Raw genomic sequence first — 103,800 nt, forward strand, 5'->3', positions numbered from 1 at the left:
TACGTTTAATAAACACAATTTTAAGACGTTTTAAACATTCAACATTCCGACGTTGATTCAACACGGAATCAACGTCGGAAAACTATTCGTCACGGGCTAGCCGGGTCACGCACTCAAGGATTTTCGCCACGCACATACAAAACAACATGCTGTTTTTGTTTTGTATGTGCGTGGCGAATATCCTTGCGCGCGTGACCCGGCGAGCCCGTGCTATTAATCGTATAGCAGTATAAATCAAATTTGACCAAACCTTTAGAAAAGTCGTTGACAAAATTATTTTGCCGATGGTGGTAATAACAACGCTTATGAATTACGAAAAGATGAGGTTTACCTCTATGGCTTTGGATAAAGTGATTTTCTAAAGCGATAACAACCGTTTCGGTAGCCGTTGGGCAAAAAAACAGTTCGAATTAACAGTGTTGAGTTCGAGTTATCTATAGCAATTTATCATTACGTGGGAACGGACCAAAGAAACTGTTCGAATTAACCATGTTTTCGAGCTATCCGTGGCCGAGTTATCCATGTTTGACTGTACTTGTAAATTTGTATGCGCTGTCAGCACAGAATGCGCTAAAAAAGCGACCAAGAATTGCAGATTAACATACATATTAACATATTAACGGATTACATAACTGCAATGGGATAAGCTTGATCAACTGTAAAAAGTTGAAAGACAATAGAAGTCGTTACAAATTTTGTCTTGTCTCTCCATTTATTGTGAGTAGTACCTTTACGATGTCCTGTAACATGTCTCTGTATGTTTTTGCTTTAGTTTATGGTTATATACACCCTTTTATAACCTTTCAGCAAGTAATTTACTTCAAGAGAGAGCACTGTCTGGTGGCTGAACATTACAGTCGGTATGACAGCTATCTCTAGCGTGAGCAGCTCTGAACCTTTTACAATTAGTGGCTTCAATTGTCTGCTAAGTGCTGCCGGAGTCCCACTGAACACCAAATAGAAGAGCGAGTCAAGGAATTAACATAACCAGATATGCACAATAATATCTACTGCGGTCAGCATCACAGTAGGGTGATCATCAAATACTTCGGATTGGAATCTGCATTACCTGCCAGGAAGGAAGCCATAATGGCTAAAATGCAAATCTAAGTTGAAGATTTGCATCGAACGCAAGCCTTTGTTAGCCAACCTATAGCTAACAATTTCTACTAATACTGGTATGTGGTTTGAGAGGAATCAGGTATTTATGTTAGGCAATAATCTCTCTTCAGAGAGTCCAGTGACCTGCTGAGTCACTGGATCATAAATGCATTCTATTCTTAAAAGCCTTGTAATAAAGAAAACACTGACGTTGCTGACCCTCGTTTCTTGTAATGTTTTGCAAACGGCATCCAGTTAATTGCCTTAACAAACTCCGCAGAGCTTACAAAGTGCTCAAAAGGAAATTAAATAAAAGATAATATTTACTTCACAACAAATAATTGATCAAATATTTACTATAATAAGAGCCATGTCTGTCTGTCTGTCCGAAGCAACGTTATAAGCGTTAGGAAAAAAGATTACACTGCAAAGGGGTTGAACCCGGACACTCACATTTCTAGCTAAGTATACTACTGCCTGCACAGTTCAACTACCTAACCCTATTGCGGACTAATTGTAGACATACTTATTACATTTACTTCTTACACATGACGATCTCTCATGGCGCATGATACTGCTGCTGTACTAGTTTATATATAAAGAAAGACGAGGTTTTAGTGAACAAAAAAGCAGTTGGTTTTACTGAGATAACAGAGAAATTTTGCCTCAATTGCGAAATGATAAGCAGAAGAGTCGAATTAGAATTTTTATATTTGTTCCATTATATCATCAAGCTTTGCTATTGGAAAGTTATCAGCCTACAGACTTAACAGAATAAACAAGCAAAAACCTCATTTGGAATCTACCTCAGGTGCGCCAAACATTATGTAAAACATTAACATTGCATAAGAAACAAACGGGCGGCATGTGCTCAGCTGCATGGCATAGTTTATTGCTATGCTGAAAATTACACAACCACGAAGACATTTTAATACGGCGGTCGATGAAAAACAGGAATGCTAAATATAAACAGCATTCTTGGCAGATCGTTGTGCATAAACAGAACATCGATGCAAACAACAAAATGATCAACAATTTCGCGAACACTTTAGTGTCTTGAAACCAGAATTACAAATATGGTAGGCCTAATTACAAAAAAGCAAAGTAAAAATACATAGTAGGAATTGTCTCCTTGTCTACCCAAAGGTGTGTTGAAGGAAGGAGAGAGGGTTTGTTATAATGAGTAATATTGGATATCCCTAGAGTATCATAAGATAGACACCAAGCAACTATCACCAACTTATGTAAGCTCTTCAAACAGAACCCGGAGTCACATTTCATATACCAGTTAAATTCCCGTAGGAAACACTGCGTAGCGATTGCATTTATGACAGAGGAGTCGATGATGTGCATCCCAACGGGAAGCATTGCGACTGCCTATGAACATATATATGTGTATATAAGCAAACTCTATTCCTTCATGAGCTCTGTACCTACGACGTTTGATTTTGATTTTTATAGACAGCTAGAACAGCAATTTGATAACCTGAGATTCCGATGCCCAGAAGCTTCCTTACAAACTCAATGAGTATCTGAATGTGAAGGAGTCTGAGCTTTTAAGGTTAACATTAACAACGTGAATAGTTATAACGCATGGCCTAACACAATAATAGCCAGACAACCTGTAAATTGCAGCAGGAGAAACTAGTTGGATCAATGTTGGGCAAACTATTTCCTAAACTAAGCACATTTTAATATCTCTAAACATTACACAGATTGTATGTATATATTTACATTTCTTTACTCTTCAATACAGCTCTATAGACTTTTATACAACCGTACACACCTCTGCATACCTCTCTACAGCTCTTTATATCTCTATACAGCCCTTTACAACTCTATACAGCTTCTATATACCTCTGTATACCTCTATACACCTCTCTACAGCTCCATACATCTCCATACAATTCTATACAGCTTTCGATAGCCCACATCCCTTAAACCTCTATACAGTTGTATACGCCTATACACACCTCCACATACTTTTCTACAGCACTTTATACTTTTATACAGCCCTGTAAAACTCTACAGCTTCTATGCACCTTTGTACACCTCTGTAGACCTCTCTACAGTTCCATTCATCCACATACAACTCTATACAGCTTTAAATAGTCCCTCATAAACCTTTATACAGTTGTATACACCTGTATACAACTGTATACATCAGTTGTATACACCTGTATACAACTGTATACATCAGTTGTATACACCTGTATACAACTGTATACATCAGTTGTATACACCTGTATACATCTCTATACAATTCTATACACTTTAACACACTCTGAAACACTGCTGTACAGTATTATATGTTTCTATACACAACTTACACAGTTCCATACTACGTACAAACCGAGATGTTAATCAATGGATGATATAGACTAATCTAAATAATATTTATATATTAAATAAATAATAAGTTATATGACACCTGCCTATGTTAGTCATGCTGTAACAATACCTATTAGTAGTACTGTACATACATATTATTATAATATACTTAAAATATCTCCTGATGCTGACAACATGTTCTATGTGTCAGCACTGAAAAGGGCAGCAGATGTCATGGAGGTTCATAAGCGAGTCTCAAGTGTTGATAGAGTCTGACACGGCTCTCACGCGTCTCTTGAGGCAGAATATACAGCTAGGCACGTAAATGGATCATTATAAGATAAATTAAAATGAATTATTACTTTGTTTAAGTAAGGCGAATGTTATCACAGCTCTCTAGAATGTAGTTAAAAGCTTACATTGATTGATACAAGCCAATTATAAGATCAACTTGTAGGAAGGAAAGAGCTGATGCCTACTGACTTCTATGGTAAAATTTTGTCTGAATGCTGACATTGAAGGGTTCAAAGACTGCTTTTACTTGTTGTTTGGAATAGAAAAGTAAAGGAATAGGCATGAGAATTCTTTCTTATTTTGAAGGTTGTTTAGCACAAGTTTTGGATAAAGCTAGCGCCGAGAGCAATGAATTTAGTAGCTGTTGAGCATTTCAGAAATCACGACTTACAACTACTGCATTAACTGTGTTTTGTAGCCACTTCTAAAGGTTATAGTTTTGTGTGTTCACTACCTGCTTATGCTCTACATTGGGCTATCTGAGTATGTTTAATAACTTTGAGAGTGCATTATATAGGACCCCGAATGAGAGGGTGGGGAACTCATTCAACAAGGAGTTGATCAAATATTAGTAATACTTAGACTCGACAGCGCTGCCTTTAGACTCCTAAGTGCTCAGTTAAAACTCAAGTATTGACTGGTCAATTAGCAACTTCACAATTGCATTGTCAACAAGAGACTTCATGAAATCTCACACTTGTCTGGACATTGATTCTTTAGAAAAAATATTCAAATCACGTGATGGAAGCATGAAAAGAAACAGCAGAAGTCATGCTATGTGATGCAGATGATCGATTTTCGATATTGAATAGCAAGCAATTTTATCTCACAGCGTATTTAATTGGTTTAAATAACAACCAAGTGACACAAAAACATAGTTGAAGTGCTTCAAGCATATCGATAAGAGATATTTCATGAAATAGCTCAGATATTAAATATTCCCAGATATGGTTATAAGTAACTATTAAATTTCAACTTGTCTTATTTTGAGAAGAGAATAAAAGGAATACACTAAACACATAAAACATTACTTAGAAAGAGAAGACAACACGTTGTTGCTTCTCATGACACATCTCTCAAGCCACTATAACCATAATTTTATAATGAAATATTAACCTCAAAGAGATTGAGTGAAATAAAGGCTAGACAGACTCGAAAAGAGAAGGCAACTACCTATTTAACAGTCACACATAAAAAGCTAAGAATTGAAAAACTTGCTAAAATAAACCTCCAGCTGACTGACACCTCTCACACAGCTTTTCTACTAGTTCAAAGCCTGGAAGCGTTAAACGGATTACCTGATAGGCTCAACCATTGTTGGGTAAACAACTTCAAAAGACCTTATATGTTTCTATATGTATGTAATACTGCTTCAAAATGAACAACATCGTGTGATGCAATTTTTTGTTAAGCATATGAGAGAAAACTATGGGACACGAGCTAGAATTGTCAACAATGTGCCGATAGTTATGCACTTTGCATGGTATGTCTGCCACTTGCTCTGCTAGTACCTGTTAATTAAAGTGCACACTATCTACTTCTATACTAAAAAAGTGTTTCTGGTATAGAAGTAGATCAGACAGTGGTGGCAAATTGATTGGTCTAAAAAACTGAGCAGTACGATTCCGTAGCTTGGTATGAACTGACAATAAAGTTATCATATGTACTCAATTAAGGAGTTGTCCCACTTCTTTCAAACGGTACAAAGTTGGCCATCATTCCAACTCCAAGTTCATCCCGTGTGTCATATATGAACAACTATAATTTTGGCTTACGATAAATGCCATATATGCATATAGTTTAATTGCAGTGACAACAAGTACTTGTACACTAAAAAAGTATATACTCATAATTTATAGGCTTTCCATTTACTGAAATACGCTTTCAATTCTGTAAAGCTAATGCAGAATATCATGATAAGTTCAAGTACTCCATATCCATTGTAAGCTGCAGCAGTAAAAACTGAAGGTATTCTATATCCTAAACATCAGCGTTGATAAAAACCCTCAAAAGCATCTTATGCAACTTTTTCCTGCACAAAGTTACCCACCAGTTTTTGTTGATACTCGACAGCTTGTAGGCTCCAGCTCTGAACTCTAGCGATAAACTGCTGGCAGAGGAGGCCAACTATCAAACTCACAATTCGTTCACCTTTGAGTGATTTATTGAAATGAATTGTTGATAGTAGAGCCGAACAGAAGATACCAACAAAAGAATCAGAAAGATCTGCCAACATTTGAGACAATAGAAAATACTATTGTAAACAAATGTGACAGAGTGAGTTTATACGCCTCGTCAATAAAATGCTACCGCATCAATAATCATTATTATACGGCCTTATAATGATAATAACAATATTAAAAGGCGTACAACAATAATTCGGACGATGTACCAATCCTGCATTGTTAAATGACAGCCTCTGCTAGAAAGATAATCACTCATATGTCAATATGTCAGCACTGATGTGGAGCATTCTAACCCTTTCACCCATCTTCACAACAGATCTTACTACCCCTGATGGTTATGCTATTGTATAAAAGACCAGCTAGCCTTAGCTCCAAAGGCACGCAAGCAACTCAAAAAACTACACCATCATTTACATAAATGGAATCAGATATTGGTTTTATCTCTTGATATCATAAATATCATCGAAGTTGACTGGGAAGATTGTGCCTGGCTTCTGGTACCTGTAAATGCACCTGCAGGGTATACGACTGAAGGTGATGCCTTACAATCTGCACATGATGTTAATTCTATCTTCATTTTTATCAAACCTTTAAAAATCTGGTATATCCCTGAAAATGTTCTTACAAATTGAGTATGAGTTAGCAGAGCAGGTAAAGGGCAATAGCAACTAGCAGATTTAATCTTTTGTATTGACTATACAACTTGGTGCAGATCAGAAGAAGTAATGACAGGTTCAACTACGGTATGTGGTTATGTTTAACAAAGCTAAACATCTCCATTTATGCCTTTTATACCAGAGGTTCTAGTAGCTTTATGTCAGCTGATGAAATTGGAATTTCCCGAACGGAGATATAACTACTACATTAATACTTTTTTGAATAATCGCAGAACACGCGCTTCAAGCTTTTTTAGGTCTTGAATATTAATGAGAATTTTGATAATTTTTAAGAAGGGTTTATCTTCGAGTAAATCTATAGCTGATCTATATTTTGTAGGTAAAAGAGCGTTCTTAAGACCACACATGGAGAAGCCTTTTGATAGGCTACTCAAGGAGACACAACATGCCGTGAATAGACTGACTAAAACAAATTTCATGATAGAAAGTGTAGAGCAGTTGCTGTAGATACGTAGTGAGTAGTCATATGAATTCCAAAGATATTGTTGGCCATATATGCTAATGAAGTTATATGATTCATGTATGAATCATATAACTTGGGTGATTATATATAGGTAATTACTTGTTCTAATAGATACAGTTCACTTAATATAATTCTTGTTACGGCCACAAGCGCTATTTGGAGTCTTTTTTAAAACCCTGAAACTGAGAAATGGGTGTAAGGCGAGTTTTTTGATCAGCCAAACTTACAGACTAAAAAAAACTGACAGGAGCCAATCAAATTTCACCCATTCTTGTATATGTAGACCAGTCAATACATATGACTGCAATTTGCCAGCAGATGCAGAAATTGATACACAATCGCCAAATCGATTTCTCAAAGAAGCTAAAGATAGTGGAGAATAAACAGTTAGATTTTTAAAGAGACAGTAGACCCTAAGCTATCGATAGATTGCCATCCAAGATCTAGAGGCAATATGTCTGTAAAACATCCACATTAGCATGAGACAATGAGTACTTCAGCGAGAAGACAACTGCTAAGCAACGAGATTGAACTGTACTTATTTATTAAACAACTCATATCTACTCAAGTCAACTACGCCACTTTCACTATTATGATTTAGACTCAAAAGCAAGAGATTGAGAAAGTCAGCTTATCACTGAGCAACTTATTCTTTCTACTATATGTTCTACATAAGAACTACGGATTAAATATGGAATCATTTATGCATCACTAAGCTTCGCTAGAGGTCATTGTTTTGACCTATTGCTTCGTTAGAGGTCCTTGTTTTGACCTATTGCTTCGCTAGAGTTCCTTGTTTTGATCTGTTGCTTCACTAGAGGTCCTTGTTTTGACCTATTGCTTTGCTAGAGGTCCTTCTTTATTTCTTACTTTTCTTTTTTAAAAGAATGTGTCGAATGAACAAAGCTAAAAGCAATCCTAAGCCTTCACGATACCATCTCTTGACAACCGTCAGTTTGTACATTCAAACACATTTAACACCTATTCAGTTGAAGCTCATATCCCTATAAAACTGCACCATAACTTATCCATTTCACTTCACAAACCAAAACCTTATGCTAACTCCTTACTAAATACTGCAAGTAGCCACATGCCTGAGAATGTGGGTGCTATATAACTATAACTATTTTATAACTATATAAAACTAGATAAGTTAAGCAAAAAAAACTAAACAAAGAAATAATAAAAAGATATTAGTAAAGTTGTTTACCCTGAAGAGCATAAGAACAGAAGTGTAGGCTTGGCGATGAGTAGGTTCAGAAAGTGGTGATGGAGCTATGTGGTGTAACCTAGACTGGCATAGACCAGGTGATGTTTCAATGACCTTGAGTTACCCACATTTTATTATTTTTATATTTTGTAAGTTTCCTTCTTCAGTCTCACGAGTTTCTTTATTTTGACTTGAGAAACGTAAAAAATGTTGAACATAGCCTATTGTAAGTTACTTTGGGTGGGGAGCCACACATTTGCTCAGGTGTTGTGTAGATTGTTGGAAAACTTCTATGTTAAGACAACCAAAAATAATGGTTTGACTAGACTGCCTGTAAAGGAAGACAAAAGTAAAAGCGGCAATGCGAGGTTTTTCTGCTATGAAATATGTATTGAATCAAATCATTAAACTGCCAATCATTGAACTTTATTAATATTAATGCTATAATATAATATGAAGATGATAATAATAATCATGTTCTTTGTATGACAAACCGATAGTAAAGACACTATTTTTAATTGATGCATTATAATATGAATCGCAGCATTGACAAGCAATTTTAGTTCATTTTTGACAGTAATGAAAATTGCTCGAGTGCATAGACGAGAGGAATAAACTATAATAAAAACTAAAACAGCTCATAAAAATGGCGCAGTTACAGATACCATCACAGTGTCTTTATTCTAACAATTTACTTTTTGAGTCTCCTGGTTGCTTTCTTTGTAACGCGAGCTGTAGATCCAATAGAAAAGCTAGAAGTAGAATCATTTGTGGAAACATCTTTACTTACTGCGATACTATCACTTGGAACAGCTGAAAAAGAGCTGCTAGTATTTTTTTGAGAGAATAGCGATGACTGTCCAGATCCAACAACTGAATTCCCAAACTTACTAGCTGTGTTACTAACTACGGATGTCGAGGCCCCAAACATACTTCCTGAATTCCCAAACTTACTAGCTGTGTTACCAACTGCAGATGTCGAGGCCCCAAACATGCTTCCTGAATGGCCAAATACACTGGCTGACGTCTCAGGAGCACTGACCAAAGTTCCAGACACGCTGGTTGCAGTACCGAATGCACTTCCTGAAGTACCAAACATACTGGCTGAAGTAACTGATGCATTACTGAATGGAGAGTTACTCGCAGCCAAATTAGCAGAGCTGCTTGAAGTTTTATTAGATCTTCCAAATGTAAAAATAGATTTTTCATCGGAAATATCAGCTGGTTGTTGTGCAGTAGTAGCAATTCCTAGTGAACTGCGAGGCTTCACCGAACCACTGTTTGATGAGGAGACAACCCCAAGCTGAAGCGCTAGTGCTTGCTTGGTTGAATCAGTGGTCGTACTCACTGCTGGGCGACTAGAAAGTGGCCCAAAGTTAAAGAGAAGAGGAGTCTCTTTCTCAGACGATGGCTGTGCCGAGGTTGCCTGATTAGTTGATCCAAATTTAAACGAAGAAGTTGCAGAAGATTTCCCAAAGCTAAATAAAGAACTTCCTCCAGATGGAACACTCGAAATGGAAGAAACACTTTGTTCTGTGGATGGTGAAGAAAGAGTAGCTAGCTTGGTTTCAGAGACAGAAGAGTCTGTGGGGGCTTTGCTGAAGGAAGTGAAAAAGCCCCCTACAGAGTGTCCGCTAGCCTGACTGACATCGGACAGAGATGATTTGGGAACACCACCTGCTGTGGCAAAATTTGCTTCCTGAGATACATCAGCAGTTGGCAGTTTAAATGAAAACTGTGTAAAAGCAGGAGCTGATGATTTGTCGACAGCTGGAAAGGAGCTGGTTGTAACTGCGGAAGATACAGACTTTGTCGGGCTGTTACCCTTGATCGGGAACACAGAAGAGAGAGAAAAGCCCTTACTAAGTGGTGGTAATTCTTTCGCAGATGAAACTAAGCCCGCCTTCTCTGGTGCAACACTGCCAGGTTTGCTTGTCTCACAACAAACACACTTGATGGCAGTGTCAACATTTGAAACCAGACAAGTCTCACATGCCCAGCCAGCTGGAGACTTGTTCCAGCCTGCTGTCTCTGTCCCTGAAATATAACAAAATGTTGCAGTGACCCATTCTGCCCTATAGGCCTTGTTATAGTTTCGAACAGTATATAGCTAACAGAATATCTCGTGTACGACGGAGTAAATGCCCAACATAGGCGGTAGAAGAGATTTGCTGGGAGAGTCTACACCTCATATTTAGAAAAGATTGCTATAACAAAGAAGTCTACATTTTTCAACGAGATATGTTCGAAGAATACCAAATTTTAATGTAGGATTCAAAAGCCCGCTTAAGAAGCACTTCATTCAACCATATTGTTGCATGATAACCAAACATCGAGCTAAAATGCACTCCCAAGACACATATAGAAGTTGAAAGATTTTCACAGTTAACTAGAAAAAAATTAAAAGAATCTTTTCAATTGAGTCAACATTTTATAACACGGACTTGACAACAGGTTAGCTCTAGAGCATAATCTTGTGAAGCGACAAAAATGTGTTTAAAATGTTCACTAGATGAGGAGAGCATAACTTCAAAGTTACCAGTAAGGTCGTTAGCCTGTGGAATAGCAGTTGGGGCAGCAGAAGTTGGGGCAGCAGCACCGCAAGCCACACAGGATGAGGAATGACCAGAATTAGACAGCAGACACGTCATACAATTCCATTGACCTGTCAAGCATCAATCCAGCATAATAAGCAATTAAATTCTATGATTTCATTATAGAACTAGGCCAATTGGGACACGCAACCTAATGTCGAAACATTTGATTTAGCTTGACAACATTTTTTCAAAGCCATCTTTCCAAACAAAAGATTTTAACAGCTGAGTCGAATTAAGTTCATGAAAAATTACCAAGCTACCCACAGGATATAGATGTGAAATGCTAAGATAATCCGAACAGATAATAACCGGCTCGTTCCCACCCACAACTTACCTTTCTGTTTCTCTATCAATGATCCCCAGCCGCTAACTGTGTTTACCTGCTTGGCAGGTTCCTCTTTGGCAGGTGTCTGACAGGCGGCGCAAACAGCCTGTGCCATGTCATTAGGAGAAGTGCACACAGAGCAGTTCCAACGCTTATCTGCGTTCTGAAAGAGAGAATTCCAATTTCCTGTAATCGATGGCGGCTTAGTAGGCAACTCTTTCGATTCAACAACTGTTTCTTGCTTAATAGATGGATTCAGAGAGCCACAGGCTGCGCATGATTTTATGTCCATGTCATTTTGTACCAAACAGGAAGTACAGCTCCACTTTTCTGTCGACTGTTGAAACATATTGCCCCAACCACCAGAGGCTGCTGGAAGGTTTGATGCAGGTTTGAACGGCTTTGAAGAGCCACAGGCTACACATTTGTCCACTTTTGCCTCATTTTGGACCAAGCAAGTGCTACAGCTCCATTTATCACCAGACTTGATAAGATTGCCCCACCCAGAAGAGATGGGGTTGGCAGCGGTAGACGACTTTTGAGTGGGATTGGGAGTTGTACAAGCGACGCATTTGTCTGAAGAAGCATCATTTTGGACGAGGCAACTACTGCATGACCATTTGTCAGTTGAGCCCTTCATTAGATCTCCCCAGCCACTAGACGTATTGGCAGATGAGACCTTAAAGTTATCTCCTCCTGTAACTGGCTTTGAAGAATTGCATGCAACACAGTTGGTGACTCCGTCATCATTCTGTATAAGGCATGTGGCACAGCTCCATTTTGAAACAGAACCCTTTAGCAAATTTCCCCAGCCACTTGTAGGTGCCACGGGTTTCTTTGCTTCACCACTAACCTTCGAAGCGCCACAAGCCACGCACTTTTCAACTAAATGGCTGTTCTGAAGGAGACACACTGAACAGTTCCACATGTCACTTACGCCTGCTATCAATTTACCCCAACCATTATGTTCAGGATTAGCAGAGGAGCTAGTAGCAGCAGATGACTGGCCAGTGTTAGAGGCCTGACAGGCCACACAATTATCTCCCCTTTCTACATTTTTATGTAAACAGGAACTGCATTTTTGCCCCTGCTCTTCTTTATCTGCGTCTACCGAGTCGAAAATAGAAATTTTAATAGCCTGTTCATCTTTAGCGGTAACCTTTGAAGTCAAATCCGCTTTAGCTGGTGAAGTGAATACAAATGACCCATCAGGGGAATTAGGAGAGGGAAAAGTAGCTGTCATGAAAGTAACAGGCTGAGGAGAACAAAAGGTAAATTGCTCAGATGAAGTAAAAGAAGGACTATGACTGAGATGTGAGGTAATAATAGGCTGTTGTGAATGCAATGCAGACATCGATGCTACGCTGCCAGCATATTCCTGTGATGACTTCTTGGCACTGTAATGCAGGCGCTCTTTTCGCATTTTCCCACCACCAGCTTGTGTGGTAGACGAGGTACTATTACTTACTTGGGTATCGCTGATACCCATTCGTGATGACCACTTACCAGAGACAGTGGAGGCTGGCTGTCGAGCATTCTGTTTTTCTAAGTTAGACCTATTGAAAGCATCGTTTCCTGCTGATATACTGGAAGAACGGCTAACAGATGCATTCTTCTTGCGTAGGTAGACAGCAGGACTAAACAGTTTCTCGCTTTTACCACCTTCCTGCATAGTCTTCCTCCGCTCCAAACCTGTTTCATGGAGAGCTTTTAGAATTAGTTTTGCAGCTGAACTATTTCCTGTGAAGGACTTTGTAACTTCTTCAGTTTCCTTCTTGACCTTTTTAGCCCGTTTATAGGGAGTAGCACGTGAGAAGTTATATCCCCTTTGTCCAGATGCTCCTCCAAAGACAGTTTTTCCAGGATAAAAAGATGAGTTTCCAAGAGAGCTAGAGTCCAGCATAGAACAGTCCATGGTCTCACTAAAAGACTTGGCAAATATGCTCACGTTAAATGATTTTCGCTTGCTTGTGGAACCAAGGATAGTGCCGCAAGCGTCTGAGTAAGGCTGATATGAGCTTTGTTGCTCCTCATGGTGCCTCTCGGTTAGTACTGGCTTGTTGTGACCTGCCAATAACATTGCTAAACTGGTAATATATGCGAGCTGTGTAACAAAGTTGAAGAAAAAGAAAATTTTGCATGTAAACTTTGGACAGTTCAAAATATGCTTTGCATGTTAAAAATACTAGCCTAGTGTTTCGGTTGAGCATTTTTACTCTACCAACCACCAGACTCTCAATTTTTCTTTGATTTTTATAAAAAAAAGTGCATGTGAAAAACAGAAGAGTGGTCTTAAGTTCAACATTACATGGCACTTCATTCAACTGATAGTTCCATTTTAAACCAATTGACTATGCAGTTGCTGTAGTCAATATTCTCCTTGTCTAGTAATTTTCTTTAAAACCATACAAATCACATTACAATGAAAATATAAGTAAACTTATATTTGCTTCAAAAACCTGTCGGGAACTAAAAGTTAGTTTTCAACGTATGTTTCCTATTTGCAATCTATGAAAGTGACCTACTTTTTATAAGACAAAATGTTGTAGGCAAGGTTTTGCATGCGTAACACAGCAACATTAAATTTGGTAAAGCGCTACATCGCCACACCAGAACTACGTTAGCTCATGATCGGCTATCAAGCGCAACAAGTTTAAGCAAAGATGAAGAGCCTCAAACAGCTGCAGTGATTCCAGGATGCTGATCGTGTTCGTGCAAAGGCGACTATTCAACGGTATGTAATTTTAGCTGCACTTGAAGTGAAAGGTAGCTAAAATATTTTGATATTCAAGATAAGGCAACGGAAGAAATCTTTCCATTTAATAACTGTATAAAGGCTTGTTACTTTTACTCAAAACTTGCATATTTTAAAATATGAACATGTAAACGGCCATTTTTAGCAAAATGCAATCAAGGATCAGAGAGCTGCGTAAATAATCAACGCTATTATTAGGTCGGTACAGCCAGTTGTTGCCAATACGCTTCATACCTCGACCAACTGCAAATATACTTAACTTATGCACAACTGAGCACAGGCATCCATAGGTGGATCATGGCAAAAATTTAAATATAAAATAGTGAACAAGTCCAGCGAGGGTGAGCGGAGTCTTGTCTTATAACTTACTAAACTGTCTAGTGAAGGAGCTGTTTGCAGCGGTTACACCAGGCAGGTCATACGGACTGTCCTGTCCTGTTAGGCTAGTCTGTCCACCCAGGCTAGATTGTCCACCCAGGCCAGACTGTCCAGCAAAGCCTAATAATGAAGTGGACTGGTGTTGTTCAGATGAGCTGGACCTACGCGAGTAAGATGGATGATCTGAAAATGCTCTTTGCTGGACTCCAGAAACTGTAGAGCCCCCAACTGCTGCCTGAGACAATTCTGGAGTGTGTACATTTGAATGTTTCTGGATATATGCTGACCGGCTGTCATACGCTTGATCTTGTAAATCTACAATAAATCAATTCATTACTCTCTGTATGCTCTGGTTTAAACAGCAAGAATGCATGTAGTATGCAGACTGCATCTATAAACTCCATTTTGAACGATTAATATAGCCAGTGATAAGACGGTAAGCCTTGGACTTATAGAAGAACTAGCTGAATGCCCAGCGCTGCATGTGTAATACAAAAAGGTTTTGCATAGAAATTTTATTCTTAATCAACATACAACATTTCCCATTCTAACTTTTAAATGAAGGTAGTTTTTTATTTCTGTATATGTCTGGCCAAAGCATAATTCAAATATGTACAGTACACCCCCAGGATACGATTACCCTAATATACAATTTTTTCACCTTAGAAAGTAGAACATGACTTTTTCACCTCACCATACCAATCTTTTTTAACCATACGAATGCAACAAAATTTTTCACCGAGTTCAAATTCGGCAGCGCGTGTGCTTATAATGTACATGTATGTCAAAATTACAAAAACGCTGAAACTCTGTTTGCCGAAAATATTTCACATTTTTTGCTTAAAAGAGACGCAATGACTGACTTATTTTTGTTCAGGAATTCTTGAATGTAAAATGGTAATATTTTGCCTGTAAAACCAGTAGCAAAATTGGAGTTGTGATCTTTTTAAACAGAAGGCGAGTGGTCAGACAACTTCTTTTAAAGTGCTAACGAAAATCCACTTCATTACGAAAACAGCATGGTTAGGGCTTTCTTGCCGAATCGGGCTGAAAAAAGTTTTATAAACAGGATCGCTAAGAGTTATAGTTAAAGCAAAAACAGAAATTGATAAAATTTTAGTGATAAAAAGTTGAAATTCAGTAAAATAGTTAAAAATACGTACTAAAGCTTAGCTTTAAAGGTTGACTTGCAACAAAATTCACATTACAGTTATTTGGTATCAAGAGATTCACCATGTCTTACTCTGTTGTGTTGTAGGTGCCACATATGTGGAAATGTGATTAAAAGCTCTTAAAACCTAAAAATCGAAAAGCCGCCGTAAATTGGAATCCGTTTATTTCTCTGACGTAGTCATGAAATTTGGTTATTGTCTTGTCACGTGATGTTCTCAGGTAAATTGAAAGTCCAATAAAAAGCTCAATATAAAACTTATCGTAGCACTAGTTTATGACAAACACTTCGGGTTTTACCAGAGACCCTGTATCAAATATAGATGCTCGCTACTTTACAGTTTTGTTTCGGTTTGGTCTAATCGGCAAGTTGTAATCTGATCATGTGACCTAATACTTCGCAAATAATTTCTGCAGCACTTTTCGATTATCACAGGTGACCAACAGGCTCGTCATGATTATCAGACAATGATATGTACTCCTTCAAGCTAAGGTTAAAAAATTAAATGAACTTTTTACGGTAAGTTATAAAAGATATCACTGCTAAAAGTGACAGCATTACAATGACGATAAAACAGACGCGTAAGAACAATAGCCATGGTTTTATTGAACGCGTGAAGTATATTTGAGAAAATATTTTGACGAATAAGGCTGCATGAAAGTGTAAACAGAAACCATCTACCACAGCTACGTCACATTTGAGCCGTTTTGGAAAGAGAATCCAAACTACGACGGTCTCGTGTGACTGCGATTAACTGTTCGTTTTTTAGCTTTTAAGAGCTTGTAATCACATTTCCACATATTTTGCACCTACAACACAACAGATTAAGACATGGTGAATCTTTTCATATTAAATAACTGTAATGTGAATTTTGTTGCAAGTCAACCTATAAGTGAGTGTGTTTAGTAAGCTAAACTTATTTGAGGTAAATTCAAAGTTGATGTTACACGTATGCCTGTATTGAAGGTAAGAACTCCCTATCGATACATTATAATGTTACATTTTATTACAGATCATAACCACTAAGTACACTAAAGTTACTGTAGGTAACTATAGTTACTAATGTTAACATACAATTTTGTTACTAATTTTTAATATGTACGATACTTACATAAAATTTTGACGATTGTTACCGGGGTATGTTTGCATTATATAATTACTATGGTTTTTATACCCCTACATACAATGTTTTCACCATACGACGCCACACCTGGAATGAATCAAAATCATATCCTGAGGGTGCACTGTATTCAAAAGCTCAAGGCATAGCTAAAACAGATTGTTGAAAAACATTTCTTACTTCTTATGCTAAACATTCGCTCAAGATTTATAACAGTTTATAAACAGTGGCAGGTAATGTAGTTGCCAGCGGTTAAGCTTTTTACCCACTGAATTGGAGTAACTTAAGCTCGTAACTTGAGCTAGTCTAAATCTTTACTATTATAAAAGCCGTGATCGTTCGTTTGGAGCCTGTGTTAGAAAAAAAGGTTGCACCCCACAGGTATTGAACCCATACATTCGGATAAACAGATGTGAAGCCTAACGCACTGCCACTAAGCCACGCGACTACCTAGCCACATTTCAGATTAATCATGCAGATAACCACTATTCATCATGGTCCCTCACAGCGCATGGAACTGGAAGCATGCATATTTTAACCAATCGCTATTAACTGAACATACGCACACGACGACAAACACTTATACATAGTTGCACAGGTAATAGAATAATTACCTAATGAATTTGAGAAACTTAACTAGAAAACTAGATCTTTACTAAAACGATACCCACGTGTTGTATTATTTACTGAATCTGTATTTCTTAAAAATGAGAATAAATTTACCATGATGAGATAGAACAACTCGAGAGTACTTTAAAAATTTTAAAGGTACATTCAGTTCTAACAGACTGAACCAATGAGATACAAATGATGAATAAGCATTTTCAAATAAATACTTAAGTGCCCACCCATAGATGCTCCTTAACATTTTCTTCAATTCAATCAGAGTAAGACTTTATGATAAACTATTCAGCGAAATTTTAATTTATAACAATTAAACTTCGACTATTACTATGCTAGAACCGGCGAGTTTGTTTCTTCAGCTGAGCCAAGTAAACAGCACGTTTAGAGATGACAAACGTGAGCATAAAAATATTGGCAAGTCAAAAAGGGAAGGCTGCAGTAGGACAAACAGACTGCTCCGCTTGGCATCACATCTAGGGTTAGAGTTCCAGAGGTACAATAACATTCTAGATGTTAACTAAACATGCTCGTCTGATAATGTCTTTAAGGTATTAACAGATGTTTGTTAAAGCGACCATTTCAATTAAGGTAAATAAACAAGGTTTATCTTCATCTATGGGCCTACTAGGTACTAAGAGCATGTTCGATTAATAGAATGTTATAAACTAATTTTTTGAACATACCAGAATTTACAGTTTGCTGAGGCACTGGCTGCTGAGCATGTTCATCAGAATGGCCAGATGCGTTGATGAAGGAGCTAAGCCATGACGGAGTTAAGAAGTCTTTCATGGACTTAGTGACCTATCAAATGAAGCTTCTACATGTACATAATAATAGGAGATTCCTCAAGTGAGAATGATTGCAGCTAAAACTATAGACGAGTAAAAAGTAGCAGCAGGAGGTCAAGTAAACCTTTTTTAAACTCTTGCGTCATTCTATTTTTCGCGATCTTGTATTCAACTAGTACATGCGACAACTAATACGAAGTGAAGTGTGTTGTGTCTTGAACCCATTTCAAGTATTTTTTGTAACATCTGAGATGATTTGAAGCCGACATAAAGTAGGAAGCAGTCAATAAAACATCACACTTAATAATATACTACATGTAGGTCTATATGTGAATACACATTTACTCATTTTTTGGAGAATACATAAACATTACCATTAAACACTAACAAGAAAAATGCAATTAATTAAAGATTAAAAATGGAATTATTAAAGATTTTATGTACATATATATGGTCCCTGTGCAGCAGCCAACAACTAAAATTATCAGTACATTAGTGAGATGATGGGGTCAAAACTAATCATTTGAGTGATTAGAACAGCAAGGGTGTTTGTCCAAGTCTGCTAAAACAATTTACAAAACTTTCGGCCGTCGTTATTATTTTAGATGGTTTAAACTCAATATGCAATCAAATTATGAGAAGCAAGGTTAAAGGATACTCGCCTTGTTTAAAAACGAGCTCTCAGGCTCGAGATTATATTCAGTGTGGTCACGTCTGATTTTTTTGCGCACTGGACCATTATCCATTGCTAACAAAAAAGTAAAACAATCACAGTAATCCTACAACTGAACAACAACACCAACCTAGTCAAAAATCATATACATGCACACTATTTACAAATAACGATGCACTACCAAAATATAACATTCAGCGCCAATACTAAGCAATGTACGCATATATCGCTCAAACTGTAGGTTTTATGGCGCTGTTTTTGATTGGTGGGAAAATATACTAGCAAATTCAGGTAACAACAGCAGCAACAATATACACGATACAACAGCTAACAACTTTGCATAACTCACGCTGCAAATTATTAATGCCCACGTTGCTTTTAAACTGTGTTGCATATACAATCTTTGAAGTAGTTTTGAAACATAAATTACAAAAGTATCAGCTTAATATGATAATCGCGTATACCGGATAATAAAAAAATCAATTGATAATAAATAAACATTTTTTATGTTTTTAAAAATACAAATAAAAATTATATGATGTTTAATAAATGTAAATCTACAATAAAAAAAACTTACAACGTAAATAAATTAGTAGTTCTTATCTAAGCCAATCAGATACTACTGCAGAAAGGCTTTTTATAGACACAACTTTTCGTCAAACTATTGCCGTTTTAAAGGCTCGCACACAATAATTGACGCAGCATAGTCATCGACGTTTAATTGAAAATTCAGTTGGTTGATTTATTTACGCAACACTTCAAACAGTGAAATTAGCAAATCTTCAATTCTTGTCTAAGCTTATATGTATAACCTTGTTTCTGATTTTCATTGTTATACACCGGGTAATACAAAATCCTTTCGTATAATTTTAAACCTGCGATACAGTGCTTAATTTCAAGCAATCGGCGAAGCCGTGGCATCGCTTTGCGCAAACCATTGCAATCATTCGCAACATAGTCATCAAGTAATATTTCAACAGCAATGGCAGGCATATGGAGAAGAATTACAGGAAGCTTCGTAGTCAATCGTAGTCTTTCGTATCGATTTACTCTTCGTGCAAATTATAGTTCAGGAAATTTACTGATAAACAAACCAAAGTATGCCTTCTTGAAAGAACTTGGATTATCAGAAACAAACTCTGGCGCTTATGATGGTCAATGGTTTGGGTCTGGAACGGTGAGCCATAATTATGCAGATGTATTAAAAGCAATATCAAAATAATATTCTCGATTATGTGTAGAATTGTAGCAGGAATTATACCAGGTCAGGCGTTTTGAGTTTTGACGGTAAGCACTTGAAAATAAACAAAGTGCAAGTGGGTGCGGCTGTTTTAGCATTTTTAAAGACTTGTCGCGTAATACGAATTTTTTTTCAATTTCAAGCTTGAAAAACGAATACTTCAGTGTGAGCGCCTATGTTAATTTAGAGAAGTTTTATCAGAAGACCTATACGTAGACCTACCTCCTATTAGACTGTTCAAGCAAGTTGACTTGCCCAATTCTGAGAAGTCACTAGCTGCAATTCACAAACGGGTAACGGAGTGTATAGGCATTGGAGGTACCATAGACAACGTTTGGAACATTTTTAAACTTGGCTTACATAATGCAATAAATGATCATGTTCCTACCAGACAAAGACAGCCTAAAAGGCCAAACGAACCACTCTGGTTCAATAAATCTGCAAAGCGTGCATGCAACAAGCAACGTAAGTTATACTCCTTGTATAAGAAAAAAGGAGACAGTGAATTACTTAATAAATACAAACAACTACGTCGAAGTAACAAAAAGTTATTTAAAAACCTCAAAAAAGACTACATGACCAATAGACTATACAATCCACTGGTAGAGGGTGACACCAAACCCTTCTATAGATATATAAAAGAATTAAAAGGAAATGCAAACAAAATTGTGTCGATGGAACAAGACAGTGGAGTATTGACTGAAAATGATTATGAAACTGCTAATATACTAAATTCTTTTTTTCAGAGCGTCTTCTCGAAACCTTCCCCTCTACCTACACTGCCATTTATTGCCGATCCCCAAAATATTTCGATCTCAACCAACGGAGTATTAAAATTAATAGATAACCTGAAAACTGGTAAGGCCGCAGGCCCAGACAAGATTGGAAAAAATCAACTCACTTTAGACCCCGAAGGAACAGCCGCTATTTTGACGAGCATATTTAACTATTCACTTCAAACAGGTACCTTGCCCGAAGAATGGAAAATTGCCCACGTGACTCCTATTTATAAACAAGGTAGTCGAACTTCACCATCCAATTATCGCCCCATTTCTCTAACTTGTATATGCTGTAAATTATTGGAACATATAATCGTTCACCAGCTAAATGCGCAGCTTACAAACAAAATTTCCTCAAACCAGCACGGCTTCAGAAAAAAGTCTCTCGTGTTGTACCCAACTGATAACAGTAAACCATGACATACTCAAATTTAATGACTCCGGATCCATTGTACACGCGGCCGTTTTAGATTTCTCTAAAGCGTTCGATGTAGTAAATCATAGCAAACTCCTAACTAAGCTTATAGGCTTCGGTATAAATCCCATACTTATACGTTGGATAGCATCCTTCCTCCAAGGTAGGTCTCAGCGAGTTCTGGTAGGAGGTAGGATGTCGGATCCAGTACAGGTCACATCAGGAGTCCCGCAGGGGAGCGTACTAGGCCCTACTCTGTTCATCTTGTTTATAAATGATATAGTTGACTGTGTTACCAATAGTTCTATACGCCTCTTTGCCGATGATACTCCAGTATATCACCCTATTACAAACTCAAACGACATGACACTATTACAAACTGACCTCGATAACCTATTTCAATGGGGACAGTCCAATGGTATGTTATTTAACGCCAAAAAGAGCACTATTGTTTCATTCGGGAAAACCTCTCTTACAGACAAATACCCCATAAATTACCATCTCGGGAACACCCCTTTAATCACATGTGACACTGTAAAATACCTTGGTGTGTACCTTTCAAAAGACAACAAGTGGAATACACATATTGAATATATTTGTATGAAAGCATCACGCATCCTTGGATTGTTAAAAAATACTATTAGTGATGCCCCAGTCGCAGTGAAATTGATTGCTTATAAGCAGCTGTGTCGACCTGTTCTTGAATACGCAGCCGAGGTCTGGGACCCTCATACAGCCATGCATTCCGACATGCTGGAACGCATACAAAATAAAGCTGTGAGGTTCATTAAAAATATTAAAGGCAGAGAGGTGTCCGTCTCAGAAGAAAAATTCATGTGTGGCTTAAAGTCTTTAAAACACAGAAGACAGCAACAGAGATTGTCTTTGTACATTAATATCGTATCAAACAAAGATACGTTTCCATCCATCCATGACACACTGACCGAAATGAATGCATCTACTCCCTACATGACCACACGTTCTAACAATCTAAACGCCCTCTCCTGTGACTCTGGTCAGTTTTTGCAGGGATTCATCCTCAGGACATCTCGGGAGATCCGCACTGGGGAGATTGTAGCGGACTAACAAAAAAAGACCTAGCGATCGGAGGATCCCTCTCTTGCTTCTCATGAGGCTCTAGGGACTAAACATCATCCAGATCCAGACGCTGCACCAGGCCTCCTAAACTTCATTTGGTCTTGGACATCCATCATGTCGGAATATCAGTACTGAATCTTAGTAGCATTCTGTTAGCAAACCTCGTTTGCTTCTTCAATCATTACTTGTCAGCATTATACAAGTGCCCACAGCTGATTACGAGCTGCGTGCTGAGAATTTCCATGTTTTCATCAAATCTTAGCCTAACGCGATTTATACATATAGAGATAACTGTCAATACATCAGTATGTTTTTCAACTGAGTACCTTTAACCCATTCAAGATGTTTTGTGTTTACACAGGCCAATTTAAGAATATGACTATTGTAGTATAGTCAGGTGAACTTATTACCTACTGCAAAAATTGAACGTGACACTTATTTACCTAAATAAATGTAGGCTACTCTGACTGATTAGGCTTTTTCCTTAAGCCGGGGTTGGGGGGTAAGTCAATCTTATGCTGATTCATACTGGAGGCTGGATCATCCTCTGGCCAAGTCACCTATCTGAGCCGGCCCAGCCATAATATGGCCCTGCCATGAGCTGGCTGTCTTCCACCACAAAAGCTCATGAGATGATGAGAGAAGATAACTCATTGATGATGGCACACCTTTGCAAACATTCACTAGTTTGCAGGATTTTCAACAAATTGGAAGCCAGGTTCCCTGTAAGAGGAGGGAAGTTAAAATTGTTTTAGTAGTCAAATGAATTCAAAATTAATCTGGAAAGTTTTTAGCTGCCTCACAGGTCAATCTCCTTATAGAAATGTCATAATAACAAGAACAAACAAATTTTGTTAAATGTACACTAAAGTCTTACTCACAGAGTTACTCACAGATACACGACTTTCAGGCGTATGAATAGGGATATGAAGTACCAACTGACATTACTTCTCTGGATTTAGATGAAGAGCTCAAGACTTAAATACAGCCAGAAAGATTAGTTGTAGGCTTACTTACAAAAACCATCAGAGAATATCAACCTAGGTAATGTATCTACAAGGTAACCAAAAATAAATTTTATATCCAATTCTTTTGCCATAATGATCCCTTACAAAGTTTTGTTGCCTAATTGTTTTGAGAGAAAAAAGTCTTGAACTTTTATACTCCTCGGCCCCATTTGTCCTTCTATAACCATGGAGGCTATTATCAGTCTGTTTTAAATTTCTCGACATTTGCAGTGCTTAAATGAGACTTTTGTTTACAATGTTGTATCGATAAAATACAGTTGCAGAATCACAACAATAGCACTACCTAAGCGTGAACGCTTCACATTAATTGTTAGGTATTTGGGGCATAGAAATTCTGACTTGTTCAAAACAATCCTTCAAGGAAACAGCTAGGATGCCTTTGTTGTAAAGTTCTCTAGAGCATCAGAAACTTCCTCTAGTTTTCCTTAAGAACCGTTCCCAGAAAATACTTCTGCACTTTTTCTCATGTAATTATGAAAAAACGGAACTTGCTAGTAAAACATCTCGCAGAAATACATGGATGGCCAAATTATAAAAAGATGGATAAATCAAATTGACCAGGGATGGTTAATCTTGAGTTATTAACATCAGATCAAGTCAAATCTGCTAAGATAGAAGTAACTAGTGGCTGGTGCTGCTAGTGCTTGGAAACCATGAACTCATATAAAATTGGAGTTGATGGAATAGCTGTGTTGTATGACGAAGTAAGCTAACCATGAAGCTGAAGATATACAAGCTATCATAAGATCAGCAGACCTCACAAAATTGCCAATGATGAACATCAATTGAAATATTGCTCTTATTTCTGTGAATGATTATTTTCTCATACTTTTTTGTATATATCTGTTTTTGTTTGTCAGTTATATTGTTGAGTCTTTCTTTTTGTTTTGTTACAGGTATATTTCATTCAATGATCATAATTAGAAAAGGCTGTTGGATAAATATGCAAAATATATTCGTTTGTTACCTGAAGTGTCAGGTTTTGAGTTTGCAAGTTGCAGTTTGCTAGCATTATGTATTCTATAATATAAAATCTGTCAACCTTTAATTAAGTTTCTGTAGTCAGGCAGGGTGACTTGTTGGTTGGGATAGATTGAGGTTAGGCTGATGTCACGGGAAGTGTGGTAGGATTAATTGGACATAGGATTATTTTCAAGGAAATGGCTGCATCATCGTTGGCTGAAAACTTTCTTAGTTGATTGGCAGCAGAAGTTGTGAGAAAACTTCTTTTTACTGCCTTAGCCTACCCTTATACATCAACGCCAGATATGAATGGTGCTATCGCTTTCGTGTCTTCTTATTTTTGGATAATAATGTTTTTATTGCAAACTATTGTCTAGTTTTAGTCTGTTTAATAATAACAGCTCTATATGTTCATGTTAAATTTTGGATATCAACCCTAATTTTTTGATCAAATGGATTCAAGGCACAATAAGGCATTAATTAGTATTTGCCAAAAATTTTTTTGTCTCTAGTTACTAAACCACAAAATAAAACAGACTGTTCAGAATATACTCTTAATTCATCTTCAATAAGTTGTTATAAAATAATCTGGTGTCTTTGAAACATAAGAATTGTTTTTTATCTTTTCCTGGCTTTATTTTTCTGGTGAAACAGAAAGGATTTTTACTTATCTAACTTCACTGCTTTGGTAAATCTCCAAATATACAACACCATGATATTGGGCAAAATATTTGTTGAGGCCAAAGAGTACAGATGCTTTGTTTTAATGTACACAGCCCACTGGTTGTTTATTAGAACTTGATTGCACTCTTAACATAGAGACCAATAAGTATTCCTGGAAATATTTTTTTGTATAGGTACCTATGAGCTGGTTTAGAGAGTGTGTAAGAAGCATATTGGGTTTACTGGTCTGGGATTAATGATTCTTTGCTTTGCCAATACCTTGTGGGGCGGTTTAGTTGCCGCACACAATTGTCTCCTTGACTATAATGTTGCAAGATAACCTAAAGTACAGAATCAGCAATTTCAAGTATTAAGCAATTTTCTTTTTGCGATATTCACATTTGGTTTAAGAAAACTGGAATTGAGTATTAACAGACTTCTTTTTTTAAATAGCAATAGCAATAAAACATTGCTTGTCATGATGAACAGCACCGGAAAGTAGACTTTAAGGGTTTAGCATATTGTACCCCAACAACATTAAGTTTACTAACAAACCACCCACAGTTTTATCAGTCATTGAAGTTGCGTTTTTCATTCAATATTAAGTTATCTACAAAATGAAAAAAGGTGATATAATATATCCCTAATCATGTACAACGTTTCTGCTAGGCAAGTTAGCAGACTGCATGATAACGTGGATAATAATTGATGTGTGAACATAAACCCTCGCATCAAATGGGTGGCTCTAAAAATTGAATGCACTGGAAGCGCATCATCAAGGACCAATCATCAGGCCAGGATGAGTTAGCCAATCAGAACAGCAGATTCTAACCATCCCAGAATAATGGAATTACATAATCTAACATAGCAATATTACACAACTTACCCAAATTAGTATTACGCAGCTCACATGGTCCTAGGATATTTGGTCATTTAGTTGCCAGATTATTTTTGATCTGTGAAGTAAAGCCTGGTTTCCATATAACAGCGCAATGATCGCGCGTGGCCCAGTGATCGTGCGCAATGCATTTCTTAGGCTGCGATGCAGTGTTTCCATATCGCGCGTAGGCGCCATGCTTGCTTTGGACAGGGTGGATAATTTCCTTACTTTTTCGTAGGAGAGACAGATTTTTTCGGAAAAACAGCCTTCCGTTGCGAAATTGCACTGTCATATGAAAACCAGGTTTACTCTTTCGTACGGGAGACCGATTTCTTTGGAAAACAGCCCTCCGTTTGAATTGTGGGATAGGTTCAAAAGGTCTAGCGGTGTATTGTTGGATACATCATCGCGCGCACCCATCGCAAGGATCCATTCTGTTGGATCCTTGCGATCAGCGTACGCGCGATCGTCGTGCGTTGACGTTTCCGTCTCACAGCTGGTCTACGCACGACGTCGTGCACCTTGTTGCGTGCCTTGCGCTGTCATATGGAAACCAGGCTTTAGTCTTAACAATGGGTGAACATGTCTTCGATTCACCGGAGAGGAATATTGAAAGACATCCACTGGACTTCATTAACAACCACTGCAGCTTTGCCATTGTTATTTAAATTGATGTTGTATCAAGGATGTTTACTTGTGCTTAAGATACTTTTTTATATGCTCTCAATGGTATCGATGCAGAAAAATTAATGGAGCAAATGCAACCACCAAAATCCCAGTCTTCTTTCCTTGCAAATCTGGCCGTAGAATTTTTTACGCTCATGCCAAATTTATTTGAAACTATTCTACAAGGAGATTAAACTAGAGCTTTTTTTTACTTCTTCATTTTTTTGCGAAATGTGAAAACTTGGCGGTTGTTGTATGTACCCTTTCAATAGGTATGTGGTAGATCATCAGTTCAGAATCATTTGCATAAATATGTATCACCAGTATAAGAATTTTAAAAACTCATGGTGCTATTAGCTAACAAAACCTTGTCACACACACCTCACGCACGCACAGCCTGTAGCCACTGTCAGTCATCAAGGGCCTGAAGGTTTTTAGACACCATGCATTAGGATTATAGCAAAAATGCAAAATTTGTTAGCATGTTATTTAAAACCAGCTTTTGCTGGTTACAAGTTCTCTGAAGGAGTTTCATGCGGAGCTGTTATACACTGCGTCTTTTTTTGAGAAACATTTCTGTATTAGTATCATCCATCCCAAAAACAAATTTATGAAATGCAATCATTGACCTATTCTTTGGTTTACAACAGACAGTGACATCATACAGTCCGACTACGAATGAGCCGATAGCACATGTGACTCAGGCGAGCCCTCAAGATTATGACAGAGTCATCCAAGCTGCCCGTAATGCGTATGACAGCTGGTGTGAGGTATGGTAAAAGTTCATCTTATTGGAACGAATCACAGTAGCTAATTCTAGAATATGCGTTAAGTGTTAGGTACAATTTCTGCTCGTTGATATTATAAATGATAGATGGAAAGAGCATGCTGAATGGAACATCTCCGTGACAATTGAAAACAAGCCCTAGTGTTTTAACACGGCTTCATTCGTAACCTTTAGAACAGTTAATTAGAACAAAAGCATTGAGGTAAGAATTGCAAATATATATATGGAGAGCTAAGTATGCGCTCCGTTTTGGTCGGATATGCGTATTAGATGTGTTTACGGTATTCTTGAAAAATTATTTAGGAAGAATGTCTATAATCTTGTAACAAGTGATAGGTGTGTAATGCACCAAATATTTGTGATACACCAAATAGACAACTCCCTTTTTTTGGCTGCGCTTGTTTATCGTTCATCATTCAACCTTAGGTCAAGTGATTCTAGCCGAATGTCTTCAACACGCGCTGTGACTTCCTCTGGCGCATTTAGCCGTGTCCCCTTCTCTTGTGCAAAGTTTTATCTTGGTTTACATTCGACTCTCCATCTATCTTGATGAAGTCTGCAACTTCCTAAACTGGTTGATGCTGATGGTTTCTATACAGGAATGACGGTGCCTTACTCACAAACAGCTGTCTTTTTCATAGAAGTCAAGAGTGTTTCTGATAATTTTGTTATCGGTGTGGATATGCCATATAATACGGTTCTGGTCGGCCTGTGACACTAATGAGCTATGCTAAAACGCTGTTATGAGTTAAATGGTGTTCCTGCGTTTTGTTAGTCTTGTTTTAATAAATATATTATTATTAAGGATTTGTATGTTTAGCTACCTGCCCCGCAGAGAGGTGAAATTGTCAGACAAGTGGGGGATGCCTTAAGAGAGAAAATAACTCTATTAGGAATGCTGGTTAGTAGAAGTATTGTTTCATATCTACTTGCGGAACTTTAGCGTTGCTGTCTTGGAGATAGCAATAGCTGTCTCTAATCTGGGTGTTGCTACTTTTGTTGTGCACATGACAGGGTTTGGTAACTATCTAGGGGTGATTAATATACTATCAGCAGCCTCAGGTGTACATGTATCGTCTATCGAGGCTCTCCAGGTGTTCAAACTAAATGCACCCAATCAAGGTAGACACACATGTAGAAGATGCTGCTCGGGCAGATTACCGCTGGTTTTACTTGAATACTTTGGAACTTGTAAGCTTTTTTAGTTACCCGTTGAGTGAATTTAGCAATTCATTTTTGGTTAATGAATCATCTCTGTAACTGCTCCATTTTTCAATTTTCCCTAATACATTCGCTATAATTATCTGTACACGGTTTGCTATATGTTACCCTAGGAGTCTCTGGAAGTGGGAAAGATTCTTCCGGAAGGTGTTGGAGAGGTGCAGGAGTATGTTGATATCTGTGACTATGCGGTGGGACTCAGTAGAATGTTTGGAGGAAAGATATTCCCTTCAGAAAGTAAGAATACTTCACAAGGCTTTAAATCTTAATCTAATTTCCTCACTTCCACACATTTTTTCTTCCGGCAGCATTTCCTGTCTGATACGAACTTTACATAACCTTTATCATTGCAGAGCATATATCTTTATCAGAGCATTATAGGAGCATTATAAGAGTATTATAAGGATTTTACATTATACGAAGCGTGAACTACATCTACATATTAAAAGCTTAATCCATTCCCAGATCATCCCAAACTCATTCCTTTGGCTCTTAAAAAACTAGACTTGACTTAATTTAACGACCACAACGGTCGTATTATTGGTTGGTATTGAAAACTGTTCTCTTTTTCTTACCACTTACACTTAGTTTAAGGTCCATGATTACGTTAATTTTACGTTAAGGGGAGCGTGCTTTCAATGTTAATTTAAATCAATGTTTGTCGTTTCGTTTCTCCACAGCAAGGTCTATGTTGCAAAGCAAAAAAGAACAAGGTATTGTCTATGCCTTAAAAAAGAAAAAAATATATAATAGATACATACCCCTATGCATCGTTTTTTCTCCACATGTGGCAAGATAGAAAATTTTTTTAAGGCCAATTAGAAGAGTCTTGTTTTGCAAATTGACTTTAACAACTTGCATTGACTTGCCACTTTATGTAATATGGATTTTCTTATGCAATGTGGAACTTCTTATGTAATATGGAACTTCTTATGTAATACGAAGCAAACACTTTACATAAATTCTTTGCGTTCAGTGGAGTTTACACAAAAGGTGGTTTAAAGTGTAGAGACGCTACTGTAATCGTCGCTTAGAATAGTTTCAGGTGATTAACAACAGTTTTTATAGTTGATTTGTTGACAAGCTCTCCTACTGATGGTCTCAGCATTCTTATAATGAGTAGTTGTTTGGTTACCAAATCATATACTTCTTATTCTTAGTTTGATCTCAAGTCAAAGTCATCAACAATCTAGCGTAGTGTCAACCTTTTTATCTTTTGCTGAGTGTCAGGAATATCTCCCACTTATCTGTTTGTTGCAGGACCAGGCCATGTTCTCATGGAGAACTGGAACCCACTCGGTGTAGTTGGAATAATAAGCGCCTTTAACTTTCCTGTCGCTGTGGCTGGTTGGAATGCAGCGATAGCCTTAGTTTGTGGTAACACATGTCTTTGGAAGGGAGCTCCCACTACCCCTCTTGTTACAGTTGCAGTCTCTAAGTATGTTGTACCCACAGCTAGCTCCTGTTATTCTTCCCTCCTGCTGGTTTTTGTACAGGCTAGTTTGACACAAGGAGGTAATACATGTATTCTCAAACAATCCTTTGTCAAAGCTTGACATGAGTTAATCAAAGCTCATTCAAGAGCAAGTAACTCCGCAAGTAAAAATGGCTATCCATTCCATTGATATAGCAAATAAGATATATAAGTGCTGGAATTAGCCATGACCACAAGCTATGTGGGTAAGCATTTGAGAGGCTTATAGGCTCACATGACTGCTGACTGAGTAGATGTATATTTTAGAATTCTACATGAAGTGTTTGAAAGGAACAATCTACCACCTGCCATAATGTCAGTTGCACAAGGAGGAGCTGATGTTGGGTAAATATTTTTTCTCTGGGGGATGTTATGCCTCGACAAACTCAATATGACCTGATCATTGTTACACTAGAGCACTTCAGAGACGCAGACATGAAATAGTTTTAATACATGTCATACTGCTTTTTTATATTTTTAGTGCAGCCATGGCAGATGACACAAGGTTGCCGATGCTCTCATTTACTGGTAGTACTAATGTCGGGCGACAGGTGGCTCTACGAGTGCAGGAGAGATTCGGAAAATGTCTGCTTGAGCTGGGTGGCAATAATGCGTTAATAGGTGGGCCTAGCTTAGTTTAACACTAAAGACAGTGAATTAATAGATGGCTGCATCATGGTGTAACTACAAAGCACCCACCATAGCAACATTATAGCCATAGCAACATTATATAGACAGATGGGTGTATTGTGATGTGACTATAGCAACATTGCGTTGATAGGTGGGTGTATCCTGGTGTAACTATAGCAACATTATATTAATATGTGGGTGCATCATGGTGTAACTATGGTAACAGCCAATTTTTAGTGAATTATTCTTCATTTGACTGTGTTACTCATTAAATTATTTTAGCCTAACAGTTTGTAGTGATGTCTGAGTAAGCATCTTATTGTTTACTGAATATGTAGTTTACTTGCTATCAATTGAATCACTCCTATGCTGACAAAGCAAGCTCTTGTTCTTGTCTATAGCCACAGACGATGCCGATGTGGATATGGTCGTGCAGTCAGCTTTGTTTGCTTGCGTTGGCACAGCCGGACAGAGATGTACTACACTCAGGCGTCTGGTCAGTCTTTCACTTAAGCAATACAGATTACATGAGCTTTCTCTGTCACCTTGTCTCATGTTCATGGGGTAGTCTTTCTTACCTCCACTGTAATATAAAGTTTCGTTATTACCTTAATCAGATGTTCTGCTGTACTGCGCTTCTCCATGGTGTTTCTGTATTGTCTGCAGATCATTCATGAGTCGATATATGACGAAGTTGTCGGAAAGTTAACGAAGGCGTATGGACAAGTGAGGGTTGGTGATCCCATGGAAGGTCTGTAGTTTCTTTTCTTCATCTCTATTTCACATCTATTGCAGATATTAAGGTCTTATTAGCTCCTGAAATTTCCCATCTTTGTAAGAGGATGTGAAGGTGGCCACCTATGTCCCAGCTGACTGTTTTACAGAGCATTTTAAATATCTGATTTGCTTTGTGATTGGTGAAAAACAACTAAAATTCCAAATTGTATATTCAACAGGACTTTTTATATTAACAGTAGAATAAACAAAAGAGGCCACCCAGGTAGACTGGGTTCTCTGAAATTGGAAGATAGTTTTTTCAACAGCTGATCCAAAATCTCGTGAGTGCAGTTCATCGCTCACTGGTAATATTTACCTGTCTAATCAAATGATGATATACTCGGCAGTTTAGTTTATTTGAATTTCAGTGTTATTATTCTTTGCTAAACCTGCAGGGTCTAGAGAGTCAGCATAAACTGTTGTATTTCTGGTAGCATGTTTATTAATCCATTGAAGGATTAGGATAATCCGATCAAGAAAAAAACTACTTTGCTCTGCTAAGGGCTTTGTGTTTTTTGCTCCTAACAACTGACAACCTAAAATAAATATAGTAACGTGCACAATCTCATCTGTGTCAAATAAGTGAATGGATGTGCAGACCTTTAAAATGTCTCGAATATTAAGAAAGTAATTTCTGCTGGATTGATTAAAGACTGCTGTTGTAAGCGGAACTAAAGCGAAGCTGGAAAGTTGTTATACCTCGGATGTTTTAGAAGTGTATTTGTGGCCTGTCTTCTTAAAATTAGCTTATCCATGCTGAAATACTTTCTAAATATAGGAGTTGCCTGTTCTATATACAACAGATGATTGTGAAAAGATAACTCCGATCAAGAAGGTTGATTCGCTTGCTTGCAATGTACTAAGTACTTAGGGACCATATATAAATTAGTCTAATGCAAGCACTGTAGTATTTTTAGTGACTATATGTATCTCTGTATATCTGTAAAAATTATTTGAATGTTGGTAACCTTGTTGGTGCAAGACTTCTGTAGGACTGCAGAGTTACACAATATTTACCCTTCACCACTCAACTGGCTGGCTCTACGACTACCTCTGGAAGTCTCATTTATTTTTTAATAAGATAGTTTTTATGAATGCTTTTAGAAAATTCGTTTAATGTGATACTTGTGATAAAGTTTTATTGAACAGAAAACTACTAAAAGCAGTTAAAGAATAGAGAAAGCATAATATTATTATGCTTTATTATTTATCTTGAGGTGTTGATTGATGTTCTAAAAAAAGAATCAAGGAGATTGACCAACCAGAAGCTGAGATATAGCCAGCCAAACATAGGTCTACCAAAAAACATAAGTGTTTTGGTAATCATCAATATATGACGTACCCTAGGACACTTATGTATTCGCAGCATCTAACTTTCGCGTTTTCGCGGTGTCATCCTCTCGCGAAAGTTTCATGTGTGAAACTAAACTATCATAATAAAGGAGCGAAAAAGCGAAACTAAATAGCTTTGTTCATTGATACTGTAGAATGGAATTTATAACGACATTTATTTTAACGTTTTTTAACGACCACTATAGCATCGTTAAAATATAAACCAACAAAATAATTTGACTATCAAAATTTATTACGTTATTATTTTGCAATTAATTATGATTATTTTCCCATTAGGAATGATTTATAATGATAGGAATTTGATGTCAATGCACACGAATTAGTAGAATATCGTTTGCTGGGGACATCAATCAATGCAGTGAGCACCGTGTGTTGAAAGAAAATAAGACACATGCACTGACACTCGGAGTACTACACAAGCAGCATGGCTCTGGAAAGGTTTGGATTCACCACTGACACCTCTTCAATAACTTGTAATTTTTTGAGATTTGTTTTGTTTTAAGTGATGTGACTGACGAGACGTTTTTAAATTAAAATAGGCAAAACATGACTGCAGTTAAAATGCTCAGAAAAAGACATCTTTTTTTTGAGCGTTTTAACAAAGATCAATTTTGCGGATTTTATTTTAAGTTCATTCGGAGGCTTTTACGTTCTCGGTGGGACATGGCCAAGCGGGTGTTTGATAAAACTTAATCTTCTGCAAACCTTTATAAAAGTCGTTAACAAAAATATTTTGCCTCTGATGATGATAATAATGATGCCTAAGAACTACTAGATGTTGATGTTTGTCTCTATGGCTTGGAATGAAGTGATATTCCACAGGGATAAAAACCGCGTCCATGGCCGTTGGGCAAATAACTTTTCGAATAAATGATGTTGAGGTCGAGTTATCTGAAGGAATTTATCATTGCGTTGGAACTGACCAAACAAATCCGTTTGAGTTGACCTTGTGTTTGAGATGAAATGTTACATTTTATCTGAGGGCGAGTTATCCGAGTTGGACTGCACTTACCGTAAAAAATTCCCAAAAAGTTGGGGCGGCTCAGCCGGCCAGCTAGCTGCCCCAGTGAAAACGGGCCTGTTGATAGTCCAAGAAACAAATGGCAGCAAGCGATCAAATTGCATTATCGACTATTCTACCTGCGGTTCACAATTACAAACTAGTCGCAAATTGAAATTTTTTTTTATCGGTGAACTGAACCTGAGGAATCTAATTATGTTTGTTCCACTGCATTTATTTTCACATCACTATATTTTCGCACTCATCAGAGCTGCGAAATTAAGTTGCTCCGAAATTTTAGTCTGCGAGCTACTCACGAAACTAAATACTAGCGAAATATAAGTGTCCTAGGGTATGAAATCGACTTGTGTGCCATTGGTCAATTAAGCCAACTAATACGCTCTCCTATAACAATCATGACATTTTAATTGGTTTAATCCCTGGAAGTATAGAACAATCAAATTGGGCCTAACAATCATTGCTCTGAGAATTCCGAACCAGTCCCTCTGACGTGTAGATTAGTTTTAGCATAAAATAATTACACGCATTTATTATTTCGCAACATTTCGCTATCTTGCTAGTTCAGCTCAGTTTTGTTGTTCTCCCATTTAGCTTCCCTATTCAGACTCATCTTTAGCGTTGTTCAGATTTTGTTTAACTATAGCTAATAAATGGAATCAATTAAATCAATCTCGGTTATCATTTGGAATTTTCTACAAATTATATTAGTTACATCATTTATTCTATACGCAGTTATATTATTATTTTGTATAATATGCATTATAATTATTATATTAATCATAAAAAATAATCATAGATAAGATAATAAATCAATAGAAAAATCAAATCAAAAGTTATCGTTTTCTTTTCTTACAGCAAGAGCAGCACGGTCAAGTTATTCTTTTTACGATTATGGCTGTAGTGAACTTACAGTCTGTTAATAGTGACGATAATCATGAAAATCAACTGAATGCTGCAGTAGATACACAGTAGAAAAATGATGAATGAACAAAAAGTCACATTCCTATTTCTTATTCTAAACAAACTGCATATCGCAGATGTCGCATATAGACTATATACGCGCCGTTCGTTGAACAGAGGATCTTCGAAGCATATCCGTGGAGATCGAGTTAAATTTTGAAGCACAATAGTCAAAATCTGCTCTTCTGTTTTGAAAAATCATGGCAAGGGGTTGTGGGCAAATGCCTTTACCACACAATGTTTGCTTGATTTTTCTGAGAAACCAGAGCTAGTCTGTAAATTATTTACTATCGCGAGAAGCGTTTCACATCTCGTAGCCAAAACAATCATTATACGTAACGGCGGTAAGGGTGCACAACTCCGGCAAATGATCATTAAGTCGATTTCATACGTCACAGCTCTCGAGATTTTCGAAGGGTTTTCCTCTGATTCTTTATTAGGTAGACCTGTGTTTGGCTGGCTATATCTCAGCTTCTAGTGGGTCAATCTCCTTGATTCTTTTTTTTAGAACATCAGTCAACACCTCAAGATAACTAATAAAGCATAACAATATTATGCTTTCTCTATTCTTTGAAGGAAGGCAGTTGAGATGAAGGCTGGAATACTGTTAATCATTTACCTGAACAATGGGTCTTTCTAAATCAGTAAATCTAATATCTGAGGCTGCATTTGTGCTCTACACTATTTAATATAGTTAGACAATAACATCACTATAACGCTTGTTCACCAGGATGAGGGCTCCCTATTTTTGCTTTTTGGAAGCGATCATTTGAAAGCTTGCACACTCGGTACTTGTCCTTAATCTGTAATATGATAACTCATGTCTGTCCATCTATTGGAAGCCACGCTAAGAGTGTTAGGAATGAAACCTGGGTGTTCAGATTCCTAACCAAGTGCTCTACCATCTACCACCTTTCCACATATAAAAATCATTGTGAATTAGTCTATATGATGAATAGGAACCCACTATGAATTTTTGCCCTCTCTGTACTCCGCTGTTTATCATAAGTGAGATGATAATAAAGAGCCTGGAGATACATCATACATCATGTACATCATACATCAAATCAGGACTGCTTACAAGGTTTTTCCTTACAGCTGGTACTTTATACGGTCCACTGCACACCAGGGAGGCAGTGGACGCGTACCTAACCGCAGTTGAAGAAGCCAAGCAACAAGGAGGGAAAATTGAATACGGTGGTAAGGTGCGTTAAAGATCTACAAACTCTCTAATATAAACAGGTTGTTGCACCGTTTTCAATTGATATGACTAGGAAAGCCTATTGCTTACATACAGGATTTACACATGTACCATCTGCTAACCAGAATAAGTGCATTCCGGATGCGTATTATTTTTTTTAGTCATCTTTGTTATTTTTTGCTTAACTCTAGGTAGTAACTATTGTGTCACGCTTTGGAACAATTGATCTAACTATTATAGGACCACAAATTTATAATTACAGTTTGATCTGAAGGTAAGCAACTGTCTCAAACTTCGCGTTTGCAAAAACTTTGTATTGGGTGGCTGTAGGCCCAACTATCTAGCGATATCCTACGCTATGCTAATAATATTATGGCTATAAATGAAGTCTTAACTTTGAATAGCCGATCTACGGACATTAGAAGAGCTGTTCTGTAGCTATTCAATTTACCTTTATAATATAGGTGATTGATAGACCAGGAAACTATGTAGAACCCACCCTGATCACAGGACTGGCTCATGATGCACCCGTAGTACAGAAAGAGACGTTTGTTCCCATTAGCTACGTACTGAAGTTTAAAGACCTAAATGAAGCGATCGCATGGAATAATGAGGTGGACCAGGGTTTGTCTAGCAGTCTCTTCACCAGAGATCTCCAGCGGATGTACAAATGGTTGGGGTAGGTGTTTATTTAGTGATCCAATTAAACTTTTTCAGTACAATGAGTCCAATTGATACTTGAAGAGAATTACTCCATTCTCTGGTTTTGTAGTATTGAAAGATGACAAAATACAGCAATAATTTTCATTTTTTTGTGTTGGTTGTTGGTTTGCTTACCAAAATATTTTTATTATTATACCAGGCAGTTCATACTCAGATATGAATGATGAGAATGAACAAGATTGTCGCTTTTTTGTCTGAAGATGACACTATTATGTAGGAATTTCTTGCATAATTTGACAGCTGATCACCATCTTCACTCAGACAGACTGCGACTGCTGCGGTATTTGTGTAGTATCTAAACTTCAGGATTTTTCGCCTTACAGAAATTGCCAGCACATGTGTTAGACATGTTAGTTACATGTGATTGCTGCATCCTTAGTCTGATAACAGACATTCATCGATTGCTTAAGTTACTAGCAGGTACTATTAGCGGGTACTACAGCAGGTACTATAGCAGGTACTATTAGTAAGTACTACCCAGGTACTATTAGCAGATACTAATCAGGTAATTAGTGAATTCAAAACTGCCTCAAACTTCTTTTCATCCCAGATACTCAAGTATCCCCAAGCTCCTCCAACCCTAAACTTTGTCATTAACTCCTGTTATGTTAAGACTATCGACCAAATCCTCCAGCCTTTGAAACCAATCCTCGGATTGGCCTGTCCTTAAGCTCCTCCTCCCCAACCATCGGATTGAGTGATGTCTAAAGATTTCCAGCCATTGAGCTGCACTAACTGTCCCCAACTATCCCAGCCATTGGACTGACCTGTCTCCAACTACCCAACCATTGGACTGAACTGTCCCCAACTACCCCAGCCATTGGACTGACCCGTCTCCAACTACCCAACCATTGGACTGAGCTGTCCCCAACTACCCCAGCCATTGGACTGACCCGTCTCCAACTACCCAACCATTGGACTGAACTGTCCCCAACTACCCCAGCCACTAGAATAAACTGTATCTAAAGTTTTCACCAATCAACCCTTAGATGGGGCTATTCCTAAACTCTCTCTCCCAACCGTTAAACTGAGTGGTCTCTAAGCACTCCCAACATTTGAACTGAACTGTAGAGGCATCGTAAAGAGAACTGTTGCTAGAAGTCCTTCCTGTCAATGGTACACTTATGACTGATTGAGCTGTCCTTTACAGACCAAAGGGATCAGACTGTGGAATTGTGAATGTGAACATCCCTACAAGTGGTGCTGAGATTGGTGGTGCATTCGGAGGGGAGAAACACACGGGTGGTGGCCGTGAATCAGGGAGTGATGCCTGGAAACAGTACATGAGGAGATCTACTTGGTAAGTGACACATAATCATTGTATATTAAGTCATGCTTATTGCGGTGGACATGCTATCTCGATTACAATGTCGAGGGACACGGACTTGAGCTGGCAAAAATACTAATTCCAAGTAAAGATTTCATTCACAAATCGCTATAACTAATCACACCCTGGTGGATTGCTAGGCATTTTTCTATTTTCCTTTTCATGTTATGAAAAATTTATAATACACTGGTCACGCACTGTATATACACTACTTTCATTTTCCAGCTCTATATTTCATATCTGGTGTAGTGCTTGTCATTAAATAATTACTGTTGTCTTAGGACCTAGTAGGAGATGGCAGTACGGCATCATTCTGTGTGTGACTTATCTGTTACTAGGGCGGCAGCTTGATAGCTTTGTCTTACCTTGAGATGCATAGTTCTACTAAATGCAAACAAAGCAATATCTCTATTGGTCAAATCACTGTCATGTTGTGGACATGGTGCAGGAACTGTAAGAGTCATTTGTAGAATTAGCATCTGTCTGTTCACTATTGTTGGAGATCATCACTGCTATTTTTGCAGCACTATAAACCACACAGACTCACTACCACTCGCACAGGGTATTAAGTTTGAGTAGTGCAGCTATGGATACAACCCGTCTGAATGAGGAGTAAAGAAACTCACACTTTTTCCTTTGCAAATCTCAATTTCTGCCCTTTTTTACAATAATTTACCCAGATATTTTGTACCTGCCCTATAACTACTGCTTTGTGGTGATATGATATACTGCTACTATATCTTTGTTTGTAAAACAATAAATATACTGAATAACATATGAAAAATATAGTGAATATAAAAACTGCAGAAGTAACTGACGATATTTAAGCAAAAAGTCTAAGAGTTTGCGTAGACAAGGCTGACTAGTTGATAGTAGAGATCTTGGCGTCAGATGAAAAATAACATTTATAATATGTAGTAGCCACTGGAGTTCAATATTGACAGGGTACGTCTATCCGATACTGTAGGATGATAAGGCCGGCGTTATGCCAATACATAAATGCAACAACTACGATGATGTGCCACCACTGATGACTCGAGCCAATATAGTCCATCTTCCCTACAAAATAATTGTCGATTATTATAATTGTAAATGGTTAATAGCCTGATCCATATTTACAACCACATCAAATTGGCTAATCATGGTTCATTGTATGGCCAGCAGGGAGTTACCCGCTCTTGTACAATCCTAGCATAGAGCGAGCTTTTCTAACAACAAATATATGCAGAGGAGTTATTAAATACATATCAGATCAGCACCAAGACACGGGGAGAACTAGCAATATGTATTAGTGTCTCTATAAATGTCACAAATCATGAAACTATCAAGATGAACCATGCAGAGAGGTGTGAAGATGAGATTCTCTGAATGGAGTGGAAAGCTAGATAAGGAAAATTTGACAAGGTAAAATAACAACGGGCAATATTGGTTCAAAGGAAGCTCACAACTAGACATGACTGAGCAGTAAAATTGATATATTGCTGCCTGTAGAGGTAGTTATTGATGAGCACTATACTCCACACGGTCAATGGAAAAATGAGTGCAACCACCTACTGCTGACTTACTGTACCTAAATAGCAACTTACTATCTACTTACCTGGAAATAAACACTCTGGAAATTTAGTGACATAGAAACCAACAGCTAATAGTGCCAAAATATATATCATTACTATCTTTCCATAGAATATCTGCAAAAGGACAAAATAATTTGCAACAGCGCAACAAACGACACATTAAAATCAATGTTGATAAAAACATTCTAGATAACACAATGTCGACTACAGTGAAAGATTTGTGATATACGTGATGCATACGATGTAAATATCACACAAATGGCACTATGGCCATGGCAAATGTTATACTTTCTGATTACTGAATGGCAAATAATCTGCATAGGGAACAAGGTTTCAGTTTCTATATATTCAGAACTACTTGTTGTCATCAGTGGATGAAACTTAAAACTTCATTTCTGATAAAAAATTATCAAATAATTAGGTTGTCCAAGTCACTGCAACCAAACTAAGGGGTTGGAGAAAGGTCCGTTGAGCAACCAAACCAAGGGATTGGAGAAGGGTCCGTTGAGCAACCAAACCAAGGGGTTGGAGAAGGGTCCATTAAGTAACTAAACCAAAGGGTTGGAGAAGGGTCCGTTGAGCAACCAAACCAAGGGGTTAGAGAAGGGTCCGTTGAGTAACCAAACCAAGGGGTTGATGAAGGGTCCGTTGAGTAACCAAACCAAGGGGTTGATGAAGGGTCCGTTGAGTAACCAAACCAAGGGGTTGGAGAAGGGTCCATTAAGTAACTAAACCAAAGGGTTGGAGAAGGGTCAGTTGAGCAACCAAACCAAGGGGTTGAAGAAGGGTCCATTGAGTAACCAAACCAAGGGGTTAGAGAAGGGTCCGTTGAGTAACCAAACCAAGGGGTTGATGAAGGGTCCATTGAGTAACCAAACCAAGGGGTTGAAGAAGGGTCCATTGAGTAACCAAACCAAGGGGTTGAAGAAGGGTCCATTGAGTAACCAAACCAAGGGGTTGGAGAAGGATCCGTTGAGTAACCAAACCAAGAGGTTGAAGAAGGGTCCGTTGAGTAACCAAACCAAGGGGTTGGAGAAGGGTCCGTTGAGTAACCAAACCAAGGGGTTGATGAAGGGTCCATTGAGTAACCAAACCAAGACCAAGGGGTTGAAGAAGGGTCCATTGAGTACATCCATAAAATGTGGCCAGAGCCCACAGCCTCCAGATGGCTTCATTAGGTACATTCATAGACTGACCAAAGCCCACAAACCTCAGATGAGTTCATTGGAAACATTCAGTGGCTGTGAGCAGAGCCCACAGCAATGACTGGTCAGCCACATAGAAACTAATCACTAGGAATATCTAAACATGGCTAGAAATGCTATTTTATGGTGACAGTTTCGATGAAACTGATGAAAAACTGTAAATGCACAGAAAAATGTTTGCAAGTCAGAAAGAGCTATAAGAGAAAATGTTAGCAATGGACACACCACTGTGTAATTTTTACAACACTAGATCAAGTCATAATGGCAATTTACCCATTTTTAAAGTAAAAGGATTCTTTCTTACTTTAAAGACACGCACACATAAATTAGGAGGACAAATTATATAATTATATGGCCGACAGTAGCCTGTCTTGACAAACTGTTGTTTTTGCGGAGTTGTCCCCCCGTCGAGTGGGCGAGCAACAACAGCTTGTCACAAGACGTACTGCACCTGATGCATCAGCTGCACTTACAGGGAGTTGCTCTCTTCCGTCTACGTGGCTTGACTGCGATGTTATGTCGGTCGCTTCATTGGTAATCATAACGGATTTCGCGCAATAATTTATGTAGAAAAATTAAGATAAGAACGTTTAACTAGTGACCCGTCTCTGCAGTAAACTTTAGTAGAATTTGGAAACCTAGGCCACAACAGCGACTAAACATGGCGCTTATTGTACGCTCAGTCTGTTTTATTTCTAGTTTTGTATCGGTCAGTTTTATTTGTTCTTATTGATTTTATTTTCAATTTATTTTATTCTTAAGTTCTACTGAAGTTTACCATAGAAACTGGTCTTTGGTTAAACGTAGTAATCTTATTTTTTTCTACATAAATTTTTGCGTGAAATCCGTTATGATTACCAATGGAGCGATCGGCATAACATCGCAGCCAAGACGCGTAGACGGAAGAGAACAACTCCCTATAAGTGCAGCTGATGCATCAGGTGCAATACGTCTTGTGACAAGCTGTTGTTGCTCGCCCGCTTGACGGGAGACAACTCCGCAAAAACAACAGTTTGTCAAGACAGGCTAGGCCGACAGCAACATTTAATACGTAACTGATATAGTGTAGAACATTAGTGGCTGGCTTGGATGAACTTGGTCATAGTTTGTATATGGCTGAGGCTGAACATACCTGCACTATATCAGTATGGAAACCTCCGCTGAGGTATATCCAGTGGACAGCTGGAATCACTCCGTATCCAGCTATGCAACTGTACAAGAGCATGCGGTAGTGTCCCCAAGCATTGCTTAGGAACCTGGGATGGAGTTGAAGTCCAAAGGATATTACACCCAACAGAAATACCACGAAAAGGTAGAAGTGCCTCCATGACTACAAAAGAAACCACAATCAACTTGAAGTGGCAAATAAAATTTCAAGACATTTCGTTCTATGCTAGTAATGGAAATAACTAGATGTGGGGGTAGTAAACCAAAGTGGAAATAGTAACTAGAGGTGAACCAAACGTGGTGGGGGTATCCAGAGGTGGAGGCAGTAACCAGAGGCGGAGGTAGTAACCAGAGGTGGAGGCAGTAATCAGAGGTAAATGTAGCAACTATAAGTGTAGGTATAAACCAGATGTGGAGGGCGTAACCAGAGGCGGAGGCAGTAACAAGAAGTAGAGCCAAGAACTACAGGTGAATGTAGTAACCAGAAGTGAAGATATATACCAGAGGTAAAGGCAGTAACCAGAGGTAAATGTAGTAACCGGAAGTGAAGGTATAAATCAGATGTGGAGGACGTAACCAGAGATGGTGAGAGTAACCAAAGGTGGAGGCCGGTCAGTGGCTCAGTTTAAACTGTAGGTTCATTCCTATAAATGTCAACTCCTAAGTGTTGCATCTAGCACTCACTGCTCATGTAAACAGTAATTATGAGGTCCACCATATATAATAGCGCGCGCATTAGTCTAAATACAACTATCATCAGTGCTAGAGCTCATGTGGCTCATGTGTGGACGACAATGCAAGAATGCAAGACGAACACAAAAAGAAATTAGGGTTGTGAAGTTAGTGATAACATAATTTAGTGACCTAACATATTACCAAAGTGATTAAATTTTATGTATTCTTAAGTGCTTGCCTTGGAAAAATTTCCATCGACCTTTGTGACAAATAAAACACATGTGTATGACTATTGCATCAAATGGCAGCACGCGAAAGAGATTTGATGTGTAGCTGAAAATTTAGCAAAGAACTCTTACTTTGGATAATAAAAATAACAGAATTTGTACTCTGACAGAGAAAGTAAATCATTGTGCACCACTGCCAATAATACTGTATAATATGAGAGTTGCCTTTCCATAGATCTAAGACGAGATTAACAATAAAAAAGATGTTGATGAGCACATCAACATAGCCCTACATAGAATCTACATAGCCATTATTTTATGACTTTATGATTCTAAGATCTTGAGCTATGAATTGGCTGAATACAAAGTGCCTGGTCTTTAAGACTATTGGTGAGACTGGGTTGATAGCCTTATAACTTGTGAGTAACTCGCTCATCTCTTATATAATGCAGCGCGGTAGCTGTAACTTACTTATCATTCTCCACCCTGTCAACAACTAGAAGTGTCAAACTATAATATGTCCATGCCAACTGATATCCTGTTGGTTCGACATAGAAACATATAGACTACTATACGTTTACACAAACTGGCTATGTGACACAGTAAACATATAGACCGAGTACCTGATGACAGTAGAAGGCCAGGTGCACACCAGGAAGGTAGCAACCTATTAAACCAATAGAGATACCAGCAAGATCCATGGCCAGCCACCGCCTGCAAGCCTTCTTGCTATGACAGTAAAAGAGATGAAATCCAGCGGATAGCAGCATACAAATCATGAAGCAAAGTAACCCTGTAATACCATAGATGAAGAAATATAAGCTACATGGTAATCTAAAAAGATACAGCTATTTCCAAGCCAACATTCTCAGAAAAGACTTGCATTAATAGTTACAGAATTGAGAAAAATGGTGTTGGTGCAGTTGAGTATCTGCCATATGGCTGTATAACAATAAGACAAACCAACTGAGGTTAAAGAAACAAAGATGGAATAGCCTCTCACATACCTAATATATTGTAGAAGCAATCTATAAGTGTCACTCCTTTAGTTGAAGTGGTTAAGCAATCAGTAAACATGGCTCCAGAAAAGAGGACAAACCCCAGCAGGTGTGACCAAACGTTGATGCTCTCATTGTTCCAGACCAATAGGCTACAAAAAAGTGTACAAATCAATATATCTCAGCAAGAAGAATATTTAAAATCTCCCAAAGCACTAGTTTGGATTGACAACGTCACAAGGATGATTTTAGAAATAATTCTATAAGATTCATTCACAACTTTATCTACTTCACCGCTAAAGTATATCAGGTGATATTTGCAGTATGTTTTGCATATCCTAAAGATCATGGTAAAACCAACTGATCGAACCAATCATCTTACACAAAAGCAATAATAATTATAGTAACAACAGACAAACTTTCACTCAGGGATTGCAAATGATATAGTAAAATACCTTGAAAAGCAATGAGAAGCAGGAAGGTTGACCCGGTAGCCTTTCCTGATGTAAGGATTTCCTTTAAGAAACCGGGGAATCTCTTCATATCTAAAAGTACAATATATATATATACCTATATGTACATTGTATATACATGTATAAATCTACATATACACAAAACACAACAGACCTCAGATTTTAGCATTTTAATTTTTTGTGAATTGATTTCATCATCAACTTCTGAGAAATATACGAATGAGAAGATAAAAATTGGATATCAAAACATAAAATCAACAGCAGTATGTTTACAACAACTCGTAAGTAATAGAAAAGTTTTACTTGTAGAGATCTATGGAAGGACGGTCTGATAAGCAGCTAGCGTGTGACAGTATCATGTTTGGACCACACTGATTATCTACTTCCAGATCAAGTATTGTGCAGCAGTTGTGAGACTTGAATGAGTATTTGTAAAACATCTTGTCATCAGTAGTGGATGGAGGTTCCATTTTTAGTTTAATTGTTACAGCTTTCTGCAATAAATATAACATTATAAGTTGATGAACTCCTGCACCCTTTAACTCACCTTTTAGATTAGAGAATATGCAGAACATGTTAGAGTTTTACTTTTACTATCATGTGATATTAGACGGTACAATATTTATTGAATGTGTGAGTATGATAATGAGGTACTTTATCTTTGATGCTAAGCATATCTTTGATAGATTTAAATTACTTCTTTGTGTAAGCAGTCTTTTGATAAACAAGAATAATTGCTGAGGCAAGAACATACATGCAAAGTTGATCACAAATACTTCAGCTAAACTGTGATGTTAAAAGTGTACTTGTAGCACGTACATAGACCACTAATTTATGCTAGTGCGTAAATCATCAAATTAGCATTGCTATGGTAATCTGGTATGGTAATCTTTGCATTAGTAAACACCTGTTGATTGCCTGGGTCAGACCCAAAAGTTTTATATTTCACTGAAACCAGATTACCTATACAAAAGTATCTGAACTGGATAGCTTGCACAAAGTGTTAGATAATGCAGCACTAAATCATTAACACATTAGTTCTGTGCTACATCATTTTAGAACATTTAATTGTCAGAAAGACTTTTAATATGATTATAGACTAAAAGGTTACCAACAGCACGTGTAAGGTTTCAATACTCTAAACAACTGAAAGATCATAGACACGTGCCAACACTTCTAGGAGAATAAGCATGTAGCACGCTTGATGCAGCTCAGTGTAAGATAAATGTTGAGCCATCCATTATCACATGCTTTGTAGTACTTTTATACTAGTCGAATATCTAGTTTAGCCTACTACTCCATGTGTAGGCATTAACAGAATATTTTATAAATGAGCTTAGTCCTTGATATAACTGATAGCCTTTTAATCAATCAAACCTGATTTAGTATTGGACGTCATAAAAACGAACGTACATAAAGTTTTTATTTTCGGTCAAAAAACAATCAAATGTTGCTATAACAACGAAGCACAAGATGTACCATACGCAAATTTATGCTTGCTGTTGACCACCTCTAAAACATCCTTAGGATTTAACAAGGAAGAAATGTAAAACGACAATGTTGATGTATCTACACATGATAAAGCTAGGAAACCTTGCATCAACAGTTTACGAATGAAATAAGTAAGGAATAGCCACAAAAATAGCTTCAAATTATTTTTGTAATACACAGTAACTAACTTTATTTGATGCTGTATTAATAGTTGGGTAAGACATGACTAGAATAAACACACGTATCAGATAACGCGGATGTGAAAGATTTGTTACACAAAGCGTTTCTCCTTCGCGACAAAAATGAAAAAACTTTAACACTAACCGCTGCTTACGTGTAACCTAAAATCTATATTGGTTTAGGAGGTCTACTAGCAGTCCGCCTAAGTTTTTGATTGACGTCATTGTTCGTGCACCGTTTGAGCAGACAATTTCAAATTGCCAAATTCGTGGTAGTTGTGCATCTGTAACGTGTTAAATGGATTTTCCAAACGTTAAAAACAAGGCGCAAACACTCCTGATAAGTCCAAACGTTGATCTTTAACTATGCTATAGTTGTTTCTTATATTAAACATTTGCGCTAAATGACTTGAATTGAATCGTGCTACAAAGCATGAGGTAATACCTTGCCAGCAAGACACAGAGTAGCACTTGTAGTACAACACATCTATGCATTTATTTGTATGCTTGGCAGGAAGTCAATTGGTTAGACCAAAAATCACCGAAAGCATACAACAATACAGCATTTCAGTTTTAAGAATAGTTATATAGCACATTGCTTTGTAATTGCGAGATGACAGTCTTGCCATAACCGGCCTTGGCAGATGGTAATGAAGACAATCTTTTGTTGACTTCCACAAAGTCATGAGAGATTCGGCGCACAAATTTCTTGTGGGGAAAAAGTTTTTGATGAGAAACACGACCCTGCTCCCTTATTGTTGGGTGTAAAGGAAGACCTCTTTGCTTCATCATGGGGACAATGAGGTCTGGTTCACCATGCATAACATTCACCAACACAAACTGAAAAAGAGCAGAAAATTCTAATTTTGTATGTTTTAAGTAAAATATTTTAGTATGCCAGTGTAGCATGGTTAATTGATTTGGATTATAAAACTTAGCTACTATTAAAGGGATATGGCTGCCATGACTTGTTTCAAATACTCTCACAAGAAAGCAAATCCTTTGCTTGCACAACACTACACCGTTTACAAAGTCCACCAATCAGATTTCTTCAAAAAAACTTTAAAGGTTGACTTGCAACAAAATTCACATTACAGTTATTTGGTATCAAAAGGTTTACCATGTCTTACTCTGCTGTCTTAAGTCAACCTTTAAGTCAACCTTTAAGGTTGACTTAAAGGTTGACTTGCAACATAGTCAACTGCAAGTCAATGCACAGCATTGCAACTGCACCTTGCAACTGCAAGGTTGACTGCAGTGCTCAAGTCAACCTTCAAGGTTGACTTGAGCAATTCTGAATGCTTGCATAGTCATATGACTATGCATGCATTAAGTACTTACATACTTAATACTTACATAGTCATACTTAATAATGTCATACTTCTGTTAGTGCCAATAATAAATCAGTAAAATAAATAATAAATACTCTTACAACATAGCGATTCTTACAACATAACGACTCTTACAACATAACGATTCTTACAACATAGCGACTCTTACAACATAACGATTCATACAAAAATAACAACTTTTACAAAGTATGACTGTTACAACGTAACGACTAATGACATAACTAACATGACATACTAACAACATAACGAGTAATTGATGAAATGACACAATCAATACATAAAAAACTAGATTAAGTTTTCAATCAGCCAAATATTTCTTTACTGGTTTGTAAGTTTGCGAGGTTAGAAATTGTTTAATGAAAGAAAATCAATGTCATGAAAGTTTGAAGTTAAACGCATTTGAAGTTGCAAAACATTCTTATGCAGCAATAAAGAGCTTGTTGGAAAGTCTAAAGAAACCGACGTATTTCAATTTCGACTTATTTCAATAACCGCAGTTACACCCATCAACTGCGAGTGACAAATAGAATACTTACTTGAAGCGCAGCCTGCATATGCTGTTCACACAAGTCATACGCAGGAAGTGACATCACCAACTGCTGAATCTTGACCTTCAATATGAGAATACACTTTGGTTAACTCATAGCTGACTCATAGCTGACTCATAGCTGACATACCTTTACAGATATTGCATACGTAAACATAGAAACCTCTGAGAAGAATAAGTTTTAAAATGTACATTTTTTCATAATTTTTCGATAGTTTAACAAATTTTAGCTAATCTCTTTGAAATGTGAAAGAGACACGATGAAAGCATTTGTAAGATTTTGTACCTCATAAACATTGTCTGATGAGATTTTCCATTTACTAAATTTCTAGTATTCATACAATACAGCCACCAAGAAAGTTACAAGTAATCACACTTCAAATTTTAAAATTTGGTGATTTAAAATTTTAACGATCTCATGTAGAGAGCAACAAGGCTGTTGAAAACATTCATCTAATGATATATATATCATTGCGTATACCTAATGCCATCCACACAACTGCTACAAAGTACTTTATACTACATATGATCTATAATCAGCTAAATAGAGTCACACACTAGCTAACACTTAGCCTGAGAGTCTTACACTGCTCACCTGTCCTTTATAAATAGTAATGTGTTTAAGTGAAGGCTCCTGACAAATGCTTTGAATTTTTTTAAGCAGTTCTCCAATAACAACCTTGTCCTGGAGTTTCAGCGATTCAGCTTCTTTTTCCAAAAATCCCACACTACAAACATGAGGAGACAACACATTACGCTACTCCCACAGTACAGACATGAGGAGACAACACATTATGCTACTCCCACACTACAGACATGAGGAGACAACACCTTATGCTACTCCCACACTACACACATGAGGAGACAACACATTATGCTACTCCAACACTACAGAAATGAGGAGACAACACAGTATGCTATCACATCACACTACAGCACTTATATCGACAGCTATATGTATGGTAAACAGCAATCGAACAACTTAACACAGATCGAGATAAAACTGTATGTCCGCCCGAAGAACTTAAAACGCCCGACCCACTCCTCACCGATATTTGTTAGCAGTGAGACTACGATACTACAACTGTTCATGCATATTTCCATTGTAACACGCTAAAAGTTAGCCTGAGAGAGCTGTAATAAGTATACGCTATAAGCAATAATGGTGATGTTTGACAGTGAAAGTTGAAAAAGTTTTCCATGAGGGGAAAGTATACCTCCAAAGAAAAATAGAACAATTGCTAAGTAAACAAAAACTAATGGGTACTGTACCATTCTATGTAAAGATCCTCCTCATCAGCTACATTCACCAACTTTAGTTTTTTAAAGTCTTTCTCAAACTGATGTCTCCATTTAGCGGTTTCATTGAGTCCTAAAGTTGCCCTCATGTGGCGATACCTCATTTTACTCTCCCTGTTGTATATAGAGCTCTGTGTAACATGAACAGAGTAACATCCCATGTATAACCCTGTATATACAACTCAAAACACAGTCTATAAAAACATAGTTTAGGTTAAACCTAAACTGTTTACAATGTAACATACCACGCCGTATACAGCATAGCATTCAGAGAAGTACAACACATACAGCACACTAAACAGAGTACAAGATAACAAACAGTGTATATTGTACTACAGTGTACAAAGAAGTAGACGATGTACAGCGTGCAGTAACATATATGACATACAAACCATAAGGAAGTCTATTATTCTGCGCAGATATGCTACTGTTTAATGCATGTCATACAGAAATGGCAGAAAGGGTGATGGAAACAGTGGATATATTCAATTTAATATCAAGTTTTAACTTTAGCAAAAGTGAATAACTGAGCAACTTTTATTTTGAAAAAATAAACAGTTTTTTAAAAATGATAAAAAAATTGCGGGGTGTAATATTTGATTGACTGAGATGGAGCCTCATGCAAATGCACTACAGAAGTGAATCGCTCATCAGCTCATCTGTATGATAAACATAATACCAGTCTATAGTGCAAGTATAACATTCTAGAGAGCTACTAAACACTACTAGCAATTCAATCAACATCCTCAGTTCCCTTTCGCACTCTATTGTATGGCTAAGGTCTATAGCTCGATCATGTGACTGAAATATTTATAGTTTCATTTATAGCTCATACAATCTGACAATAATTCTTCTCTCCTATTTTATATCAAATGTTTTACTTTTTATTTCTGATTTATTTCAATCTCTAGTGTAATTACTTGACTGCCTCCATTGCCAAATACTCAGTTTGTCTGCCTCCATTGCCAAATACTCAGTTTGACTGCCTCCATTGCCAAATACTCAGTTTGTCTGCCTCCATTGCCAAATACTCAGTTTGTCTGCCTCCATTGCCAAATACTCAGTTTGTCTGCCTCCATTGCCAAATACTCAGTTTGACTGCCTCCATTGCCAAATACTCAGTTTGTCTGCCTCCATTGCCAAATACTCAGTTTGTCTGCCTCCATTGCCAAATACTCAGTTTGTCTGCCTCCATTGCCAAATACTCAGTTTGTCTGCCTCCATTGCCAAATACTCAGATTTGTCTGCCTCCATTGCCAAATACTCAGTTTGACTGCCTCCATTGCCAAATACTCAGTTTGTCTGCATCCATTGCCAAATACTCAGTTTGTCTGCCTCCATTGCCAAATACTCAGTTTGACTGCCTCCATTGCCAAATACTCAGTTTGTCTGCCTCCATTGCCAAATACTCAGTTTGTCTGCCTCCATTGCCAAATACTCAGTTTGTCTGCCTCCATTGCCAAATACTCAGTTTGTCTGCCTCCATTGCCAAATACTCAGTTTGTCTGCCTCCATTGCCAAATACTCAGTTTGTCTGCCTCCATTGCCAAATACTCAGTTTGACTGCCTCCATTGCCAAATACTCAGTTTGTCTGCCTCCATTGCCAAATACTCAGTTTGTCTGCCTCCATTGCCAAATACTCAGTTTGTCTGCCTCCATTGCCAAATACTCAGTTTGACTGCCTCCATTGCCAAATACTCAGTTTGTCTGCCTCCATTGCCAAATACTCAGTTTGACTGCCTCCATTGCCAAATACTCAGTTTGACTGCCTCCATTGCCAAATACTCAGTTTGACTGCCTCCATTGCCAAATACTCAGTTTGTCTGCCTCCATTGCCAAATACTCAGTTTGACTGCCTCCATTGCCAAATACTCAGTTTGTCTGCCTCCATTGCCAAATACTCAGTTTGTCTGCCTCCATTGCCAAATACTCAGTTTGTCTGCCTCCATTGCCAAATACTCAGTTTGTCTGCCTCCATTGCCAAATACTCAGTTTGACTGCCTCCATTGCCAAATACTCAGTTTGACTGCCTCCATTGCCAAATACTCAGTTTGACTGCCTCCATTGCCAAATACTCAGTTTGACTGCCTCCATTGCCAAATACTCAGTTTGTCTGCCTCCATTGCCAAATACTCAGTTTGTCTGCCTCCATTGCCAAATACTCAGTTTGACTGCCTCCATTGCCAAATACTCAGTTTGACTGCCTCCATTGCCAAATACTCAGTTTGTCTGCCTCCATTGCCAAATACTCAGTTTGTCTGCCTCCATTGCCAAATACTCAGTTTGACTGCCTCCATTGCCAAATACTCAGTTTGACTGCCTCCATTGCCAAATACTCAGTTTGTCTGCCTCCATTGCCAAATACTCAGTTTGACTGCCTCCATTGCCAAATACTCAGTTTGTCTGCCTCCATTGCCAAATACTCAGTTTGTCTGCCTCCATTGCCAAATACTCAGATTGTCTGCCTCCATTGCCAAATACTCAGTTTGACTGCCTCCATTGCCAAATACTCAGTTTGACTGCCTCCATTGCCAAATACTCAGTTTGTCTGCCTCCATTGCCAAATACTCAGTTTGACTGCCTCCATTGCCAAATACTCAGTTTGACTGCCTCCATTGCCAAATACTCAGTTTGTCTGCCTCCATTGCCAAATACTCAGTTTGTCTGCCTCCATTGCCAAATACTCAGTTTGTCTGCCTCCATTGCCAAATACTCAGTTTGTCTGCCTCCATTGCCAAATACTCAGTTTGTCTGCCTCCATTGCCAAATACTCAGTTTGTCTGCCTCCATTGCCAAATACTCAGTTTGTCTGCCTCCATTGCCAAATACTCAGTTTGACTGCCTCCATTGCCAAATACTCAGTTTGACTGCCTCCATTGCCAAATACTCAGTTTGACTGCCTCCATTGCCAAATACTCAGTTTGTCTGCCTCCATTGCCAAATACTCAGTTTGACTGCCTCCATTGCCAAATACTCAGTTTGACTGCCTCCATTGCCAAATACTCAGTTTGTCTGCCTCCATTGCCAAATACTCAGTTTGTCTGCCTCCATTGCCAAATACTCAGTTTGTCTGCCTCCATTGCCAAATACTCAGTTTGTCTGCCTCCATTGCCAAATACTCAGTTTGTCTGCCTCCATTGCCAAATACTCAGTTTGTCTGCCTCCATTGCCAAATACTCAGTTTGTCTGCCTCCATTGCCAAATACTCAGTTTGACTGCCTCCATTGCCAAATACTCAGTTTGACTGCCTCCATTGCCAAATACTCAGTTTGACTGCCTCCATTGCCAAATACTCAGTTTGACTGCCTCCATTGCCAAATACTCAGTTTGACTGCCTCCATTGCCAAATACTCAGTTTGTCTGCCTCCATTGCCAAATACTCAGTTTGTCTGCCTCCATTGCCAAATACTCAGTTTGACTGCCTCCATTGCCAAATACTCAGTTTGTCTGCCTCCATTGCCAAATACTCAGTTTGTCTGCCTCCATTGCCAAATACTCAGTTTGTCTGCCTCCATTGCCAAATACTCAGTTTGTCTGCCTCCATTGCCAAATACTCAGTTTGACTGCCTCCATTGCCAAATACTCAGTTTGACTGCCTCCATTGCCAAATACTCAGTTTGACTGCCTCCATTGCCAAATACTCAGTTTGACTGCCTCCATTGCCAAATACTCAGTTTGACTGCCTCCATTGCCAAATACTCAGTTTGTCTGCCTCCATTGCCAAATACTCAGTTTGTCTGCCTCCATTGCCAAATACTCAGTTTGTCTGCCTCCATTGCCAAATACTCAGTTTGACTGCCTCCATTGCCAAATACTCAGTTTGACTGCCTCCATTGCCAAATACTCAGTTTGACTGCCTCCATTGCCAAATACTCAGTTTGTCTGCCTCCATTGCCAAATACTCAGTTTGACTGCCTCCATTGCCAAATACTCAGTTTGTCTGCCTCCATTGCCAAATACTCAGTTTGTCTGCCTCCATTGCCAAATACTCAGTTTGTCTGCCTCCATTGCCAAATACTCAGTTTGTCTGCCTCCATTGCCAAATACTCAGTTTGTCTGCCTCCATTGCCAAATACTCAGTTTGACTGCCTCCATTGCCAAATACTCAGTTTGTCTGCCTCCATTGCCAAATACTCAGTTTGTCTGCCTCCATTGCCAAATACTCAGTTTGACTGCCTCCATTGCCAAATACTCAGTTTGACTGCCTCCATTGCCAAATACTCAGTTTGACTGCCTCCATTGCCAAATACTCAGTTTGACTGCCTCCATTGCCAAATACTCAGTTTGACTGCCTCCATTGCCAAATACTCAGTTTGACTGCCTCCATTGCCAAATACTCAGTTTGTCTGCCTCCATTGCCAAATACTCAGTTTGTCTGCCTCCATTGCCAAATACTCAGTTTGACTGCCTCCATTGCCAAATACTCAGTTTGACTGCCTCCATTGCCAAATACTCAGTTTGACTGCCTCCATTGCCAAATACTCAGTTTGACTGCCTCCATTGCCAAATACTCAGTTTGACTGCCTCCATTGCCAAATACTCAGTTTGTCTGCCTCCATTGCCAAATACTCAGTTTGTCTGCCTCCATTGCCAAATACTCAGTTTGTCTGCCTCCATTGCCAAATACTCAGTTTGTCTGCCTCCATTGCCAAATACTCAGTTTGACTGCCTCCATTGCCAAATACTCAGTTTGACTGCCTCCATTGCCAAATACTCAGTTTGTCTGCCTCCATTGCCAAATACTCAGTTTGTCTGCCTCCATTGCCAAATACTCAGTTTGACTGCCTCCATTGCCAAATACTCAGTTTGACTGCCTCCATTGCCAAATACTCAGTTTGACTGCCTCCATTGCCAAATACTCAGTTTGTCTGCCTCCATTGCCAAATACTCAGTTTGTCTGCAGGGTTCTCAACCGCCTTCGTATCCTGACCATTGTTCTGCAGGAATCAACTGTCTCTCTATAGTCTTGGTACTATGACTGGTATGGAGTGTGTATGACTCGGTACTATGAATGGACTATGCTATGGTGTAGAGTCTAACTCAATTATAATAAGTCCAGCGCTTATAGGTGGAGGTTATAGGTGCTTATAGGTGTAGCTAAGCACCATATCAATCAATAAACAAAATTCCTATAGCAGCTCTCACACAATTTCATGGTCTGTTAACATGATTTACTGTAGTAGGTTGCTCGTAGGAAAGCTCTCTAAGATTTGTTATCTTCAACATGTTTGTACAAGAGCCCTTAGGTGGTGTCTCTTCACTTCAACAGCACTCTACAATTGGCTACGATTATATCAGTTGCCATAAATGATTATGTTTTTCTCTCCCGCTTCTTCCTCCCGAACGCAGGACCTCTCCATTCAAAGAGGCTGTCAAATATAGATGGAGAATTTAGAGATCACTGAAATATTTTAACCTTGCTGTGTCTGTTTACGCTCATGACACGCATCATGCATCAGTCCAGAGGAGCAGTCTTTTCAGTTAGACTGATAATCTCACTTCTGTTTTCATAGATGGGAATCTGTAGTCCCACAGCTCTTTAGTTCTCACGCTTTATACTGATGGTGATATGAGTATAGTTGAACAATATTTGTCAGACACCTGCCACAAGTAACACTTTCCGTTCCAGTTTTATTTTAAAGCAGTGTGTCTATTTTAGTTACCTATTCACCCATCACTTATTCTGAAATAAATGATGTCTGCGGCTCATACACTTGTCCTATGCTGATTGGTTAGTTCAGAGAGATGAAAAAACTTGATTGGCTCTATTCCATCTCTTAAATGCTGATTCATAGCCAAATTTGATTGTAGTTGACATATAACTATTTGCCAAGAGCTGTTCATCTGCAGCTGTGGGCAACATGCAACATCTGAAACTACTCTTAATCGGCTCCCTTCACAATTTTTAGTATAAGAGCGGTGTCTGTCTGTCCGTCTGTCCAATCTACGCTAAGATCATTAGAAAAAAGCATTGCACTACACAAGAATCAAACCTGGATATTTGGATTTTCAGCCAAGAAAGCTACCATTTCACCATTCAACTACCTTTCCGAAGCTAAGAAAATTTGTGCACATAGTTATTACACATGACAATCTCTCATGGCGCACGGGACTCCAGAGTACTAATTTATATAATCTTTTAGAATTTAGAACATTATTGATGCTCTAAATGAATGAGGTCTGCTAGATGCTGGGTCTATAAATCGGTATCTTCATGAATGTCAAATATGGTGAGAATAATGTTGGTGCCAACAGGCTGATTATTAGCCCGCCATTTAAAGGTAGGGGTTGCCATGAAATAATTTGACTAGTAAAATGTAGAGTAGCACTGTAGAGCGCATAAGATACGTTTGCATAGAACTATTTCAATAGAGCTGCAATTATATTACAAAGATGTGTGTAGCTTGATGCGTGCTAAGTTTCTGTAAATTTTTAGAATTACAGCACCAACTATCGACCAGCAAAAATACTTCTGCAGTCACAGATTGTGGTTAAAGTCTGCCTATTAGTGACTAGACAGCGACTAGACAGCGACTAGGCAGTGACTAGACAGCGACTAGACAGCGACTTGACAGTGACTGGACAGTGACTAGACAGTGACTGGACAGTGACTAGACAGTGACTAGACAGCGACTAGACAGCGACTAGACAGCGACTAGACAGTGACTAGACAGCGGCTAGACAGCGACTAGACAGTGACTTGACAGTGACTGGACAGTGACTAGACAGTGACTGGACAGTGACTAGACAGTGACTAGACAGTGACGAGATAGACTGTTCGCTAGTCAATAATAGTCTTAGTATTCAAAATTATGTGTAGAATATTAGTAGATACTAGAGTTTAAGATTTGCTTTTAGAATTGATTCCCTTTGTCAGTTCCGAAACTGTTTCAAATTTGAAAACCCAAGCTTCAGGACGTTTCACTCTGGGAGTCACTTCTTCAACTGTGTCGTCCTGTTGTAGATTACCAGTCATGTATATCATATACAGCGTTTTGTTAAACCATCATATATAGACCAGCATAGGGTAAATATTATAGTGATTGTGATAACCTCTAATTGAATGCCATCTTTAATTAAACGCCACATCCATTTGACATTCTTTGATCTTTACGAACCCGTAATAGCAAGTGATCAATAGAAAAGTGTCCACGAAATCATACTGATAATGACTCGGTTACAACAATAACAACCAATTCTTTTGTTGTTTCTGTTTGTATCGAAGTCTGTTTTCTAACTCTCAAGCTTTTCGTTTTTTCTTTACAACTTTGATACCATCACTATAGAAATAATTAATAACTATATCAGGTGAATAATAGTTCCTTGTTTAACACAGTCTTGATACATCAAAATGTTTGAAAAAACAGTTTATGATGACATAAGAACAACTACTTGAGGCTAAAAATTGTGCTTAGTGCCCATGTGGCTCAAAGTTTATTATTATTTGCGAGAAAAGCAAAGAGTAAAATTTTTGCTGTTAAAAATGTGTTTGGATGCTCAGTATCCACTAATATCGACTAGCTCAGGGGTTTCCAACCTCCTTTATTCAGTTTATTTTACCCCTATGTCTTTTCATAAATTTGATTCCCCTGAAGCACTTTTAACTCACATGACTAAAAACAACCGATACTGTAGTGAATTGCATTCTTATTTTTTACTCTATTACAAGCTGTAGCCACAACTGCACTGACAACTCATTAAAAAGAGCTATACCAATGTTTTCCTTGGTATAGAGATGAGTCTGCCAAAACCATCATGTGGCAGCAACCCAGGTGGGCATTGGTTTAAATTAAATGGTGCCCCCTGCACAGCCCAATTAGGAACAAGTAAATAACTTCTTTTATTTTTTACAAACCCAAATAGTTCAGTAACACTGGTTATTTGAGCAGTAGTTTGAATGCAGCCATCAGAAAAGGATGCACTTGCAGTACTGTATTGATATTTACAAGTACATCTGAAATAAGTCAACAAGACAGACCAAGCTACTAAACAAGAGCTAAAAGGTTTGTTTTATTTTTACTTCTGTTGTTATTCACCTTAGGCATGGCGGTGAATTGGTTTATGACTAGGTTAACCTACTTTTCAATTAGGTTTAAACCGGGCAATATAGCGGGATTACCAAATGATTCACAGCAAAAAGTAGTTTAAACAAGACAAACCATATTTGTATCTCTCATAGAGCGTGCTCCGCCATTTTCACTAGCGGACGCTTAGTAGCCTACAGTTAAAACATTTCTTATTTTTCACCTTTGTAAGTCAAACTAAAAGGCCAGCTAACCACCAGGCATCCTATCAGCGAGCTCAACAGAACAGGAAACCATCCAAGCTAAGTACCTGTGTCGGTGGCTGAGTATGTGGGAGAGATACTTGTTGCTCCTCAAAGTGATCTTGAGCCAGTTCAGTTGTGAATGCTCGATAGGGTTGATCTTATCCAACACGAACAACTTCCTGTAATATGAAGGAAGGATAGTGGCCAGTGGGTAGTGGCTGACAATAGAAAAATAGACAAATATTACTCTTAGGCAACCACTAGTATTAGCTGTCTATAAAGAGATGTATTTAGACAACCACTAGTATTAGCTGTCTATAAAGTGATGTATTTAGACAACTACTAGTATTAGCTGTCTACATGTATAAATAGATGTATTTAGACAACTACTAGTATTAGCTGTCTATAAAGTGGTGTATTTAGACAACTACTAGTATTAGCTGTCTATAAAGTGGTGTATTGAGACAACTACTAGTATCAGCTGTCTATAAAGAGATGTATTCAGACAACCACTAGTATTAGCTGTCTATAAAGAGATGTATTTAGACAACTACTAGTATTAGCTGTCTATAAAGAGATGTATTTAGACAACTACTAGTATTAGCTGTCTATAAAGAGATGTATTTAGACAACTACTAGTATTAGCTGTCTATAAAGAGATGTATTTAGACAACTACTAGTATTAGCTGTCTATAAAGATATTTAGACAACTACTAGTATTAGCTGTCTATAAAGAGATGTATTTAGACAACTACTAGTAACAGCTGTCTATAAAGATATGTTTTTATATTAGGTATCAACTGAAAGATTTACACATTTGGATCAGGATCCAGGTTCCATTTCTGCAGCGATCCAACTCGAGAACCAGACTTTGGATGACTAGTACGTTTTGCAAATGACTTCTTCAGAGTTTTCCAGATGTTTTGCCTCAAACCTCCTTTACCAGGTCTCAATGAATGCTTTTTATCCTTCCACGCTAACCTGTAAAACACTTTGTAGTGTCTGGTTTGATCTAGGAGACGATTCACTACAATGAGTATTAAATGTAGTATAGCCTTAGTACTTAGTTACTATAGGGACTATGCACAAAAACCAGTTGAGTAAAGAAACTACCAAATGCAGGTAAAACATTCCAACTAGGAGTTAATTCTATGCCTACCCTACAGAACCGTATGAGACAAAGTACTAAAATGCTGCTGGCCCGTCACTGTAACACCTTCCATCTATGCCGTACATGTAGCGTTCTTGTCACACATGATCACACAGCTACACACAGATTGTCCGGCGTATAACACTCAGTATCGCCGGTGACCAGCATATGTGTTAACAGTTTTACTTTTTTACATGTATAATTATTAGCCAATCGGCTATCGTATCATATTTATCCCTAGACCTTTCTTTGAACGAATTTTTTTTTATCTGCAGCAGATAAGCTATCAATAACAACGTAATGACTACAACTTGATAAAGATTTGAAATATTTAGTCAAGACTGTTGTGGCTAAGGTAAGATTCCAAGTCTTATATAACTAAAGCAGTTGTCATATTGTACTTATTGCCCTTATTCAAGCATGGAATAGACTAGCATGGTCCGATTGCGCAAGTCATTCACAAGCTCACCCGTGGCCTGAGTCTGACTGTGTTAATAGGAGCTGCTAACAGAGCACATAGAAAAAAGTGGTGCAAGGTGATTACAGCTCTTACTACTAACTAGCAAAGCGTGTGATGCATTGAACTAGCCTACCGCTAGTTTCAAGAAGCCTAGCGCTTATTAGCAAGCTTACCGGAATTTTCCATTGGCAATGTGCCACGCTAATATCAAGTGGCAAGCCACTCTCATTACTTCTCATTGTTTATAAGTTAATTCTTAATACTATTTTCTATTGGCGATGTGCCATGCTAATAGCAAGTGGTAAGCAACTCTCATCACTTCACATTGTTTATAAGCTGATTTTTAATACCCGAGCAACGCCGGGAGGCACAGCTAGTATATTAACAAATGTAAGTAAACCCTTGCCTTGCGTAGACTGTTGTTAAGCTGTCTGGCAGGTTGTCTCCTTTCAACTTCGTTCCTTCTTTCTTTGTGCCCACTTTTAAGAAATCACTCCATGTAATAGTCGCTGGATCAAATATGCCTTCCTCGAGACTCTGATATACATGTACTGGGCTTGGGTGGAGTGATTTTCGCATAACGCTATGCCTGCCATCCGCTACGTATCATCAACACAACAAAGTACAAGTTAAATTTTCATCACATTAAAGAACAAAAGTAATTTATAAAACTAAACAAAAAAGGAACTCACAGAGAATCTTAACAACGAAGCTGACGTTTCTCATATTTAATTGGCAAGCGCGAAGAGGCTGATCCTATAGGCTAGTAAGGTTTTAGTAGAGTTGAAGCATCCTGACAGTCGTACATACAGTCGTACGGATAGCCATATGGACAGGCGTACGGACAGTCGTACGGATAGCCATATGGACAGGCGTACGAACAGTCATACGGATAGTCATACAGACAGTCGTACGAACAGTCGTACGGATAGCCATATGGACAGTCGTATGAACAGTCATACGGATAGTCGTATGAACAGTCATGTGAACAGTCGTTTGAACAGTCAGACAGATAGCCGTACAGACAGTCGTATGAACAGTTGTACAAACAGACGTACGAACAGTCGTACAAACAGTCGTACGGACAGTCGTACGAACAGTCGTACAGACAGTCATGAAGTCACTTACTAAACACATAATAGAGAGAAGATCAGAAGACTAAAGCTTCTTGTAGGAATGCAGACTAATGAGCAACTATTGACAACCAACTTTTCACGTTCAACATGTAACAAGAGAGTTAGACAGCGAATACCATATATCATACCTCCCTGCTGTCTGCTTATTCAAATAGAGGTGAAAATAATTTAATTGAGCTATGGTAGCAAGTGTTATGACAAAAACATGGAGCGACCATGTATATTAACTACTAAAAACCACTAAGAAAAACATTACCATGAGCAGAACCAATGCACACACTTACTTGCCAGGGCTCCGCAAGCTGTTCGCAGTCAAATTTGAGGCTACAAAACAATATCATTAAAATGTTGGTGTGTTAGTACAGCTAAATTGTGCTAAATAGTACAAGTTTGGCCTGAGAAACTTTGAGAGCCACATGTACAAAGCTTAACTTGTGAACCCACGTCTCACCTAGATCGTCTTTATTGAGTTGCAGGGTACTGCGTCGTGCTGCTACAGTTTCACGCAATACTGAGGTAGCAGGCTTTTTAAACACTGTAGGTCGTCGCTGTGTAGTGAAACTTTTTGAAATTGTTGGTCTTTTTGACACCAGCCCATCAGTCAATCTGAATGGAGAGACAACTGAATGGGGAGACAACAAAGCAATGCACATTTTATATACCAAATTACATAAGCTACATACTTTACATACTTAGTAATGAAGATGACCGGTACTGAGAATATATGTACATGTATATGTAATGAGACAATATTGAGAATATACCTACTTACATATCCTAACAATGACACTGCATATCGTTATGTAATTTACAACAGCACGCTATCTACTACACCTGAGCAGCCAATCATGTTATCTTCCATCTACTATTGCTGTAATTACATTTGAACACTTAACGCAAAACCCCTAACTGAATGCCACTTCTATTTGAACGCCACCTCCAATTGACCGCCACCCTAAGAGAAGGGTTGAAAACTAGAGTGCCACTCTCTAATTGATCGCCACCTCCATTTGGTGGCCACTTGACATTACTCGATCTTTACGAACCGATAATATCAAATGCTCAGTAAAAAGTGTCCACAAAATCGTATTAATGATGAATCGTCTTTATATATATATTTATAATAACAATTAATTCTCTCATTGTGCAATTCCAAAGCTTTTCGTTTCTTTTTTATTAAAACTTTGAAGGCAACACAATAGAAATAATTAAAAACTGCCTTAAGCTAATAGTAGTTCCTTGTTTAACGCGGTCTTGGTACTTTGAAGTACATGTATATAAAAACAGTTTACATTTACAATGGTGCATGAACGACTAGTTTTGGGCCGAAGGTTACGATTAGCGAGCAAAATTATTACGTGTTGAATTTGATGCAACACGTAAAAGTTTTGCTCGGCCAAAAAATTGTTTCGACACCACGACACCAATATCGACTAGTTCAGCAGTGCAGAAGAAATGTTGAGACCAGAAGATATTGTGGAAGGTATTGGACAATTAGAAGATGTTCGTTCCAGCGAAAGAAAAATCAGAACGCAGCTATCTGAGTAAACGATGCAACTATTTTTGTTTTAAAAACGTTAATCTTTGTAATGTAATGTATGTAAAATAAGTATGGTTATTTTATGTCACGTGTTCATAAATATTTTATTTGTAGCATTTAATAGATTATCATTATACAACTTATAAATTTACAAATTTCTAATATATTACATAATGAATAGCATCCTTGCGGTCATCCTAACACCGCTTACAATTAACTGACGCTCGTAAGTCCTCTTCTATCGCACATAAAAAGCTAGTTTTGGCTGCAAACTGTAGAAAACATATCAATGATTGCAACAAGAATTTATTCAACATTGTTAAATATCCATATAAAATTAAAAATATGCCTTGAAATTTACAATGAAATAAAATTTTGAAAGCTATAACAAATTGCAAAGCAAGCCAGAAGCTATAATATCATTGCAGGTTAATTGCAAGCAATAGATATCAACTGGTAGAGATATTTCTCGGCTTCCCGAAACATATTTCATTTAAAGATCTTCGACTAGTTAGAGGTAAGTTAGCAGATTTAACTGCAGTCAATAGGTTTAATATCGGCCTACGGAAAAAGAGGGCAAAATATAGGCGACATTCGCTTTGCCAAAATTCTGGTCAGTCATTTAAAAAATGCACCGCCAGCCTCTATTTGAATGCCACCTCCAATTGACCGCCACTTAAGAGGAAGGGTTGAAAATTAGAGCGCTATGGAGTTCAATTAGAGGTTTTACAGTGTTTTGCAAGATTTGTATTTAAAAATTAAAGGACTAACACAAAAAACCTACCACACTGATCTTTTAGTCTCAATAGATCATGGTGAGAATTGATGACATACATACATCGCCTTTCTGCCAGTGCTGTGCAAAATTATGGCAACCCCTTTGTAAATTGTTGGCCGAAAGCATATCTTGTCTCATATCTCATCTCAAACTTGCCTAATTTCTTACTTCTATATATCATTTTGAAGCTAAATGCATGATCTTTCCATTTAATTTGGTGAAAGTATTTGTTTTATTGTTTACAAAAAGCTAGAGAGCTCACTTTACTTCTAATCTCTAAACTCACTGTAAACTTGTCACTTGCTTAATCACACCAGCAGGGTTTTTGAAGTATTCTAATCTGCTCATTGCTCAATGGCTCACAATGAACAGCGAAATAATTTTAAAACTCTATCACAACATGAGATTGACCGATGAGAAGAGAGCCGTAATCATTTACCTTCACCAGCAATGGAAATCAAACAAGCAGATTGCTAAGGAGGTTCAATGTTCCATGAAAGGTGTTGCTGGCACTGTCAACAGATGGAAGTCGACAGGCGCGTCAGATGATCGTAAAGGCAGAGGGAGAAAGCGCAAAAGCTCTATCAGAGACGACCGCAGTTTGGTTCGATTTTCACTTTCTGACAGAAAGAAAACCAGCACTGACCTGCGACAAGAATGGAGACAGTCTACTGGAGTAAAAGCCTCATCTTCATTAGTGAGGAGAAGACTGATTGAAGATGGATTGAGAGGATGTAAGGCAAGACAAAAGCCACTGCTGTCAGAAAAGCAGAGGAAGAAACGTTTGGCATGGGCCAAGATTCACTACTCCTGGACCGAAGAACAGTGGCATAAAGTACTTTTCAGTGATGAATCAACTCTACAGAATCATGCTGAAAATAATTATGTGAAGAGAAGACCAGATGAAGAGTTCAAGCCTTGGTGTATTTTGCCTACTGTGAAGCATCCCACAGCTGTTATGGTGGGGATGTGCATGTCCGCAGCTGGAGTTGGTCGCCTGAAAATCGTGGAGGGAATGATGAATGCAAACAAATACATTCAAGTTCTGACAAGAGTCATGTTGCCATGTGCCAGAGAGATGTTCACTGGTGATTAGATTTTTCAGGATGACAACACTCCTTGTCATAGAGCGAAGAAAGTGAAGGAATGGGCAGATACCAAACAAGTTGAGTTTCTGAACAGGCCCCGCACAATCTCCGGACCTCAATCCCATAAAAAATTTGTGGCAAAAAGTGGGCAGGCAAATTAGCAAGTGCAAACCTACTAGCAAAAGAGAACTGATTGAGAAAATTATTGAGGCCTGGCATCACATAGTGACACCTGAACAAACTCGAAAGCTGGTTTACAGCATGCCATGGCGGTATCGCGCTGACATCAGAAATAAAAACTGGCCTACAAAGTACTAGACCTCAATTTTAAACCCAACTGCCCTTTTTCAGGGCAGTTGGGTTTAAAATTGTACAACATCACTTGTACAAAGAGTTCAGTTTGTAAGTTTTCCTCAATTGAGCAATGTTCGATGCTAAACCAATTCGAGCACTTTCGCTATAGCGACAAGTTTTCCACCATTAGAAATATATTTTTCAGTTATAAGAAACAGTTGGAATGTGCTAGAAATCAAATGCATCTTTGAATTGCTCACAAATTCCTGAACAAAATGATGTATAACATTGCTTAGTTATCTTGATTTTAAGCCCAAAATTTACCAATGGAACGTGATGCTTGTCATATTGTGCAGGGGGTTGCCATAATTTTGCACAGCACTTGTATATGAATTGTTCTATTGCTCACCTTGCATGATGCAATACATCTGACGTCAAAATATCGATGGTGTGCTTGTACTTCTTCATTGTCTCCGGTGATAATGGTGTCTGTAACAGGAGAAATTATCTCCACTGATTATAATGAGTCACACCTGATAGAGCATTCTGCGTATTAGTAATATACTTGATGTTCTCTTAAGCCTGGTTCCCAAATACGTCGCAAAGCACGGGATGAAAGCACTGCAGACTATTAGCAATGAAATGGGAACCTACGCGCTGAGTACCGCCGATAGTTGCCGGTGGCATCGCAAGAGTTTAGCCCTGTTCAAATTTCGCGAGGAGCCACAGGCAAAATCTTGCTGAAATGCGCTGTGCAGGTGAAGGTCAGAATTATCGAAACGGCATGGTGAGCGAACATTTTTTTGCCGTTATTAGCGATGCAGCTTTATGTGAACATAAGCTGCCGAACCTAGTGTTGCAAGCGTTTTCCTACGCAATATTACCGCCGGAGTCTCGCAAACGATAAGGGAACCAGGCTTTGCCAGATGTATGTAAAAACAAACAAATGGTAAGAGAGAACACGAAGTAATCCTCAAATAGAGACCATGATAGGGGTGATATTACACTGGCACACGGAGTAATCCTCAAATAGAGACCATGATAGGGGTGATATTACACTGGCACACGGAGTAATCCTCAAATATAGACCATGATAGGGGTGATATTACACTGGCACACGGAGTAATCCTCAAATAGAGACCATGATAGGGGTGATATTACACTGGCACACGGAGTAATCCTCAAATATAGACCATGATAGGGGTGATATTACACTGGCACACGGAGTAATCCTCAAATATAGACCATGATAGGGGTGATACTACACTGGCACACGGAGTAATCCTCAAATATAGACCATGATAGGGGTGATATTACACTGGCACTTTTCGCTGTGAGGTAAGTACGATACAACAGCAACACTAAAGATATAAAACTACTTACAGGGTTGGCGGTAGGCTGCTTCATTTGTTTGATGTAGCCAAGGACGCTGATAATACAACAGATCTTTTTGAAAAATGCCTTTTTTTCATTCTTCAAGGCATTCAGCCTCCTACACGGTATGTTAGACAAATAGTTAAAATGTTAAATTGAGTAAAATTGTGGCAGATTTCCATGGCAGAGGAGTTGTTCACTCGGTGTTTACATGTTGAAATGCTCTGGTTTTATGATAGCAATAAACTTGCTCTAAAGCATGCAGGTAAGATCATTTTGCGGCCCACCACCTTTAAATAATCTTTTAATAAAGAGAGGATTCCCATTTCTCATTCAATAGAAATGGATTTTTATTCAGTAACAGTTGCAATACACAGTACCAATTAACCTCAAAAGGTTTCCCTATTACTATAAAACTACTATCTTCATCTAGTAGAGACATCCTGCAATTGAAACATCTATACAACATCTACAGCACTATACAGCATCTCAGGTTCCCTATCCAATAATGCAATGTATCCGACATGTTAGTCATTCGTTTCATGTCGCCACAAAATTATTACTATAAAATGTGTTAAAGTACTGCAGTCGGCTGTAATGGCCATCATACTTACAGCCAATACTCGTAGAAAAACAGAAACAACTTGAAGCAGAGACGGTCACCTGAACTTCCTTTGTAAATCTGTACACCGAGGCTACACTTTTAAGAAACTGCTAGATTAATTGCCACATCTTATTACTGCCATGACAGAAAAGCATGATAGAAAACTTAAGGTGCATCTGGTAGACATGACAGGTATGATGGGATAACTGCAGATATCACTTACATGGTATGCCATGCTGCAGATATCACTTACATGGTATGCCATGCTGCGGATATCACTTACATGGTATGCCATGCTGCAGAGATAATTTACATAGCATACTGTGATGCAGATATCACTTGCAAAATATGTCAAGCTGCAGATATCACTTACGCGGTGTGCCATGCTGCCTCCTTAATTCTACTGAACATAGGCAGTTTGCTCCTGACAGCATTGTTCATATACTCATCATCTAGCCATACGGGCTTCTTCGCTGTCATGTCTGACTTGTCATGACGTGGGACCTTGAGGCTCTTCTCGAGCTGTTGCCTCTCCTATTAAATACCAGCATATAATTCTATTAATTTCTCTGAGTCACAGTAGAAGGAACCAAGTATAGCGCACATAGAAAACATCACTAAGTATTTCAACTTACATATATGAATATGAAATACTCTTACATGATTAGAGGACTGATAGTAAAAGTTGAGTGCAGAAAAAACAACAATTTACTGAGTGTAGTGATCAACTGGAGGCGCTATTATATATTGTATATGTGCACTATTGTATATGTGTAGATATATTATATATACATATATTATATATTGTATATGTATGTATATGTATAATCAATGAGAGCAACATGAGCAAACACAGGCTGAGAGACCTTCACAAGAGAATAATCAGGCTGAAGACAAACAAGAGTAGACAAATGCGACCTTAGCCGAAGGAGAGACATTTTACCAACCTAAACAAGTGTTCAAGTTTTCCTTGAAAAAGATAAAAAATGATGTAAAGCTAATTAACACTTCACTAGAGTTGAATATATTTATAATTGTTTTTTTATCAGCTAACTCGTGTCATCATCGAAAATTTATTAGTCGTAGTAGAAATGAGAGGTTATTTAGTTTCATCAGGTATTGAGTGTTTCCTGAATAAAATATTTTACAAACTGACAACTTTTTAAAGCGACATGTAAAATTTCAACAACAAACTGATGAGCTCAATAGACATTTTTATATTGCTTCAACTCTGAAGTGTTCTTTTATTTAAACCGAATGATTTAATCATAGTGTTTGACACCCGGTGAACCCCTACCTCCCCCATTACAGCTGGTCTATATTTTGACTGAACTACTGAGTTAATGGCGTGAACAGCATCAATAGCATCAGCAGGTCTCCAAATGTGGGAAGACTTATGTACCCCAAACTGCTCTAGTTTTCAGCATCTTACTAAACTCTAACAATGTCAAACTCAGATTTTATATCTAGCCAACAGGAGGGCGCAAAGTAGTTCACACGCAAGAGGATTTTTCATTAGCCTGTTCTGAGCTACCTGGGACAAGCTTCCGCAATCACTCGCTGACAGCGTTTAATACATACGGTAGATGACCCTGGTCCTTACATTGCAAGCAGAGATATGACTTTCACAATCTCCTTTTGCCCGAACATGCAGTAGCCTGTGCTCTGACTCATGCAAGGCTGAGTACATCTCTTTTACTCCGTCTTGTAGAGCTGAACTTGCCAATCTAAGGCTAACTTTTTTGTTCAGTTTACAGTCAGCTGCACTGACGCGACTTTGACGAACTTGCTTTCTCTGTAAGATGAGAGATACACGCTTTTAAATACAGTAGACACTTTTATATGCAGTAGACACTTTTATATACGGTAGACACTTTTATATACAGTAGACACCTTTATATACAGTAGCCACTTATATACAGTAGACGCTTTTAAATACAGTAGACGCTTTTATATACAGTAGATGCTTTCATATGCAGTAGACACTTTTATATACAGTAGACACTTTTATATACAGTAGACACTTTTATATACAGTAGACGCCTTTATATACAGTAGATACTTTTATATACAGTAGACGCTTTTATATACAGTAGACACTGTTATATGCAGTAGACGCTTTTAAATACAGTAGACGCTTTTATATACAGTAGGCGCTTTTATATACAGTAGACACTTTTATATGCAGTAGGCGCTTTTATATACAGTAGACACTTTTATATACAGTAGACACTTTTATATACAGTAGACACTGTTATATGCAGTAGACACCTTTATATACAGTAGACACTTTTATATACAGTGGACACTTTTATATGCAGTAGACACCTTTATATACAGTAGACACTTTTATATACAGTGGAAACTTTTATATATAGTAGACACTTTTATATGCAGTAGACACTTATATATTCACTAGACACTTTTATATGCAGTAGACACTTTTATATACAGTAGACACACCTATAACATAAAAATCCTTCTACATAAATTCCACTTAAGCTGCAAGAGATGCTCTAACATATTTCTATATGTTAAGACAGACAGACACGACTCTTATTATAGTAACCATACATCTTTTACTTTATTTTAAACATACACAATTTTTTTTTGCAGCAAAAACTTGCTGTAAAAAAGGTGAAAAAATCGATTTAAATTGACATTTGAAGGTGTGTGTTGAACTTAATGTAAATAACTGTTATGATGGACCCAAAGTCGTGTGAAAAATATAAAAAAAGAGAAACATTCACAATACAAACCAATTATAATACAGTTACTGTAAAGTCATTATACTAAAAAATAATGTTTAGTTTTTTCTTTTCCAAGGGCCACAGGGTTGAGTTTGGAAAGATCTTAGAAGAGATAAGACAATTTACATGTAACTTACCATTCGTACGATGTAAAATCTCTATAAAGTAACCGTTCTCAATACAGATTTTCACGTTGTAGGAGCGTCTACTGTATTTGCTATATGTTAAAGGATGATACCAGAGACAAATATTTAAAGTAATAAAATGGCAACGATGTCTCACCAGTTGAGAGAGGTACTCGTATATAGGCCCAGCTTTATCACGCAACATGTCAATGTCAAGACTCATCTGATCACCTCTATTCCTCATCTGACGGTATATCTTGCCCATTGACTATAGCGGAGTATAACACGGAATTATAGCATCATCCAATGTGTATGTGACATGTCTCAAGTGAATATACATGTAATTCAAACATAGAAACATCAATTAATAGAGTTGGCATATCAATCTAAATAGCTTTATATGTTAAATGCGAGAATTTTGAACGACTTCAGCTCAAGGTCAATAACACATAAAATTGATCTGCCTATAAGATAAATTGAAAAATTTTAGCCAATGATTAACCACCTAGTAATTTGGTACACTACACGTATTCTTAAACAGAGCAAATGGCCTATAATCCAGTTTCCAACTCTACTACTCACTCACCTCTTATATCCCACAAGCAGCTACTCACATGTCTGAAAATGTCTGAAATAGCAACTGATATGCTTCAGGAACAAAACAAAATTTAATTTCATGTTTTATGCTAAAATAATGTCAAAAGACTAAAGAGAAGTGTAATAATGCATAATTTATGAACACTTCGTGGAGAAGAATTGACCTGTTTGCTGAGGCCACTCTTCAGGTGCTCTATGACAATATGACGAGGGTTGGGCTCTATGTAGGGCACCCTGCCAGCCGTGACACCAGCTTGTCTGTAGTCTGAGTGAGGCTCTACCAAGCATTTTCTTCGAGCTTGTTGAAGTTGTCTGTCCTTATCCTACAGAAGAGTCTATACTTACAGAAATGTGACCAGCCATCCGCGAAGGTTGTTAGCTCCAATGATTAGAAAGTTTTTGCTATAAGCGAGTAGTTTTATACCAAATTAAAATAGCAATTGTAATTCAGCTCAGTGATTAGCTATACCTACATAGCTATATAGCTATACCTACATAGCTATATAGCTATACCTACATAGCTATACCTACATAGCTATACCTACATAGCTATACATACATAGCTATACCTACATAGCTATATAGCTATACCTACATAGCTATATAGCTATACCTACATAGCTATACCTATACAGCTATATAGCTATGTATGGAAAAGAAAGCTATGGGGAAAGCAATCTCTGAAAAAATTGAGACTAATTTGAAATAGAATTAACTTTCAAAACTAACTACCGAATTTCATCATAAATGCCAACAAGTGGTTGCATTGCTTTTCTTACAGGTGATCCAGAGGCAAGATTAGAATAAATGCATATATGTAACCTGCTATGAGCAGAAGGTTTGATTTATCTGTACAATTTACTTGCATAGAAGCAGATGTAATGCTGCTTCACATCTGATGCTTACCTAAAGATACCAAGTTAAGACTCTCGAGGTGCAGACTGTTGAACAGTTGTCAGATGACAAAAACTGGAGAACGTCAACTGTGTCACCCTCCCCACTATATCCTTTTACCGTTCGAAAATTTGCAAAGCTGACCAAGTTTCTACTTTTACGTTAAAGACATCAATTGTATTATACAAAGTTCAGGTTCCCATTTAGTAAAATAAAAATATAAACCAAAATAAAATGAATTTTTTTCAGGATCTGTGAACTATTGTTTAGGCGGAACTGGAACATACTAATGAACAAGCGAATCTAAACATAATTTTAGCATCCCAAGTTCAACGATTAGTTGTCCAGTCAAAATTGAAATTCTTTGAATTACGAGCGGAAATGGAACACAACTCACAGTCTTGTCACAAATTACAAGGAAGCTGAGGAAGCAGGTCAGTGAGTGTCGCTAGCTCTTGCGTGTCAACTACAGTTGTCAGTTCTGTGCAATTCGCAGTTGGATGCCTAAATGGCTGTATGAAGAAGGCATTTGGAAACTGTTGACTTTAGCCTCTTGTTGAGGCCTGGTTACTGTGAAATTCAGAATATCCAAATATAAACCTACTTTAAATTCAGAGGAGTAAAAGAACTGATACTCATGACAAGGAGTCAAGACACGTCTCGTCACTTTGTCAGACTCATATAAGGGAGGTGAGGGAACTTTGTATTCACTTTTAATCAAACTGATTAATCCCGTCTTTGACTGGTTCAGAGTTGCTGACTTTAGACCCTACAATAACAGAGAGAGAGAGAGAGAGAATAGCATCTGGAGTTGTCTGACATTGCCATGATTTATTATGTTGAACTTAAATAAATTCATTGCATGGTCATTAAAGTTAATTTCTTTAAATACTGTGAGAAATATAAACATACTAGCTGTGCTACCCGGCGTTGCCCGGGTAATAAAGTCTTTGGACAGAAAATTGATTTGTACTTAACATATAACAACATTTGCCATTCTAATTTTCAAACTACATATTGTAAGAGAAGCGCTTTGTGTAGTTGAAATAAATTAAGAAAGAAAATAAAAAGATTTGGAAAGGTTTTCAAACTTGGTCAAACAACTGTAACTTTCAAACTTCGTATCATGAGAAAAAGGTTTTGTGCAGGACAACTAAATTAAAAATAAATAAAACAACTGTAAAGGTTTTCAAACAACTAAGTTTAAAATTTCATAACCTAAAAGAAGTGTTTTGTTGAAATAAATTAGGATGAAAAATAAAAATGTAAAGGTGTTTAAATGTAAACGTGAAATCATTAGCAAGCAATGGTTAAATATAGTTTATTTCGCTACGATTACAATACAAAATTATTTGGTATACAATTATATGAGTTCAGTTCGTTTCAGTGTTGGCATGCAAAAACATCGTAGGCTATAGACGTACATAGAGTGGTATAGAAACCCATAGTCATTATCTAATGCAATCACCTGATAAAAATCATCATCATTAAAAGTAGTACCAAAATACTATGTTAACCTTAGTAGCTATAGGTACCTACTCGTGCAATGACTTAAGTGCATTTTGTGATTAGGATCTGCAAGATAATATAACATTACAATGTACTACGTGGAGGGTTCTTTCCTTCGAGACAGACGTGTAAAATAAACGCTGAATCTAACTTAAATGAACTTAGGTTACTAAACATATACTTGAAAAAAGTTTTAGTATGTATTTTAGTAAACTTCAAACTTGTAACAGAAATTTTATCATTTATCTGTTTGTGGATTGTTTTTATTATAACGAGTACCGGATAACTCGCCATGGCGAGTTCAGCGACGTATCTTTTAATATCGTATATAATCAGTACACAAATCGCCAAATTTTAAGTTCGAGATAAATCATCGTCGATATCCTGGGGCGAAACAAGTTAGTCGTAACGAAAAAAAGACAAAGGAGCATCTACTTGGGTACCAAAATATTTGTTAACGGAGGCATCGTAACGCGTGGGCGCAATGCTAAAATAATAGCTATAGCTGGACAATTGCAATCACAGACGAATACATGAATACACACACAAACTTTGAGAAATATATATATATATATATAGATAAGATATAAAAATTATATATATAATATCTAAACACATTTAAATATTAAATAAGTATCTAAACATATTTCTTCAAAACTTCAAGAAACATAAATTTCCTCCAAAGTCCAGTCATATAGAATGCCAGAGGGCATTTGTCAATACACAATAACAACAACTATGGTAGCTGATCCCATTGGCGAAATCATATCCCGTACATTATGACAATCAAAACATGGAGTCATGCTATCTCACAATCGAACTACCATATGTCACTACCAAGTCACATCACAGTAACAGGTAGCAACTATGAGCTACCATGTGTCACTAGCATGTCACATCACAGTAACAGGTAGCAACTATGTGCTACCATATGTCACTAGCATATGTCACATCACAGTAACAGGTAGCAACTATGAGCTACCATATGTCACTAGCAAGTCACATCACAATAACAGGTAGCAACTATGAGCTAGCAAGTGACACTGAAAGGCTTTAGACAATTGTACTTTACCTTTCCAGTCGCCGTAGCATCTCGCATACGCCGTTGTTTCTCACTGAATGCCATCTAATTGCTTCTATTCTAGAAATATATAATTAAAAAGTACTACTGAAATAAAACTACAATTCAAATTTGGGCGCAAATTGAGTTACGTTGTGCATGAAGCGATGCTTAAGCCTCTCATGAATGTTGATTACACATGTAAAAATACTATTCAACTAGCGTAAGTTTCTTCAACTCGTACTAGTAAATTATATGGTCTTAAAAAATCAGACTATTGCATCGCTACTTGTAAGAGCTTAATGGTAGTGCTTATGTAGAAGAGCTCTAACTCAAAATGCTCCTATTTTCCTTTTTATTTTACCACTTTCTTATAGTAGCTAATGTCCTGATGTGAAATCTGTTAAATCAATTTGTTTGAGCATGAACAACTAATATTACTTGACCAGATAAAAGTGAAAAGAAAACATGTGTTTTTTCTTAGAAATTGATTGGAAATAGTGGGGCTAATTTAAAGCAGATGGTGCTGTAAATGAAATCAAGTGCCTTCTCATACTTATTGGTCAGCTGAAATATTAAATGCCTCCTTAAGCGCAGGATATCAGGTAATCAGTCACTGATAGTCACTGCTAACAGATAAGAATGTTTTCATTTAGTGTGATTAGATTACGGACTTGAGGAGGACGAGCCCTATTAATGATAATATAGTCAAATTCAGAAAAATATTGACATAAGCTTTTTTGAAATTAGTTGATGCTGGGAAAATAGTCAAATGCTAAAATGACATTGCAATGCAAACAGCCGATTGTGAAATTGGATTATTACATAGATGACACAAATGTAAGTAATGTGAAATAGTGTACTTTGATGTTTTCTAATGTCAAAAAGCAGAATTTGAAATAGCAAGGAAGATTGTCAAAGCTATGAAACACAAACAGCTATTAGCCATTATTGAAGAAAACGGAATACTTGATAAACAATCAACAATCAAGTAATACAATATGTCACGAGTTCTACCCGCCCTCCAAGGGTGATAAGACTCAAATACAAGGTGCAGGCATGATATGATGTTAATTTGTTTACTCACTGGCAGTTATGTGAACATAAAGTATAACAAACAGAAACAGTTAGTCCTTTTCTCTTTAAATGTTCACTCATATGCACACTGATTTAATATTATAGTGAAAATCAACATTTACTTGACATACATTCAGAATCAATAGTAAAATGGTTGGTACCTTTATTAAAAGGTATGCCTTTTACAAAATTACTTTATATTCATATAAATAAATTTACATAAACAGAAAAAAAAACTTACTACTGTAAGTATGTAAACATGAGAAGATTACAGCTTTACCATTGAATATCATGTTAATATCAGATGAAGGGATTCATAACAGTCAAAGGTCAAGGTCTCGAACAGGTCATAAACATGATTAGATGAGAAGCAAAGAGAATCATACTGAGAGGAAATTTTATAATGGATTTCACGAGGCTCACATATATAGAATAAGGCATGACTTGTAACTTCCATAGAAGAGAGCACGCTTCTAGCTTCAGTGTCACTTTCTTATCTGACAGATGCAGTGACTGCAAACCAACTAGGTGATGTGCATAACAGAAGCGTGTTTTCATCAGCACATAGGTAAAAAATCATCTGGGTGGTTGTATACCAGTTTTTTCATAACCTTCATAACTTTATTTGTTAATAATGACATTTGTTAACAATGAAATTTGTTAACCATTTTAAAAATTGATATTTTTAAAAATTGCAAATATTATGTATTTATTAACCGATTTATGTAATAAAACAACAGTCGTAACAATCAACACCAAATACAATATAGAGCTATAAAATCAAACCACAGCGAAGATAGTTAAGACATTAAGCCTGCCTACCTTCTAACTAAAAGATCTCTGGATTCCTTCTCCGTACCACTTTAATGTGATGTCTTATTATTATGTTATACACACAGTTGACTTGAAGAATGAGTGGTCAGTTCAACCCATAGATATATATACCTATATATAGGTATATATATCTATGGTCTAACCCTAAAAATATCACATATCAAGTATTTATGTTACAGACTTTGATGGGGCAAAACAAAGAGTAAAACATCGAGTTGGAACACTGTCATCAAACACTTGGTTTTATTAAATGTATCAATGTGTTGCTGTTATAATGAGACAATGACACTGTGCCATATGAGACATCATATACTCACAGACACTGTGCCATATGAGACATCATATACTCACAGAAACTGTGCCATATGAGACATCATATACTCACAGACACTGTGCCATATGAGACATCATATACTCACAGACACTGTGCCATATGAGACATCATATACTCACAGACACTGTGCCATATGAGACATCATATACTTACAGACACTGTGCCATATGAGACATCATATACTCACAGACACTGTGCCATATAATACATCATATACTCACAGACACTGTGCCATATGAGACATCATATACTCACAGACACTGTGCCATATGAGACATCATATACTCACAGACACTGTGCCATATGAGACATCATATACTCACAGAAACTGTGCCATATGAGACATCATATACTCACAGACACTGTGCCATATGAGACATCATATACTCACAGACACTGTGCCATATGAGACATCATATACTCACAGACACATATATTGAAATAGAGCTTTTGCCAGAACTCAACTATTGCGCCCTGATTCTCAAAATGAAAGGTGTCTTTGCTAGACATGGTATTCGTGAAACGGTTCTATCAGATAATGGTCTACAATATGCAGCGGAAGAGTTCAATAAATTCACCAGGGAGTAAAACTTTACTCATGTGACCAGCTCCCCAAAGTATGCCCCAGCCAATGGCGCTGCTGAACGTGCCGTACAAACTGTAAAGACTATGCTGTTAAAGGAAAGAGATCCCTATTTAGCTTTGCTTGCCTACAGGTCGTCACCACTAGAAAATGGGTACTTACCCGCAGAACTTCTGATGGGCAGTAAACTCTGTACAAGTGTGCCTACACTTCCATCGGTGCTAAAGCCCAAGTTACCCAACCCAGCAGTGCTTAGCACAAAAAAAGTTAAATTAGAAAATATAGTAAAGCCAACTTTGATCAGCGCCATCATGTATGTGAGTTGCCACCTCTATCAGTAGCCCAGAAAGTCATAGTAAGAGGCACAAAGACAGATGCTGAAGTTATTACCCCAGTTGACAATGCACCAAAATCATATAATGTTAGGGATGAGCATTGTACCACAATTAGACACAACTGTAAAGATTTGATCCCAGTACCACAACCTGACAGCTCAACCTTAGTAAATTTTCTGTTACAGATAATAACAGTTCAACCTTAGTAAGTCTTCATGTTACAGATACTAATAACCAAATCGGTCACAGTGCGATGCCACAAGTAACTCGCTCGGGTCGGGTCTTACAAGCTCCGCAAAGGCTCAGTTTCAGCTTCCTGGGTTGTTGTTTTACCCTATGTTACTCTTGTGTAGCTGTCTGTTTAAGCTTGTGTTTGTTTTACGCTTTGGTGTCATTTTAACCATGTCTTACATTGAAAAAAGAAGATGTTGTAATATCGCTTACCACTATGTCTACGGTTTACGCGGGCAGCTTGTTTTCTTTGCCTTTGTCAGTTTACGCTGTACACTTATTAAGGAATAAACGTTATTCATATTTGTCTGTATATCACTATCAAGATTTTACGACGAATATCACCACTCACAGACCTCGGCTTGTTCAGATTGTTATATTGCTCAGGGAGCAATCTGCCACTCACCGTGAACTCAAGATCACAAGAGGCCTTCAGCTTCGTCTGCAGCCACTATATATCCAAGGGGGTCACGTGTCTCCTAGTCGTCTAAGTCATAGTCATTTGGCCTGTGGTTCTTTATCCGCGTCGTTATTTAATCATTTAACAACTCATCTTCATCCACACTAACAACTCTCCCTGTATCAATCGGTCTTTCTAGGTTCCACATCCATATGAATATATAAATAATTGATGTTTGGGATAAATGTGGTCTTTGATATATAGTAAAAATAGTTAGCACAGGTAGCTAAATGCATACCTGGAATAGCCAATCTGTTCGATGACACTATCGTATATGCACGTAATAAGCCAGAACACGGCAGGATACTAGATAAGGTGCTCAGTCGTCTCAATAGGGCAAATTTACTCTGAACTGAACAAAATTTGAACTAGCTGGACATGAATTGCATTTTTAGCTGTAAGGTTAAGTCTTCTGGTATAAAAATTCATTGTGTAACGATCGAACGAGTCAAAACCATTTCCAAAGACTGTTAGCAAAAATTAAAAGCTTCTTATGCATGACATCGTATCTCTCAAAAGTCACGCTGCATTACTCGCACATAATACATGCTGATCCTACAGTGTACTGAAACGATTAATATATGTGCTTATTTTTCCTATAGCAAAAATTCCGAAATATTGGATTTCGGCTTTGCTTTATTCGTCACTAATAATGATGGCAAGTGCAAAGGCGAGCCTCTGTGAAGAACTTTCTATGAAATGGAAGAAAAGAACAAAAAAGAATGAACTAGACGCGCTCTTCTTAGCCCCCCCACTACAATTCATAACCAGAGCCATCGAGTGTAACACTCGATGGCTCTGTTCATAACTACATGTATGTAATTGGGCAAGTATGTACTCCATAGATTACCCAATAATATGCATGCCTTGCTTGAAAACCTTTGCAAAGACTAGCCGCGCCACTAAAGATCTTTCTCGAACAGATATTTTCTGCTTCAGGAGGCGTAACCTCGCATACACTGACAAGTTTGACCTTTACCCTTACTGTTCGCAAATGTGGTCAATATCAGAGCCGTATAGTTTCACAGAGTCCCGTGACCAAAACCAAAAACAAAAATGCTTGATTCCAAACAAACCAGATCGACATACTGATCTCTAATGGAATATTCATACCTCGCTCTCAATACCGCTATTTTTTGCATTTACTTTACGTTTTTACAAAAACGTTATTAGTAGATTTTTGTAAGAAATTTTGTTTTCTTTCAAATGGTTCATAATACAACATTCAACTTTAAAGCGACTGCTAATGGGAGTAGTTTTTGTTGATTAATGTTGCGGCCGCCTTTCCATTATAAACTTGGATAAAAATAGTAGGCGTGACCTGTTTGTTTAAATCGAGCGAGCTCTCGTATACGCTTCTGTTGGTCGCGGGACTCTGTGAAACTATACGGCTCTGGTCAATATGTGCCATATCGTGCAGCAGACATCCAAGTTTTTTTAATGTGGTATTGCTTTATAACAGTCATAGTATTGTACCAGAGCATGTGGCTTCCACTTGCCAAAAGTGGATAAATGTAAGTAGTAGTCAGCAAGCAATAGGAGACTGCTGCTTGCCTATTTCAAGCTTATAAATGCCAGGTGAGTGTCACGAATTTCTTAGCGATTTTTGTTCTTTCATTATGCTGTTAATAAGCATGCATTTTGAACTTCTGCAACATGTATTATACTAATCCTGTATCACATAATAGCTAAAATGTTCTTAAAGGTACCAGTTTTTATGTATATACCATTTACAGTTTAGAATAGTTTTTTTACAGGCTGAATGTGATAAAAAAGATAGTGAACATGGACAACAACAGAAAAACTTTGATTCTCAAACTAATTAAAACGATGTTCCTCATACTAGTATGGGTATCGCTGGTAAGCACGCCACACATTTATGCTTATATTTAAATATTTTATTTTAAATATTATATTATTATATATTTTAAATATTTTTGCAGATGTAACACAGCAAGATATGCCTTTACACACAGCTTTATATTAGGAGGATAGCATTTCAGTTGTGCAACGTCTGCTTGTGATGTGCTTTTGTAGCAATACAATGTTGTATATGTTAGTGTGTGTGTTCTACTTACATATATATTTTTTAATATACATATGCATATATATACATACATACATAGACATGGTAATGATAAGTTAATGATAAGATACTTAAGATGCATATTACTGTATGCATAATTATACACAATTATTATATGATATATATAACTATTATACAATATATAACAATTATTATAATGATAATGAGATGCATATTATTATTATATTATGCATCTTCCTTTACTTATGTTTCCTTTTTATTGATAAATTGCCTAGAAACATTTCTTTGTACAGACATTTTAAAAGTTTCTAATGCTAATGTCTATCTATCATGGAATATGAAAAAAAGAGCATATTCTAAAGAGCAGAATATACATAAGCATTCTGTATAGAAACTATTATAGCCCCACCATTTACACGCATACATACGTAGATATACATACATAGACATAGTGTTGTGTGACAGCTGCAAGAATTTTCAGTTTTACCAAACTTGTTATTTGGCTATTATTTGTACTGCTATTGGCTTGATTGAAAAGATCCAAATGATTACGGCAAACCTGGTTCTACTGGTAAACCTGGTTCTACTACTAGTTGTGTTTTAAATTGACTGGTTAAAAAAATAACAAGCTTTTATGGTAAACACTGCGGCTAAAAGCAAATGGCATGGAAGGCGAATGCCGCTATAGAATTCATAGAGAAGAAGCGCGAATATGAATGAATACATGTTATCGTTGCTAACTTTCGGTAGTATGCACAATTCACAAGCTATCTTGGTCATCGATTTCACCAATTATATCATATTTTCAATATGATGTCACAGGGTTTGGCATCAGAGATCACCGGAGTTACGCTTCAAGACCTACGAGAAAGAACCGGTTCTGATTACGAGCAGATATCTCAGGCAGTAGCTATGAGAATGACTGGGATGGGTGTAGGAGCTTTGTTTGGTAAGGTACATAATTGTCATAGACAGACATGTGCATGTTTTGGTATCACAGTAATGCCCTACAGTATATACTAAGAAGGCCTATTATTCTAAATGTATTCACCATTAGGTATAGTCTCTAGCCAAACGTAACCCTTCTGTAGAACTCTTGGAGCCTATTGAATCTAAGCTTGAGTGAGATAAATGGCTAAAGTAAGCCTGAAGCTTGCTGAGATGTTAATTTTGTAAAACTACTAGCTCTGGTTGTGCTGTAAAATTCAAACATAGTTTGTAGAAAATTCTATCTTCGTCTCATGATGCATAGGTGTATGTCAGTGCATCAAAGGTATATGTGGAGCAAATGGCATTGACCAATGGTATTGTCTCACACCTGCTTATAATTAGTAATTGTTATTTGACCTTCAACTTGGTATTATAGGTGGCTGGTTGATGACGAAGTTGACCCGCTTCAATGACCTCATACTTGCACTTAGCCTTACAATAGGAGGTATTCTGGGAATAGGCATAGCCTACACAACCTACGTGCAAGCTATGTATTTAGAGTTCACCATTCAAGGAATAGCGGAGACCTTTATAGCTATTGGTGAGTTGTGATAGATGAGTATTTGATACATACAGTCATGCTGTAGATTAACCACATCATTACCCTAGTTTATTCATTCCTACTGTTTATTATATGAAAGCGTGTAATTAAATGGAGTTGTGCACTCTTGATGCTTAACTCCATTTAATAGTACACAACTCCATTTAGTTGAGCATTTTTATATGCAGTATAAAAATAATTCTGATTATAGCATACAAAACAAATCATTCATCATTTTAGGGTTGTTTTTTATTTTTGTGATCAGACTATCTAAAACAGAAATATACAAAAATGTAGTAGTGAGTTGGATGCAAGATAACTTGCTACAACTAATATCTTACAAATGTCATACAAAAAACTGCTATCACATTTAACATAGTTAAGCAACTATAAGTTTGCTATTATATCCTATCAAAAATCTTTTGAGTCTAAATATATGTTTGTCACAAGGCTGTATGATGTCAGCACAAATAATATGGTTGGTGTTGTAGCGGGTCAGCAAAGCCTCATCAAACTCTGGAAGGAGAAGTCAGACTCCCCCATGCATATCCTACACTGTGGATATGGTGCAGGAAGTTTTCTAGTACCACAAATCGTTAAACCGTTTCTCAGCACAAGAGTTGCTGCAACTGCTAGCTCATTCTACATAGATAATTGCTTCAATCAAACCAACAGTTCACAAGAAGTGAAGACAGAAGTTAATATAACAGAACAAGATATCCAACCGGAAAACAATAATTTTGAGTATGGCTATTTAATTGTTACTGCCATTGAGTTTGTTATAGCTGGGGTCTTTTACATTTACTTTTGGTTCAACAGAAAAGGTGAGGTTGGGTACCAAGTTGAAGAGTCTCAGGCTGACTCTGACGCACCTAAGACTACGAGAGAAATGTTCAGTTTTAATAGCTGTTCTCCTGGGCATCCATGGTATGCTGCCATTCTATTCGGCTTTCTTGTTATTTGGTTCTACATCGCAATCGGGGGGCAGATGGTCTTTGCCAACTACTTGTACTCCTACACACGAGATTTACTGTGTGTAAACACTGACACAGCTGCCAATATCCAGACAGGATTTTGGGTAGGATTTACAGCAGGAAGGTTTGCTGGATTCGTTGTTGCTATCTGGATACCGATGAAAGTTCTTACATTTCTAGAAGCTGGAGGGAATATGGTCAGCGCCCTCGTATTGTACTTTAGCTCAGAGAATGTCACTATTATATGGATCTTTGCTTGTGTATCCGGATTCTTTGTTGGGCCCCTGTACCCTACAGGGATAGCCTGGGCCAACCGCTATATCACATTGACAGGAGTTGGCTATACGTTGACATTGCTGGGTGGTGCTGCCGCTGGGGTTTCATTCACTGTAGCCATCGGATGGTTCTTCGAGAATACCGGCCCTCAGCCGATGCTCTACTTCGTTGTGGGCTATAGCGCTCTCGCCTGTTCACTCGCCATCTTCATGCACTTAGTGGCAAGAACTAGGGGAGACAAATATGAACGAGAACGCCGAAACCGGACATCCGATACTGTAGAGCTGAGCTCGAAGGACTAGCTAAAGGTGATCGAGTCAGTTGTTGGTAAGGCCTTGGACTCACTTATACATTATGGGAGTTTATTAATAATATCCTCAACTCTGTTTCATTAGCTCTCACAGTATTACTAGCAAGTACCTTGATAAGCATGCTAATTTGAGTCACTTGAGGCCTCTAATACAACTTGAACATTTAACAACTGGTTAACCTACGCTTTGCTTTGATTCGTTTTTGGTACTATGCTTGAAATGACATTTGCTCTTATGATTAGTTGTTAAAGATATTTTTTTAAATGTTTGAATTTTTTAATATTCATTCAAATATACTTTCATTAATTTTTTATGGTAGAATGACAAATTTAATAAATTTGTATAGAGAATGGAATTGAAAAAAATTATTGATTATTTGTGATTATTAGTGATTATTTTGAACCCTATTAGTGATAGTATACTAACATTTGGAAAAATATTGATAAAACCATTTGTTTGAAATTAGTTGGTATTAGAAAAATAACCAAAGATCAAGAAGACATTGCAGTGCGAACAGAGGAATGCGAAATCCGGTTTTCACATAGATGACACAAATGTAAGTAAATTGAAACACTTTGATGTTTTCTGATGTCAAAAAGCCAAATTTAAAATAGCAAGGAGGGTTGTCAAAGCTACGAACCACAAACAGGTACAAAAGAAGAAATAGGAATACTTGATCAACAACCAACCTAGTGATACAATATGTCACATGCTGTACCCGCCCTCCGAGAGTGATAAGACTCAAATACAAGCTGCAGGATATGATGTTAATTTGTTTACTCACTGGCAGTTATGTAAACATAAAGTATAACAAACAGAGACCGCTACTCCTGTTCTCTTTAAATGTTCACTCATATGCACACTGATTTCAATTTAATAAATTTAAATTTATTTGACATACACGCAGAATTAGTAATCAAATTTAAAGTATCTTTATTAATAAATAAACGTGTTTGCAACAAAACTACTCCATATTTATTGACAAGCAAAAAGCAAAAAAGAAAAGCTTATTACTATGTGTATGGTAAAGTTAGAGGAGAAGCAAAGAGAATCATACTGAGAGGAACTTTTATAATGGATCTCACGAGGCTCATATACACAGGATAAGGCATGACTTGTAACTACACATAACACTGCTTTGTGTTAGGAGGATATATTTTCTGTTGTGCAATGTCTGCTTGTGACTTGCTATTATAGCAATACCGAGTTTTATACATTAATGTGTGTGTTCTACTTATTATATATATACATACACATATATATACACGTGCATATACACAAATATATATGTATACACATAATATGCATCTTGATTTTATAGCAATACCAAGTTGTATATGTTAGTGTGTGTGTTCTACTTACATGTGTATAATATATATATATATATATACGTGTATATACGTGTATATACTTACTGTGCTACCGTAATAAGAGCTGCTTGCCATATGCTATTAGCCTGGCACATTGCCAATGGATAATTTGAGTAAGCTTACTAATAAGAGCTACCGCTTCTCATGATCTTACCCCATCACATTACGTCGTGACGACGGAGAGCTGTAGCCTATTTGCTCCAATATAACGCCATATATCGCCTAATGAATACATCAAGCTCATGTGGCTGAATTGGTAAGGCGCTGCACTGGAAACCGGAGGGTCTGAGATCAATTCTTCTGTAATACAGATTCTTTATTCCAAGATTTAAATAGTTATAAATGGAACTACACACATATGACCAACTTCAAGAAATATATATACTAGCTGTGCTACCCGGGGTTGCCCGAGTATTAAAAATTTCTTTGGACAGAAAATTGATTTGTATTTAACATATAACAACATTTACCATTCTAACTTTCAAACTACATATCATGAGACAAGTGTTTTGTGTAGTTGAAATAAATTAAAAGAGGACATAAAAACAACTGTAACTTTTAAATTTCATATCATGAGGAAAATTTTTTGTGATGGACAACTAAATTAAAAATAAATAAAACAATTGTAAATGTTTTCAAACCACTGTAAATTTACAATTTCATAACTTTAAGCGACGTATATATTTCAACAACGTACAGTGGAACCTCGGTTTGAAAACCGAGTTGTTGGAGATCCGAAACAATTTTCTCCATTAGAATGAATGTAAGTAAATTTTAATCCATTCCAATGCGAGAAATCAACTTCGGTAAAGTATTTTACATTTTACACCATAAACTGTACTGTATACTGCATACTATAAATAAAAACGGGTAGATATAGATCGTGTTTAGTTTTAATGAAAGGTTTTCTAGTTATGATGATGGAAAAAGAAAACAAAAGTAAATATTCCGTATGTTTTGCTCTTAAAACATCAAAAAATGTTAAAGGCTAAGATACAAAGAGACAAAAATTGCTGAAATTGATAGCGAAACAGCAAAAAATTGCAACAGATCAGCTACATCAAAAATCGTAGGAAAAGGAAAATATAAACAGCAAAAGGATAATCCTCCTCCAAAGCAATTTAGGGTAACTCGACTGGAGAGTTTACTTCTCTAGCAAATCTATTCGGTAAATCTCTTCGTTCCAGATGGCTCCTCCCTTTTTGTAAAGAATTTATGAAGCGTAAATTGCTTCTGCGTCTGTTAACGAATGTTTGCATGCTATTTCCGGAGCTGTTCCAATTTTAATGCGCATGCTCTCGAATATATGTTCGAGATCCGAGACGAACAAATCTCAAAATCTTTGGTGTATAACCGAGTTGGTCGAGAACTGAAGCGCCCAAGAGCCATTCCACTGTATACAATCAGGGCACAAATCGCCAAATTTCAAGTTCGAAATAACTTATTGTCAATATCGTAGGGCCGAATAAATTACACCTAACAAAAAAAGATGAATAAGCTTCGCGTTGCATATACTTAGGTCTCAAAATATTTCTGTACAAAAGCATCGTAAATCGTGGACGCAAGGCTAAAATAATTAGCACTCGCATGGTGTATCCATTATATGAAAATGTAACTGATTGCTATGGTGTTCTAGCTCAGTGGTAAAGCGTCTGGTTTACAAAAGTGTCGATGCATTCGTCGTTAGTTCAAATCCATCAGAATCCGAAATCACAATATCAAAATTTTAAGATATACAGCCGGAATGACAGACAGACGACAGACATACTTTGAGAAATATATATACATGTATATAGAAGATAGATGCTAGATCATCTAAGCTATAGACCCTTCACATTATGATTATTCATTGGCTCACAGTCTACAGTCGTAGCTGCTTCTTTGAACTCCTCTGCTTCCTCTCTTGCAGCTTCAAAGTGTAAATTTCAACTTACACTTTGGTTTGAAACTTACATTTTGGTTTACATTCTTTTCATTACTCATTCTCTGCAATATGGATGGTAAATATACTACAGTTGTAAGTGTAAGCTATACTCATAAAAGATAGACATTTAACAAGAGATCTAATCAGATAGTAACTAGTTCATTCCTCAGTTTTAGACTGTTAGTAATTTATATATAACAAATCTATTTAGTTACTACTGTTTCTAGTTCTATGAATTCTCTATGTAGGGTGTCTGGTTGCCATGGTTATGTGTAGTTCCTTATACCAACATCCTATTCATTAGAAGGTGCTGACAACTCAAACCCAAGGTTATGACAGCAGGCATAACATATCTTGATTTATACTCTTACTAATCTCATACAGGAAGTTTCTATATTGCATGTATTTATTCTCTCACATCTGAGTTTATAATATCCTCATTACCCTCATTCAGTTCTACATGATAAGTAGTGCATCTGTAACAGGAGGAGACAATATGTACTTTTAGATACTTGATCATGGATAGACTGATGCAATAGTTCAAAAGTCACCAAAATATTAAATATCTGTTTGTGATTTTTCATAAAACTTTTTCAATATTACGCAAATATATGCATTCAAATTCTCCTATTTTAACTGCAACAGAATTATATAAGCACAATATAGCGGATAGCAGCAGCAAGTTCAAGGTCACCAAATGTTTTGAAGTTTGTGTTTGCTGTTATTGTAAAAAAACGGTATTTAATTTTTAGTATCTATTTTATAAATATGAAAACTCTGTCTGTTTGTCTGGCTACAAAATTTACACTGTGATAGAATCCTAAAGTGCTCCTTTTTTCTCACAGAAATTGATAAAATCTGTTTTATAGTTAAATGAAATATATTTCTATTTTGTCTCATGATTTTCTGCCCTGCTGTGTGATTATACTAATTAAACACTGCCATTTGCAGTGAATAAATCAGATACCAAAATAAAATGGAGGAATGTTACACACAGTTGTGAGCAAATTTAAAAGCTGAGATGTAGCAGTGAAGTTAATCTCACTAGATGAAATGAATATTTACTCTTGCTGCTTTGTAGTAATTAGGTAATTGATTGTTAGTATTGTGTTATAAACTTAATGCTATCATCAGAAAATTGTAATACTCATTTTTATTGAAAGTTCCAAAGTATGAATAAATAAAGAGGAATGCTAAAAATTAATTTTGCAATTTTAATATTTTATCTCAAGTTCACTTGATAGAGTTGTGCTCTCTCCGTTCACTAGTTCTCATGATTAGCAATGCCTCCCACTTTGTCTCCAGCGCATTCCATCCTTTATTATTTATTCTGGATAATAGAATTCATAGAGAACTTAATGCTAGTCAACCGCATAATAGTCAGATCTAGTGAACTATGAATGTGTTCATTTACAAGAGTATCACGAGGATATAGAAACCATTTTGACTATCTGATAAGGATGAGTAGTATTATATTACTAGGAAGAAACCACATACTTTGGATGAGAAGAGAGACAGTCTATTTAGAGATGACCTGCGTTCACAACTGTTCTTTCTGTGAAGAGTTTGACTAGCTATAAATAGTAATATAATAACATCTGGCATACAATACACTATTGAGAACAAATATGGATATAAGTTGGTTGATCCTTTGATGCTGGTTATATGATCATTGAACACTCAAAGTGCTTCACCTGAGTTCTCACATAATTGTGGGGAGAAAGGAATAACCCAATAAACTATACTAAGACTTTCTAAGGTTACTTCTGTCATGCTAGCTGGTCCGCTACATATAAAAATAGCTTATGATCAAGTGACAACTAAGATGCTTAAAATATCTTTGATGGATGCTTCCGCAGGTCAATTTTACTATACAGTATATTTTGTCATATTTATGCCCTGTTCTTTATTAATGTAATATCTTATATGTTCTTATTAAAAATCATAGCACTCTGTCATGACTTTTCAAACTAATGAACATATTTCAGATAATCGCTAGGATTTATACAATAATAAGTTACAAACAATTTTAGATTATAACCTTTATGCGTTATGTTGTAGTATTTCCTTAATCAGTCAAATATTTTCGAGTGAGCCCAAAACCAACTACAAAGAGGATTGAAAAGATTGGAGTTGTTGTATCATTATTATAGCTCCAGAAATCTGCGATGAATACAAACAAATCTAACAGAGTTCTGATATGCACCTGTCAAAGCTTGATTTTACTCTTAAGGTAAGTTACCATAAATTCATATCTAACCTCAATCTCCATTTTTTACCTTTTTACAGTGAAACAAAGCAGGGCAAGCAAAATGTTACGCATAGCAGTTCAAGTTTCTCACAATCGATGGACAGAACACACATGCGAGATCCATGCTAAAAGTGTGTAACTCTCTTACAAATCAATTTAATCTAAAATGGTAAGTCGGAGATGTAATTGAGATTTTAATCTAAAGTGGTAAGTCGGAGATATATACATTTATTCATACATCTCTGGCTTACTGACTTACATGTCATATGTACTTCTCTGACTTAGATATCAGGCATACATCTCTGACTTGTTCATCTCTTACATACATCCCTAACTTACAACTCATACGCTCATCTCTGACTTACAACTCATACATTGATCTCTGATATACATTTCATACATTCATATTAAACTCACCTCTTGTACATATATCTCTGACTTACTACTCATACGTTCATGCCAGATTTACATTACATCTCATACATTCATATTATATTCACCTTTCGTACATTTATTTCTGACTGACAACTCATACGTTTTTCTCAAATATACATCTCATATGTCCATCTCAGATATACATTTCATAAATTCATATTAGACTCACTTCTTGTACATTTATCTCTGACTTACAACTCGTACATCCGTCTCTGTTTTACATCTCATGCATTCATTTCTATTTTACATCTCGTGTGTACATCTCTGATTTACAACTCTTATGTATATTTCTCATTTACATCTCATATATATATTTCTGAATTATATCACATATGTACACCTCTCACTTACATCTCATTCAAACATTTCTGATTTTATTAGTGCACGTACATCTCTGACTTACATCTCAGATGCAAGGCTCTGATTTATATTACATACATACATCCCGGGTATTAAAAATCATTTTATATACAATGAGAGGTAATGAGAGTTGCCTGCCGCTTGCTATTAGTCTGGCACATTGCCAATGGATAATTTGAGAAAGCTTACTAATAAGAGCTACCGCATGATGTTGCGTCATCACATCAAGTCGTGATGGAGAGCGGTAGCGTATTTGCTCCCATATATCGCTTAAAGAATGCATCAAGCTCGTGTGGCTGAAGTGGTAAGACGCCGGATTGGCAAACCGGAGGGTCTGAGATCAAATCTTTCCGCGATATGAAGTCCTTATTCCAAGATTTTAATAGCTGTAGCTGGAACCAATGGTATAAACCATCAGGATAGGTGATGACTATCATATGGCCGGGGTTGAATGATCAAGCTCCGTTCGGATTGTGCTAGCCTGGCTTTCGGAGCTAATACAGTTCTCACGGGGCGGTCGTATTGCCTTATTAGGTTTTGGAAAACACGACTCGCTGTTATCGTGTCCTTAGCCCATTCATTCAGTAGACCCCGCAGTTCACAATAGCAAACCTTGAATTTCTACAATGTAGGGGTAACACCTAACTACACAAATGGATCCATGGAAAATAAAACATTTCAAATTGCCTACTTTTATTAATTTCGAAATTGGTAGGGGTCGTAGTACATATATGCTTAAAGTTGAATATAATTTAGCTACTTAGATACTAATAGTTATAGTTGGACATGGACAATGACAAATACACGAATACATACACAAACTTTGAGAAATATATATAAATATATATAGACATATAAATGTATATACTATATATATGTCTATATATATAGATAAATATATATATACATATATATACTATATATATGTCTATATATAGATAAATATATATACACATATATATACGTATACATATACATGTATAGGCCTACGTATAATTTTATAATATATACATATATACATGTGCATATACACAAATATAAATGTATACACAAATATGCATTTTGCTTTACTTAAATCCATATTTTTTTATTAATAAACTTCTTTAAAACAGTTTTTTTAAACCGGCAACTTTAATATCAATAATGCTAATGTCTATCTATCACGGAATATAAAACTCATATTCCAAAGAACAGAACATACTTCAGCATCCTGTATAGAAACTATTACAGCCACACCATTTACTTGCATATATAGATACTAAGTATAAGAATTTTTAGTCTTACCAAACCTGTTATTTGGCTACATTTCGTACAGCTATTGGCTTGATTAAAAAAGTCTAAATGTTTGAATCTGCTTCTACTAGTAGTTGGGTTGTAAATAAACTTGTTAAAAACATTACAAGCTTTAATGGTAAACACTGTAACTGTAACGAAATGGGATGTAAAGTGAGTGCTGCTACAGAATGCTTCAAAGAACCAGAACATGTTTGGTAGGCTACAAGTTATTATTGCTAACTTTGGATTGTATTAAAGCACAGGCTATCATAGTGATTGATCTAATTTTATCACTTATATCATATCTTCTATATGCTGCCACAGGGTTTGATTGCGGTTGGTTCTGATTACGAGCAGATATCTCAGGCAGTAGCTACGAGAAAGACTGGGATGGGTGTAGGAGCTTTGTTTGGTAAGGTACAGTATTGTCATAGACAGACATGTGCATGTTTGGTTATCACAGTAATGCTCTACAGTATATCCTAGGAAGGCATAATATCCTAAATGAAATCATCAATAGGTATAGTCTCTAGCCAAACATAACCCTTCTGTAGAACTCTTGGAGCCTATTGAATCTAAGCTTAAGTGAGATAATGGCTAAAGTAAGCCTAAAGCTAACTGAGATGTTAACTTTGTAAATCTGCTAGCTCTGGTTGTGCTGCAAAATTCGTGGTCTGCGAAAAACGTGGTTTGCATAAAATTTTATCATTGTCTCACGATGCATAGGTGTATGTCACTTTGAAGGAAGGGCATTGTCATTGACCAATGGTATTGTCTCACACCTGCTTATAATTAGTAATTGTTATTTGACCTTTGACTTGGTGTTATAGGTGGCTGGTTGATGACGAAGTTGACCCGCTTCAATGACCTCATACTTGCACTTTGCCTTACAATAGGTGTTCTGGGGGTGGGCATAGCCTACACAACCTACCTGCAAGCTATGTATTTAGAGTTCACCATTCAAGGAATAGCGGAGACCTTTATAGCTATTAGTGAGTTGTGATAGATAAGTATTTGATACATACAGTCATGCTGTAGATTAACCACATCATTACCCTAGTTTATTCATTCCTACTGTTTATTATATAAGTGTGTAATTAAATGGAGTTGTGAACTCTTGATGCACAATTCCCTTTAATAGTACACAACTCCATTTAGTTGAGCATTCTTATACGTAGTAAAAAAATAATTCTGATTATAACATACAAACAAATCATTTATCATTTTAGGGTTGTTTTTTATTTTTGTGACCAGACTATCTAAAACAGAAATATACAAATATGTAGTGGTGAGTTGGCTGCAAAATAATTTGCTACAACTAATATCTTACAAATGTCATACAAAAACTGCTATCACATTTAACATAGTTAAGCAACTATAAGTTTTGCTATTATATCCTATCAAAAATCTTTTGAGTCTAAATGTATGTTTGTCACAAGGCTGTATGATGTCAGCACAAATAATATGGTTGGCGTTGTAGCGGGACAGCAAAGCCTCATCAAACTCTGGAAGGAGAAGTCAGACTCCCCCATGCATATCCTACACTGTGGATACGGTGCAGGAAGTTTTCTCGTGCCACAAATCGTTAAACCGTTTCTCAGCACAAGAATTGCTGCAACTGCCAGCTCATTCTACATAGAGAATTGCTTCAATAAAACCAACAGTTCACAATAAGTGAAGACAGAAGTTAATATAACAGAACAAGATATCCAACCGGAAAACAATAATTTTGAGTATGGCTATTTAATTGTTACCGCGATTGAGTTTATTATAGCTGTGGTCTTTTAGATATACTTTTGGTTCAACAGAAAAGGTGAGGTTGGGTACCAAGTTGAAGAGTCTCAGGCTGACTCTGACACACCTAAGACTATGAGAGAAATGTTCAGTTTTAATAGCTGTTCTCCGTTGCTTGTGTATCCGGATTCTTTGTTGGGCCCCTGTACCCTACAGGGATAGCCTGGGCCAACCGCTATATCACATTGACAGGAGTTGGCTATACGTTGACATTGCTGGGTGGTGCTGCCGCTGGGGTTTCATTCACTGTAGCCATCGGATGGTTCTTCGAGAATACCGGCCCTCAGCCGATGCTCTACTTCGTTGTGGGCTATAGCGCTCTCGCCTGTTCACTCGCCATCTTCATGCACTTGGTGGCAAGAACTAGGGGAGACAAATATGAACGAGAACGCCGAAACCGAACATCCGATACTGTAGAGCTGAGCTCGAAGGACTAGCTAAAGGTGATTGAGTCAGTTGTTGGTAAGGCCTTGGACTCACTTATACATCATGGGAGTTTATTAATAATATCCTCAACTCTGTTTCATTAGCTCTCACAGTATTACTAGCAAGTACCTTGATAAGCATGCCAATTTGAGTCACTTGAGGCCTCTAATACAACTTGAACATTCAACAACTGGTTAACCTACGCTTTGCTTTGATTCGTTTTTGGTACTATGCTTGAAATGACATTTGCTCTTATGATTAGTTGTTAATGATGTTTTTTTTAAATGTTTGTATTTTTTAATATTCATTAAAATATACTTTCATTAATTTTTTATGGTAGAATGACAAATTTAATAAATTTGTATAGAGAATGGAATTGAAAAAAATTATTGATTATTTGTGATTATTAGTGATTATTTTGAACCCTATTAGTGATAGTATACTAACATTTGGAAAAATATTGCTATAACCATTTGTTTGAAGTTAGTTGGTATTAGAAAAATAACCAAAGATCAAGAAGACATTGCAGTGCGAACAGAGGAATACGAAATCCGGTTTTCACATAGATGACACAAATGTAAGTAAATTGAAACACTTTGATGTTTTCTGATGTCAAAAAGCCAAATTTAAAATAGCAAGGAGGGTTGTCAAAGCTACGAACCACAAACAGCTACAAAAGAAGAAATAGGAATACTTGATCAACAACCAACCTAGTGATACAATATGTCACATGCTGTATCCGCCCTCCGAGAGTGATAAGACTCAAATACAAGCTGCAGGATATGATGTTAATTTGTTTACTCACTGGCAGTTATGTAAACATAAAGTATAACAAACAGAGACCGGTACTCCTGTTCTCTTTAAATGTTCACTCATATGCACACTGATTTCAATTTAATAAATTTAAATTTATTTGACATACACGCAGAATTAGTAATCAAATTTAAAGTATCTTTATTAATAAATAAACGTGTTTGCAACAAAACTACTCCATATTTATTGACAAGCAAAAAGCAAAAAAAGAAAAGCTTATTACTATGTGTATGGTAAAGTTAGATGAGAAGCAAAGAGAATCATACTGAGAGGAACTTTTATAATGGATCTCACGAGGCTCATATACACAGGATAAGGCATGACTTGTAACTACACATAACACTGCTTTGTGTTAGGAGGATATATTTTCTGTTGTGCAACGTCTGCTTGTGACTTGCTATTATAGCAATACCAAGTTTTATACATTAATGTGTGTGTTCTACTTATTATATATATACATACACATATATATACACGTGCATATACACAAATATATATGTATACACATAATATGCATCTTGATTTTATAGCAATACCAAGTTGTATATGTTAGTGTGTGTGTTCTACTTACATGTGTATAATATATATATATATATATATATACATACGTGTATATACTCGCTGTGCTACCGTAATAAGAGCTGCTTGCCATATGCTATTAGCCTGGCACATTGCCAATGGATAATTTGAGTAAGCTTACTAATAAGAGCTACCGCTTCTCATGATCTTACCCCATCACATTACGTCGTGATGACGGAGAGCTGTAGCCTATTTGCTCCAATATAACGCCATATTTCGCCTAATAAATACATCAAGCTCATGTGGCTGAATTGGTAAGGCGTTGCACTGGAAACCGGAGGGTCTGAGATCAATTCTTCTGTAATACAGATTCTTTATTCCAAGATTTAAATAACGATAAATGGAACTACACACATATATGACCAACTTCAAGAAATATATATACTAGCTGTGCTACCCGGGTATTAAAAAATTCTTTCGACAGAAAATTGATTTGTATTTAACATATAACAACATTTGCCATTCTAACTTTCAAACTACATATCATGAGAGAAGTGTTTTGTGTAGTTGAAATAAATTAAAAGAGGACATAAAAACAACTGTAACTTTTAAACTTTATATCATGAGGAAAATGTTTTGTGATGGACAACTAAATTAAAAATAAATAAAACAATTGTAAATGTCTTCAAACCACTGTAAATTTACAATTTCATAACTTTAAGCGACGTATATATTTCAACAACGTACAGTGGAACCTCGGTTTGAAAACCGAGTTGTTGGAGATCCGAAACAAGTTTCTCCATTAGAATGAATGCAAGTAAATTTTAATCCATTCCAATGCGAGGAATCAACTTCGGTAAAGTATTTTACATTTTACACCATAAACTGTACTGTATACTGCATACTATAAATAAAAACGGGTAGATATAGATCGTGTTTAATTTTAATGAAAGGTTTTCTAGTTATGATGATGGAAAAAGAAAACAAAAGTAAACATTCCGTATGTTTTGCTCTTAAAACATCAAAAAATGTTAAAGGTTAAGATACAATGACAAAAATTGCTGAAATTGATAACGAAACAGCAAAAAATTGCAACAGATCAGCTACATCAAAAATCGTAGGAAAAGGAAAATATAGACAGCAAAAGGATAATCCTCCTCCAAAACAATTTAGGGTAACTCGACTGGAGAGTTTACCTCTCTAGCAAATCTATTCGGTAAATCTCTTCGTTCCAGATGGCTCCTCCCTTTTTGTAAAGAATTTATGAAGCGTAAATTGCTTCTGCGTCTGTTAACGAATGTTTGCATGCTATTTCTGGATGCTATTCCCTTTTTGTAAAGAATTTATGAAGCGTAAATTGCTTCTGCGTCTGTTAACAAATGTTTGCATGCTATTTCCGGAGCTGTTCCAATTTCAATGCGCATGCTCTCGAATTTATGTTCGAGATCCGAGACGAACAAATCTCAAAATCTTTGGTGTATAACCGAGTTGGTCGAGAACTGAAGCGCCCAAGAGCCATTCCACTGTATACAATCAGGGCACAAATCGCCAAATTTTAAGTTCGAGATAACTTATTGTCAATATCGTAGGGCCGAATAAATTAGACCTAACAAAAAAAGATGAATAAGCTTCGCATTGCATATACTTAGGTCTAAAAATATTTCTGTACAATAGCATCGTAAATCGTGGACGCAAGGCTAAAATAATTATCACTCGCATGGTGTATCCATTATATGAAAATGTAACTGATTGCTATGGTGTTCTAGCTCAGTGGTAGAGCGTCTGGATTACAAAAGTGTCGATGCATTCGTCGTTAGTTCAAATCCATCAGAATCCGAAATCACAATATCAAGATTTTAAGATATACAGCCGGAATGACAGACAGACGACAGACATACTTTGAGAAATATATATACATGCATATAAAATATAGAAGATAGATGCTAGATCATCTAAGCTATAGACCCTTCACATTATGATTATTCATTGGCTCACAGTCTACAGTCGTAGCTGCTTCTTTGAACTCCTCTGCTTCCTCTCTTGCAGCTTCAAAGTGTAAATTTCAACTTACACTTTGGTTTGAAACTTACATTTTGGTTTACATTCTTTTCCTTACTCATTCTCTGCAATAGGGATGGTAAATATACTACAGTTGTAAGTGTAAGCTATACTCATAAAAGATAGACATTTAACAAGAGATCTAATCAGATAGTAACTAGTTCATTCCTCAGTTTTAGACTGTTAGTAATTTATATATAACAAATCTATTTAGTTACTACTGTTTCTAATTCTATGAATTCTCTATGTAGGGTGTCTGGTTGCGATGGTTATGTGTAGTTCCTTATACCAACATCCTATTCATAAGAAGGTGCTGACAACTCTAACCCAAGGTTATGACAGCAGGCATAACATATCTTGATTTATACTCTTACTAATCACCTACAGGAAGTTTCCATATTGCATGTATTTATTCTCTCACATCTGAGTTTATAATATCCTCATTACCCTCATTCAGTTCTACATGATAAGTAGTGCATCTGTAACAGGAGGAGACAATATATACTTTTAGATACTTGATCATGGATAGACTGATGCAATAGTTCAAAAGTCACCAAAATATTAAATATCTGTTTGTGATTTTTCATAAAACTTTCTCAATATTACGAAAATATATGCATTCAAATTCTCCTATTTTAACTGCAACAACATTATATAAGCACAATATAGCGGATAGCAGCAGCAAGTTCAAGGTCACCAAATGTTTTGAAGTTTGTGTTTGCTGTTATTGTAAAAAAACGGTATTTAATTTTTAGTATCTATTATATAAATATGAAAACTCTGTCTGTTTGTCTAGCTACAAAATTTACACCGTGATAGAATCCTAAAGTGCTCCTTTTTTCTCACGGAAATTGATAAAATCTGTTTTATAGTTAAATGAAATATATTTCTATTTTGTCTCATGATTTTCTGCCCTGCTGTATGATTATACTAATTAAACACTGCCATTTACAGTGAATAAATTAGATACCAAAATAAAATGGAGGAATGTTACACGGAGTTAGGAGCAAATTTAAAAGTTGAGATGTAGCAGTGAAGTTAATCTCACTATATGAAATGAATATTTACTCTTGCTGTTTTGTAGTAATTAGGTAATTGATTGTTAGTATTGTGTTATAAACTTAATGCTATCATCAGAAAATTGTAATACTCATTTTTATTGAAAGTTCCAAAGTATGAATAAATAAAGAGGAATGCTAAAAACTAATTTTGCAATTTTGGATGTTTTATTTCAAGTTCACTTGATAGAGTTGTGCTCTCTCCATTCACTAGTTCTCATGATTAGCAATGCCTCCCACTTTGTCTCCAGCGCATTCCATCCTTTATTATTTATTCTGGATAATAGAATTCATAGAGAACCTGATGCTAGTCAACCGCATAATAGTCAGATCTAGTGAAACTATGAATGTGTTCATTTACAAGAGTATCACGAGGATACAAAAACCATTTTGAATATCTGATAAGGATGCGTAGTATTATATTACTAGGAAGAAACCACATACTGTTCTTTGGATAAGAAGAGAGACAGTCTATTTAGAGATGACCTGAGTTCAAAACTGTTCTTTCTGTGAAGAGGTTGACTAGCTATGAATAGTAATATAATATATATGACATACAATACACTATTGAGAGCAAATGTGGATATAAATTGGTAGATCCTTTGATGCTGGTTATATGATCATGGAACTTTGAAGGTCTTCACCTGAGTTTCTCACATATTTGTGGGGAGAAAGGAATAACCCAATAAACTATACTAAGACTTTCTAAGGCTACTTCTGTCATGCTAGCTGGTCTGCTACATATAAAAATAGCTTATGATCAAGTGACAAGTAAGATGCTTAAAATATCTTTGACGGATGCTTCCATACGTCAATTTTACTATATATTTTGTCATATTTATGCCCTGTTCTTTATTAATGTAATATCTTATATGTTCTTATTAAGAATCATAGCACTCTGTCATGACTTTTCAAACTAATGAACATTTTTCAGATAATTGCTAGGGTTTATACAATAATAAGTTACAAATAATTTTAGATTATAATCTTTATGCGTTATGTTGTAGTATTTCCTTAATCAGCCAAATATTTTCGAGTGAACCCAAAACCAGCGACTACAAGGATGATTGAAAAGATTGGAGTTGTGGTACCATTATTATAGTTCCAGAAGTCTGTGATGAATACAGAAAAATCTAACAGAGCTCTGATATGCACCTGTCAAAACCTGATTTTACTCTCAAAGTAAGTTACCATAGATCCATATCTAGCCTCCATCTCCATTTTTACCTTTTTACAATGAAACAAGCAGAGCAAGCAAAATGTTACGCATAGCAGTTCAAGTTTCTCACAATGGATGAACAGAATACACATGCGAGATCCATGCTAAAAGTGTACATGTACTCTCTTACAAATCTGTTTAATCTACATGGTAAGTCGGAGATGTAATTGAGATTTTAATCTACATGGTAAGTCGGAGATGTATACATTTATTCATACATCTCTGACTTACTGACTTACATGTCATATGTACTTCTCTGACTTAGATATCAGGCATACATCTCTGACTTGTTTATCTCTTACATACATCCCTAACTTACATGTACAACTCATACGTTTATCTCTGACTTAGATATCAGGCATACATCTCTGACTTGTTTATCTCTTACATACATCCCTAACTTACAACTCATACGTTTATCTCTGACTTAGATATCAGGCATACATCTCTGACTTGTTTATCTCTTACATACATCCCTAACTTACAACTCATACGTTTATCTCTGACTTATAACTCATACACTGATCTCTGATATAGATTTCATACATTCATATTAAACTCACCTCTTATACATATATCTCTGACTTACTACTCATACGTTCATGCCAGATTTACATTACATCTCATACATTCATATTATACTCACCTTTTGTACATTTATCTCTGACTTACAACTCGTACATCCGTCTCTGTTTTACATATCATGCATTCATTTATATTTTACATCTCATGTGTACATCTCTGATTTACAACTCTTATGTATATTTCTCATTTGCATCTCATATATATATTTCTGAATTATATCACATATGTACATCACTCACTTACATCTCATTCAAACATCTCTGATTTTATTAGTGCACGTACATCTCTGACTTACATCTCAGATGCAAGGCCTGACTTATATTACATACATACATCTCGGGTATTAAAAATCAGCTTGTATACAATGAGAGGTAATGAGAGTTGCCTGCCACTTGCTATTAGTCTAGCACATTGCCAAAGGATAATTTGAGTAAGCTTACTAATAAGAGCTACCGCTTCTCATGACATTCCGTCATCACATCAAGTCATGATAGAGAGCGGTAGCGTATTTGCTCCCATATAGCGACATATATCGCTTAAAGAATACATCAAGCTCGTGTGGCTGAATTGGTAAGATGTCGGATTGACATACCGGAGGGTCAAATCTTCTGCGATCCGAATTCCTTATTCCAAGATTTTAATAGCTGTAGCTAGAGCCAATGATATAAACCATCAGAACAGGTGATGGCTATCATATGGCTGGGGTTGAATGATCAAACTCTGTTCGGATTGTGCTAGCCTGGGTTTTGGGGCTAATACAGTTCTCATGGGGCGGTCGCGTTGCCTTATTAGGTTTTGGAAAACACGACTCGCTGTTATCGCGTCATTAGCCCATTCATTCAGTAGACCCCGCGGTTCACAATAGCAAACCTTGAATTTCTACAAGGTAGGGGTAACACCTAACCACACAAATAGATCCATGGAGAATAAAACATTTCAAATTACCTACTTTGATTAATTTTGAAATTGGGAGGGGTCGTAGCATATGCTTAAAGTTAAATATAATATAGCTACTTGGATACTAATAGCTATAATAGCTGGACACGCACAATGACAAATACACGAATACATACACAAACTTTGAGAAATGTATATATAGATATATAAATATATATAGACATATACATGTATATACTATATATATGTCTATATATATAGATATATATATATATACATATATATATACTATATATATGTCTATATATAGATAAATATATATATACATATATATACGTATACATATACATGTATACATATAATTTTATAATATATACATATATACATGTGCATATACACAAATATAAATGTATACACATTATATGCATTTTGCTTTACTTAAATCTATATTTTTTTATTAATAAAGTTTTTAAAAACAATTTTTTTAAACCGGCAACTTTAATATCAATAACGCTAATGTCTATCTATCACGGAATATAAAACTCATATTCCAAAGAACATAACATACTTCAGCATCCTGTATAGAAACTATTACAGCCACACCATTTACTTGCATATATAGATACTAAGTATAAGAATTTTTAGTCTTACCAAACCTGTTATTTGGCCATATTTCGTACAGCTATTGGCCTGATTAAAAAAGTCCAAATGTTTGAATCTGCTTCTACTAGCAGTTGGGTTGCAAATAAACTTGTTAAAAACATTACAAGCTTTAATGGTAAACACTGTAACTGTAACGAAATGGCATGTATGGTGAGTGCTGCTACAGAATGCTTCAAAAACCCAGAACATGTTTGGTAGGCTACAAGTTATTATTGCTAACTTTGGGTTGTATCAATGCACAGGCTATCATAGTGATTGATCTAATTTCATAACTTATATCATATCTTCTATATGCTGCCACAGGGTTTGGCATCGGAGTTACGCTTCAAGACCTACGAGAAAGAACCGGTTCTGATTACGAGCAGATATCTCAGGCAGTAGCGATGAGAATGACTGGGATGGGTGTAGGAGCTTTGTTTGGTAAAGTACAGTATTGTCATAGACAGACATGTGCATGTTTTGGTATCACAGTAATGCCCTACAGTATATCCTAAGAAGGCCTATATCCTAAATATGTTCACCATTAGGTATAGTCTCTAGCCAAACATAACCCTTCTGTAGAACTCTTGGAGCCTATGAAATCTAAGCATGAGTGAGATAGATGGCTAAAGTAAGCCTGAAGCTAACTGAGATGTTAATTTTGTAAATCTACTAGCTCTGGTTGTGCTGTAAAATTCAAACATAGTTTGTAGAAAATTCTATCTTCGTCTCATGATGCATAGGTGTATGTCAGTGCGAATGAGGAGCAAATGGCATTGTCTTACACCTGCTTATAATTAGTAATTGTTATTTGACCTTCAACTTGGTATTATAGGTGGCTGGTTGATGACGAAGTTGACCCGCTTCAATGACCTCATACTTGCACTTTGCCTTACAATAGGAGGTGTTACGGGGTGGGCATAGCCTACACAACCTACGTGCAAGCTATGTATTTAGAGTTCACCATTCAAGGAATAGCTGAGACCTATATAGCTATTGGTGAGTTGTGATGGATGAGTATTTGATACATACAGTCATGCTGTAGATTAACCACATCATTACCCTAGTTTATTCATTCCTACTGTTTATTATATGAAAATGTGTAATTCAATGGAGTTGCGCACTCTTGGTGCACAACTCCATTTAATAGTGCACAACTCCATTTAGTTGAGCATTCTTATGCGCAGTAAAAAAATCTCTGATTATGACATACAAAACAAATCATTGATCATTTTAGGTTTTTTCTTTAATCTTTGTGACCAGACTATCTAAAACAGAAATATACAAATATGTAGTAGTGAGTTGTAGGATATGGTGCAGGAAGTTTTCTCGTGCCACAAATCGTTAAACCGTTTCTCAGCACAAGAGTTGCTGCAACTGCCAGCTCATTCTACATAGAGAATTGCTTCAATAAAACCAACAGTTCACAAGAAGTGAAGACAGAAGTTAATATAACAGAACAAGATATCCAACCGGAAAACAATAATTTTGAGTATGGCTATTTAATTGTTACCGCGATTGAGTTTGTTATAGCTGGGGTCTTTTACATTTACTTTTGGTTCAACAGAAAAGGTGAGGCTAGGTACCAAGTTGAAGAGTCTCAGGCTGACTCAGACGCACCTAAGACTATAAGAGAAATGTTAAGTTTTAATAGCTGTTTTCCGTTGCTTGTGTATCCGGATTCTTTGTTGAGCCCCTGTACCCTACAGGGATTGCCTGGGCCAACCGCTATATCACATTGACCGGAGTTGGCTATACGTTGCTGGGTGGTGCTGCCGCCGGGGTTTCATTCACTGTAGCCACTGGATGGTTCTTTAAGAATATTGGCCCTCAATCGATGACCTACTTTGTTGTGGGCTATAGCGCTCTCGCCTGTTCACTCGCCATCTTCATGCACTTAGTGGCAAGAACTAGGGGAGACAAATATGAACAAGAACGACGAAACCGAACATCCGATACTGTAGAGCTGAGCTCGAAGGACTAGCTAAAGGTGATCGAGTCAGTTGTTGGTAAGGCCTTGGACTCACTTATACATCATGGGAGTTTATTAATAATATCCTCAACTCTGTTTCATTAGCTCTCACAGTATTACTAGCAAGTACCTTGATAAGCATGCCAATTCGAGTCACTTGAGGCCTCTAATACAACTTGAACATTCAACAACTGGTTAACCTACGCTTTGCTTTGATTCGTTTTTGGTACTATGCTTGAAATGACATTTGCTCTTATGATTAGTTGTTAATGATGTTTTTTTAAAATGTTTGTATTTGTTAATATTCGTTCAGATATACATTCATTAGTTTTTTATGGCAGAATAACAATGTTAATAAATCTGTATAGAGAATGGAATTGAAAAAGATTATTGATTATTTGTGATTATTAGTGATTATTTTGAACCTTATTAGTGATAGTATACTGACATTTGGAAAAATATTGATATAACCATTTGTTTGACTGTAGTTGGTATTAGAAAAATAACCAAAGATCAAGAAGACATTGCAGTGCGAACAGAGGAATACGAAATCCGGTTATTACATAGATGACACAAAGGTAAGTAAATTGAATCACTTTGATGTTTTCTGATGTCAAAAAGCCAAATTTAAAATAGCAAGGAGGGTTGTCAAAGCTATGAGCCACAAACAGCTACAAAAGAAGAAATAGGAATACTTGATCAACAACCAACCTAGTGATACAATATGTCACATGTGGTACCGGCCCTAAGAGGGTGATAAGACTCAAATACAAGGTACTGAATATGATGTTAATTTGTTTACTCACTGGCAGTTATGTAAACATAAAGTTTAACAAACAGAGACCGCTACTCCTGTTCTCTTTAAATGTTCACTCATATGCACACTGATTTCAATTTAATAAATTTAAATTTATTTGACATACACGCAGAATTAGTAATCAAATTTAAAGTATCTTTATTAATAAATAAACGTGTTTGCAACAAAACTACTCCATATTTATTGACAAGCAAAAAGCAAAAAAAGAAAAGCTTATTACTATGTGTATGGTAAAGTTAGATGAGAAGCAAAGAGAATCATACTGAGAGGAACTTTTATAATGGATCTCACGAAGCTCACATATATAGAATAAGGCATGACTTGTAACTTCCATAGAAGAGAGGACGCTTCTAGCTTTAGTATCACCTTGTTATATGATAGGTGCAGTGACTGCAAACCAACTAGGTGATGTGCATAAAGGTAGCATGTTTTCATAAGCACACTAGAAAACATTCCGAGTTGCATACTAGTTCTCCCTTCATAATACTATTGGCTACTGTAAACCTTTTTCTGTTTACATGTTGTAATCACTCATACTCAAAAATCAAGCACTATAACACAGCTGTGTCTGTCAGTTTAAGATATTTATTGGTTTGTAAGCTAACAACTAAATATGCTTAAGTGGAAGTGAGCTAGGAACAGCATTGATAAATGAGCACTAGCCTACGGCAGCGTCATAAGGGATTCAGTTGAATCCTTGTGTATTGGTAACTCACAGATTTTATAGAGGGAAGCTGACCATCATAGGTAGGTATGTAATGCGAACTTGAAGTGACACCTCTTTGACTTACTTCATACATATAGCTAAACAACACTCAGTAATTAACTAATTATATATATAACTTATATAACTCTATAACTTTCATAACCTCTTCACTTAACAATGATATGTTTACTATTTTTGAAAATTTCAAATTTTATTTATTAAAAAAATTTATTTATGTAATAAAACAGCAGACATTGCGATCAACACCAAATACAATATAGAGCCATAAAATCAAACCGCAGCAAAAATAGTTACCGCATTAAGCCTACCTACTTTCTGACTAGAAGATCTTTGGATTCCTTCTCCATACCACTTTTAGTCTCTTATCGTTATGTTATACTCACAGCTGACTTCAAGGATACTAAGATAAAATTTTACAATGTGAACAGTAATAAGCTCCTTGCATAGCGGTAAAATTTCTCATCACCACCAGAGGGTACAAAGTAAGAAGGTAATTATTTTTATAGTTGAAGCTTGAAGCTTTATAGTCTAAGCTTGAACGCGCGGACAAATCTCAAATTCCATGCGAGTGTATATGGTAAATTAAGCAAGATTTATGAAATCCTTGGCAGCATCAAACAGCCTACATAATGCTCACCAAAAGGTCAAGTTCATAATCTAAACCAGTCTCAGTTGAGGTGTAATAGGATATGCTGGCACCATCTGGTGCCTAGTGAGTGTATAGACCAAACCTGGACATTTACATCCCAAACCCATCATGTTGGCTGTCCCTATGTGGTTTATATGTTGGTCAAGTAAATTAGAACGACTTAAACAATTGGTCTACTAATGCTGTCGTCCTAGATTGTACTCAAACAATCAATGTACATGTATGGAGGCCTATTTACTCCCTATATAACAAATAAATAGCAAAGAAATTGCAAAATATTGGATTTTGACTTCGCTTTAAG

At 36.9% G+C, this 103,800-nt stretch overlaps 6 protein-coding genes across 8 annotated transcripts; 3 read left to right on the plus strand and 3 right to left on the minus strand.

Moving 5' to 3' along the window:
• Positions 1–8,647: 8,647 nt before the first annotated feature.
• LOC137388895 (nuclear pore complex protein Nup153-like) lies at positions 8,648–18,029 on the minus strand. 2 transcript variants are annotated; one of them, XM_068075376.1, is made up of 5 exons: positions 17,916–18,029; positions 14,309–14,632; positions 11,194–13,251; positions 10,802–10,927; positions 8,648–10,299 (listed from the first exon to the last, which is right to left on the minus strand). In XM_068075376.1, the coding sequence occupies exons 1-5, from the start codon at positions 18,019–18,021 to the stop codon at positions 8,954–8,956; spliced, it is 3,960 nt and encodes a 1,319-aa protein (XP_067931477.1). In that variant the 5' UTR covers positions 18,022–18,029; the 3' UTR covers positions 8,648–8,953. The 2 variants fall into 2 exon arrangements, with proteins under 2 accessions (XP_067931477.1, XP_067931479.1); XM_068075378.1 differs by lacking the exon at positions 10,802–10,927.
• Positions 18,030–19,599: 1,570 nt separating this feature from the next.
• On the plus strand, positions 19,600–38,674 carry LOC137388896 (alpha-aminoadipic semialdehyde dehydrogenase-like). Its single transcript, XM_068075379.1, has 13 exons — positions 19,600–19,870; positions 27,076–27,195; positions 28,033–28,113; positions 28,547–28,670; positions 29,694–29,871; positions 30,175–30,252; positions 30,389–30,528; positions 30,939–31,033; positions 31,204–31,288; positions 35,747–35,853; positions 36,314–36,528; positions 37,723–37,872; positions 38,424–38,674. The coding sequence occupies exons 1-13, from the start codon at positions 19,676–19,678 to the stop codon at positions 38,476–38,478; spliced, it is 1,623 nt and encodes a 540-aa protein (XP_067931480.1). The 5' UTR covers positions 19,600–19,675; the 3' UTR covers positions 38,479–38,674.
• Positions 38,675–38,828: 154 nt separating this feature from the next.
• LOC137387643 (progestin and adipoQ receptor family member 3-like) lies at positions 38,829–45,996 on the minus strand. The gene is made up of 8 exons (XM_068074123.1): positions 45,898–45,996; positions 44,522–44,712; positions 44,201–44,290; positions 43,755–43,897; positions 43,371–43,540; positions 41,811–42,008; positions 39,497–39,587; positions 38,829–38,958 (listed from the first exon to the last, which is right to left on the minus strand). The coding sequence occupies exons 1-8, from the start codon at positions 45,931–45,933 to the stop codon at positions 38,831–38,833; spliced, it is 1,047 nt and encodes a 348-aa protein (XP_067930224.1). The 5' UTR covers positions 45,934–45,996; the 3' UTR covers positions 38,829–38,830.
• A 369-nt stretch (positions 45,997–46,365) lies between these two features.
• Positions 46,366–69,249, minus strand: LOC137387734 (uncharacterized). Of its 2 annotated transcripts, XM_068074234.1 has the most exons (9): positions 60,554–60,652; positions 60,387–60,426; positions 59,373–59,565; positions 58,170–58,337; positions 57,422–57,535; positions 49,060–49,200; positions 48,383–48,515; positions 47,777–47,851; positions 46,366–46,728 (listed from the first exon to the last, which is right to left on the minus strand). In XM_068074234.1, the coding sequence occupies exons 3-9, from the start codon at positions 59,543–59,545 to the stop codon at positions 46,462–46,464; spliced, it is 1,071 nt and encodes a 356-aa protein (XP_067930335.1). In that variant the 5' UTR covers positions 59,546–59,565; positions 60,387–60,426; positions 60,554–60,652; the 3' UTR covers positions 46,366–46,461. The 2 variants fall into 2 exon arrangements, with proteins under 2 accessions (XP_067930335.1, XP_067930336.1); XM_068074235.1 differs by lacking the exons at positions 46,366–46,728; positions 47,777–47,851; positions 48,383–48,515; ... (1 more) ...; positions 57,422–57,535; positions 58,170–58,337 and adding exons at positions 64,212–64,291; positions 65,186–65,294; positions 66,154–66,314; positions 67,384–67,575; positions 68,813–69,249 and having other exon boundaries at positions 59,430–59,565; positions 60,554–60,708.
• An 8,792-nt stretch (positions 69,250–78,041) lies between these two features.
• On the plus strand, positions 78,042–81,801 carry LOC137387843 (sodium-dependent glucose transporter 1A-like). Its single transcript, XM_068074356.1, has 5 exons — positions 78,042–78,147; positions 78,327–78,429; positions 79,439–79,565; positions 79,983–80,147; positions 80,639–81,801. Exons 2-5 carry the CDS (start codon positions 78,355–78,357, stop codon positions 81,697–81,699), a joined length of 1,428 nt encoding a protein of 475 aa, XP_067930457.1. The 5' UTR covers positions 78,042–78,147; positions 78,327–78,354; the 3' UTR covers positions 81,700–81,801.
• Positions 81,802–89,482: 7,681 nt separating this feature from the next.
• LOC137387262 (major facilitator superfamily domain-containing protein 4A-like) lies at positions 89,483–91,769 on the plus strand. Its single transcript, XM_068073606.1, has 5 exons — positions 89,483–89,494; positions 89,648–89,735; positions 90,154–90,315; positions 90,804–90,937; positions 91,219–91,769. The coding sequence occupies exons 1-5, from the start codon at positions 89,483–89,485 to the stop codon at positions 91,552–91,554; spliced, it is 732 nt and encodes a 243-aa protein (XP_067929707.1). The 3' UTR covers positions 91,555–91,769.
• Positions 91,770–103,800: the final 12,031 nt, after the last annotated feature.

The sequence above is a fragment of the Watersipora subatra genome, chromosome 2 (assembly GCF_963576615.1).
Source record: "Watersipora subatra chromosome 2, tzWatSuba1.1, whole genome shotgun sequence".
In the NCBI taxonomy this organism is placed as follows: domain Eukaryota; kingdom Metazoa; phylum Bryozoa; class Gymnolaemata; order Cheilostomatida; family Watersiporidae; genus Watersipora; species Watersipora subatra.

Bases quoted from the DNA above. Each gene is read 5' to 3' on its own strand.
- LOC137388895 (XM_068075376.1), bottom strand. From the start codon at position 18,021: ATGAAAGACTTCTTAACTCCGTCATGGCTTAGCTCCTTCATCAACGCA. The intron at 13,252-14,308 runs GTAAGTTATAAG...TGTTATTGGCAG, and splicing joins CTCCTTCACTAGACAGTTTA to GTCACAACAAGCCAGTACTA. The intron at 10,928-11,193 runs GTAAGTTGTGGG...GATGCTTGACAG, and splicing joins ATTGATAGAGAAACAGAAAG to GTCAATGGAATTGTATGACG.
- LOC137388896 (XM_068075379.1), top strand. From the start codon at position 19,676: ATGGCAGGCATATGGAGAAGAATTACAGGAAGCTTCGTAGTCAATCGT. The intron at 19,871-27,075 runs GTGAGCCATAAT...GGTTTACAACAG, and splicing joins AATGGTTTGGGTCTGGAACG to ACAGTGACATCATACAGTCC. The intron at 31,289-35,746 runs GTCTGTAGTTTC...TTTTCCTTACAG, and splicing joins GGTTGGTGATCCCATGGAAG to CTGGTACTTTATACGGTCCA.
- LOC137387643 (XM_068074123.1), bottom strand. From the start codon at position 45,933: ATGTCTTACCCAACTATTAATACAGCATCAAATAAA. The intron at 43,898-44,200 runs GTATTTTACTAT...ACTTTTTTGTAG, and splicing joins GCTTCTCATTGCTTTTCAAG to CCTATTGGTCTGGAACAATG. The intron at 42,009-43,370 runs GTACTCGGTCTA...TTTCTTTTGTAG, and splicing joins TGGCCTTCTACTGTCATCAG to TCATGGAGGCACTTCTACCT.
- LOC137387734 (XM_068074234.1), bottom strand. From the start codon at position 59,545: ATGCGAAAATCACTCCACCCAAGCCCAGTACATGTATATCAGAGTCTC. The intron at 58,338-59,372 runs GCAAGGGTTTAC...AGTGTTTTACAG, and splicing joins TTAACAACAGTCTACGCAAG to GTTAGCGTGGAAGGATAAAA. The intron at 48,516-49,059 runs GTACAGTACCCA...TCATGTTTGTAG, and splicing joins GAGGATCTTTACATAGAATG to TGTGGGATTTTTGGAAAAAG.
- LOC137387843 (XM_068074356.1), top strand. From the start codon at position 78,355: ATGGACAACAACAGAAAAACTTTGATTCTCAAACTAATTAAAACGATG. The intron at 78,430-79,438 runs GTAAGCACGCCA...ATGATGTCACAG, and splicing joins TACTAGTATGGGTATCGCTG to GGTTTGGCATCAGAGATCAC. The intron at 79,566-79,982 runs GTAAGGTACATA...TTGGTATTATAG, and splicing joins GGGTGTAGGAGCTTTGTTTG to GTGGCTGGTTGATGACGAAG.
- LOC137387262 (XM_068073606.1), top strand. The intron at 90,316-90,803 runs GTGAGTTGTGAT...TTGGCGTTGTAG, and splicing joins GGAGACCTTTATAGCTATTA to CGGGACAGCAAAGCCTCATC. The intron at 90,938-91,218 runs GCAACTGCCAGC...CAGTTTTAATAG, and splicing joins TTCTCAGCACAAGAATTGCT to CTGTTCTCCGTTGCTTGTGT.